Here is a 144,179-nt window from a genome sequence, read left to right as displayed (position 1 = left end):
CTGATGGAGACCAGGTGAAGATGGGAACAAGAAACCTTTAAACCTGTCACTCAGCAACAGAGGTTTCACTCAGCAGTGAGCCATTAAGGCCTCATTCCCTGACAGCTGGGTGAATAGTTCCTGAAGTTGCTGGTAGTGAAATTGGTTGCAAAGAGGCATACTGTGCTGCATTGAAAACCTCCTTGCAATTGCTTTGGTTTCTTGTAGATTGCCGTAATTTGTCTGCAAACACAAAAGCAATAGTGAAAAATCCAACAAAAATATTCAAAGTAAATTTTGCACCTTTTGAAATGTGCAGGATGAAGTATTTGTAGCAATGTCCGTGTGTGGTCAACCGTGACAATCTGCTAGCAACCATAGCAATCCCAAGTAAGTGTTTGGTGTAGCATATGCAAGCAATTTCACAACGAAACACCCAGCAACCCTTGACAACCAATCAGCAATCAGTCATTCTTTTAACCTCACAACCAGCCTGTAGGACTGTCTCTGGTATCTGGGACCAAAAGCAAAACTAAACAGATTGGGGTTAGCTAACTCAGCTGCAGGCGACTGGTCAAAATACATCACAACATATTTTTTGTGAGATTTTTGTTGCTTTGCTGCTAATTTAATGTTTGCCTCTTCTAAAGAGTCATTTAAGGAATACTGTATCCACCGAATCTTGACTTTAGCCATTCAGCTGTGCTAGCCTCTTCCCCTACCGCTACGTTCATGTGCCGCTCGTGCGTCACGCAACAAAAACCCCTGAGCAGATAAGTCTGTGCTTTCCGTACAATGTTACATAATAGATAGGCAAAGAATCAACGCAGCACAAAAGAAAAGATTATTTTGGTGTGTGTGTGTGTGTGTGTGTGTGTGTGTGTGTGTGTGTGTGTGTGTGTGTGTGTGTGTGTGTGTGTGTGTGTGTGTGTGTGTGTGTGTGTGTGTGTGTGTGTGTGTGTGTGTGCAGAGAGGGAATATATGTGTGTGTGTTAGGACGAAGGCAGGGACAGAGAAAACTAATTAGCGCAGCACTTTAAGGATCACGGGCCACAGACTGCTGCGAGTGGGGACTGCCACAGACAATCCCAGTCAATTTTCCCACTCAGCGAAGAGAGCTGAGGCATGCTCTGACATTGTGTTTTATCTCAGCGGGCCTCTTCACTCATGTCAGGAGCTGGAGAGACAGGGAGGAAAGAAAAGCGAGAGAACGAGAGGGAGAGAGATGGAGGCAATGGTTGGTCAGAGAGTTGAGGGGGGAAAAAGTTGAGCAAATTAAAGAAAGAAGGATCAGTTAATGAAGACAAAAGAGTAACAGCGCAAGAGGGAGACAGTTTCGAAGTAAAATCCAAAACACACAGACAAAAAAAAAGTAGAAAAGGGAGACGGAGACAAAGAGAGCAAAGGCAAAGCTTCAGGGTTTAAACAGTTGCACTTCTTAAGGACTGTTCTCAGCTTTTAAGATAAATCAGCGGTATTTGAAAAGGCAGCGCTTTAAAAATATTGGTGTTGCACTGACAAAACATTGCTACATCTAATCAGTGACATTTTCTGAAATGTCAGCGGACTGTAGCTCGTTCACAGGGAGAGGGGAAAAAAAGATGTGCAACCTGGAAGCAATTCGATTGTCGTGGACACGTCCAGACAATTGAAGGGAAAGAGTGCCCTTTGTGAAAATCATTCAGCTGCCAAAACACAACAACGGGCAGTTTGACTCACAACGGGGCTCCAGTGCACTTTTGATGAATACCGTCCTAAAGCGCTCCCGTGCTGCCTGGGGAAAACACATTAATACAGTAGCTGTGTAAAAGCGCCTGGCGTAAACACGGAGCGAGCGCCCATATGGCTCCTGCATATGCAGTTGAATCTAATGCGAATAAATCATTGTACGAGACAGGCTTTGCACTTTAGCTGCTATTTTTATGGCCTCCCTGCCATTAGCATAGACACACAATACCCATCCACCCTCTTTTTGCACGATACAATACGCATCAGGCCAAAGCGGTGGTCTGCTGGAAAGCATCACGGATGTCACCACAGTGGATTAGATGGAGCCAAAAACGCTGAGGAGGCATGTGAAGGAGTTTCTTACTATTCTCACTAAATTAACTTAAAGAAAATTGGCATAACTCTAAGTGCATCGTCATTATTTTCTGTGCAATCACTCACTGTCCCCAGATCATGAATGCTGCTTATACGGGCTGATCGAATGACTTTTCATCCCTTCACGCCCCTCAGGGTGATTCTGGATGAGGTTGGGGATGTTTTGCTCTGGAGGAGCAGTGGACCAGCATTATTATTAGTTTTAGGATGATTAATAATAAGAGGAAGGTGATCTTAAGGTTTCTTCCACTGTCATCATCCAGTAAACACTTCTGTGTGTTCAATACTTCTGTTTAGGGCTACAGATGTGCACAGCTAATGACAAATGTGTTTAAAGCTGATTAGCGACTGTGAGCATGTTCCCATGCTACGCTAAGATGCTAATCAAGGGCACTGGAAAGAGTGGTGCCCTGTCCCGAGCTATTTTTAGACCACAGATCACTGCATCCCCCACAATCATTCACTCGAAGTAATTAGGTTAATAAAAGCACTAACAGGGAGAATATTTAGACTTTAAGCTCGCCTGTAATTTCCTAAATTAATGTTGGTGTTATATTTATGTCCTCTGTTCTTCTTCTTCTTCTTCTGTACCATCCTCTAAAGAGAGACGCCAGCTTATGTCAGACTTCTCTCTTCTTCTTCTTCTTTTGACTACCCCTTTATGGTCTGCTACAGTGGCTCATCTACCTTCATCTCCACCATCCTTCTCTGTCACACCAACTCTCCTTCCCCTCATGTCCTCCTTCACTACACTGACAAACCTCCTCTGAGATCTTCCTCTCCTCCTCCTCCTTGGCAGCTCCATCTTCAACATCCTTTGTCCAATATGTCCTCTTTCTCTCATCTTCACATGTCCAAACCATCCCAGCCTTGTCTCTCTAACTTATTCTCCAAACCGCTCTGCCTGAGCCATCCCTCTGATGTACTCATGTCTTTTTGGTCACTGTCAATGAAAATCTGAGCATCTCCAGCTCTGCCTGCTGTCTTTCTGTCAGAGCCACTGTTTCCAAACCATACATCACTGCAGGTCTCACCAAATTGCAACACAGCACTTTTATTTACATTTGATCACATCATAGCATCATCAGCGGGTTTGATAGTGCAGCACTGTACTGTACAGCTTCACAACCTGAGCTGCTAGTTTTATACAGGTGTGAAACATTTCTGTAGTCTGGGTAAATGGACATTGATGTTAAATGATCACCTTTTAAAATGGACTCTCTGGGTAAGAATCTCTATTTCATTGACTGCTGTATCCATGCCGTTTGCTCATTCTCATATTTGCAGACACTAATGCCTGCACACAGTGTGTGCAATGATCGTTCAGTCCTCCTGCCATTCTCCATATGGGGGGCAGCACAATGAATGAAAATACAAAAAATTCTTGGAGACTTAAGCAAAAACAAGAGTGCTATTTCCATTCATACCACCCTACTCTCTCCTCCAAACTCACACACACGTTCTGAATCTGCTGGAATTCATTAGCCAGCCGCTGCTTTATAGCGCACTGTTGTCAGCGCATAATTAGCAGTTGAGGGTTGTTTATGATGGCTTTGCAAGTGGAGCGGGAAAATGTGTGGCGGAGAGCATGGTCCGAGGTTAAGACAGGCCAAGAAGGGAAGGAAAAGAAGCAGGGAAGACCCAAAGCAACCAGTGCAGATTAGCATTCGCAGATGGTGAAGAGAACATAATTAGATGATAAAACTGTCTTCAGATGGAAGAAAGAAATCCTGCAAGGAGTGGGGAAATGCTCACAACATGGGCATAAAAAGCTTGTCTTCTTGAAATCCCAGAGAGATTACTTTATAATCATGGACAAACACTCAGCTTATTTCATGATGTCAACATGATGAACTAGAGAGTACATATTTAGCACAAATATATATACATATAATTTTTTTTATATAATCAAACAAATGTTATTTTTTCAAGGCTTATGTTGAGATCAAGATAATTATTTTGTGCTCACAGGGAAACAAAACTTGTGGCTACAATCCTCACTGGTCTTCCATAAGACGCTAATGTTAGCACAGTGTTGCAAAATTGCAGCCCAAACACAGCCAAGGTTCCCAACCACATATGAAAAATATATGGCACCAAAAAGTTTAGATTATGACTTGTGTTTTATGTTCTATCACCAGAAATCAGACGGATGCTTTTACAGTGTGGCCAGAATCAACTAGTAACGTTCATTTCCTCATCCTACCATTAGCATAGCAATAGCACGATGTTCGACTCTGCTACCTAGCTGACGAGTTGGACGTTGGACAACTGGATGTAGCCATTATGTCACCCACCAATCTGTGAACTTTAGATTTAAAGGCTTTAGTTTCTGCTCATCAGTGTTTTGTTTGTTTGTTTTATTTTTCATTTATTGGAGTTAGAAGAGATAATATTTTTACAAGAGGCTGCTAAGTTATCAGCTAACGCTAGCTAACATCATCTGCAAGATGCCTCTACAGACATGGCCGTGACTTCAAGATGGGAAAAATGAAATGGAGGAAGAAGTACCTAAAACCGGAATTCTTTTCCATGACCAGCAAGGAACAAAATCCTCCAATTTGAAAAGTAGTCACATTTAACATTCCTTGGCCCCCTTTTTCTATGTACTTCCTGATTAGCTAATGGCTTCAATCACTAGTTGCAAGCTTCACTGATTACAACATGGCGTCCACTTTAGTGGTTCTGGTTTTTATATGGTGTTTTTTTTTTCTATTCTTTTCTACTCTACCTAAGCATACATGTCACAAAATGCTTTCCATCTAACATTCACACTCCGATAAACAAACTCAGGGTTCAGTATCTTACCCAAGGGTACTATGGCATACAGACCAGAGAAGTCACGGATCAAAAACCTGCCAGATAGCAGACGACCCCGCTCTACCTCCTGCAACCCCAACAACCCCATTTTATAAATTCTGATCCTCATAAGAGGCAAACATTAGAATAAAACTGGGCAGGATTTAGATAACGACCTTCTACAGTACCAACGTGCAGCAGTCTGCGCTTACAACCAACATATGTAGAAGAGCATCTCTGAATGTACATTGAACCTTGAAGCAGAACCTACAACAGCAACAAACCACACTGAGTGCCAATGCTTTCCATAATTCCTTTGTAAATGTACAATGTCAGTAAAGGGCTGTTCTATTCTGTTCTGTTTCTGTCAGCTAACAACAGGAAACTGAGGCTACAGTTTTGCACAAGCTCAACGACACTGGAGAATAAAAGATTGGAGAAACGTGACCTGGTGGTCTGATTTCTCCTGTGATATTCTTCCATGAAAGTATGGATCTATCCTGCCTTCAATGGCCGGGAGTGGCCACGTCACAAACTTTTTGTACCTGAAAGGCCAATGAGTGTTTATGTCTCGGGGTGAACAAGTTTTTATTTGCATGTGTTGCTGTGTTTTATTAGTTTCATCTTTTAATAATGTACAGTGTTTTATTCTTATGGTTTTACTGCATGTTTTATTGTATAGCAATTGAAAATGTGACATCATTTCTGGGGTAAAACCGCAAAGGATTGTATGTACAAGTGGCAAGTGGTACTAGCGCGCACGGGCTATTACAGGACAACAGTTGCACAGAGATAAACAGAGACACAAAGAATGGCAAGAAGCTGTTGTATTATTAACTGCCACAGCCGATCGCATGACAGCCATGGGAAGCCGATGGGTAAAGAGATCGGTTTTTATCGGATTCCTTCATGGAAGAAAAATTGTTCAAGTCATGTTTCCGAACTCACGAAGAGGCGACGGATGGCCTGGATTGCAGCTATTCGAATACCAAATATAACGTTCCAGAACACTCCAGCTGTTAGTCTGCTCCAAGCATTTCCACAAAGGTAAGTCTTTTGTTGTAGTTAAAACGTAATTTATCAAATAAATCTTATATTGATTTGAACTGAATTCGTTGCGCTATGCTGCTTTGTTCACTGTGGCTTTGCGGGCTAATGTTTGTTGTGTTTTGTAGGAAAACCAGCCTACAAAATGCTGGAATGCGATCCACACTGGGCACCCTCTATCAACCTGGGTCATACCGAGTTCAAAGCTGCTACCACAGCGAGATTTGATCAGTTAAGAGAGAGAGCGATATCAAAACAGCCACGAAAAGTCCTGCGTATATGTGCTCAAGTGTTGTATTGAAGCAATCAAGTGATGAATAACTGTTTTCCAGTATGTTGTTTTGCAATGTTTTCTTTTTTGTTTTTTTTTTGGGGGGGTGTTGTCAGTGTTGATTTGTTTTTCACCAAAGCATCTACTAAAACATAATGAAATACAATTTTGCCTCTTTCTTGTAAGATTCTATAATAAAATGAAACAATGCCAGTTATGAATAAAAACAATAAATTGAATGAATTATGAAACACTTATTTTATTTCTATTGGATCTGAAAATGTTGTGTAATACTACAACCTGAAACGACAAATAGATTGTGTTGGAGATAAAGAAACAATTTTAACGACAGCTGTAAAATGAAATAGTCCAAATCAGAAAATAGATACACCAACGTAAACTGGATCTGGGCTTGTTGCAGGGATCTGAAGTTACTAAACATTTTGTGAGTGTATGCACTAACACTTAGGACCATATAATAATAAATATGTCCATGATGAAAGTTGGGCAGCGCGCTAACGTCCTTACTCCACCCTATATGCTCGTGTGGGTCTGACCCTTTCACTCCTTTGATTTTTTTTCCTCGTACCTTTTTTTTTTTTTGCCTTTTCGTCATGTCTGTCTTTGTACGGACCTGCCGTGTTTTCCGTCGATTTGTACATATACATACATTTTGCAAATAAAATGTAGGGATTAAAACCGCAGAATTAATGATTACCGGTCCTGGAAATGCTAGTGCTTGATGCAGTGTTTTGATTTTGCTGCCACTCGTACCCACAATGCAATGCGCGAAAGTCACGTGGTCTGTCGATCTCTATATATTAACTTATCCCGGAGAGACTCCACCCCCTCCTGATCACTAATTGCACACACGTGGGAGGTCACAGAGGCCAATAAGGGGGCCTGGCAGGACAGAGACCGCAGCGGCGGCGACAGAGAGGTGGGAGGACATTCTCGAGCGGAGCTCAACTGGCAGCAGCAACAGGCTTGGAGGCCCTGGCAAGTGGGCTGCAGAGAGGCAACGGGGATTAAGGAATATTCTGCAGCGTGCTGGAGATTCACAGCTGGGAGACGGGAAGAGAAGTATCGAGCGAGATACCTGACGCACACTTGGGCCTAGGATAGCGGCAGGCAGAGTTCTGACCTCTGCCTTGCGGGCGGCAGCCGGCGAGTCTTTACATGTACACTTTTATTTTAGGTCGGATGATCAATGTTAAATGTTTTTGGGGCTTATCATTGCCCGGCTTACATCATATGAAGTGCCACGTCCCCTCAGCTGCAGCGTGTTCTCAGCTTGATGCCATTAAGAGCGAATTACAGACCAAAAAAAAAAAGAGCCGTGAATTACACACTACACGATTTACTGTGAACCGCTCCTTAATATGTAGGTAATTTGATTCCAGCACAGAAACTGCACTGGCTTTCGCCTACAATGAATGCTGTTACACAGAGCTAATTTACACAAAATAAATCATTAAACGGCTAATGCCGAGAAAATGGGGACCAAGGGTAGAAAATGAAGATTAATTTTCATGAGACCGCTCTCGCATTTCTGTTTGTGTACAAATTAAATGGGGAACAACACAATAATTAGAGAGCTTTGCAGAGAAAGGTGTATTTTTCTTTTTTGCTTTGACAGAGCATGGCCGGGTGTTCACGTTAAACTGGGCTCCAGCTGCGCGCCACGCAGATGTGAGAGCGCTATTGAACCAAATCATAAATTACCAAATGTCACCTTGAATGGAAAAACTGTTATTAAGCTTTACACCCGCTTGAAACACTTTCAATAAACAGAGACTGCACGAGGCAATTTATTGACCATGTGGCGCGTCTAGACTTGCCTGCTATGTCCGCTGTTACTATAGGCTGCTATAGTCGGTGGATTGATATTCGTCCACGACTGGCGCCCTGCGTGTTTGAGCTCACTTTTTTTTGTGACACGAAGCCAGCAGCCATCATTATCCGCCTCGATTCCTCTGACCCATGCGTACATCACAGCAAACAAACGCACACACAATCAGAGACACACGCAGAAAATCAAAGGTGTGTTCATCTCCGAAGGAGGCTGAATCAGTGTCTGATCTGATCTCGGGTCAGCCAGCCTCCCATCAGCAAAGCATTGCTCATAGTATGTGTTTTTCATGTGTGTGTGTCTGTGTGAGATCAATACCCAGATACAGACAGCTCAGCCCCACCCTGCCTCAGGTCTGGGCTCCGGGGAGCACACGCATACAGGGAAAAGAAAGAAGCAAAAGGTCTGACAGAGCTGGAGCTTTTAACCACCGAGTCTATCTTCGCTTCTGGCGCAAAACAGAAATAAAGCGAGGACAGAGAGGTGGGGAGGCAGAGGACAGTACGGCTCAGGAGAAACTGGTTAAATCATGCGATTCGTGTGCACAGCGGGGTGGGTGTGGGCAGTGAGCGGGAGATTAGAAATGACAGATAAGGAATGTGACAAGGACGAAGAGACGGAGGGAAAGCGGGCATAAATACAAGAGAAATGCAGACTGTGGCATAAATAAGGACCTACTGTAGCAGAAAAAGAAAAAAAGTAAATTGATGGCCTTTGAGTTTTGTTTTAACTGTCTTTTCTCCCGCTTTAGCGTAAATGGCAACGTGCCGCAAAAAGGCCAGCTGTGAGTTGCCAAATGGATGTGAGAGCATGTGGAGGTGAGCTGTAGGAGTCTTCCTATATTCAAAGCGTTTTTTGTATTCTCTGATTCTGCGTTTCTATGAGGCTCTTTTATGAGTGACTGAAGGAGTGGAGTTATGTGAGATCAAGAGACAAGAGGAATAAGGAGAGAGGAGGTTCCTTCAGGCGTCCGCTGTGCTCCACTTGCCTCGGAAAGGTGTAAATTGAAATGAAAATGGGATCTGACTTTGATTAAAAACTTTTATATCCCCACATCTTCCACCTTTGCCTGCTCAGCCTCGTCGTTTCCCACAGAAAACTTTTATGAAGCCTCGTATTTCTTTTTGTATTTAGACTTTTTAGTGAAAAGAGGGTTTTTTTGTTAATCGATGCAGATTAACACCATTATGACTTTACTCCCAGGAACTGTACAGCTGGAGCCGGTTGCTGATTAGCTCAGTATGACCAATTTTTGCCTGGTTCCTTCTTCACGAGGAGCCGTCAGAGCGGGCAGCTGCACAGGTTTGGTCTCTCGTAAAGATCTTTAACTTGTTTAGCGACTGTGTAAACTACTAAAGGTCTTTACACATCAGAGGTGTAAAATTCGTGTGATTATTTTGTGAATTAAAAATATTTTTGGACTCAGCCTTCTTCTTAAGTAGCTTCAGGATGAAGCTTCCTTTTTTCAGATTAGAATAAACACATCTGACCAATCAGATCACTGCATTTGGCAACAATTGTGCTTTTAACTCAAGACGTGCACCTCTGTTGCATACACAATGGCATGAAGGTAGTGGAGACCCAGCTAGATGGTGATCAGTTGGCTCTCTGGAATGATTTCTCAGCCTCTTCAGATACAGTCCCAACTCTACCAGCAAGAGTTCACCTGAAATCTGTACGAAAGCAGCCGTTTTACAGCTTCAACTCCTGGATCAAACCATTAAATTCTCCCTGTTGCTACCTTCTCCTGAGAAATGGATGAATCCTTTTTCTTCCTTTTCTTCTTTGAAACATCAGGACCAGCTCATCATCACTTGAAGTCGACTCCGTTTTATCGAAGTGCATTTTTGAGGATGAATCATTTGCAAAATCGTAATGCTTTCGATGTGTATATACGTTACATGACAAGTTCACAATCCTTTTCAATATTTTTGCAATGGGCTCCGTGTGTAAAAGCCTTGAGATTGGAAAATGGGACACAGCTAGGCTCCACTGGTAACTAAGGCCCCAGTCACATGGGCTTAGAGACTAGTTACCAACTCCCTGAAGACCACCTATTGTTCTCTGGCTGGTTGGAGAGTGGTTGCTGGAGTAAGCCAGCATTTAAAATTATGAAGCTAATCACACAGAGGTGCATGGCCTGCACAAAAAAACTTCGATATTACCTCGTTATTATTCCACATGCTCGTGAGTTTCTTGTTATCTGTGCCTGTAGTTCCCAGTTTAGATTCAGATGACGAGTTTGATAGGTCCCTTACTGTTCCCTGAGTCTTGTCTTAGTGTTTGTCCTTTTGTTCCCTATCACTTGTGTCTTGTTTAATTTTGGGGATTTTTTTTTCTCTGACATGTGTTGGGTTTTACATCATTTGTCTTGTTTACCAGATTAGCTGTCTTCCCACCTGTTAGTCCTCCCCTCATTACCCGATGTGTCTCCTTTTGTCTTTTGTCATGTTATCCCTCTTGTTTCTAGGTTTTCCCCTAAGAGTCCTAGTATTTGGACTTCCTTGCACCTTCCATCCTCCTATTAATTTGGACTTGGGTATCTCCATTTGGGCCCACATCCTGCCTGCCACTAACTTACCATCTTCATCAAATATTAAACTCTGGGGTGTTTGGCATAAAAAAAAATGAAAATCCGCTGCACTTACACCTGTAACCGTCCAGGACATTGTTTTGACCCAATGGAAATTCATGTAAAACAAAAACCCGGGCAGGTCGGGTTGCTTGGTGACGCAATTATTTACAAAAATTTGATGTGAAGGTTGCAATAACATAAAGCAGAGCCAACTCTTGTAACTCTTTTAAATGGCACCATCTAAAATTCATTTTTAACTTTTTCAACTTTTTAAATTTTTAACTTATTTTACGGTATTTAAATGACAAATTACAGACGTATAGTGTTTGTTTTTTAGCAACGTCGAATATATCATTTCACTTTATGATGTTTAAAGAAATAAAGTCATTTGTAACGCTAATAAACCTCAAAACCTTAATCTAAAATACTAATTTGGTCAAATTTTACTTATAAGGAAAAAATTGATAAAAGATAAAAACTTAGGATAATAATAATAATAATAATAATGATGATGTATACTTTATTGATCCCCGAAATGAAGCTTATACATAAGTTCAGTAAGCAACATATGTAATCACACATCTATCTACTCCCGGGTGTTTGGTGGCTAGTCTATATCTTCAACTTTCCAACACTATCAAGCTCATTGCTGACATCACTGGTGTGGTCCAATCATCTGTCTGCCCGCAATCTTCCGACCAATCAGCCTCGATTCCAGGTTCTTCAGCTCTGACTGCTTACCTGTCATTCTCCCATGCAGACTCCTCTTCCCATCTCCGCCTCGCTCATGTTACTCATAGTTCCAGCTAAGCCTTCATCTGCATCACCACCACCCTCTAGACTCCAGGGGGTTCTGTCTAATACCTGTCACCGATGGGAATCCGTGATGGGCCCTCAGAGTCCAACAAATAACTTTATTGATTCTGTTTATTAGTATGTTCAGTTCATCCTAACAATCTCATCTTATTAAAATGACTTCATTGCTACAGGACAGGTCAGTTTTAGTGTTAATGCTGTAAAGTTTGAGATTTTAACATGAAATTGACCACAGGGATCGACTCCCTCCTGAGCCTGCCTCAAGTGGCAGCTAGAGGAACTGCAGTTTTCACAACTTCTGTATTGGCTCCATTTTTTAGCTCCAGATGCTGCTCCTTGTATAGGGGAAGTAAACAAGCTAGCAAAGCTAATGAAAAGCACCATCTGTCCACCATTCGGCAGGTTACAATCAAAATTTCTTGTCAGGAAAAGTGAAAGTATAACCATTACGTTCACCATTTTTATGCTAATCGACATAACATTTCCCCGTGTAACCGCAGCACACAACCTTGACAAGCCATTCTTCTGTGAGAAATAAAATCTGAGGTTTAAATGATTATCGATCGGATTCTCCTATATTCTCTCCCATCTAGAATATTCACAGGCCCCAAAGACATGAAAAGACAGCTCAGAAATTTCATCCATCAACAAACACCTTTGATTCTGCCCATGCACAACAGAGCCCTGCCTCATCAAAACACAAACCACAGACGGATGAAGAGAAATGGATTAGAAAGTCAAAGCTGCTCAGAATTTATTGATTGCCTTCCTTTTTTTCACCCGTCTGCCCCTTTTCTTTTCCCTCCTCTCCCGCTTTTCCCTCCACTGAATTTTTGCAAAACCGCTGTAATCACTGGCAATTTGCAGGGAGCCTCACAGCTGGACACTTGCCCGCTGCTGACAGAGTGCGAGCATGTCGGAGCGCAGAGATATGTGTGTGTGTGTGAGTCTATGCGTGAAGGAGTTGTGTGTTTATTGTGCCTTCATGCCATTGTGTCCAGAAAGGTTCATTTTGGGAGAACAGGGATCCATCTCTGTATTGGAATTAGTGTATAGGTGAGGGTCCAGAGGGGACAGGAGGAGATTTTTATAAACTGTTGATTACCTAGGGGAGTCCCTCGACTTAAATTGAGCTGGAACCAGATACACGCACGCACATGCAGTTTTGGCACATCCACCTTTCATTGTGGTGTAGCAGTGTGCCTCTATCTCACACTGTCAATCTTTAATCCTTGCAGTATGCAGTATCCATTATGCTCTATGCCCATGTAGTGATATTGTGTGATTGGACTAAATGTTGTGTACCATTAAAAATAAAACAAACAGAAACACTCTTGTGCTTTAATGGCACTATTAGGAATCTCTGCCATATTAATCATGCCTAAGCCTGTTAGGATCCGTGTCACTTTCTTAGGATTAGTTAGCATTCTGGGAAATATGATGATGAGAAGCTTAATATCTCTCTTTATTCGTAGCTACAGCCAGGAGATGCTTAACTTAGCATTAGCATTAAGAGGTAAAACATCTAGTATCACTCTGTAAAGGTTGAAAACCAACCAGAGAGCGTTGTTTGTTTAAAGTGTCTAAAAACAAGGTGAGTTAAAAGAAGGTGGTGGATGGAGGGTTGTGCAGTAGAGTTTGGGTGGGGTGGGAGCAACATCAGCATGATTGCGGGGTTGTTATGAGCTGCCATTTTGTTAGGTACACCCTGCTATTACTGGGTTGGACCCCTTTTTTTGCCTTCAGAGCTGCTTTAAGTCTTAATGGCACAGATTCAACAAGGTGCTGGAAACATTCCTCAGAGATGTTGGTCCATGTTGACATGACAGGATTACACAGTAAATGCTTTAAATCACACAGTGGTGTAAATTTGCTGTTCCACCACATCCCAAAGGCGCTCTATCGGTCTGAGACAGGTGACTGTGGAGGCTAGTGAACTTATCAGAATCAGAATCAGAATCAGAATCGTGTTTATTGGCCAAGTATATGTGCAGACACATACAGGGAATTTGGTTCCGGTAGATGGTGGCTCTCAAGCACAGCAATGTAAATCTCACACACACAAGTGTCTATATATACACATTACACATACATACACAAAGCTATGTAAACCAACTATAAATAACGAATCTAAACTTATATACATAAAATACAGAAATGAATGAGGTGGAATGAATACTACAGAATGTACATAAGGTGCAGCTGCAGTCTGGCAGTGGGAGCAGTGTGACAGGTCAACTGTTAAGAAGGGAGATGGCGAGGGGAAAGAAACTGTTCCTGTGTCGGGTGGTCCTGGTCTGCAGGCTTCTGTACCGTCTGCCAGAGGGCAGCAGATCAAAAAGTCTGTGTGCAGGGTGTGAGGGGTCTGTGATGATTTTCCCTGCCCGTTTCCTGGTTCTTGAGAGGTACAGATCCTGGATGGAGGGCAGGGGCGTGCCGATGATCCTTTCTGCTGCCCGTACAGTCCGCTGCAGTCTGCTCCTGTCCTGTTTAGTGGCTGCTCCATACCAGACTGTGATGGAGGAGCACAGGACAGACTCAATGACCGCAGTGTAGAACTGGATCAGCAGCTCCTGTGGAAGACTGTACTTCCCCAGTTGTCTCAGGAAGTACATCCTCTGCTGGGTCTTTTTGAGGATGGAGTTGATGTTGGTCTCCCACTTCAGGTCCTGGGAGATGGTTGTACCCAGGAACTTGAAGGTCTTCACAGTTGACACAGGGCTGTCTGATATGGTGAGGGGGAGCAGAGTTGAGGGATGTCTCCTGAAGTCCACTGTCATCTCTACAGTCTTAAGAGTGTTCAGCTCCAGATTGTGCTGACTGCACCAGAGTACCAGCCGCTCAACTTCCTGCCGGTATGCAGACTCATCACCATCTTGAATGAGGCCAATGACAGTGGTGTCATCTGCAAACTTTAGGAGTTTGACAGCCGAGTTCTTGGAGGTGCAGTCGTTAGTGTAGAGGGAGAACAGTAGTGGTGAGAGGACACATCCTTGAGGGGCACCAATACTGAGGGACCGGGTTTCAGAGGTGATCTCCCCCAGCCTCACTTGTTGCTTTCTGTCTGTCAGGAAGCTGGTGATCCACTGACAGGTAGCTGGTGACACGCTGAGCTGGGAGAGTTTGGAGGAGAGATGTTCAGGCACAATGGTGTTAAAAGCCGAACTAAAGTCCACAAACAGGACCCTGGCATAAGTTCCCGGGCGGTCAAGGTGTTGCAGGATGTAATGCAGCCCCATGTTCACTGCATCATCCACCGACCTGTTTGGTGGATTATTGTCATGTTCAAGAAACCAAGCCATCACAAGGTGGGTACACTGCGGTTAGAAAGGGAAGGACATGGTCAGCAACAACACTCATTTAGACTGTGGTGTTTAAATGATGCTCAGTTTGTACTAAGAAGCCAAAAGTGTGCCAAGAAAATGTCCCGCACACCATTACACCACCAGCCTGAACTGTTTATACAAGGCAGTTTGATCTGTGCTTTATCCTACATTTATATGGTGAAAGATCACACTAACAGTTTCCTCAAGGGGCTTTAACATAACCCTACAATAATTCAGAGAAAACCCCCAAACTGAGCAAGCTCTTTGGCGACAGCGGGAAGGAAAAATCCTCTTTTAACAGGAAGAAATCTCCAGCAACACCAGCACAGGGACGGGCAGCCATGTGGCACAAAGGGTTGGAGGTGAGGGGAGATCAAGCTTTCATTTTGTCTACATCAAATTCTGACCCTACCACCTGAACGCTGGAGCAGAGATCGAGACTCATTAGACTAGATACTAGATGTAATTATGAGCTGTATCCTCAGTTTCCTGTTCTTAACTGACAGGAATGTCATCCAGTGTGGTCTTCTGCTGCTGCATCTGTTTAAAGGCTTTTGATATTGTGCATTCAGAGATTAGCATGAGATGGATGAATGGATCCAAGGGGTGCCAGGAAAATACCTTTGTAGTAAAGAGCGATTGTAAACTTGAAGCAGTCTGGCTGTTTCCTCAACAAGGCATTTCCTCCCAGACTGGATATTTCCTCTTTTTCAGTTCATACTCAAATGGACTGCACTCAAATATTCAGCTTGATTTTCATCAGCTTGCTGCCATGTGATTGGCTAATTAGATATTTACATTACTGACCAGTTCAACAGATGTACCTAGTATATTTGTATTTATACTTGTTTTGCACATATACTGTATTTTATCCATGTTTGCTTGTCATAAATAAATGTAACATACTGGGGTGTTTGGGGGTGTTTTCTTATTATTTGTGACTAAAGATCTAAATTTACTAATTAAAAAAAAAGGTCGACTCTGTCCTGTGTAGAGCTGAAATCAAACAAAGAAAAATTACTGTGATAAAAAAAAAAAACAAATAAATAAATCCAGCACTGATAAAGAAGAAAACAATCTAAAACGGGCACACTTTAGAGAAACTGTGAGTGCTGGTGGTTGATTTTCCTGCCCTGCAAAGGCCACAGCTGTCAGCCTCAAGACTTTCAAAATGACTCCGTCCAACGGCAGCGGGAAACATTAGAGGTGAAAGCCCTAACGCAGCTCGGGCTAAATTTTAGATGAGACTGAGAATATCGCTGTCTGGTGTGAAAAGTCTCGCAGTTTCCTTCTTCCCCGTTTGGCTGGACGAAGCGAGAACGAAATCAACGTTACGACTCTGTAACATGCAGCGTGTAACGTGATGTAATTATGTGATGGTCATTGAGATCCTGTGCATTATTAGGCTTTTTATTGTCACGCGTGTCGTTCGGCACCATGTCGGACATGATTGCCTCCCAGTAATTTTCAGCTTGGTTTGTACGGTGTAATAGCCATCGCGGTACAGGTTTGCTTCCATTAGAGCAGATGGGGAAATCATATTATCAGTGTCACCTGATTCTTCACAGATATTATAAAATTAGTAATGAAGAAGATATCAGGTTGTAAGAAGAACTAAACTGACTCGCACACTTTTGCTGACTACTTCTGGAGCTGCAGCTCCAATGCGATCTCACTCCGGGGCGTCAAAAACTGCCGTTCTGTCACAATGTGCTGCAGAGGCACTTGCAGGCTCTTGGCATCGTTGCCTCCTGTGTTGATCTATCTTTTCTACTTGTTATCCATCTTTCCTCTCTCTGTGAGTGTGGCTTTTGTGTTTCACTGGGTGCATGGCAGTTTTACTGGTCCACAAGTTTTCACCATCCACTCTCTGCAATAAAACGGTCTGTGCATTCATCACTCGTCTACACTGAGATGTACAGTAGTATTGTACCATATACCCCAAAAGACCTCTTTGCTCTCAGACTGCTGGCTTACTTGTGATTCTTCGAGTTTCTAAAAGTAGAATGGGAGGCAGAGCCTTCACCTCCCGGTTTGTTTTCAGGAAACAGACACCCTGTCTGCTTTCAAGATTAGGCTTTAAACTTTTCCACTTACCTCCTTTCGCTTTCCTTATTGTGATATACCACTATTGCATTTAATCTTTATTAATGACTAATCTCTGCCTTTGTCTTTCACAGTGTGTATTTTGTCCTGGTTCTGCTGCAGGCTTCTTCCTGTTAAAAGGGAGTTTTTCCTTCCCACTGTTGCCAAGCGCTTCCTCACAGGGGGTCATCTGATTGTTGTTTTCCTTTTTTTGTTTGTTTAATATTGTGTCCGTGTTAAGGTATAGAAAAAAGCACTTGAATGCTCACTAATATTGTAGGATCTTTACCTTACAATATAAAGTACTTTGAGGCAGCTATTGTTGTAAATGAACAGTATCGCCGGGCTAACTATGAGAAGTTGAGATCTACTGGAGCACTTGTGGTTTTGATTCTTTGACATTTAACCTGCCTGAGCTGTCCTTGTCCTCCTGTGTCTTACAAGCTTGTGTAAAGCACGAGAGGCTTTGACACTCTGGTCAACACACCACATAAATCATTATTTCAGCACAAACGTCTTTTCTTTTAGCCACAGAGTCTTTGAAATGCAACAATTCACAGTTTTGCTTTTCAGGGAAAAAGACACCGACAGCGCACACCGACCAGTGTCTTTCTCCGACTCTCATGCACAATAGGTGCAATCCATTCCAAGTAAACATCAATACCAATCAATATCAGGACAGCCTGGTGCTATTTGTAGTAGGCTTGGCGATCATTAGAAGACAGTGCTGTGGTGCAGCGGGTTAACACTGCACAGTCCCCTGACAGTGGCAAAAATGTGCTTAATAATCCTCAAGATCAATAAAAAAGGGGGAAAGAAAACATTCTTTATGTTATGTGCATGTCTTTTCATTTCTCTTGTTTCGTTATGTTTCCGTTTTTTGCCCCCAAAATAAAAAACGGGGTACTACCAAAAGACAGGAATCCAATAACTGAAATAAACAAAGGTACGCACACAGTTTTAACACCTCTCTTTTATTTTTATTTTACACACAATCCCAAGACGCTACACGGTCACCCTGAACCTGCCGTTTCCACACCATCTGATGGTTTTACCCCAGAGATGACAAGGGCATATTTATTGTCAGGGCACTCTTCTCTGAAAGGCCACGGGGGAAAAGATTTAATTGGTTCGGGTGTGCCGGTCAGGAAGACAAATTGCAGAAAAATACCTCTGGGAAATAAAGGGCATGCATCCAGATATTATCCATGAGACACACAGTGGTCATATGTGACTGTGTGCGTACTCGTGTGCACTTCTCATGCAAAGTCTGTTGTCATTGATTCTCCCAGAGCCCTTGAATATAACTCCACCACAGGACTGGATGACTTTTGGATGGCTGATTGCAGAGCTGGTGACAATTTAAAGCAAAACTGCATCTACTTCTTTTTTCACAATTAGTTTTATAAAACTGGATCTAACCTGTTAGCTGACTTCAATCTAGTGTTGGTGTTACAAAAACATAAAAAGCAGTGGGTTTCATTTTGACTTGTTTGGGGATTAGGAATCAGTCCAGTGGGGAAACAACAATTAAAGGTCAGAATTTATGAACCTGAAAGGCCATAATTGCAGCACTGCTGGACTCAGGATTACTGTTCAGGGGGACCGTGAATCTTGTCACATATAAATAATGGTGTGCTGTGTTTTTATTAGCCATACTTACAGCATCACTCTAGGGACAGCATTCACAGACCTCCACTGCGACCCGGACTGAAATAGAAGATATTCATAATCTCCAGACGATAACTCCACATGAGTCAACGCCGGAAGAGTGAAAATGTCTCAACAGTGGATTAGATTGCTTAAAAAAAAATGAAAGGCATAATCTCCAGAGCTCCAGTGACATTTAGTTGCAAACATTGTGACAGTACAACCTGACTGAAAACTAAAAATATTTTCACTTTTAATATTTCTGTAGCCCATAGCAACCATGACCATAATCCTATGGTCGTCACACTGATGAACACTTAGATCATTCGCATACTGTCTCTACTAAAACATCAACTATGCCTGCTGTGAACCAGAGAACCCTGAATACTCTTACATGTAGTATGTGCAGAATACAGGAGTACAGGGAGTGCAGAATTATTGGGCAAATGAGTATTTTGTCCACATCATCCTCTTCATGCATGTTGTCTTACTCCAAGTTGTACAGGCTCGAAAGCCTACTACCAATTAAATTCAAATTCAAATTCAAATTTTATTTGTCACACACACACAACCATACACAGTATGACATGGGGGTGAAATGCTTGTAGCTGTACAATGCCCGACCATTAAATGACAGAAGAAAAGTTCTACAATATTTACAATTTACTACAAAAATTTACAAATTAACTTAGGAATTTACAGTAAAGAATGTGAGCAGAAGAGATTATAAAGATAAGGATTATAAATTATAGGAATTATAGGATTATAGGAAATGTGTGGTGGTGCGTGTGGTGACGTGTGTGAGAGTCCAGTCTTATAGTGACGTGTTTGGGAGAGTCCAGTCCTACACCTGGTTCAGGCCCCGAATAGCCTGGGGGAAGAAGCTCCTCTTCATTCTCTTTGTTTTGGCCTTAAGGGAGCGGAAGCACTTCCCAGACCTCAACAGTGAGAAGAGTCCATTGTTGGGATGGGAGAGGTCCATCATAATCTTCCTAGCTTTGGACTTGCACCGCTTGGTGTAGATGGACAGCAGGTCAGGGAGCTCTGATTGAATGATGCGTTCTGCTGAGCGCACCACCCTTTGCAGATCTCGTCTATCCTGCTTGGTGCTGTTCCCAAACCAGGTGCAGATGTTTGACGTCAGGACGCTCTCGATGGTGCAGGAGTAGAAGTTCTTGAGCACCTTCAGTGGCAGATGGAAGTCTCTAAGTCTTCTGAGGAAGAAGAGACGCTGACGGGCTTTCTTAACCAGGGTGTTGATGTGACAGGACCATGACAGGTCCTGAGTGATGTGGACACCCAGGTATCGGAAACTGTCCACTCTCTCCACTGGCGTGCCACTGATGATGAGGGGTTTGTAATTCCTCGCCTGCTTTGTAGTGAAGTCCACGATCAGCTCCTTAGTCTTGCTGACGTTTAGGAGGAGGTTATTCTCCTGGCACCAGGTCTCCAGGTTCCTAATCTCCTCCAGGTAGGCCGTCTCGATGTTGTCGGAGATCAGGCCCACAACAGCAGTGTCGTCAGCAAACTTGACAATGGAGGTGGTGTCGGATGTGGCTACACAGTCATAAGTGTACAGTGAGTACAGCAGGGGGCTTAAAACACAGCCCTGAGGCACTCCAGTGCTGAGTGAGATGGAGGGGGAGACTTGTTTTCCCACCCTCACTGATTGGGGTCTGTCTGTGAGGAAGTTGAGGATCCACTGACACAGTGATGAGCTGAATCCTAGATCCGTCAACTTGGTGAAAAGCTTAGAGGGAATTATTGTGTTGAATGCTGAACTGTAGTCCACGAACAGCATCCTAACATAATTCCCTCTGCCAGTGTCCAGGTGACTCAGGGATGTGTGGAGCAGGTGAGATATGGCATCGTCTGTGGAACGATTAGTCCGGTAAGCAAACTGAAGTGAGTCGATGGTGGCAGGAAGTGAAGAAGTGATGTGATCTCTCATCAGTCTTTCAAAACACTTCATCACAATTGAAGTCAGTGCTACTGGACGGTAGTCATTGTGGCAAGCGGGCTGTTGTTTCTTTGGAACAGGGACAATAATGGACCGTTTGAAGCACGTGGGAACCACAGCTTGGGCCAGGGAGAGGTTGAAGAGCTCCGTGAACACCGGTGCTAGTTGATCAGCGCAGGCTCTAAGGACCCGGCCAGGGATTGCATCTGGTCCTGCTGCCTTCCTGGTGTTCACCCTCCTGAAGGTGTTCCTCACGGCATGCTCTGTGATGACGAATGCATTTTCTTCACTCCGAGCGCGCGCAGCATAAAACGTGTTCAGCTCATCAGCCAGTGAAGCATCGGCATTCATCATTGAAGAAGCTGGTCGTTTATAGTCCGTTATAGTCCGCAGTCCTTTCCACAGGCTCACTGTCGTAGCTGTGACTCTAGTTTTTCCCCGTAGCTCCGCTTTGCCTTTCGGACCGCGCTGCGCACGTTGTAGGACGCAGCCTTATATAGGTCCATATTACCGGAGACAAGCCCTTCATTGTAGGCAGCGGTGCGTGATCTCAGAGCGTCGCGGATGTTTTTATCCACCCACGGCTTCTGGTTGGGAAACGTTCGGATGATAGTTCTTTCTGCTGTGTCGTCCGCTAGTTTCCCGATAAATCCCACAACCGCTTCCGTAATCATGTTGATGTCATCAGAGCTGCGCCGAAACATGTCCCAGTCTGCGTCATCCAGTGCGTCCTGCAGCGCGGCCACCGATTGGTCCGTCCAGCGAGCGACCTCCCTCCTGATTGGTGGTTGCTGCTTTAGCCTTTGTTTGTAAGCAGGTATGAGGAAGATGGCGGAATGGTCCGATTTTCCAAATGCCGGCAGGGGTTGAGCCTTGTAACAGTTCTTGAACGGGGTGTAGCAGTGGTCTAATGTCCTCGTGCCCCGGGTGGGGCAGTTGATGTGCTGGTGAAGGTTGTGAAATGTCCGTTTGAGATTCACTCTGTTAAAATCTCCCATAACAATGAGTGCGGCATCTCGGTGAAGTGTTTGTTGATGTGTGAGAGCCTCATGTAGCTCACATAAGGCAGTGTCCGAGTCCGCGTGAGGCGGAATGTAAACAGTGCAGGCAATGACCGCAGTGAATTCCCGAGGGAGATAGAAAGGGCGACACTTAACGATCAAAAGCTCCAGATTGGGCGAGCAAGAGCGTGTGAGTGGGGAGATGTTTGTGCTGTCGCACCATCTGTTGTTCACCATCAAACACACTCCACCACCTCTTTTCTTCCCCGACTCCATTGTCCTGTCCATGCGGTAAACCGAAAAGAACCCCGTCGGCTGCACGGCGTGGTCTGGTATCGCTGGGTTCAGCCAAGTCTCGGTGAAGCAGAGGAGGTTGCAGTCCCGAATGTCTCTCTGGAACTTGATTCTGGCTCTGAGGTCATCAAGCTTGTTCTCGATGGATTGAACATTGGCTAGCAGGATACTGGGCATGGGTGCGCGGTGTGCGCGAGCCCGTAGCCTGTTCCTGATGCCGGCTCTTTTACCTCGAGGCCGTCTCTTAGGGTCGCGTCCTTTGTTCTCTCTCAGGATCTCCTTTGGCCAGGTTGGGTCCGGAGTTAAACATGGTGAAATTAAGCATATTAGGTGATGTGCATCTCTGTAATGAGAAGGGGTGTGGTCTAATGACATCAACACCCTATATCAGGTGTGCATAATTATTAGGCAACGTCCTTTCCTTTGGCAAAATGGGTCAAAAGAAGGACTTGACAGGCTCAGAAAAGTCAAAAATACTGAGATATCTTGCAGAGGGATGCAGCAGTCTCAAAATTGCAAAGCTTCTGAAGCGTGATCATCGAACAATCAAGCGTTTCATTCAAAATAGTCAACAGGGTCGCAAGAAGCGTGTGGAAAAACCAAGGCGCAAAATAACTGCCCATGAACTGAGAAAAGTCAAGCGTGCAGCTGCCAAGATGCCACTTGCCACCAGTTTGGCCATATTTCAGAGCTGCAACATCACTGGAGTGCCCAAAAGCACAAGGTGTGCAATACTCAGAGACATGGCCAAAGTAAGAAAGGCTGAAAGACGACCACCACTGAACAAGACACACAAGCTGAATCGTCAAGACTGGGCCAAGAAATATCTCAAGACTGGTTTTTCTAAGGTTTTATGGACTGATGAAATGAGAGTGAGTCTTGATGGGCCAGATGGATGGGCCCGTGGCTGGATTGGTAAAGGCAGAGAGCTCCAGTCCGACTCAGACGCCAGCAAGGTGGAGGTGGAGTACTGGTTTGTGCTGGTATCATCAAACATGAGCTTGTGGGGCCTTTTCGGGTTGAGGATGGAGTCAAGCTCAACTCCCAGTCCTACTGCCAGTTTCTGGAAGACACCTTCTTCAAGCAGTGGTACAGGAAGAAGTCTGCATCCTTCAAGAAAAACATGATTTTCATGCAGGACAATGCTCCATCACACGCGTCCAAGTACTCCACAGCGTGGCTGGCAAGAAAGGGTATAAAAGAAGAAAAACTAATGACATGGCCACCTTGTTCACCTGATCTGAACCCCATTGAGAACCTGTGGTCCATCATCAAATGTGAGATTTACAAGGAGGGAAAACAGTACACCTCTCTGAACAGTGTCTGGGAGGCTGTGGTTGCTGCTGCACGCAATGTTGATGGTGAACAGATCAAGACACTGACAGAATCCATGGATGGCAGGCTTTTGAGTGTCCTTGCAAAGAAAGGTGGCTATATTGGTCGCTGATTTGTTTTTGTTTTGTTTTTGAATGTCAGAAATGTATATTTGTGAATGTGGAGATGTTATATTGGTGTCACTGGTAAAAATCAATAATTGAAATGGGTATATATTTGTTTTTTGTTAAGTTGCCTAATAATTATGCACAGTAATAGTCACCTGCACACACAGATATCCCCCTAAAATAGCTAAAACTAAAAACAAACTAAAAACTACTTCCAAAAACATTCAGCTTTGATATTAATGAGTTTTTTGGGTTCATTGAGAACATGGTTGTTGTTCAATAATAAAATTATTCCTCAAAAATACAACTTGCCTAATAATTCTGCACTCCCTGTATTTACCCCAGTCAACATCATGACCACCTGCCTGATATTGTGTTGGTCCCCCTTTTGCAGCCCTGACCCATCAAGGCATGGACTCCACGGGATCCCTGAAGGTGTGTGGTCTGTGGTATCTGTCACCAAGCTGTTAGCAACAGTTCCATCAAGCCTGTGAGGTGGGGCAAGTCAACACCTCATACTCATTGTTGCGCTCTTCCACCATTCCTGTTTTGTGGCAGGGACCATTATTCTGCTGAAAGAGGCCACTGTCATCAGGAAGAACTGTTTCCATGAAAGGATGTACATGGTCTGCAACGGTGCTTAGTAGGGGTGCAACGATACTCGTATTGATATTGAACCGTTCGATACAGTGCTTTCGGTTCGGTACACATATGTATCGAACAATACAAAATTTGTAATTTATTTTATCAACTTTTCTTCTGACGATGCTGTCTGTGTTGAGCGCTCAGTGAATCTGCGTTCAACTACTCCGCCTAGGCTGCACTGTCGAGTGCAGATCCACTGAGTGCATCACAAGCTAGCAAGACAGAAGTTAAGCTCGTTGCAACATGGCAACTGCCTCAACGCTACCTGAAATTGAACCTCCCCCACTCTCATTCAGATCTGGCGTTTGGAACTATCTTGGTTTTCATGTGAAGTATGACCCTGAAGGTAAGCATGTCATGGACAAAAGTAAAACAGTATGTTGGATGTGCCACGCAATGCTCAATTTGTGGGAACTAGTGCATTAGCGCAGTCAGCTTGTTAACGTGTTGATGCCGTCCAGCCCCACGCACGGGGCGATTCGCGGTAACTTGTTAACGGAAATTTGCCGTGTTGTGGCGTTGTCATTTTAACGAGATTAACGCTGACAGCACTAGTGTGAACACAATGAATATGACTGCACATTTACGCCGACATCATCCTAGTGCAAAGACAAGTGGAAGCAGACAAAAACAACAAGCACGCATGCTACAAACTTTACCCGAGTCATTTAGACAGCTGTTAGCACAGGATTCTCCTTATGGGGACCTGATATGTTTAATATGCTGCTGAGAATCTAGCCCAGAAGAAGCGTATAGTATAGCTTTTATTTTGGAAAGAGCCATTTCTCTGTAATAAACTCTCTTTTCCAAAGATGAGTGATTCCTCCATCAGATTTATTTTTTTTATTTTTTTGTTTCAGCAACATTAAATTTAAAAACTGTACTTTTGAGTTAAAATATACATTTATAATTTTAATAAATGATAAATTAAAAAGGCATGAACATTTTTTGTATCGAAAAAATATCGAACCGTGACACCAAAGTATCGAACCGAACCGTGAATTTTGTGTATCGTTGCACCCCTAGTGCTTAGGTGGGGTCAAAGTAACGTTCATATGTATGACGGGACCCAAGGTTTCCCAGCAATTTCCCACTGTCTGTTTGCCTCCCTACTATAATGCATCGTGGTGCCAGGTGTTCCTCAGGTAAGTGATGCAGCTACAGGCAGCAATCCATGAGGAAAACGTGACTCATCAGACCAGGACACATCCTTCCATTGCTCCATGGTCCATTTCTGATACTCATGTGTCCATTGTTGACACTTTCAGCCATGTGGGTTCACTGCTCCACCACAGTTCCTTCCTTCCTTCCTTGGACCATTTTTGATAGATACTGACCACTGCAAACCAGGAACACCCCAAAAGAGCCGCAGTTTTGGACGTGAACTGACCCAGTCGTCTAGCCATCACAAATTGGTCCTCTTCAAACTGGCTCAAACCCTTATGCATCCCCCTTTTTCCTGCTTCTAAAACAAAATATTCACATGCTCCAGCAATGATAATCAGTGTTATTCACTTTACCTGTCAGCGGTCATAATATCATGACCGATCAGTGTAGTAACCGCTTATCAATCTCTCATTTATTCCATAATTTATGGGAACATCTTTTCACTCTGCACCACTGCACACAGGTAAATGTTACATGTTTTCATCGTCTATTCTGTTTACATTGAGAGCAAAGAGAAATGCTCATGCACACACCTGGCCAATAAAACTGATTATAATTCCATTACAAGAATATTCAATGAAATTATAACAAAGATGTCACATTAAGATTAATACTGATTGGTTCCTAAATGCATTTATTTTATATTTATATTCATTAATGTATAAGATTTGTATTAATTAATTTCCCTGTTCTAAACAAATGAGTACTATCTTGTACAGTTTGCACAAACACTGTCATGTGCACTAGTGTTTGCTCACTCCACAGACCTACTTTCCAGGTCCTGAGCTACATGTACTGCCTTTTATCAGATACCGGAAACCCCACTGCACACACACACACACACACACACACACACACACACACACACACACACACACACACACACACACACACACACACACACACACACACTTAGAAGGCTATTTTTAGGAGCTTACAGATCTTCATTTAGCAGCAGCCATGAGCTCATGTGAGTCTCAAGGAAGAGGCTGTTTTTATTTTTGTCCTATTTTTTCCCACAAAGTGGATTTCTAACCACGAAGCAAATGTATCAGTCTGACAGCACGACACAGATTGCTTTCTAATTTTAGTTTATTAGCTACAGTTTCTATTTATAATCCAATTTCATTCAATTTTATTTATGTAGCACCAAATTTATAAGTGCAAATACATCTTTAAAATGTTAGATTTTATTCCAGGCTTTTTATTATCGCTCAGACATCATGACGTAATCATGGTCTGTAACCACCGCAATTTTCTGTTTGTCCCATCAATCAGAAGAGGCAGACTGCTGTTAGCAGAGCCTGCACTTTCACTCCACTGTGTGTGTGTGTATTAGTGTCAGAGTGACAGGGTTTTCAACATGGCACAACATTTAACAGGAAAAGGGGGGAGGGCTCGTGACAGGCTGCAGCGGTCATGGTTTATTTGACAGGCGGTCTCCCCCACAACACTGTCAAACGACTGAATGCGGAGAATGACGTCCATAGAAACTTCTAAAACAACAACTCAGCGTCTCTGCCATTTCTGGAGGTTTCTGTGCAGCTGAGCCTGTGATCGGTGAAGAGGCATACCTCCTCATTCGTGCAGGAGATGCTATCTTTCATCCGGGATGTGTTAGGTTTGTGTTCTTCTGTAGCACGTGTGTCACATGGAGCATTGTTGAAAAATAGCATTTCTGTTTGGGCTGATGTGCACCTGCTAATACTCTGTGTCCCTGACGGTAAATGCAGCCAAAATGAAGCCGATGCTGTTTAAGCTCAACATGTTGTACAGTGGCATGAGTTGACATCTACAGGGATCAAACATGGATCTTCTGGACTCTAAAGATAAATATCTCACTCGATGTCTCACAAGACAAGAGCAAAGTAGAAAAAAGGAAAAATAAAGGTGCAATATGTGAGATTGCTCTTCAAAACAAAAAAGTCAACACAAGAGGGTAGCATTTCTGTCCATCTTTGTAGCTGAAAGAGAAAACACATGAAAGAAAATGGCAACGTGGTTGACAAAGACAAGCAAACTGAGGTGAAACAGACAAAAAACATTTTTTAATTAGAGTTAAATTAGGGGGTTAATCAATTTCAGCAACTGCACTAGAGGGGCAACCTCCCAAACAGGTGGAGACCACTCACATTTTTTCCATCCTCATCTTTTTTTAACTGTGTTTTCACTAGTTTTGCAACTGAGTTGTCTCAGTGTCACTATCTCGATCAAGCTGTCTGTCTTTTTACTGTTTTTACAACTAGAAAACACTTAATGTAAAAGGAATTGGATTAAAAAAAAGACACACGGGTGGTCCTGGGCTTTATATAGCATCATTCTGTGTATGTATGCATGCCCTGATTCAAGGAAGAACCACCAGATTGGTCTACATTACATATGAGCTGCTGTCCCAAGTGTTAATAAAGGTTAACACAGATTGTTTGAATCTGTTTGCACACATACTGTACTGTTAGCATCAGAATTAGCATGCCTGATTAGCACTGATGGAAAACTGACAGCACATGAGTTACAGTAAATGAACCCCATGGGCCTGCCAACAGTGTATTCAGAGTTAAAAAGACATTTAGGGCTGACGAGCAGTAAACAGGATGGCCGAGATTATGCACAGACACACAAACACAGCCCCTCCTGGGAGAGCTGCTCAGCTACAGCACAGGTACCCACACAGCAACTCTCTCTGAGGGATTTGAAAGGGCTTCCAGTGACTGTCAAAACTTCATCCAACTCACTGTCTCTCCATCTGAGGCACAGAGAGTGTGACAGTAGCTGCTCATACCACTGTCTGCACCACCGAGCTGTCAATTACTGGAATAGCGTGAAGCCATCACTTAGCGCTTGTGTGTAAATGTAAATGTAGATCTGCTGTGCAAAAGCAAAACTAGAGTCCTCTCATCAAAGCACTGCTCTGTGGCTGACCTACTGATATTGAAATCAAACCGATCAGTTAATGCCAAACCTGTGATAGCAGTGAATATTATGACTTGACACTTGGCACACAGAGCAGAGTTACCAGGGTTACCAGTAGGACCTTAAGAGAGCTGTGAATAAACAGACAGTGGGCCAAACTTTCCCCATAATAAGGTGAGATACTGATAAAATCACACAGAAAATGATGACTTCAAGTTATTGCTGCTTAAGATAGCTCAACAAGCTGAATCACGGGGCGTATAATTTGACAAACTGCTTCTGCATTTTTGGCTGATGTTTTGTTAAATAAATAATGACACAGTGTTGTAGCTCATCTGATTTTAAAATTTTAAGTTAAATTTTCACGTCTTCTTATATAAAATCTGCATCGACAGAGTGAATACTTTCTTTTTACCGTGACTGTATTTTGAAAAAATAACTGAAATGTGTGACAGCATCTGAGTTGACCTCATGAAAATCTTTTAAGGTTCACCGTTAATCTAATAACACACACTGTGATGCGTGATAAATAGCTGTGTGTGCGTGTGCGTGTGTGTGTGTGTGTGTGTGTGTGTGTGTGTGTGTGTGTGTGTGTGTGTGTGTGTGTGTGTGTGTTAAACTGCATTACCAAATGTATAGTGAGATGCAGCTGCACCGCTCGTAGCCAAGAAGAAAGTGGCCAGCTGAAGATGTGTTAGGAAACTTGCTATCAAATTTGAATATTTAACGAGCGTCAGTTAAAACACTGATTAATTTGAGGGCGCTCCAGAAGTTGCTAGAGCATGAAAGACAAAATTAGGAAGGAGGGACCATGGAGACAGAAAGACGTGTGCGTGTGTGTTCATGTGCACACACATGTGCTGGTGAAAGGATTCAAACGCAGACAAAAGCCATCCTGAAATATGATGATGTTGAATTATGAAATCAGGAATAATTGCCGTCTCTATCAGTTGCTCCTCCTTAGCCGCTCTGTTTTCACACAGCATATGTAGTTTTTAATGATGAACGTGGATTTGAGGTTGTTTAAAAAAAACAAAAAACAGTGAGGAACAGTCTTAAGAACAAGAAGCCTGAGCAGATGCTGGGTAATTAATTAACTCATTCACTGCCAGGGTTTTTGAGCATTTTTACTCATTTTTGAAGAGCCACAGAAAACTGTGTGTTATGATCATATAAACGCTGAACCTACCAAAATGAAGAACAGACTCTCTTCTTCCATCCAAAAAAAGAAGCTTGTTTCTACCATTTTCCATTCTTTAGTAATCAGCTGTAGAAGAGAGGTGGGTTCCACCAAAAATGCCTGTTTTGACCAAAAAAAGGGAGAAAACGAGCTTTTTGTGAAAAATACATTTCAAGCAGTCTGATGTTCACTGACAAGCTGCCCGAGGTTGTATTCTAGCCCCTCCCATTGAAAAACGTAATTGACGTCTATAGACGTCAATTGAAAAACTTACGTTGAGTGAATGAGTTAAAGAAGTTAGCCATGTTAGTTCAAAGAGTGGTTGAAAACTCCATCTGTATCTGACTTGTTAGTGTCTGCTCGTCTGCTCACAAAACGTGTTCCAGTGTATTATATTAATCTGACAAACGTGCATGCAAGGTGATGCACAGGTGTCCAAAGTTTTGACGCTTTGGTTTAAATTACTTGTGTTCAAATTTGGGACCTGCACTATGAAGTAACTTTAACACTATCTTGTCTGGATTCAGTTACCCTAACATTAGTAGTCAGGTTAAATGGCATCAGAGTGAGCTAAATGGACACACACGAAGCCGGCGTGGTCTGGCAGCTAGTCTCTCTGGCTGTTGGTGGAGCTCGGCATGGTCTGGCAGCTAGCCTTGCTGGCTAGTGTTGATACCCGGCGTGACCTGGCAGCTAGCCTCGTTAGCTGGTGGTAGAGCCTGGCGTGGCCTGGCACCTAGCCTCTCTGGCTGGTCAATCACATGATAGAGTGAGGCTAGCTGAGCTCACCCGAAACCTTGGCTGATTGTGACCCACACCAATTTTCACACCTTGGCTCGCGTGATTAGGTAGAGGATCAATAGGGGGTCCATGACCCTCTTGAGGGGACACTCCCATAGGGCTTAAAATCTGGGACTTGCCAACAATTGCTCTTAGAACTGAAGAAGCTTCTCGGATTACAGGTAAAACGTCTTCAAGGGAACTTTCCAAGCTCCTTTGACTGGATAAATGTCCCAACAGCAGCGCGGTTTCTTTAATACTAGTAAAGAGGTTTAAAAACATGTAAGAGTAGATGAAAATAACCCCTGCTGTGGATAAATCTGCACTGTGTGTGTGAGTATATGTATATACAGAATGTGCATGCTGAAGTGTTTTGGTCAGTAAGAGTGGAAAACACCTATTTGAAGCCACACAAGCAAGAAGGGAAACATGCCAGCTGGACAAATGAACAAACTTCTCATCTATCATTAAGACACGCGGGAATCTGATGAATTATAATTGTTATATTAAATTAGAACAGCTAAAGTTTTGTTCCTTCAGCTGCATCCTCAAACAGGATGGTTTAAAGGTGAGAGAGGAAGTAGTAGAGAATAAATATAAAAACACAATTCAAGCCTAGACTTAGTCAACCTGCCATGTTTGTCTCACACATCAGGTCTCATCTACTGGAGTTAGGAACTGAATATCTGACTGTAAACCTGAAATAACTGTTGTTACACACTTCTCACCCAGCAGTAACAACAATATTGATCTTTGCTTTAGGTTGGGTTTCAAAAGCTTATGCAGTCTAAAGCTACGAAGGACTTTTTCATTCAGCTTAGACAGCGATCTAAAATCCACTCATTCCTGCCTCATTCTCACTTAGAAAAGGTCACTTGTGCTTTCATTCTTTCCATACTTGACTATTGTAGCCTGTACACCGTACAGTCATCAGTCATCGTAACACACACAGGCTACAATTAACTCAAAATGCCACCACGAGGCTTTTAACATCAGTCCTTGCAGCCTTTCGCTGGCTTCCTGTTAGTTTTAGAATCAATTTGAAGATTTTATTGCTGGATTTTAAAAGGCCCACATGGCCAGGCCAACATGCATCTGTGAGCTGCTGACTCCAGTGGGGGAAATAATTATTTGATCCCCTGCTGAATTTGTAAGTTTGGTCACTTACAAAGTGAACAGTCTCTAATTTTTATGGTAGTGCGATTTTATTTGAGAGAGACAAATTATTAACCAAAAATCTAGAAAAACTTCACATAAAAGTTCTAAACTGTTTTGAACATCATTAAGTGAAGTAAATATTTGATTCTCTACAACCCAGAGAGAACTCTGGCTGCCACAGGCTGGGCCATTACAATCAGTCAGTTACAAATACTCCTGATCTCAGATTGTTACGTGTAAAAAGCACACCTGTTCCTCCCATTCAAACCTCTCCACCACCACAAAAACATCCGACCACTGTGCTGACCAACAGGGGTTTCTTCATTCAGTGCTAACTCATGTTTTGCTTTGGTTTCCAATACTTATTTCACTCAGTGACATGCAAATAAATGTCTAACTTTTATACGTTTTATGTGTTTTTTTGTATATACTGTATGTTCAGTATGTCTCTGCCATAAACCTGCGAGGGACTGCGGGTGAAAATGACATGATGGATTTAAACGCTCATGTAGATTAATATATACAGTCAGAGAGGGACAGACAGCAGAGCAGAGGACAGACGGGGAAAAGGGTGAAGGACCAAAAAGATGCAAAAGTAGCTCAATTAAATAAAAACACTTCATTCCAACACCATGATTGACTAATGTTGAAAACCTTTTTAATTACAAAGAAAAGCTTGATGCAGCAGCACTCTGACCCCCACGGTTAGAGGTGTTTTCATTCTCAGTATGAAGCAGCAAGGATACCATGTAGTTTGACCTTCTGGTTCCTCATATCTGTATCCGTGGCTTTCAAATGCAAAAAAAAAGAAAAAAAAAACCAAATGCTTTTATCCAGCCGCTCTCCTCCAAGGTTATGACTGAATACAATGTTCCTCATTATTTCCACCCTGCACTCACCAGCAGCCTAAAGCTTCCATGTAAAAGCGACGGCCTTTGCATTGCTCAAGGGCTACAACTTGTTGGTTATTCATTTCCTCCCATGCAACTTTCCTACATTTCTACATTTCCTACATTCCAGTCACAAAGCGCATCTGACCTTTAAAATTCTACTACAGCCATCTTTTTTTGTTTAAATGCAACTCCTGACCTCCCTCCCCTCACACCTCCTGCCAATCATACGGCGCATTACTACAGACAGATGTGCTTTGGGCCAATGGGATGGCAAGTGGCATGTGCAGATGTTACCTGCGCTTAGGAGATGGTTTGAGTGGCAGGTCCAGATGTTCCAAAACACCTTAAAAGGTGATCGGGTGTAGATGCGTGCATGCTGTTGCACGCAGAAATGTGTAAAAGCACACACGGGGTGCCGGGGAGTTTATTTTTATGTCACTTGTGATGTCAATGAAATAAACAGACGAGAGCATTGGTTTAAAATCGATCGCAAACATTTCAGGGATCCGACGCACACGGAGCAGCACATGAAACTCTCTGGTCATAAATATTTTGTACTTGTAAATCAGGATTTGTGTGCGTAAAAAAGATTTGTGTGTGGACTTAGCCAAAAAAAACCCCTGCAAGTTACAAGTACGAATTTTGACCCTATTTTTCTTCCTTTCATCTGATTGGTCAATGTCATGTCAATCACAAATGTAACAATCCAATCAGAGAACAGATGGGTTTGGCTGTCGGAGGGGCGCTTTTTTTGAACTGCAGGTCCTTGAAGGGTAATACAGTTTGAAGCTGGAGGATCTCTATATAAATATCCGATAGCAGCTAGGTCCCCTAACATTCAGCAGCTGTTGAAAGGGTAAAGTTGTGGTATATCAGTGGTTAGAAATGCCATTATTATTTTAGGATTAGTTTAATACAAAGTCAGGGCTGACCCGGGACCATTGCTGTGAGTCACAGTGCGCAGCATAAAAGTCCTTTCACATGGGACGCAGGATGTGCTGCTAATGCTAACTGCTAACTAAAAGCAAAGGATCCAGAATTTGTTGCGCTGGCTGCTGGGCTCTGTGGGTTTTTGCAGCAGCTCTACCTGTACTAGATGCACCTGCTCCTTGTCTTTTCTATCTCTGACTTTATGTGAACTACAAGAGTTTCTGGTTTTTTTGCTAGTTCTTCAAATGTTCAATAAAAACATCTATGCTAATTCATAACGAAGAAAGCTTTGTAATGAAGACTGTCATTTCCAAAACACTGCCCGCCCCCACCCCGCGGTCCGCAGCGCTGTTGAAAAGGCTGTGGAAGTCCCTGTATTAAACACGTAGACCTGTGACACAAAAATCACCAAACTCGGACGACCACAGACTGTTTTCCTTCGTGGTGATGAAGGAAAACGCTGGGTTGGCATGTAAAAGGGCATTTTTTTCCCTTCAAAGACCTGCAGTTCAAAAAAAGCGCCCCTCCGACAACCAAACCCATCTGTTCTCTGATTGGATTGTTACATTTGTGATTGACGGGACATTGACCAATCAGATAAAAGGAAGAAAAATAGGGTCAAAATTCGTACTTGTAACTTGCAGGGTTTTTTTGGCTAAGTCCACACACAAATCTTTTTTACACACACACAAATCCTGATTTACAAGTACAAAATATTTATGACCACATTTTGAGCCCATACACATGCACACGACGGCTTCTCTTAGGAGAGCTACCTGAGGCACCATTTCTTTCTCCGTGGAAGACACGTCGGCATGGCAACCTGCTGAAGCGGCAGCTAGTGGCCTTCTTATCAATTCAATCCAAATGACTCTCTGGCAGAACAACGACGACTCCTCAAACTGCTGCACGACGCTGGCAGACGCAAGCTCGGCGCTCCGCCTCAGACCTTGAGATTTACACAAATGCACTTTGTGCAAACACACGCACCTACACGCACACAGAGCAAATAAAAATTCAAAATTAATGTTGAGTATCCACAAATTCTCTGTAAACATCTTTATAGTGTATGCCTTCTCTGCTTATACAAATGCATAAACACACTCTATCATGTTGACAGCTTTATAAGTAGATTTCACTTTCATCTCACTCTCTTCTGGACACGCACACACACACTTTCAGGCACACACACATATACGCAGCCACATCCCCGTGGAATCCATCTTCATTTGCTACGTTTGAGAGCAGCCCTGAGATCCAGCGTGCTTCTCCTCCATACGTCAGCCTTGTGTCTCCAGACGCTCCTCCATGGTCTTCTCTGCTGTCTAATCAGAGCAGCGGTGTATCACCCAAACCAAAGGCAAGGGCATACTCCTCTCTCTCAATTATCTCCCTACAGATTAAACTACAAAGTCCTGATTTATAACAAAACATTGAGTAAAAAATATTACCTTATCTGAGTTACTGGCTAAAACAACACGAGTTAGCAGCGTGACTGAGCAGAGGTCAATCTGGGAATGTGAATGTGTAAAATCCAGGATTTCCATGACGTCCAAAAGCAAAAATATGACCGTCCACGCATTTATTATTTGAGATAATAATCAATTTTATTATATTTTAAACTAGAATTTATTTAAACAAGTTTGTTAGGTTGCGAAATAAACTTAAAATAAAATAAAAAAGATGCATGACTGTTAATCTAGGACAAGGGGCCCAGTCAACACAATTATCAAATTATCACAGCATATTTGCACTACATTTAATTGAAAGTAAATTAAGTATGTTAAAATGTTTCAAGTCCCTTTGCATTTGAGCAGTGCTGCAGCAAAGTCGACATGTCGATGACTTTTCTGAAGGAAAAGCTCAAAAGATGAAGGATGAGTAGTTTAGTTTGTTTTTCTGTAAAAAAAAAAAAAAAAAAACCCTGATTATTTGGCTACGTTCACACTGCAGGTCTTAAAGCTAAATTCCGATTTTTTGATCAAATCCAATTTTTTTGTCTGCTTGTTCACACTACAAATAAAATGCGACAGCAAACGTGCTCTAGTGTGAACGCTCAAAGCGGCCCGCATGCGCAAAAGAAGACGTCACACACAACGCGCTCTGTTTAGACCCAGAGCAAACAATATTCTTTGACTGATGGCCTTAATATAAAGACTTCGGACTTCACGTTTCCCAATTTTTGCTTTAAGTTATTTTGTTATTTACATAATAATGCAGATAACCTAATAATTATCCTTATTGCTGTTTTAGAGAGGAGCAGTGCTTCAAAGGATAGCTGCAGATTTCTGTCAGAATCTGCAGATTATACAGTACAAATAAAATGTTCACGTTTCTCCAACGTTGTCTTCCCAACAGTTTCACTGACATCTACACTGGATGGCCAGGAAGCGTTCGCGATGTCTTCTCCGGCGCTGATAATTGGCGTCTGTCTTGTGTCAGTGACGTAAAAGATGGATTTAATGCGACATGACCGTTCAAACAGCAGTCGCCTTCTAAAACATCAGATATGAATCGGATTCAGTACCACATACGAAAGTGACCCAGATCGGATTCGAAAATATCGGATTTGTGCCGTTCACACTGTCATACCATGATCGGATATGGACGCATAGGGTCAAAAAAATCGGATTTGATGCGCTTTCGCCTGCAGTGTGAATGTAGCCATAGATGTTGAAAATATGCACTCATACTGCAATTTATATGTGCATGTGGTATATACAAATGCACAAATGTTTATGAGTGTACTTGTTGTACGGTGACCCATCCAGTCGGTCTGTGGTGACCTGTGCTTAATGGGCGTCTCTCTACAGCTGTGTTTATGTTACTTGAGCAAAGCCGAATCATTTTTGGGGCTTTTGGTAGTCTAAATGAAAAAGATCGTGCTCGTAGCAAAAGCTTAGATAAATGTTTCTATTTCCCAACCTCTGGCTGCAGGTGTTGTCCAGGGTGCTGACATCAAAAACTGGAAGGATGATGTTGATAATGCTGATCATTGCTATATGCTGAGGTTATATGCTGCACTGCACTAAGAGAGAGCGAGACAGACAGAAAGAATGTGAGATGAGTACAACGTGGCAGTCAGGGCCCAAAAATGTCTGTCCCAGAGTTGCATTTGCTATGTCGTGGCCAGCTGCAGCTGATTGCGGCACGGTGCGATACATAAAACATAACCTATCATTTTTAATGCACTCATTCAGATACTGTGAATGAGAATCAACAGGGGGGACATCAACAGTGGGAAAAAAATCTACGTAGCTTTCACGTCTGAAAAATAATGACGTGACAGTAACTTCGTAAAGCTGCATTCTTTTTAATGGCCATCAGGGGGCGATACCTGGTGGGTGCAAAGTGCCAGTGGAACTATTGGAAAACAACCCTCAGACCTGAACTCAGTAAGCACTTTTGTCAGACGTGCATTTCAGGCCACCTTGAATAAAACATGAAGTCCATTTTACAGCAGGATTTGCCAGGATCTCCTTATCGGCTCGCAACTTGTGACTGACCCGTCGTTTGCTAACGACAGCGGAGAAAATCCGATGAACAGAACAAGCCAGGATCAGCAGGGGAATGCCACAAATCAGTGGCTTACATTACATGTAGTTAAAATCATTATTTTTACTGTCTATTAAAGGAACAGCTAGAGACACAGAGAAAGGCAGGCCGGCACCAGAGCCGTGGGAATAACTAACAATCATGGAGTAGTGCACACAGAAAAATGACACCATCAGCATTAAGATTTGTTCCCCATCGGACTCAGCTTCACAGCCGCTGGGTACAAAAATCTCTCAGGAAACCAAAAGTAAATAAAAGTAAAGGACAAGTGCACCCTGATGGGCATTAGCTCCTGGACAGCATTCAGTTGATAATATAGATGCAGTAAGTCAGCCAATAACAAAACCTGATCACCTGTTAGCAGAAAATGACCGAGGTGGTTTAAAGCAATAAGGGTTTGCTACAGGTTGAAGAATTTTCTTCAAGCAGCCGGCGCTCTCAGATGAATATGCTTCCACGTGGTTGTCGCTGGTCTTTGGAAGCAAATTACAATTAATTCTGGTCTTTGGCACAGCTCAGTCTGTGACTGGGAGCATGTTTGCCTGCGTCTGTCTGAGCGCACACAGCCAGGTGTGCTAAGCGTGATTAATACTTTGGCAGACGACCGAGCAGAAAAGCAAAATTAGATTAGAAAGACAATTAAATTTGTGAGAGATGTACCTGTGTTTTTCTTTTGGGCAACTGCTACCAGAGATAGGAATAAACATGCAAGCATATATATGTGTATATATGAAACAGAGGCATCTTTATGTGTAACTCAGAACTGAGGAGGGTCTGAGGGCCTGTGCAGCTGTGATGTTTGCCGAGCTAAGCTAAAGCTAAGCCGGGATACAGGGTAGTCTGTCAGTGTGCCAAACTGGCGCTCTCCTGCGGGAGCTCATTAGCTTAGCATTCTGCCTCAGTGGTCCCGACATGAATGAAGGAAGCGCAAAGGCAGAAACAGGCATTCGTGGCGCTGCCTCCCACACCAATCTGCCCCGCCTCCCACCCTACTTCCCTATCTTCTTCCTTTTTTGCAGTGATGCCTTTATTTCATCTCGCACTCAATCTATTTCACTCCAAAAATGCCTCCCGATGAGCCAAACGGCCCTTTCAAACATCTCTCCGACTGAAGCCGCTTCACTAGGCTTGCTCGCTGTTTTCCTTCCACTTTAATGGCAGCTCAAACAGAAAAATAAAGCATTTTTCTCAGGTTTAACAATTTTCTCCTTTTTGTCGGAGCTTTGGTGCACCATCTGTTTCTCCCTAACAATTAGCCCACTCTGTCTGACAGCCAGAAAGATGTTTACATCTACGCCGTGCAGCAGTGGAGCTGCACTATTTCGAGGCCCAAGCTACAAAAGACAGGTGAGTCCTGTTAATAGACTTGCAGAGGCAAAGTCTCACTTGAAAAAAGACGTCTCATCTGAGTAGTGCTCTTTGACAGCAATGAATGAGTGGATCCTGATATAGGGACTTTAATTAGAGGCTTTTTAACTGATATGTCAGCTGTGTTAGCAGATTATTAAAGAGGGAATTCCTAAGCTGGAACCTCTGTGAAAACTTTGCTCCCAGATCTAGAGCCAGTCAGGCCACTTCTTGCAGGATGTGCTGCCTTTGCTACACAACTTCTTTAAAGAGTGTGTCAGGTTTTAAAATATTCCATGTTAAAGTGCACTTAAATATTTTAGAAGATGCAAAGTCTTCCTTACCTGTCATTCAGATGACACCACTGGAAAACAAAGAAGCCCCAGAGCCACAAAAGTGAAACTGCGTGTGAAAATATCGGCCCATGAGCTCCGTGAAAGCATACGTCCATTATTCAGCAGTTCTTGAAGAGCGGAATATCAAAGCCCTCACGCCTCCACTGTAGGGAATTTTTAGAGTTTCAGGAAGGAAACTTGTCACTGCACTGCACCCATCAGGAAAAAAAAGAAGGAGCTTTTGATCATTTACAATCACAGGATGGCATGCATTATTCTGCACCGCTCACACATCATCTGCAACACGACAGGCAGTTGGATTATTAATCAAGAGATCTGCCATTTGTGAGTCACTTTAACGTTCACTGAGGGGAAATGGCTGAGCGATTTGTTCGAAATCACCCAGATCCCAACGCAAACTGCATCTACACGCAACAACAACAAGAAAACTGAATAAAAATGACTCAAACTTTGTTACACTGCAAGAAGGTTCAGACTAAATTTGCACTTTAAGCTCTTCTATTGCTAAGGTTTCAAGTTTAACCAGGGAGAAGGTTGTAATCATTACAGAATGGTACAGAACCAGCCAGGATCAGCTGGGGAGGGCAGGGGATCAGATCCCAATCCTCTCCGACATTTTTCACATGCATTTCTTTCAGTCCCACTCAAGCTGCTGTACATACACACACACACACACTGAGAAGAAGAAAAAAATGTTTCAAAGATTTATGTTGGTAAAAAGAACAGAAGAAGAAAACAGGAAAGAAAATATGGCGAAGACTTCCTGTCATTTTTGAGCAGAGCTGAGTTACAGTGGAGGGTCGCGCACCCTAGAGGCAAGACTATCTTTGAAGAGCAGCGACATCAAAGCCCATTTACTTACTCGTATTCATTTTTTAATCAGCGTATCCCTGCCGGTCATCGGAATTCTCTGCTTACTGTTTTTCCCCTCACTGGATAAAGTGAGTGATTACCAGACACACGGAAGGCTTTGTCTACCTGAATGCACACACCTGAGTTTGAAGCTCCACGTGCTCGCAGAGAAATCTGCTGCATATGTCATACGTACAGAGCCTCACCTTAGTAGAAAAGTATTTTTATGCATGAAAAAAGTAAAAGGATGTTTGAAACATGCAAGCACATACCATGAAACTTGTCTGAAATTTCATCTGGGATTGTAAGGTTACTTTGACTTCAAAAAAAGAACAAAATCCACGATGGGTAATGGGCCAAACTATTGTACACAAGTAATCAACAGTATACCTTACAGTATTCACTTGATTATCAGCGGGCGTGAGCACCTGTGTTAAAGCAGTTCTGTTAGTTTGCAGGTCTGGAGCATTCAAGTGTGTAGTGAACATCCCAGCAAATTTACCCCAAGGTCTGACACTGCAGTGCACAGAGAAAATCATGAGGTACATCTCAGACTCTACAGAACTCAGTTAGCATGTTACGTGTTAAAGTGCTGAACAAACTATGTGTTGTTTGCTGGGTGGACATGCTGCAAATTCCCATAGGGGACAATGATATTACCATTGACCATCAACAATAAAATCCAGCTTGGTTTAGCAGCCAGAGGAGTCGCGCCCTGGTGGGCATTGCAAAGAATGCAGGTAATAAAAGCTGGCCTGTTCTCATTTTTATTTCATGAAGTGTTTTAAAACCAGGATACTGTTGTGTTTTTACCCAAACCAAACCTTACTTAACCAGTGCTCTTTTTTGTCATCCACAGCTGATTAAAAGGGAGTTTTTACACCCCGCCCCCAACTGCCAAGACGTTGCTTATTAAAGTAGATCATCTGATTGCTGATGTTTTCCCCCTAATATCGTGGTGTCTTTATCTTACAATGCAAACCACCTCGAGAATATTTTGATATAGATGCAAAATATGGCTGTACTGAATTGAATTAAATGTGACAAATTTAAATTAGATTTGTCTTATTACTATTTTATTACATTATCAGAGAAAGATTAGAAGTAAATGGCAGCAATTCAAATGTTTTGTTTAATTTGCAGGGAAGTGGTGTGAAGCTCGTTGATTGTCTGCAGCTGGAATCGATGCACATTGTTATTTCCGTTACCGCGACCTCTGACACTCAATTGAATCCCTGCAGGTTTTGTCGGGCTCTTCCACCCAGCGGACAGCAAAGCTGCGACATGAATAGGGATAAAATCATATGAGACAGAGAGCACCATCGCACATGTGAGCTCATTTATTGAACCAGGGTGGGGGACGACCATGAGATGAATTCATATGAGCCGATCGCCTCTTGCAGCCCTCTCATGATCTCGTTCACACAGCAGCATCTCTGTCAACCATAATGAACTCTTCTGCTTAAACACTCAGGTGTAATAATAGAAATTTTAAATGTATGTGCATGTAACAGGTTTCACAGAGGCTGTCTTTAACACCATTATTATTTAAACTCAAAGAAAACCACGCTGCAGCTGTAAACACTGCTTTGACTTGAAAGACGAAACGGTTTCGCTGCTAGATGAGAAACGATGAGGGATTTCAAACAATAGACTCAAATTTGTCTTTATTTTTCTTGTTTTTCGGTGGAACGTTCACCTGTGCGCACACACAGTTTCAAAGCGCATACACAGAATAGGTTCAAGCGGGGGAGGGTTATCCTCTCTCTGTCGGCACCAAGACACGCATACGGTGGAGACTCATCGTAGCAGAAATACACCCACAGATGTCACAATTTAAACAACTTACTCTGACTTCTAAGAAAACAGTAGCATTTTATTTCTACCAATTTAACGCACTGATGTAAGAGAGAAACTGTACATCTTTAACCTTAATTGCACCACAGTGCACTACGCATGATGTCAGTCTGAATGAATCAGCCACCAGGCACCACTGAAAGATGCTCCAGGTTTTCCCACATGATCAGCTGCACTGGTAAATATCAATAATATCAAGGAAACAAACACTGTTGACTTTGTTAAGTAGAAAAGAGAGTTATGAGACATTTTAGCATCTTTCATCTAATTGCTTTGGCTTTACGCACGCATCGGTTTCATTTCCAGATACACGACACCTCTCTTCACATAGAAAAAATAAACATGTTTAAATTGGAAATATATGACCTATGAACTATCAGGTGGATATCAGCATTTCAGCAGCTAGATATCCATGAGGATATACTGCTGGAGCATTAATGTTAAATTTGTAGGTTTTATTGGGTATACAGAAATGCCACCATATTCAATAATCAGCCACATTATTAGGTTCAACTGTTCATTAACACAAATACCAAATCAGCCAATCACATGGCAGCAACTCAATGCATTTAGGCAATTAGATATGGTCGAGACAAGCTGCTGAAGCAAAGGCCAGAGGACAACGGTCAAACTGCTTTGAGCTGAAAGGCAACGATAACTTGAATCACCACTTGTTGCAGCCTGAACATACAGCAGGTCTAACCTTGGAGCAGCAGAAGACCACACTAGATACGTCTACTGAGGCTACAATTCAAACAGGCTGACCAAAATCGGACACTAGAAGATTGCAAAGATGTTGTCTGGTCTGATGAGTCTCGAGTGCCGTGTGATATGAGGATGGTAACGTCAGAATTTGGTGTAAACTTGAAAGCAAGGATCCATCCTGCCTTGTATCAGCTGATTCCTGAAGAATAACTAGGAAACCTCAAATCATCTCACACTGGTTTCTTGAACACAACCAGTCAATCCAGTAAAGCACCTTTCGGATGTGGTGGAACAGGAGACTTGCATCATGGATGCGCACCTGACAAATCTGCAACAGTCCCAACACTTTTCTTTCTGAAGTAGTTCTTCAGGAAGCAGCTGACACAACTAATTACCACCGGATGGAGGTTCATATTTCCTGTCGTGACATCATATTAATCCCATGTGACAAGGAAGCAGAGGTCGCAGGCTACCCATCATCCTTAGATTAATGTGACAATAGGTTACGTCCATGCTGCTGTCACGCCTTCACCAAGCATGCCGAACAAAGCGCGGAAGAGTCGCTGTTATTACTCCAGCTATTGTTTCCTCTTCTCAAGTTTGACAGGCTGTTTACTCTTTTTGTTTTCTATCAGCAGGACGACGGGAGCGTCAGGGAATCTGCTTCCATAAGCTTATTTCTTTGAAATCATGAGGCATGTGGCACAATGTGTTCGCTCGCCGATCACAACAAAAGCTGTAAGGATCTCTCTGTATTATGGATCGCTGTTTGATCTGTCACTTTTTATCTGTCACTGTCTCCCTGTTAATTTCACCCACATGTGCTTCTTCTTATTGGTCTAATTTATTTATTGTTGGGGGAACATCCTTTCATGTTTCTCGATGCTGCCGCCATTTTTGCACACAATGCATACCTCCTGCTTGACTGCATCTCCTAAAGCAAATGCATGCAAGTCTGATCCCTTATTGGATCTGACATGTTAAAGCAGCTGTGTTTCTGCTCCTGCTTTGCACATAAATAATGCAAACATGCAACATGCAAGTATTGTTTCTGTTGTGCATGACGGGAAACCTGAGAATCATCTGTTTAGTGGATTGATCTCCCATTTGCAGTTTCAAGGGTTTTTTTTATGGTCTTTTATTTGCCCCCCACCCGCTGTTAGTTAAAGAAAGCGGCTTAATGACAGACAGAGCAGAGGGCTGTGTTCTTTCCGCATTAGCCGATATGTAGCCATTACAGCCGTCCCTGCGCTTGGCAGCCTGACAGTTTAAATTGTGGAGAGAGAAACAGCAACTTCATTTAACATTACTCAAGCTAGATTGCCCAGTGGTTCCCTCACACACTTTGTTTTTGCCACCTCCTCACAGGTTTCACTCCAAACTCCTCTATTCAGTAATTTCAGGAAGCAAAGAAAATAAAAAAACATCTCCATGAGGTCTGATCTAAAGAGGAAACCATCGCACGACCCATACTCACTCAACCAGCACAGGTTCTGGGGCCAGTCTGCTCTACTGTTGTTGATTCTGCGTCAATAAAACCTCCATTCAAAGCGAGCAAATCACTGCAATGCACAAAAATGTTGTATCTTAGAAAAATACAAGATTGTGAATGCCAATGACTTGTTTTGGCATCTCCGCAGCAGGACCGAGTGCAGCTTCCAGTGCCAGAGCCGTCTCAGCATGTGCTGAACACAAGATTGATTGCATAATTTGCTGCATCTATTTGAAGCTATAGACTTGCTGGCAAATCATTTGTTTTCCAGTAAAGTGCACAAGGACACACAGGAAACAGTTAATTAGTTAAAAATTCCAGGCAAATATGAAATTTCTTTGTGATTCAGGCGACGAGTGCAGATGTAGTATCACGCACATAGAAATATGAGACTAAAAAGTTGCAAAACTTGGAGCAGAGCAGCGTCAATATCATGCACATAATTGGGTCTGAATGACTGCAGCAGGCAGTGATCACTGGTCTTTTCACAGGAGATACTCTGACATAAACAGAGGCTCTGTTCCAACTAATCCCAGTTTAGAGGCATGTCAGTACACTTCACAAGAAGTTCGGACCTCCTGACAACGGCGCATCTTGATCATTTAGACCTCTGCTCTTCCTCCTGTGAAAAGAAGCCTAATCAGCTCACAAAGGTGAGGTGTATCTTTCACTAACCTTAGATGATATAGTGTAAAGCCACAAGCAAATATAAACTAGGATTTTCCAATGAATTACAATTTGAAATAATAACATTACGCATCCGATCTTTTTATGAACAAGAATATGTTTATTAGTGGATTTAAGTTTGCACATTTAAGTGCACCCATTAAGAGACCAGAATAAAATGTTCTCCAACCAATAAATCTCACTCTGTATATGCGTATTTATGCACTTGCAGTCATATCCAGTGCTGTGCAATTGTAATACTGGTGAGCTCATGAACAGCAGACTGAGTAAAGAGGAATATTTTAAAGCAATCAAATCATAGCCAAGCTTTCGCTGCAAAACAGGAGGAAGCTAATTTCCATGTTGATCTGTCTTCATCTAATTCTAAAGTGTTAATTTCCATCTAAAGGCTCCGCAGCTAAACATGGCTGCTGAACCTTTCCTCTGTGTGGGTATTCCTGCTTATGCACGTCTGTGCACGGATATACACACATTTGTGAATCTATGTGTCCATATCTGCAAGCACTGTATTCCTGTGAGCATGAGCATTATGCAACGGAAGCAAGCATATGCATCTATGTGTCGTGTACGGTGTGTTTGTGTGTTTAAGACTCCATTTCAGTCATTACACCTTCAGTCACACCCACTTAAAAGAAATTAAAAAAAACAAAAATAGGTCCAAATGATACCAAAGGTCAAAGCAGGAGCACAAACACCTGCTAATTGGTGAGCGATGAAAGGTGGCTCAGTTGATATGGCTATAAATACGGATGAATAACTGTAGTTTGGCATTGAGGTTTTGCAAACATAGCCAAATTGCAGCTCACCCTCCCAGTGACCAAATATAACTACAGTGCCTTGGCTGATGCTTATTGTGGTGGAGGATTCACACTCCAAGGGAAGTTATCAGGAGGAGTAGGAGGAGATATGTACATGTTGTGCAAAAGTCTGTTTGAATTTGGCTACAAGTCTTCAAGATTCACTAGTTTGGCTCCAAAAAAATCTGGCTGCTAATCTTTGCAGAATAAACTGAGATAACTGAGTTGCCGGGGTTTTAGCATCTTCAGTAATAGAGTACTTGGTGGGGATCCCACCCTCTGTGGATTACTTGTCCCACCTCTGCTATAGTGTTTTTATCCCCACCAGAGATACATCTTTTCTCCCTCTAAGCTTTTTAGCCCTGAATTTCGAAATATCTAATCTATAGTATGAACAGCAATAAAATCAGAAAGTGACTTCCACCTTTAGCATTTGACATGCTCTTGACAGCAGAGATAACACTGTGACGGGGCATTAAACTTTTTAAACCCCTATGCACCACCGATAATTAGCGAGCATTAGCATGCTAAACTAGCAAAAGCAAAACATATCTATAAACTATCCAAGTATTAGCACATTAGCCACATAATTGCAACCTTGTTACCACACTGACCCTAAGGTCAAAGCACCTTTCTGTCATACTTTTAAATCTGCTAGCTTTAAAACTTCTCATATATACACAGACTGTTTATATACTTATATTTTTTCTGAGATTTCTAAAAAATGAAGTCGAGCAATTACTCAAGATAATGCATCTATTAGTGATACATTTGTCATTTAAAATAATAAAGTGCTTATAGTATATATAATTTGTTAAACAGCTTAAATGCTCACCATGTCGTTAGCTAATGCTAGCACCAGAAAGGCTATAGGGCAGAAAGCATCTTTTCTCTAATGTTATTTGTAGTTTTCAGTTACACCTTGCTTAGGTTTAGGGGGAAAAAACTACATGGTTTGAGTTAAAATATATTGTATAAGAAATGTTAACTACATCTAAGAAAGCCAGTCTGATGCAAAGCCCTGGAGCAAACTCCCTGCTTTATCTTTATGTGCTATCTTTCTGGATTATTGCAGACGTCTTTTATTCAGTACCATGATAGAGATCAGTGTTTTTCTTGGTATTTGAACTAGTTGCAACTGAAAAAGGTCAACTTTTTAAAACTCCCAGCGATTTACTGATCCCATATATTGATGAGGGTTGGGGGGCTGGGGGTTGCCTGTCACCGCAGTGTTTTTCAGGTTAAATAGTAGAACAGTGAGGGACGTTGCTGTCGAGCTGTGATTGGGATCCCGTCTTGGCTAAAAGCGGGATTATGACTGAGCCGCTCTAAGCCAGCACTGTTGCATTTTCATTCAGCTACATCCTGCGAATCTGCCTCATTTTTATCACGTGAAAAGACCCATTGCATGTCTGAATATAAAGGCTGGTGGACAGATCCTCCCACAGAAAAAAAATCTAATGCTCAGAGAGGCCAAATCATTTAATGCATCACAATCAAAGCTGGAATAGAAGCTCTTGTTTATCGATTGTGGAGATTTTTTCACTCATGAATAAACCCAGTGATTCGGAAGGTGCCAAAGTTAATCTGCTTTGCATAAATAAATTGTTAAGCCGCATCTGTTCCTTCGACAAGCTTGAAATCGAAGTGAGGAAGTCAGAAAATTACCCCATTATTTATACACTACAGAAACACCTGAACATGTAAATAAAATGACAGAAATTAGCTTTCTTTCTATGCAAATTCTGCAAGGGGTGGCAGAAGGGAGGCTTTCATGAAAGCGTTAGTTTAAAGTGAACTGCGATCACACAGGCAATATCTCTGCTCATACAAATTCATTCAACACTTTATGGAAATGAACACTAAGCAACGAAATGAGGTGGGGTCACAGTGCATGGTAACATGAGAATGCTTTCCCAGAAGCAGACTGGGGGATTCAAGGACTTGTCAAGGGAAAATCACAGGAACAGTTTTCACAGCATTTCATGTCAATTTAGTCTTCTGCCTTTTTGATTATGTGAAGAGACATATTCATTGTAGCGAGTTCCCCTATTGGCTACTGTATATTCTGTTTATCTGAAAGGAAAAGCATGCCACTCAGCACACTGACATAATTCAGCAACTATGGATAAATTGCCACAAGATTTCGTACAGACACTTGAGGATAATCCTTTGATCCTTTTTGTTGTTGAACAAGTGTTGGTAAATTATAATGGCATTAAGCCCGGTTCGGTACCATTTCCAGTACAAGTATAACAGAAAGCTGCAGAATATAAACAGTGTCGACCTATGTGGACAAAATGCCACAGATTAGCTCAGGTGGTAGGTTGCAGCAACTCCTTGTTTTCACTTTGAAGTTGGCCGCTGGTAACTTGTGGACATTCCAAGCTCCGGTTACCTAGGTAACACTCTAAAGTATGGACAGCAAGGTCATATGTTAGTCAATGCTAACCTGTGCTCTGATTCGTAGTCACTTTAAACACTCGCCTGGAAGTTGAGAAAAGCATATTTGGGTCCTGCCAATTTCACATGGCCAGTGGTCGTAGTCGCGTCAAGTCACCAAGCATCACTTACCTTCTGTGGCTGTGGTCCAGCATGTGAAGCCAGCATAACTTTCTAGTGTTTTGAGACCTTGGTGTTTTATTTATTTTTCCTTTTTAAAAAGAAATGGAGATGAATTGGTCATTTGTACATTTATTCTATTTTTTTCCTTTAAGATTTTATTTGCAGTGTTCACAGGGAGTATTGGATTTTGAGAGGCAATTTGCTCTTCTTAATCTATACATGAATATACGAAGTTACAATTTCCTCTTGTTCACTTACACCCTTGATCTCTGAGTCAGCTACCTAAAAAAGAAAATAAACCCAGAGTGAGGATTTCAATTAAGGAGTTAATGTAGTGGTGCCAGTGGGTAGCATACAGAAATAGACATTCCCAACTGCCTCCCTGACTCCCACTCCCCTTGCTTCTTTCCAGCTGTTTTTAAAGAAACAACCATCCATCACCAGCCATTTTAAAAGCTGGTGTGCGTGTGGACCTGCGCCAAGTGAACAGCTAGTGTCTGTCTTGTTCACCTGCGTGTGTCTCCCAGGTGACACATCGCATCTCGTCACAACGGTGACTCACATTCGCTCAGAGTGGTCCAAGGTTTGAGGAGCGGGAACACGAGGAGAAGCACATGGCTACAAACCCAGCGACTTACTGTTACTGTGTCTGCGCATGAATGCACTAACATGCTCAAACACACCCAAAGGTGTTTGCTCACTCTCAGGGGCACCAAACCAGGGAGCGATACTAAATGATTTAAGGAGACAGAGCTGGACAGCAGCCCTGGAACATACCGCACATTATGCTGTTGTTTTTCACTCTTAGAGCTGCTTCCAAGTGGCGCTTAACTTCTGTGCATGTGCAGAAACCCTTTTTTTGGCCTGCCACATCACATTTCGCCCAACCAGCTGTGTGAAGTCTTTTGGAAAGACTGTGGTGCTCATGATTAACTGACTGATAAGAGGAAGCGGAACAACCAAGTAAAGAAAGGTCACACCGCTGTTGGGAACAAGGCTCCGGTCTCCGGTGCTCCACTTGTGCTTTTCCGGAGTCTGTTTTGTTCTGGTGTGAGCTGGATGCCCTGCAGGCTGCCTTAAATGGGTCGGCACGAGCCGTCAGAGCCTGAATCATCCTCGAGACCTGCAGCTGTAAGTAAGTCACATAGAAGCTGATTATTTAATGTATGAGGATAATGTATTTAATTTGGTGTTTGCATTCATTGTAACTTGCTCTGCCTAGGCTTAGGAATCAGCCAAGCATAAGGTAAAGGAGCTGTTTTGTTTTTTAATCTCATTGTGAATTTGTCTGTATAACTGGCTGCTAAAAGATTTAATCTTTTCTTTGTTTCCATTACGTATGATATGGATCCATGTAGACATCTTAAAGGTTAGTAATATGCTTAAACTCCTATATAAAAATGTAGCCATGGATATTATACATCCGCAGACCTTTTTTCTTCTTGTGTGGGTCCATAATTCAAAAGCATTTGTGCAGCTCAGAGCAACAGACATACTGTTCATCATATAGGTTCAGAGAAATGCTTCAACACCGAGACTGAGAAGGGAGAGAAAAATATATGGTTCAGCGTCTCCCCCCCCACCCCCCAATCCACCCACCTCACAAGAACAGCACAGTAATCAATTCCGTTTAGTACAAATCCAATGCACTTAAACTTCCAGCACGAATAACCAGAGGCTGCAGAGCAGAGGTACATTTATCGATAAAGCAATTAATTCAAACCACTCCTCCTCTTTCTCCTTCTCCTCTGGCTGCTGCCTGCCCCATGTTTGGGAAAAGGGGGCTTTCAGGTACCTGTTACTCCAAAAAAAAAAAAAAAAAAGTAATATAGCATTTAATTAAAAGGTTCATTTAAGGCCATAAAGTTGGGCTAAGTTATAAGATATGGTGGAAAAAAAGTCAAAATACAATGACGAGATGTTACAATAGAATTAATTTAAATAGGCACTTAAACTTTACTTGACGTCTACTGGGTTAAAATAAATAAATAAAAGACTACCACTAAGGGCTTCTGGGTAAATGTAACGTCGCTGCTCGTTACTTTATTTGCGTCGTGACTGTTTTAAAGAGTTGTAACGTCATTTACGGCAGCACACTGCTGACTTCGCGGTCCACTGCAATCTTAATAGAGACTGAGGGAGCACCAGTCCGTCCACTGGAGTGGAGGGAGACAGTGGAAAAAGAGCATCCAGCAGAGCTTCTCTCGTCTGTCACCGCCGTCAAGTCAGACGTTAAAAGCTGGGGCACTACCGGAATTGAAGTTGTCACTTTCAACATAAAAGCGCAACTTCACTGAACGAAGGTTAGGTGAGTACTGAGCTGAAGGCTGTGCATATTTCTTTGCTTAACAAACATACGATATGGGAAATAATTATATCCCTAGGTTTAACGAAGTCTAAACTTCTTGGTAGACCCTTGAAAAGCGACATGATCAAAAGCTGTAGCTTTATTTTGAAAATATCCACCGGTAGCCGCGCTCTTATTTTGTCCGGCTTCGCGCTCCCTGTGCCTCTCAGAGCTCGGTCGGCTCGCAGAGACAGCAGGATGCCAAAGGGAGCACTCCGGCACACGGCGTCCGTTTTACCGTCTCCCCACGTCGTCTCTCAGTCACGGCAACTCTGATGGGCGTTTTTATCTTGCCTTTACCGCCCTCGACGCTTGGATATTTTCGGAAGCCACGAAATGAAGCGAATGAATGTGAGCAACAAGAAGTATCCTGTTGTTGTGCCTGTCTCCAGCATCACTAGTAGTCAAGTACTCTCTGTGGATGCGGTGCCCCTAAGTGGTTGTAGTTGTCTGATTCTTAAGAGGATTTGATGTAGTGATCAGTAGTGGACTACCCAACTTTTTCCCCCTCCCGCCTTTTTGTTGTCTATTTTTTTCTTTTTGAGGTTTTCCGTCTTTGAAACAAAGATTTCAGGATAGACCAACTCCGGAAAACCGGCGACTTCACATCTGCTCCCGGCGGAATAACCATTGTTAGCGGTTATTCGCCTTTCACAAGCATCGTCTCTGGGGTGGGAACACGACTGATGCTTGCCTTGTTCGTCCATACGAGTTTTGTATCGTCTCGTTCTTGTTTGTCTGTTTGTCCCACAGTGGCATGAAAATTCATGAATGCGTCCAAGGACATGTATACAAATTACGCATGCACCATGACGGTAGTAGTCTGTGCGTAATATCCTATTATTATACCCCTACTACACGAATGCAATAACAAACATATTCAGTCTCATACCTGTGTTTGGAGAAGATTTGACAGATCCATCCTAACTTGATTGGTGTGTGTGAAGCATGGACGTTATGACTATGACAAGGTAGACTACTAGATCATGTTTTATAAATAGATTTTAGAGTATTTTAAGTAAGCTTAACCACCTTAAGACTAATTAGGGTTCATGCCATACCAGTGCCTGTAAAGGTGGTCAAACTTAGTAGCAAATTATAATAATAAAATAATAGCAAACAGCTATTAGACACAGCTCCATGCCTTTGCCATAATTAACGCTCCCTGCATGCGTGCGTGTGTGTGGATGGATCAGGTGAATCTGCGCGCAAACATGCATGTGTTTTCCATGTGCCTGCCTGTGGGTCCCTGGCCGTGCTAACATGCCCTCCTCCCTCCCTCCTTTCTGTGCGTGTGTACAGCCACGCTGGAAGTCGCCTCCTATGTGGCCGTCGGGAGTGGGGAGCAGGCAGCCCTGCCCGCGGGAGTCTGCGCTGCGCAGGGCGGCCATCAGCGGCAACATCAACGCCCTGCCGCCGCACCACGTCCCCACCGGCCGCAGCGTCCGGGTCTTCATCTGTGCCAACCCCGACGGTAAGAGTGTCAGCGTGACACCCCCCCCCTCTCTGCCTTCCTACCCACCACTCCTTCCTCCTCCTCCTCTACCTCTCCCTCTTTTGAAGCCCGTGCACCCTCACAGTGACACAATGCTCTCGAGTATTTCCCCATATTCTTCATGTCTGGAGCCGTACTCTGGCTTAAAAAGAATTTCTGGGTGAAATCAGCCACGCTCATTTCAAGACAGCGTCTCAAAAGTGCAGCAAGAGGCTCGTGCAGCTCCGCCGCTTTGAAGCTCGGGGTCCTGTGATCCACTATTGATTCAGGTCTCCTTTGGAAAGACGGGTCAGGACTCTCAGATTGAGCCACAAGCTGCGACATTTAAAGACCGGCTTACTTTAGCGGCTGGCGACGTCTCAGATGAGGTTACATTAGACCATGTGACAACTTTGACTCAAGTGAAATTGTGTATGTCACTGATGCAATATAGAGCAGACTGCTTTCAACCTAGCAGAGTGCAAGACAGTCGGGTCGTGAGGGAGACACCCAGTTGCAGCTCTGTATTTGAATATGCCCTTTGGGTAAGGGGGTAAAAATAGGCTCTGCAAAACTGGAGTAAACAAGGCAAGGGAAGTAGAGTAGGCTACGAGAGAAAGGGATGGAGGGAGAGTGGAGGAGGAGGAGAGAAGCAGGGCACGCCAAGGATTTAAAAAGAGAGTTTGCCTTTGTCGATACGTCACTGTCATTTGCCTTCCCTCACTGAGCAAAATTGCTCTGGACCCCAGAAAAACCTGAATGAGCTGACCCTGGATTATTGCACTGTAATGGCCTCTCACCGCTGAAAAGTCTGGCATTGTTTAGCCACCTGTAGCTGAGTCAGATGTTTAAACCGTACCGCCTCAGCACGAATTTAACGCTCCAGTCTACACGTGGATTGAAAATAAGGACGAGGGGGACGTTCCGAGGAGTTCTTTTCACACCGATCGCACTAATGGAAAGACCCGCATCTCAGCCCGAGGCACGAAGACAGCTAATTATGAGCTGCTGTTTTGAGATGCCTGGTATCCAGCTTCTACTAATGAAGCCGTAGAGGTGCAGAGGCACAGCCGATTCTCCCTCAGCCTCACCTCGGTCAAATAAAACAGCAGTTCTGTGCGTTTCTTTTGGTTTCTTTGGTCAGAGGTCAGGCAATTAGCCACATTATCACTTACATAACACGCTCGCACTGTTCTCAGGTACTTTCCCATACTTTTAAACTTTCTTGTTTATGTCTGCAGGCGCTGCATGCAAGGAAAGCATAAAAGAAAGGCTGTTATTAGTGGATGTCACCCAGGTCAGCCCACAGCCTGACTGCAGAGCTTCTTTCTGCATGTTCACTAGAGGGGGCTATCCATGCATTTATTTACTGCACTTCACACAACTGTACGTGCATTCAGACAGCTGTTGTGCATTATTGCACATCGACATCACACTTTTACGTCATTTTTCCACAACTCATCATGTAGTGAAAAAGCAAGTCGGGATTGAGGCTGGAAACTCAGACAAAGGTCAAGTTTGCAGCCCTTTGTCTGAGCTGCATTCAGATATGGGAAGATGAGCTCTGCTTCCACATGCAGGAGTTGATGGTCAGGTGGACTCACTCAATCTTTCCCTTGGTAACAGTTGGCGAAATATATGCTGCATATAACCCAATAGATTTACTATTTGTAACGTCAGACACTAGAAAGGGGAACAGCGCTGTTGGAAGTGATCACCTCGCTGTCGTAAAAGTGTAACTGCTTGGTTTTATTGCGCCTGATGATCCGGGGATCTCTGCTTTGACTTATATATATACACAGACACACACGCTTGCAACGTGTGTTACGGTGTAGGCTCTGCTGAATACAATGACCCTGATGCACCTTAATCAGAAAGCCACAGATGACCGCAGAGCACGGTCTCCGGTGCGTTCGCCCTCGCGGACCTCTGCTGTGTTTGTTTACATCGCCTAAAAAGGGGCACGACACTCAATTTGAGCAGTAATTTAAAAAAAGAGCACAAGATCACTGCAGAAAGTTTACTCGCCAGTGCGGCGATACAGACTCTATAGAGGCATTCGCGTCCTTGCCACAGTGTACAGCAAAGAAATCCCTCCTCCTGTGGATTTTAATGAATCTTGGCTCAGGTGGATCTGTGTGTGTGGGTACAGCCGATCAATTAAAACCCCCACTATCTGTTCTTGCCAGTAGTCAGACGGCGGCAACAAACCAAAGAGAAATCTTTGGCCCGTCTTACCGGCCCATCTTTGTGTGTCTCGATTCATATGAACGTATCAATACAACTCCATTACCTTGCTCTAGTCACCCCAGGGGCTCTGTTACTGGGTACGCACTATAGTGAGGTATTTGTATGCAAGCTATCACATCACCTAAGCTGTTTAAAGTTGATAAAAGGCACCGGGCCTTTAGGGATACGATGCATGAAATCACCTAAACCTCCAACGCACCGCCATCAAGGCTACAGCATGTCACCACAGAGACCACTAATTATATTACATTTCACCTTGCAATTATTCCCAGTGTTCCAGCTGGCTCTATTTAACTTTCTTTTCAGCTTGTTTTGTGGCTTCTGAGCGCAGATTTCCTTTAAAAAAATTCATCCCTAATTCTCTCCTAATTTTTTGGGATTGTGTCTGGTGAAAGAAAACAAAAGAGAGAGAGTGGGAGGGAGGGATCGGCAGGCAGGAGCTGCAGGGAGATGGCAGGCGGAGAGCGTGGCTTTTGTTCAGTGAACTGCTCCTCCTGGGCCCGGCAAGTGCCGGAGTTTCGGGACGAGCCCAACCCCATTATGCGGCGAGTTTATGACACGTGCCGCCGAGGCGGTTTTTACCCTCTTGTGGCGTCTGCTTTCCTCCTGAGGGTAGAAAGGAAGCTCACACCGACTAGTTTGGCAGCAGCTTTCAGTGACCTCTTCTCTGAATTTTCCAGAGTGCTGCGGAGCAGTTCGGCAACCTCCCTCCGGGAACGTTGTTCTGACAAATTCTGCAGCTGCCCTGTCATACCCGTCTAACTCCCTGGGTGTTGGAGCCATTTCATGGAACGCACTGTAAAATATTTTGTCAGGAGTGACAGCGATGAAAGGAAGCAACGTGCTCCCATAATTCCTGGAAAACAGATGCGACTTGTAATCGGTTTATATTAAATAAGCCAATCGTTGTCTTTGTGTGTGAATGCGCACATAAACTGCACTTCAGAGACAGAGACGGGGCGCTTTTCAATCTCATATTGAAACTAGCACGCCCCAGTAAATGTTTTTTTGTGCGTCTTGAGAGACATTTTAAATTTGCTAATGGTTTCTGAGTCAGATTGACTTCCAGTTATTTAAAGTTACTGATGGACTAAGTAGAGAAAGGCAACTTTCCAAACTGATCAAAGTAAAAGGAGGAAAGGAAAAAAGACACTTTAAAAGACGGGAACATCTTTTACAGTAATTTGTATTTGTGAATACAGTTAAAAACCGTAAATGTTGGTGCTTTGTTACACTTTTTTTTTTTTTTTTGATTGAAGTCCGACTCGACTCGCAAAATCAGGATGGATCACGTCCCACTACCTCATCAACCTCACAGTCAACCTTAAATACTGCTGCGACTTGAATGAGGTGGCTGATCAGACTTTGGACAGTTCCATGCTGCCGTGTGTAAAGACTCAGTTCTGTAACATTTGAATTCAAGGCATCAAATACATTGTGAAAAAAAATTCTACATTTTTCAATTTCGAATTTTACGATTTTGCAAAAAATTCCTCCTGAAAAAACATGCAGGGGCCAAAAACAGAGTCGACATCAAGTGATGATGAGCAGGTCCTGATGTTTCTAAGCAAGCAAAGGAAAAAACTGAGATTCTGGGTTCATCCAGTAATCAGGAGAAGGCAGCAGCAGGGAGAATTTCATGGTTCGATCCAGGAGTTGAAGCTGTATCACGGCCGCTTTTGTACATATTTCGGGATGTCAGCGGAGCATGGCGCAGGTTTCCATGACCTCCCTTTGGTGTAAAGTGTAGGTAACACAGTACCTTTTGTCTATATAGTGTGCTTGGTTTCCAGGTTTATGTGGCTGACAGCAGTGTTAAAGTTCAGCAACATGACAGACGATCCTGAAATGATTAATCACCTGCAGCCAGCGTTCATCCTCAGGATAGCTGTCACAGTAGCATCCATGCATGCAAAGGGGGCTGGAGTCACATACATAAACTACAAAGCAGAAATGGAAACGTGGAGAAAAGCCTGCAGCTCTAACACTTATTTAGCATCTACTTTACCTTAAGTTCATTTACAGTAATAAATCGTTTATGGGTTATTTTAATTGGTGAGTCTAAATGTACAGCAGGTGTGAATATGAGCGTCTGTCTCTCTGTTAGTCCTGTAACAGATTGGCGACCTGTCCAGGGTGTAACCCCCTCCCACGGCCCAACCACCATGACTCTGAACTGGATCGTTTCCGTAGTTACGTTGTCCTATCATCCCGTGTTAGACTGCCAATAACTGACACACTGGGGCAGGTCCGGGGAGGGTTTAATTGGCACTGCGCACCCTCCATAAAGCAGACTCTCCACACAGCAGGAGCAAGAGGAGGCGCACACCTGGGAGTTTAATTTGTTCCATGATGATGAGCCTCATTCACAGACACGGTTGAACAATTTAGCGTGCCAAAATTAGTAATGATCAATGGCGGGATATCATATAGACATAATATTTGCCTTTTTGCTCCTTTATGCTTGTTTTTTTCTGTAAGCCTGTAGTTCTGCTGACCTGTTCGGTCACCAGGAGTGGAGCCTGCAGCTTAAGATGACTCAACACAGAGATGCTTGACCCCTCTCTCCTCAGACACAGCCGAGTCTTTCACCAACAAATACAAACACCTGGTAGAAAAACAGTTGATGAGAGGAGATAAACCAGTGTCTCTGCACGCACACGGTTACATTAAGTTCTAACTGAAAGTCAAATGAAGAGATGGAGACACTCTTTCTCTGATTTCTCTGGTTTTATTTGGAGTTTTATGCAGAGATACTGACACGAGGTAGATTGCTTTTAATATGACTCTTATAATTATTTTAATATAGCTTTAATGGAACTGATAGAAAAACATCACCTTGATTGGGAAGCTGCTGGCGATCCTGTGACCATCGTCAGTCCATGAGGTCATGGTCCAGCTGCACATACAAAGCTTACACTCTGCATAGAATAGCAAACCTAGCTGTTGGTCTTCCTCTATAGTTCCTTCAAGCACTCAGTAAATATACTGCAGTTGTCTTCACAAAGGTCATACTGCATGCAAGTCGCCTAAAACGGATACTTTCAGGATTCAAATGAATGCTAAGATTAGAAAATGTTGGTATAAAGTAGATGTAAACACTGTAAGCCAGAATAAATGAGTCTGAATAAACAGTACTTTAAAAATCCAAAGCAAATGTAATACGAGCCCAATAGGCGTCTGATTGCACATTATATAAAAGGAGCGTCGACATCCTCCACATCTGCTGATGTTACGAAACAAGAAAAAACATCCAGGAAGTCATCTCCACCTACTAACATGTGGAGCGCCACGATAACTCAGGAAACCTTACCCCGTCCGCCATGGATAAAATGCATAATAATGCAACCTGGCTCTATTTTTAGAGGGTCACAGAGGGTTTCCACTTGAAATTACTGTGACTAAAATGTTTGGAGCATTTGTTGTGCTTCATTTTTGTTGTCTAAAATTTTTTGGTAATTTTTCAGATGAGACTGAAACAGGTGCACTAACATTAGAAATTTGTGACTCATTGGTATAAAAGGTGTTTATTTGCGCTGTAATTCACACGCGAATGGAACTCTGGGCCGGCTGATCTGAGCCCAGTGTTGGTAATTTCGACAGCTTTTCAGTCTTTGGGGCTGAATTTCTGGGTATTTTTCAGCCCTGGGGCTTAAGGGGTTAACCAGAGAGCTGAGTGAGTCTCAGTGAGGAGGCAAGATATTAGTCTGAAACTTCCATGAATTACAAGGTAGCATGCCGTGTCCATGGTTACTGCCATCTTCTACAGGGAGGAGAGCCTATGAGATGTTGAAATTCTCCGCTCGTTGCGGCTCGCCGCAACATAGCTGTAAAAGGTTGTGCATTTAAGGCACGAATGCGAACATGTCAAGCCCTAACTGCCCCACACGAGTGGCTTTTGAGTGAACAGCTGCAAGCACAGATGTTACAAAATGAACATTTTCATGTTTGGTAGACCGGTTGTGCGTGCGGTTACTGTTGTGGATGTTAAATCAAATGCAAATTAAGTTGCTGGCAGAGAGACCGTGGGGAGTCCTCTAGTCACGGTTACATGCAATACCGAGGTACCATCCATTACTGTACTTTGCTGTTTTCCCTGGATGCGCGTCATCAAGCGCGAGTGGAGGGGCCGCGGTAACCTCTGGCGGGTTTTCCTACATCCCGATTCGGTCTCCTTGTGCTCAGGAAATGCAGGAACATCTGGCCTTTATGGATGGCCGATTTACACAGCCACAATTTGCCTTCAGTATCTTCCAGGTCACTCGGTATTGATTTGCTCACTGGCTATGCGTTTACTTTTCCACAGAAATGCTTTCATGTTTTAGCCCAGTGCATCACCATCCAGTCGAAGTCTAAGTGTAAACCCTAAACCGCAGTTTGTTGTGTCTCTCGTCTGTGTTCGTTTCATTACGTCCAAATAGACAATCCACAGTATCATCCTAGAAAACATCTGTTCTTCAGTTTTTATCTGACTCCAACTTTTGGTCATTATTCACAACATACAGTCGAACTAAACTGTCCAACTAAAAACGTCATAAATTGACTTTTCAGAAACTCATGATGTCATCAGAGAACAGATACTGATCAGCCCAATCAGTGACCTTAATGCGGTATGATGATATTCTACGCAGACTTTATTTTGTTAAAGAAGAATTAAAGTGAAGATATGTGCAGATGTGCATGATTGTTATGAATCCCCATCTTGTTCATGTATGCATATGACCGAGAGGGCGTTTTTGAATTGCTTTGTGAAAATGTAAACCCCATAAAATTCTAAGGTTTTACATATTAGAAGATAATAATAAAAACACGTGATCCTTAACAGATCCATCCATCTTCTTCCGCTTAACCCCTCAGGGTCACGGGGGTGCTGGGTACGCCCTGGTTAGGTCACCGTTCTGTTTCGTGCCATGTCATTATTTATTTACATTATAAGATTCGGTTACTTGTAAAACCCCCTAAATGGCCTGTATTTGTACAGCGCTTTACTTAGTCCCTATGGACCCCAAAGCGCTTTACACTACATCCAGTCATCCACCCATTCACTCACACATTCACACACTGGTGATGGCAAGCTACATTGTAGCCACAGCTGTCCTGGGGCGCACTGACAGAGGCGAGGCTGCCGGACACTGGCGCCAACGGGCCCTCTGACCGCCACCAGTAGGCAACGGGTGAAGTGTCTTACCCAAGGACACAACGACCGAGACTGTTGGAGCTGGGGCTCAAACCGGCAACCTTCCGATTACAAGACGAACTGCCAACTCTTGAGCCACGATCGCCCGTTGTTCCACAAGTCTTGTGCTTTAGCGGCAATAGTTTGAATTAAGAGTTCTGTATGACTTTAATCAGCCTCTTTCACCATTACAGGGGAATTCTAGCTCACTCTTCTTTACTGTGTTCTTCAGACCATTGAAGTTTGTGGTTAAGCATTTCAGTCGTCTTGAGGACTTTGATTGGAGCATAGCAGCAGCTTGCAACTGTGCTTTGGGTCATTGTCCTGCTGTATGACCCAGTTTTGGACAAACTTTACCTGCTGCAAAGATGGCAGAAGACTCTGGAGTACTTTGGTAATCAGACAAATTCATGGTCGACTCAAAGCCCATGGAGGTAAAACAAGCGCAAATCATGACCCCTCCACCACCGTGCTTCACAGTTGGTACGAGGTCTTTGTGCTGATATGCTGTACCTTGTTTTCACCAAACATAGCCCTGTGCATTAGGGTTAAACATTTCCACTGTGGTCTCATCTGTCTACAGGACATTGTTCCACAAGTCTTGAGCTTTGTTGAGATGCAACTTTGCAAAGCTAAGCCATGCTGCCATGCTCTCTTTAGAGAGAAGAGGCTTTCACCTGGCAGCATCTCCAAACAAAGGATACTTAATATCACTACTTTTTAAAAACTACTCTAGTGTAGTTTAAAAATATATACAAATGGAGCTGGAAATGAGCGTATTAGGTCAGCCTGCAGAACCAAAGATGACAAAAAAGGACCGTAATTGTCTGGACTGTGTCTGTCAGACTTTCTTTCTCTGCTCCAGTACAGTGGAGGTGAATGGAAGCACTGATGCATTGTAGATCCTCCAGAGCAGCAGTGAGTCTGAGTTTCTCCTGAATATATTAAATTCCACTGACCTCTGTGGTATCCGGCAGAAATCTGAGCGACAGATTAAACCTGGCCCTTAAACCCTTAAATCACATCAGAAACGCACACACAGACACACACAGTGAGGATGACCGCTCTGTCCCGCCACTCTACTGTTTGCTGAGACACCCGTCTTGTGGACAACGCTCTCTCTCTTTTAATCAAAGATCCCCAAAGCAGTTGTGTATACCGAGTGCCTCTGGAGTGAAGCTTGATGAGAGCAGAGTGATTGCTTTGTCAGAGCCTTGTTGATGAGACTCAGAGAGGGCAGCTGTAGAGTGATCGCCATCTGGGGGAATGAGTGACCAGCAGAAGCAATGTCAAGCATAACCAACTATAGAGGGAAATGTGGAGATTTTAATACCGAGCGTTGCAGCTTTCCAAAGTGTGGCTTTTGTATCATTTTTCAATCAAGCCAGTTGGGCGTTTGACGGTTGTTTGGACAAAACAAGCAATCTGACACCATCATTTTGGACTTCTGATGGATATTCCTGTTATTTTCTTTTTTTTTTTTAAATGCTTAAAATAAGTCAGGATGAAACAAATGATAAAAAAAGAGCAGGGAAAGCGTCGGGGACATTTGGCTGCTTTTCTCTGTTCAACTGACTGCCCATTCGTTACCCAAAAGGACAAGGGAGAGGGAGGAGGAGAGGGGAGAAAGGGAAGCTAGAAAGGAAAATAAAGCAAGTTGACAGGACATATGTGAAAGGAAAGATAGATTGGTCGGTGCTATTGAAATGAGCAGATTGGAAAATTGTAGGGAGGGACACACACAAGCACACACGGAGCGAGAACGCGGGCGAGTGAAGGATCTAGTCTTTGTCCCTTTGCACGTGGGAGCGCAGACACACACATACATCAGGCTGCCATAACTCATCATCATCCCACAAAAAAAATAAATAAAAAGAAAGAAAGAGAGGAGGAGGGGGAGAGGAAGGCATCTCACTGTTATCAGCACAAAAACAAACAACAACACAGTTTAGTCTGTCAGGTCGAGCGAGATGCAGATTTGGATTGGACTTCTGCGTCGTCCCGAGCACACGACAGGCCAAAATCCTCAAATTCTGCTGTTTTCCCTCTGCTGTGACCCCCCCAATCCGTGTCAGTGTAAACTATTACACGTTTATTGTTGTCAAACGTATCGCTGATGGAATGAGATGAGCGCTCCTTTGATGCAGCAACTGCCATTTATTTAATTTGCATACGATTACAGCCGTTCGGTTTTTCGAGCTGACATTTTGCTGGGTTAGCTGTGGGCAGATACATGTACGGTCACGGCCCGAAGCCTTACTAAAGATAGATGAGAGATAGATACGTCAGACTAAATTTGTGGGCTCCTCTACTCGTGCTGCATATGACACAGTTAGCAGCTGAAGGGCTGTTTACCCGCCATGTGTGCGCGCGTGCCCGCATGTGCGCGCGTGTTCGAGCCGGCTACTCGGTCACACAGGGCCTCTCTGTTGGGCATATTCTGTTTTTAACTATCCGTCCACACCCTTCAGATAAAGAGAGGGAGAAAGAGGCCGGGACTGTCCAAATGAATTACAGTAACCATTTGGTAGATAGTGAAAAAGAGGGGAGAGGAGGAAAGAAAGTGGGACACAAAAACAAGCCGTTGGGCACTCGCTCTGTGACACTGACTGTCCAATATGATCACTGCCTGTGTAATTCTGGATAATCCCACATTCTTCAAGAGTGTGAACACTGCCGGCTCTTCTAGCTAATCATGTTTTTATAGGTGTAAAAACAAAAGAAAGGTGAGGTACACATTTGAGAGTTACATACACATTGACACACTGGCTGAATTTGAGCTGACAGGTGAAACTATCAGTCCCAGTGTGAGGTTTATACCACAGCTGCCTGAAATTAACAGTACTGGAAATAACTGAAATCATCTTTTGTTTCTGTAATGATTAATCCAGCAGTATGCACAAGCTCTGTAAATTAAATGATGTCTTTAATGCTAAAGAACAATTCTTCTTATCAATTTAAAGACGTTTGGTTTTTTTCTTAGTTTATGAGAGATTATGACAGCTGGTCTAATAAATTTGTTAATCCCTGCATATGGGTGTTGCATAGACTGTATATAAAAGATGGACATAAGCTCAGGAGGGAATCTGGCTGATTTTAAGGATACGATGAACCCGTGTACATTAGCTGCTTGTTGTTGACTAGGTGACCACGCCCCCGAGAAAACTTACTGTTTCCTCTAAATGTGAACATAGCATGAACATCATGTTTGAGTAAAGACTTCAAAATATGAAGGAAAATGTTTACTCAGCTCAAACATCAAATGAAAACTCTTTTTTGTCAGACTTATATTGACTGACTTGTTTGTGTAAGCAGAGCAGTCGCCCCCTGCTGGCCGTAGGAAAAAGCGGCGATTTAGCAGAGCGTTCTCATTCCCGACGCGTAACATGCCGACAATTTGTTACGTCCCGAGGCGTCCCATGGGAAGGCGAAAGGTAACCGCGTCCCTATGATACGCGTGCCGTGTATTCCAGCCCTAACCCTAACCATGACCTGAAAGGTGTTAGGTAGTGTTTTCCAAAGCAATTAAAGTAAAATACATGTACACGTGCAGATTGAGTCCAAACGGTTCTCATGTTTCCTCCTTTTTCCCAACGTTTGGATGGCTGAAAGCGTAACATCCCGAAAATTTGTCACATAGCGCAATATGTTACGTGTCGGGTTTAAGGATCTTAAATGGATTAGCTTCAATTTTCAGACTCAGATGCTAAATTGCTAAAGCGACACCTAATATGTAGATTTTTGAGTACTTTGAAAGCTGCTGAATCCTTACGTCTGTGAAAGCATTTTGTCAGCTGTGTAAAGGACAGTCGCAAAACTTGTGACCTTGGTGACCCTTGGTTGGCATCAAACAGAAGCAGATAACGTGATTGCAAAATTGTTCCTTGTTAGGGATTCTGAACTTCTGGATGAATAAAAGAGGGAATTTAAAAACATACATGACCCTCAGCTCGCAGGACGACTTGTTGAATAAGAAAAGTAACAGCCAGATTCAATTAACGTTAAATACGTATCCCTATTCTAAACTGTGGCAGCGTGGAGGCAGATTTGCAGAAATATGAATTGTTATTAAGCAGATTATAGTAATTATTAATGGCTAATTTTTTTGGATGCATTTGAGAAATAAGTGATGGTTTTCTGGAAAAATCCCCAACAATAAATTATTATTTTCACTGGCGTTTCACAGGCGTGGAGCTCATTAGATTGCGAGTAAAAACGGTTTAATGTGCACCTCTTAATATTTTATCCATTTTTCTATTTTTAGACACAGAGGCGGAGAGGAACGCGCTGAAGGAGCACGTCTATCCCAAACTACGAGACTTCTGCAGGGAGAATTATGGAATTGAATTCCAGGTAAATGGCTGCTTTCTCCTTTCTCTTTCTTTCTAACGTTGATTTATTCTTTTTACATTTCACCTTCTAACAGCTGCAGATTCTTGTGACTTCCAGAGCATTAGTGCTTTCATATTTACATCATAGCTTACACAGCTATAAGGTGCCCGGAGGGAACCCCGGAGCTGCTAGCAGAGGCGCCCGTCCCTTTAAGCGGACAGAAGGCCAGCAGAGATAAGGTTTCCATCGGTGAAGGCTGGCACAAATCTAGCTATGGATAAGGCAGCATGATGCAAGGGCTTTCCCTTTGTTGTTGTCAGAGGACGGCTGCATTCTCCCTGCGGTGTCCACTGATCGAGATCATTTGCATTGCAAATTAGCATCAGTGTTCACAGAAAGATCCCTATCAGAGTTTTGTTTGCTTAACAAATCCAGGTGGGCTGCCTCAGATTGTTCCTGGAAGGATTTATGGAGATTTGTTTCCGATGAGGGGGCTTATGACCCATGAATTGTTTTAGAGAACGGTAATCAACGGGGTTTCGGTAGCTAATTCTCATTTCACGCCAGGAATGTTTGGATCAAAACAGCTCCAAGCACAAACCATCTGAAAATCTTGGTACATATGTGTTCAGGTTATCTCCCCCTGTATGCATAAGAGTTGCTCAGACACTTGGGTATCGTTCATATTTCAGTGACTGTGGTACTTCCAGATCCTCTTTTAATGTTCTCATTGTCAGTGGGGTTATGGAAGCAAACTACCATGTGGCTCCATAATGAATTATCATTTGTTTTAAATTTTATCATTTCTAATCATAAAACTTAAAATGACCACCCCAGAGAAATGGATATTAAATGTGGCCTACGATTAAAAACCCATAGTACATTAAGAATTCAGTGGCTCCATGGTGTAACGGTTAAAACATTCGCCTTGCATGGGAAAGAGAAGGCACAATCCCAGCCTCAGGGGTTTGCAAGCTGGTGTACTCCTGGTGCCGGTCCCGAGCCTGGATAAATGGGATGGATGCGTCAGGGAGGGCATCTGGTGTGAAATCTGTGCCAAATCAAATATGTGGATCCATCCACTGTGGCGAACCCTTGGGAAATAAGGGAGCAGCAGAATGGACCACAGTACATAAAGAATTCAGGGGCCCTGAACAAGTTTGCACATGAATTTTAACTAAAAGAAAGTAATATGGTGTAAAGAGGAACGCATACATGATTGAAGTAGCTGAAATAGCAAGCTTAAAGCGGGATTAATGTTCAAAATTGTTAGCTAGTAGCATGTAAGCTGTTGATAAGGTTTGTTTGTATTTTTGTCTTACAGTATAGATAAAGTGAAAACTTTAGCTAAATATTCTGACAGGTAAAACAACTAGCTAACAGTATGAATACAACATTGGGAACTATTTATTAAAATGGCCAGTAATTAAAAATGTTAGCTACAAGTATTGATAAAAAACATTTAATTGTTAGCAAAACATGCTAGTTGCATATTAGCTTGTTAGCTAAAACTGTTGGATGCATGTCAACTAAAAAAAAAACCCCGATTTTTATTATTTTTATGGTTTATTGTCTTTTTAAGTTGTTTATTTACAATGGACTTATTATATACACATTAATACAATTTGAGATATAAAGGTTGTAGTGATGTACAGCAAGTTGAAATGCTCTAAAAATGGCACTACAGCATTTACTTGATTTACACTACATTTGTTTAACTTGATTTGATTTATTTGCAAAGACGGCATTTGACCATGTCACAGTTTGTAGTGAACCATAGACACGGCTCACAGCTGCGATACGTGACTGCTAATTTAGAAGCAAGCCTCTTCCAAACATGGAATGAAGACTCCTTGCCTTTAGGAAATTTGTATGTTTTAAACATCAGCTGTTATTTAGCTCACAGTCTTCTGTGATTATTGAATTCATCGGAGCACTTTTTCTCCCAAATTCTGTATTATATGTGCTCAACCGCAGACAAATTCATTACACTGTTGTAGCAAAGTACACAGCACAGTATTGGGAGAAAAACCTACATTGAATATACAGTATAATTAACCCTACGGCGAGCTGAGTAACCTTACATGAATTACACAAGTTTCCAGTATTACAAGCATCTCTGAGATGACTGGACGTGACGGAGAATTACAAGATAAAAGAAGCAAAGTGTTGCAGAGACGTTTTGGCTCCGGTACCCGTGGCCACGTGTCTGTCTGGTGATTCAGCTCGCTGTGATGCAGCATGAGCCGAAGTGATTAAGCAGAAGGCCTGGGAGTTAATACTATGACTCACTTACGCTGCTCATCCTCCTCCTCAACCAAACCCCCCACACCTCAACTTCACCCACACCATGTGAGAACACCTTGGATAAAACTGGAGCCTGATCATGATTTTTCCTAGTTGATACGATGTTGTGGCGAGGACGTCTTTCACGTGTGAAACCATACATGATTTCCACACACAGGATTTTGTAGGACGAAGACATTTTTTCCATTTCTCTTTTCTTTTGCTTTGATTTGTAATTTATGCATAATCCCGCCTCCCCTTTCACACGCGCCTCGTTTCTCCGCTGGCACACACTGACACACATGTACTATGCCAGGTTGGCGAAACCCAATTCTCCCAGGTCCCTCAGCAGTTGACTCAGTTTCTATCCAGAACCTGATGGAGGATGGATTTGAGGAGATGCGGGGGCGGATAGGGCACGAAAATCCAGCCCAGGGGCCGAGGGCCGCGTCCTCATTCAGTCAACGCTCAACAGCAGCGGGGGGATGAGGTGCCATGATCCCTTTTTAACCATTTTTATTCCCAATGTTTCCTGCTCTCTCTCTCTCTTTCATCTCCCATGTGTATGTGTGTGTGATCACTTTTTTTACATAAATTGCCAGGGTTGTGGTCCATTTATGCTCAACACATTTGTTGCTTTTGCACCAATGTGACATCATCACGCAGCCGCGTCCATTTATAGTCACTGTTACGACATTTTGGTCCGTTTTCAAATCTTTCCCATCACCGTTGCAGATCTTCCACCAGGAGTTCGGTGCCATATGGGCATCGTATAAATGCCTGTACAGGTGGACTCGTTCACAGTCTTGCCTCAAGCTTGTCTATTTTAAAAAATAGCTACAGTAGCAAACAAGCAAGGTTACAAAAATTGAGAGATGCATGACCTGCCGGAGTGACAACAGAGCACGACTTGTGCATGCACGCAAAGAACAAAGAAGTAGCAAAAACTGCAGTTCCTTTAATGGCCACTTGAGGCTGGCTCCGTCCACACGTAAACGGCGTTTTGGGTCACGGAGATTTTTAAAGACTCCTTGCAGGGTGGAGATTTTCGAAAACTTTTTGCGTTTAGGTATGGACGAGGAAAACGGAGAATTACTCACGCCGTTTTTTTTATGTCATGCTACACGCGATGTTATTGTTTACAGGGGTTAAATTTCTGCAATGGCGGTTAATCAGCAGTTTTTACACACTTACGCGTCACTGTCCCTCCATTTAGAAAGACAGAGGCGTCAGAGTGAACTTCGGACGTGGCTTCAACATTCAACACAGAAGCTCTCACAACCCAAATCCCGACGTCGGTTTCTAACAAAATTGACTTTTTTTGAAAATTCAATTTATGTATGCTGTGTGCATTTTGTTCATTCCAAACTAAAATACTGTCTTCAGTTAATAACATTTGAAATCATGAAGGCACTTGAAAAGTAACACAAAATTATCTGTCTTTCCAGAAAAACAAACACTTTCCAGAACTACTTAAGGTTTTGTGAGGGTACAAAACCCTGTTTACTCTTTCCATCCCAGGCTTCTAGACTTCTGATTGGCCAACATTTCATTTTTAGCCTTTACATGTGGACGGAGATATTTTTTCAAAAGTGCACATTTTTAAATTTAAAAAAAAAAAGCTAAAACGGAAAATCTCTGTTTATACAAAAACACCTGTGTTCGTGTGGACCTAGCCTTAGCTTTGCATTCATGCAGTTTATAAATGCAGCTTTTTAACCAAACTAGCTGATAAATTACTTTTCCACCCTTTCATCCATATGAGGACACTTTTCACTCCCAAACCAATGGATGACATCACAGTGCTACACCCATCCTTTATACTGTCCACCAGCAAAATAGATGGATAATAAATATATTGGTAACTTGCATCTTAATAGAGTTCTAATGTCCCTTGTTTTATATTTTTGTGAGTTTTTGTGAAGCTGCTCATGCTTATATGTTGTCTGCTGCTAACAAATATACTTCTATATACTTAGTACTCTAACATATTAAGAGAGTTGATTTTAAAAGACGGGTCATTTGCAGCACTTGACAATAATAAGCTTTTCTGGTGATCAAACCAGCATTGATGGCTTTTCAGCTTATTAGACACGCCTAAATCAAAATTAATGCTGAGCAGTCCAAGCCTGCCTCCATAAGGTTACGGTGTTCTGCTTTAGTTCGGATTGGTTCAGTGGGGATCTGATGTTAGAGGCTCACAAAATCTCCACAAAGGCCTTTTAAGAAAAAGGAAAAACACCACAGTGTTATTGTCGGGGGTCATAAGCGAGAGTCCTCCTCGCCGTTATCGACCGGTTCCTCCTACCACATTGATTAGCCTATAGATTTGGTCCTTAGTCCAGTTTTTATTGTCAATTTCTCATCTCGTGCTGCTCTAAAATACCCAGCCCGCTTACTTCCAACCCATCTTGCATTTGTTAGTCTCATAAATCATGTAACAATACAATCGCTTCCTCCCACAGACTGAAGTCAAACTGAATCTCGAGGCCAGTGGAAGCGGTTCTGTTAATAATGTGGTTGCCAAACTTACTGGCCGTCTCTCACACACACACACACACACACACACACACACACACACACACACACACACACACACACACACACACACACACTCACCCAGTGCAATTCCAATAAAAGTTTTCTGGCCACAGCTGCGCAAATCTGCTCAGCGGCTGTCACTCTGACGGCTTTTACATCTCCCAACACAAGCGGCACGACGAGAGACGAGATGAGGGGTGAGACGACGTTCCGCGATGATTAAAAAGCCTATTCATGCATTCTATTATGCTAAAACGAGGGGTGGGGCTGTCAATTTGGCTTCTTCGGAAAAGATGTAGTGCTCTCGAAATATGTCACACGCTTAAAAGTTTTTTTTTAATCCGTTTCCGTGCACGAGTTTGCGGGAAAACGCAGGTAAAATTGGACAGAAGCGATTTCCCGGGAGACATTTAATCACGTTCCTTCCGTGTCTTCCCACCGAAACTCTGGTAATAAAAAGCATTTCAAAAAGCCTATAAGTATAGCAGGACTTCTGGTTTATTTATCACTCTCCGTCTGTTTACCTGGATGCCAATATTTCCAGATTTTGTGCCTTCACACGTGGGCAGCAGGCCGCCATCTCCGTTCACATCTCTTTCATCTCTAACGGAAACATGTCAGCATACCAACAAACAGCCCCCACAGGACCGATACGACAACCAACAAAGATAATCAGAATCAAATATAAAACACAGCTCCAGTCACATAGAGAACTATTCACTCCACAAACACAGGACCCCTACCTCCGCCACGACGGTTGTATGTTCGCTGCTGTCAGATGCTTCAGAGGAGAGCGTTTGTGGGAAATTTGATGGACAGAAAAATAAGTGAGGGTGGGCTGTAATCACAAAAGCACAGACCTTATTCTAATATTTGCGTGATGATGATTAAGACGTTGCATATTTACACGAATCACTAAATATAAGCTGCTCACATTTGCTTTCCAAATGCCATCCAGCAACACCTACGCTTAATCTCCTGCACTCTTAACCGTCGGGAGGTTTGAGCTCACCTCAACCTTCTTATAGCCGGTGGCCAGCCTAACTAAGAGGCGCAAAAAATAAATAAATTAAAAGAGCGATGTTAGCCAGATGATGTTCTTTGGGCAATGTTTCCTCGATTAGAGAAATGAATAGACTCAGAGCAACTGGTTCCCACAAGCGCAAGCGGTGTGTTTACACTTGCCGAGTCTGTGCTGTCAGGTTTATGAGTGGTTAAAATGCAAAACAGCTTGTATGCCCCGGGATATACAGTCTCTGAAACACTTTAATTCATCTCAAACTGCTTATGTTTTGCATAACTGTTTCTTTGCCGTCTGCAGACATTTCCACATTGATTGGGCCATGGGACGTCTAAAAAAGAAGCATATTCTTTGTCCTCACTCATAGCATACTAGTTCCCAAGCCAGGTATCCTGACTCCACAATCAAAAGGATAAAGACTGAGGAATCCCAAAGGCGAGATTAGCTGCAGGAATAATAATTTAATTTCAGATATTTTGCTTTGTGGTTCAAGTTTGAACCTCCCAGAAGAGGCAACTGCACACTTTCAGACAAGTTTTAGAAACTGAGGCACATCGGTGCATTCGGCTGGCCCACAATTGCTGCACCTCTGCAAGCAGCTTTGCAACCCAGCTCCTGGCTTTCATCCTGTTCCTCCTGCGTTTCATCCTGTCACATCCGTTGCTTCTCCTCTCCCCCCGCCTTCAGGCACGGAGGTATTTAGCTTACAAGAAGCAGACTTATTCTCATTCACAGCAGCGCGCGCAGGCCAGCTGGCATAAATGGATCCTTTGTTTACGACTCCACAGTACACCCACGTTGGTCAACAGGCCTTCTTTTGGGTTTTGCTTATTGGTTTGAGGAGCTTCCCAAGCTGCGCCCGCTCTCATTTAGCTCTCAAGCACTTCCATCTGTTGTGGACGCCATTAAGCAAACAAACCTCATCTCGCATTAGGAACGCTGGTCCCAGCGCAGAGTTCGACAGCCTCTTAATAAGAAGAAATGTGATTTTGTTTGAGGAAACTGGCATCCTCGGAGTGCACCGTGCAGAACCCTCTGCCATAAAATATACATCTTCCCCAGCCATTTTTGCTAAAAGCCCACTCCCTCTTCTGCTGCTGATCTTATTACCTCACACTTTTGACAGCTCTCGGTGGCTGAGCTGCAACATCTGAAACACTGTGCCCAAATTACCCCGGTGTGTCAGTGCTTGACAGGTTTTCCTCAAAGTCATCTTCTCTCTGCCTTCATTATTGACAGCTTTAGCCTTTAGAGTCGAGAGTTTAACCTCTTATCATTGCTAAAATAAGAAAGTAACCACGGCATTAAGAGAGCTAACATAAAAGTCAAAATCTCTGCTTAACCCCATCGCCCCTTAGGTGGCCACTTTGTGTTTAAATCACTGCAAGAAATGTATATTTGGGTATGCATTGGGTGCTAAACCTGAGCTTTCCAAAATGGGCCGGTATTCATCAAACATTCTTAGAGATTTACTACATATTCTTAATAAAACTGCCTGCAGCACAGAGCTTAACATATATTCATGTTAGAACTGTATCTATTTTTACCCTTGTTTTTTTTTTAGCCTGAGAGTGCTTCTGTTGGTGGGGTTTTTTGATTACAGGCCCTTTTTTTCCTGCTTTTCCTGCATAATCCCAAAGTCTAATAGTCCGACATTCAATACATTAAAAAACAGGGGAAAAAAAGGCTTCTCCTGCTCTTGACCCGCCACGGGCAAACGCCTTCCAAGGGCATTAGAAAGCTGCTTAGCAGAAGCTGCTCCATCTCTTACGTAAGCAACGGCACCCCCACCACTCTAGTTTAGGGAAAGCGTAGGGAGAGGGAAAGCTATCAGAGAGAGGAACGGCAAAGACAAAGTTGGCATAAAAGAAAAAGCGAGAAGGAGGGCGAAAAGACACAAGAAAACTGTGAAACGGTTCCAGCCAAATCCAGTCCCACTGGAAGCTTTCTTCATCTAACCCAATAAGCCTTCGTAACTATTCCCCCAGCCAACTGCTTTCCCTCTTAACTTCATTTACGTGTCCTTGCCTGTTTTGGATCGACATTCCCCCTGACTGTTTTTGTTGTTTCTCCCCATCCCTCTGTACTCCGGTGAAGCGCGGCAGGTGACGGGGCAAATTTAATCAGTATATCCTCCCCCACGCACATGCACGCAGTGAACAGATATGACTAATGTCGTCATTTAGCTTTTAATTACAGTGCATCCTCCCCAATCACCTGCTGAAGCCCAGTAGGAACCTATCGTAATCAGGGGCGCTCATCTCACTTCATTCCTCTTCCCTCCGGTCTTTGTCAACACGCGGACGATTGCCGTCCCCCGCACACGGCCATGGGAAGTAGATTAGTGGCGCTGATACGCAGTGACTGATGATGCCAAATGATGAGTTTTACACTACAGGCCAACTCGACGGATGCTAATCATGTGTTCCCACTAACGAGTGGGATAGGGGTTTTTTTTCCAGTTTTTTTTCTTTTTTCAACTTATAGTCTTCTGGTAGTTGAGGAAAAGGTAAAGGGTCTTTCTCTAACGAAAGCCACAGTTATTTATGTTTATGCAAGCGGTGCCAAATTAATTTGTCTTTTTGTCATAAACTGTTTTTAAAAGATGGACTTGGACATTCGTGGTTAGCGTTTTTTAAGGAATTGTATTGTGATGAAGAGGGTTGGGTCTCAATCGCAGTCTGGTGGTCTCTGATATAATGCAGGTTTAAGGTACTTCCTTGTTGGCTTCAGATTTCCAACCCAGAATCTACATCCTTGTTTTATACCGGTGGTCCCAAAACCCCGGAGTCGTTTGGTACCGGGCTGCGAGAGTTGAAGCTCGGGTGTGAAATTTATGGTTTTCAGGGTTTTTATCGTTAACTCGGTTTCCCTGGGATGTTACTCTTGCAGCTCTTACAAATTAAACAAACACTGCACAATCATAGGGGGAAACTAGCTAACTTTTAAACCCCCTTTATTATGTCTGTTAATTTAAATAAGACCATCACTTACAAAATAGAGCATTGGAGTTTATAGACTTCTTTGCAAACGTTTCTCTTTTTAACCAGAAGATGTGCCCCCTGCTGGCCATTACATAGAAAGCATATTCAAGGCTACTAGCTTCAACATGGGAAGCAGTTTCCGTCTTTCATGTACAGTCTGTTTATTTACCATCTAGCTAAAACAAAAAAAGAAGATATTCTCTGGTTATAGCATCTTAAACTTGAGTGGTTAGAGCAACTGGCTTGTTTTCCAATGATAATATTTGCCTGCCTGAGGCTGTGGAAGAAATAAATATGCTGTTGACAGCTGTCGCCTTTCACAGTAATACAGCTGCTCACAGGTGCACAACAATCAAGCAGATGAGCTGAGGCGTAGTTCCAGCCCTCCTGCTGCTCTTACCAATAATGGGAGAAGCGAATATCTCCCAGACTGTCCCACACTCTCAATTTCTTTGCTGTCCAGTTATATAGGCCTGCCAGTCACTGCTGTTCTCTGCCAAGCTGCGGATGTGTCAGTCATTGTGCCAGGCTAAACTCATTTGAACTAGCAAGTGTGGTGAGCAGCAGAGCATGAAGGAAGACAGCAGCGATGCTGTATCACTTTGGCTTCATCTCAACCCTCTGAAAAACCTCCTTTTTGCCTCTTACGCTCAGCAAGCATGCAGTCAGTCTGGAAAAACAGCTAGTTACGAGCAGCAGAAGAGGGATGAATCATGGGATGATGCTCATACAATAAGGCTGCTGAAACGTGAGCTCCAAGTAGTAAAAGGCCATCATGTGTAGCCATCCATCCATCCATTATTCTTGAGCCTTCACAAGTCAGGCCCAATCCAGCGGGCTGATTTCAGGAAGATGGTAGTTGGTGAGCCCTGAACCAGCAGCATCGTGGTGGAGACACACACTCACATCTTTACAGGCGTTCCCTCAGCCTTCCCTCATCTACTGAGAAATCCTCCCTGCGGCGTGTTTATAGTTGGATTTGTCTCAACTGCCAAAACTTGTGACAAATGTGTTGAGGGAGGATGAGTGTGTGTGTGACTGGTGTAGTGGGTTTCATTGACAGCAAGCAGGTGTGTGTATGTGTGTGTTTAAAGAAAGTACTGGCTTTGCTTCAACCGATTTGCAGACTTTAAGCCCGCTGATCCCCTTTTGAGACGTTTTGCTTTGTTTAATTATACGTGGTCCCTTTTGTGAAATGACAAAACTTGGCATCAGTTTTCCTTAATTTTCCGTGAATACATTACTACTTTGGTTAAATGATTTCCTCTGTTTTATACGGCTAAGCTTATTATGCTTCAGTGTGTCCACAGAAACTGGCCATTCTGTAAGTTTTTAAATTATTGCCAAACAGAGTTTTCTGGGATCTGCAAATATTCTCCAGCTACAGCACGAAATCCATAGTTTTATTTTTTTAAAAGAAAAGGAGAACGCTTCAGTGAATTATTTATTCTTTTCTTATGGAGACTGATTATGAGATTAGTTTAAGTAAGCTATAGGATGTTAGATAATGATGACTGAGCTTAATGCCAGCCCGCCTCAGCTGATGGCTCGTTTACCACTGCAAGCTGCTTTGCAACCCACTCTGTTTGATGTGGCATCATAAGTGTTGCTGTTGTGTCCTGCTCTCTTCTGAAAGGTTTTCTATAAAAACTACACCCTTACTGCTTCCATAGGAATTAAGAAATACACTTAACTGATCATCAGTAATTGTGAGCACCTTTATTAAAGCATACATTTTGGCAGTCGGATGGTCTTCACACCTGTAGTTGGTTTACATTGGTCGAACTCGTGATGTTGATGCGTTTGTAAAGTTGTAGCTTTGGTTTAGTTTCTTTTGTTTGTGGGTGACAGAATAAATACAGGGAGAATTTACATTAATTTTATGGTTAGTTGCTGGCCCGTACTGACGATTTGTATACTCTGCACATCTATAGTACTCTGGTGCATCCCAGAAAGTGAAGCATACCTGTGTACGGTAGGTGTTTAGCTTAAATTTTCAGCATACACCTGGTAGTTGGCTCAAATCAAATTCACACCATAAACAGACTGCTCTAGAGCTCGGTACCGGGCCACTACCACCCCCTCTACAGAGTCTTTGTGTGATTGTTTTGGTCCACACCCAGGTGTAATTACTGTGTTCACAAAGGGAAATCAAACCTGACTTTGATTCAAACTGACTAAACTCTGCAGGTGTGAAAACACCCCAAGAAGAACTTGGCAGCACATTTTAGGTTTGCACATTTGCATCTAAACAAGCAACAAGACGTCTGAAACGACGTCCTTTAGAACGGACGAGACTAAAGTGAGGACGTTTGGCCGTAATGCACGGCGCCATATTTGTCGAAAGCCAGGAACAGCATTACAGAATAAACATGGTATACCAACTGTCAGCACAGTGGTGGAGGAGTGGGCTTGTTCTGCAGCCACAGGAACTCGGTACTATGCAGTCATTGAATTGACCATATACTCCTCTGTACACCAGTGTTTTCTAGAGTCAAATGTGAGGTCATCTGTCCCACAGCTAGAGCTGAAACTGGGTCATGCAACAGGACAACGAGCCCAAGCACAACAGCAAATCTGCAACAGAATGGCTGAAAAAGAAAAGAATCAAACTGCTGTCAAAGTCCAGACCTCAGCGTGACTGAAATGCAACTTCAATGAACTGAGGCAGCAGCGCTGTAAAGTGGGCTAAAAATCCTCCACAACCATGTGACACACTGATAAAATCATTGCTGCTGAAGGTGGTTCTACAAGCTATTGAGTCATGAGCCATGCTACAGTAACTGTAGCTCCAAAAGTAGCACCGAATTTAAATGAGTGCAGATGGGAATAATAATATATTTTGCCTAAACTGGTAATGAATTATAAAGTATTAAGCTGCTGCAAGGCACAATTTCCAGAACAATAATGATTCTGCATGTCTCTAATTTGTCTTTGTTCTTATTAAAACTGAGAATTGCTTGTTTGCGTGTTCAGGTGGTGGACCTGTACTGGGGGGTCGATCCAGAGGAGTGGGACAGTCCAGAGCTGCAGCGACTCAGAATGAAACTCCTGGAGGAATGTCTGAAGACCTCGGCTGGACCGTGCTTTGTCGTGAGTATCGTGCACTGCGTAGGTTATCCTTTTTAATGATCTGTTGACTTTGTGTTTACACGATAAGTACAAAAAATTCTGTAAAGAAAGCGTTTCCTTCTGCGACTGTTATTCGTTTCGTTACTTGCCTCTGATGTGGGATTAAAACTGGGCTGTTTTTGGGCTCACGTTCCTTTGAGTGAAATCGCATTTTACTTTTAGACCTGTCTTTGTGCTGAAACAAAGACTTTGACGAACCTTCGAAATCCTTTTGTGCAGCTTTTGTGTGGAGTGTGTGTGCAATCAATGTGTTTATTCTGTTTGACAGCGGACAATACGACAATACATGGGCCGCCTTTTTTCTGTTTTTCAGCGTGTACAGTTGTTAAAGGGGCCATCCTCCTTTCAGAGAATAGCATTCGAACAGTAACAAAAATAAAACTACCTCACCAAAGTAACAAAAATGCTCTGTCGCCTGTCAGCATGAATGATATGACAGTATTTCCTACAAATGGCGATTGTATTAGCGCTGGAAGCTCAATGCAAACTTAAAGATGCGCTTAAAGATGTGAAGACCTCTGGAAGGAGAGAGAATGGTGTGATACATCTTTACGCTTGACAGTTCAGTGATCTTTTTTTAGATAATTTTAGGGCACATAAAAAGGAAAAAAAAACCAGGCCCAAGGAGGAAAGGATAGAGACAGGACTGCACCGAGGAAAACGACAGGAAGAGAAATTGATGGTGAATTATTCAAATGGAACAGATCCATTTCTAGAGGTTGAAATTGAGGTGAGAGATCACAGGGAGACATAATGCATTATGGGTGTAGCAGGAGCGCTGGTCTCTAGAGGGAATAATCCCCATCCTCGGAATGACTTTTGTATTTCCTTCTTCTCCTATCGTCCACGCACTGCTGCCTACTGCTATTCTAATTCAGCTGTTGTCATCGCCGTCTGTCACAAACACATTTCACTACATCTCAGATTCATCGTACCTCGTATCCAGTGGAGTGAGGCTACTTATTTCGAGCACTTCCTCCAGCTGATTAAAACAAGACACCTAATGCCGCATGGGGAAATTTCATTCGCTGGACGGATACAGTATATTTAATAGTTCTTAATATGGCATCGAGACTCCTAACTCATCAGTTTTCTTGAACGTAAACCGACCTCAGCCCAGCTGAGTAAGTGAGAAACCAGAGTCAAGCTTTTGTTTGGAGCTGTAAAATGAAGCCTTTGCAGTTAAGGGTTGCAGTTCCTCAAAAGTCCACTAAGTGCACATCAGCCTTGAAGCATGAGTGCTATAACCATTGTAAGCGTTTTGAGTGGATATGCAACAGTTTGCAAGCTCAAAGATTTCTATGGAAGTGCACTTCTTGCGACATCTTTTCTCCCGGCACTCTGTCGCAGCATTTCCCAATGTTTCTGTGATATAGCGTCAGCCCAAGCAGGCTAAACTGGCCTAAAATGATCACATGCGATTTAAAAGGAAGTGGCACAACCTCCTCTTTGTGCCGCTGCCCGGTGTTTGTCGTAGTGTTGAACACGCCGCACTGATTTCATTCATTCCTGTCGCCTCTCCGCTCTCTGTCCCTGCTGCAATTTCACCAATTTAACCCCAACTGACCTCCGAGCAACACCACACTGCACACTCAGGGAAAGTAGACACAGGTACACACACACACACACACACACACACACACACACCCCTTTGTTCTGTCTCCAATCCACCTTTCTTCTTCTATCCTACTTTCCAGCGTACAAACAAACACCCTCACAGGACGTTGCAAACAGAGCACAGTGACCTGAGGGAGACTGAGAATCACCTCGGGTGTTTTCTAACTTTGGGTGATCGAGACTGTTCCACACACCCGTACACAAGCATGCACACATCCTCCCCCATCTGGCTGCTTAAATCTTTAATAGAATATTCTAGTCCTGCGCTCCCCGTGGTGAATGTATTTATGCCGAGGAGTCCGCAACACCTCCACAGGATTAAGTCCCATTCAGACTTGTCAAAGCCAGCTGCTGCGCTCCCTGCAGCGCAGCTCCCTGTCGTCGCCACGCAGGCCGTTCGGGCGGGATGGCGGCCCCGTTTCCAGGACTGGGGAGCTCAAAGTGGCGGCGGCGGGCCCTTTGATCTGGGACTTGGATCCTCATTTATGACAGTTCTGGGTTGTCTGAGCTGTCTCTGGAGTCCCGTTTATTTTTACAGGGCGGTAGACCTAGATATATATGTGAGGATGGGGAGCATGTCAACAGAATTTAAGGTCTTGTTGTTTCAACAACAAGGTAGGTCGTAGGTTTTAAGGATGTGAGGCTGTGTGAGGATTCAGTTTTCTCATTTTGCATCCTTTACGTTTATTTATCTTATTTGTTTTTGTATTTTACATCCTTGCAAACTCAGCTGCAGTCTCTCGTGGTTTCCAGACACAGTTATCTTCAGACCTTCTCAGGGGCTGTCCAAGTGTCACCCCAGCTAACACACATACACAAACACGTGGCAGTAAGAGGAGACTTCAAAGACAGACAGGTCTGCCGGGTATGCAGCCCACAATGACTGTCACAGAGCCCAGTGCATCGACCAGAGAGGAGGGATGGCCAGAAGAAAGGAAAGAGATGAAGGAATAAACTATGAAAAGCTACTTTTTTTCCTGTATGCAGACACTACAGAGGGAACAGAGGGAAAGGATTGACGTGTAGTGTAGGTGTGTTTCTTGCTGCTACAGAGGATCTGTGAAACAACAGGAAACCTTTTACACTTTGTTTGGTACGTACATGGCTCTCTACATATGCTTCCATGCTGTGCTGTACTCAGATTCTAACTCACAGCTTTAACACCTTGTCTAACATATCTCGCTTCTAATAACTGAAACAAAAACGTTCATTTTCTCTCTTGCCACAAGGGGTCGCCACAGCGGGTAGCGCTGCATGGTTTGTTTGGCAGCTTTAAAGCCATTCCTGACTGATCTGTGCCCAGTGAATGCAGTAACCACGACACCATTGCATGCACTAACTAAACTACTGCAATATTGTGCTACTGAGATGGCCACATGTTCACATTCAAATCACAGCAACGGTTGCCTCAAGGTGCTTTATACTATAAGGTAAAGATCCACGTTTGTTCTCTTACTTCTCTCTTCTCTAAAGTTACCTGCAAGCTCGTGTGCATTCGATAATCAGACAATCCTCTCACCTTCTTGGCAAAGTTGAAGTGATTACAGATGAGACCCTTGATTGACATGTAACACCTTGGTAAACACAGTAAAGGCGATCAGAGCTGGGAACCATCAGCAATAAAGGGATGAGTGAATTGTTTCCTGTGCAGATGCCTCGAGCCGTTCCTCTCTCGAGCTACATAAGTTTAACACGTTTCTGTTGCTAGCATCCAATAAGAGCATGATATAAGTTATAGATCATGGTTGGGCAATATGTGAAGTTTTCAGCAGATCAAGCCACAACCTTACAGAGTTCTGCAGTCAAGTTTCAGCTTAGTTCAATTTTAGTGCTGTAGTGAAACACAAGAATAATTGGCTCAAGGTATTTTACATTGTAAGGTGAAGACCCTATAGTAATACAGAAATGGTTGGACGTGCGGGTTACAAGTTAATTGTTAACCAAATAGAACAACCCCAACCAACCTCCCTGAGCCTGGCTCTGCTGGAGGTTTCTTCCTGTTAAAAGGATCCCACTATCGCCAAAGTACGGAGCCCCGCAAGGGACATTGGAGAGAAAAAAAATAAAGATGAACTTCTGTGAGATCTCGCTAAAGTTTTGCGAGTTCCTGAGCTACTTTTGCGAGATCTCGCAAAATAGGCTGCTCCTTCGCAGGTCGCATTTGAAGGTCGATTACGTCACAGCCGGGCGACAAAGGCTGTTCCAATTCGAATGCCACTCCAAATGCGTCCGTCATTAACCCCGAATTTGATGGATGGGTTGGGTGTATCCTTTGTTCTCCAACCTATCCCATAATTCATAGCGTGGCCCAGCCAATTCCAGTTTCCAACAATGGCGGCAGCTACTTAGAGTAAGAAAGAGTAATCTTAAAACTATCTTGCAAAAGTTCATGTTCATTTTTTTTTCTCCCATGTCCCTTGTGGGGCTCAAAGAAGGTCGTCTCATTGTTGAGGTTTTCTCTGTATTATTGTAGGGTCTTTATTTTATATTATAAAGTACCTTGAGGCAACTGTTTGAATTGAATAGAAGTCTCAGTGACAGTAAATCAGCAAAATAAAATTGGAAAATAAAAAATCTGTTAATAAAAAAAAATCTTGTCCTACTATAAGAAAAGTAAAGAACTGGAGAACACTCACACAAAACAAAACACATCAAAATTCAGCAAACTAACAATGATGTTGCTTATATAAAATAATTTGCAAAGCAAATAAAGAAAACAAAGAGAAACTACTACGGCAGTGTGAGCTTTCCTTCTGCAGGAATTCTTCTCTTTCATAACAGTAGTTTGATTTCCATTTAAGAAGCAAAATGAAGGTGGGCTGAGAGCTTCGGTCTGGCATCACAGCTTTCAATGATGAGGTGCAGGTGTCCCAGCTGCAGCACACACATGCAGGCTGTTTTTAATTAGGATGACATGCCTCCTCATTTCCTGCCTTTCTATCATCTTAACCCCTCCCACCATCAGCTTTAAGTAACGTCAGCAAAGCTGCATCACCTGTCACACACAAGCATCACCTGTTTATAACACAGACTGATAGATGTCAGTGACTTTGTTTCTCAGCTGCTTCTTCAGATCGTGGCGTGATGTTGCTTTTTGGGATCTTTCAGCCTGCTTCACGTCATCACACAGGCTTTGTTGAGGTGATTCAGCAGGTTTGCTGTAATCAGGCCTGTGTGTGTCAAAAAAATGCAGCTAATCACAGTTAATTCATGATTTAACAAGGGCGGGCAGTTACTTCCACACATGGCCAGGTACGCTTGGATCTCTTTTTCTTTTAAAAAATGAAGACATGATTTTAAAAACTGCATTTTGTATTTACAATGTGTTTGATGATCTGAAACATGTCAGTGTGACAAATACGTTTTTCACAGCGCTGCAAGTGTTAGCGAGACAAACACCAGAGGCACGGCGAGAATGTGCGACCATCTAGATTTGGAGTCGCCTCACTTCATAAGACAGGCTCGACTGTTATATAACCAGCTTTGTTATTGGATGTGTCAGTCTTTCTTTATGAGTAACAGCCACATGCAGCGAGCGTCACTCAAAATGCACAACTCAACACAAGACAGGTGCCAGTGCGGGGCTGTGAAACAGACACACACACACCTGGCTACGAGGGGCTTTTCTCTAACCTGTCGATGCAATAAAGCTGGTCTCCATGGCGATGGTAGGGGTTGGCATGGTGATGGTGTCACTGACCCGGAGATTAAGCATGACAATGAGCCATGACTTTTTTTTTTTCCTTTTCCTTTTCCTTTTTCTTTTCTTGTCCTTCGCTCTCCAGTGGTCTCAGATTTCCCCCCGTTACAAAAAAACTAAACTAAACTAAAACTTGACGATCGCCTCAAGGAAACGTATCAGCAAACTGTTCCGGCTCTGCTTCCCCAGCTTTACTGGATGTAAGAGGATAGTTGAGGATACTGTAGCTCGTGTTTGTTTCCCACTGCTTCTCCTCCATTCAGTTAACATGATGTAAGCGCTAATACGATATCCCAGACCTCTTTTCTTCAATGATACTGGAAATTATGTCTTCATGCTTGTGGAAAGATTGCTCCGATTCAAGCGTAGCTTCTTGGACAGTGTGAAGTGTTTATGCAAATCCATCCGACGCGCTTATTCTAAGCAAGTTTTGGCCACAGAGTGTTTGTACTGAGGGTCAGGATGCATACTGGTATTAAACCTACCCAGCTCTTGACTGCACTGATAAGCTGCTCCTCACAGCTTCAGAAAATCAAATGCTTTTCAAGTGGTGGGAACATTTCTTGACCTTTTATTTCTTTATCTTAACCTTCAACTCAAAATCCAGATCATCTACTGTTATTTTAGTCCATCTGGATATATTTTCTTACTCTCCTGAACGCATTTGTTCCCACTCAGCTGCAAATCTTAAAAAAAAATCATGCCACAGAAAGGCTCATGAATTTCAAATGGGTGCTGCAGTTTTTTTTATACAATACATTACTCATGCAGGAGTAATTAGGATATATTTTAGGGGCTTCTTAAAGCAGCAGGAAAACATGTGGGACTGAAATATTGTTCCAGTGTTCATTTAAAGAAGACCTCCCATGTGCAAAGCTCAGCCTTCAGACAGCTTTAGATGCTGAGTTTGAGGCAGTTTTCTTCACTCGTTGCCTGTTTGATGTCAAAGGAAGTAAATACCCTAAATACACAGAGACACACAGGTTGCAAAGAAGCTCCGCCCTCCTGTTGCTCATACTATCCGGTCGTTAAGTGATGACGTGACGAATCCTACTTCCGGGCCTAAAGTAGTCTGCATTTAATATGGCTTTTGTGTTGTTAACATGTTTAATGTTATGTATTTTCTTCTATTTAATCTCAAAAAGCTCCTAAAACAGTCAGTGATCACTGTTGACCTCCCTCGGCTTTTATTACCGCTAATCATTTATTTAAGCTCAGTTTTTAAAACCTTAGGATGTAATTACAGCCCAGCCCATGCAGCAGTATATGAATGACTAACCTCATATTATGGATGGATTATCTCAGTTGTTCTCCTGGCTGAAGTTTGGTCCTTTTACAGCATCCTGCCATGCAATTACATTTGTTCCTGACCACCGACAACACTCACGTTAACTTTTATCGAGTGGAAAAAAGTTAGCTTGTTTATATTATGCTAACATAGCTGTGTCGCTAGCGGTCACGTAGCACATCATTATATACCAGCTAGCCAAACTTCAGTAACCCTACAAACGTCACTGCTGTTTAGTTTTCTGTCTTCATTTATGTTGGAAGTGATAACAGAGCTGTACGTTTTAATTTGTTTCCAAAACCCCGCAGTCAGGACATGCTATATTGTATTTAGATAGAAGCTAGCGAGCTAACTTCCTGCTAACTTCTAACTCAGTTAAATGTCATAAATTCCATTTTCATGGATGCCTGGATGTTAAACTCAATTGTTACACCTGGTAGAGCAGAACGCTGATCATTTTATTAAAGATGAAAGACTTTAGACAGTTTTTCAACTCTCAGTAATGCCATAGTGATCATATGGACCTGCAGCGGAGTTTAGGCCCAGACACGGCTAGTGACGTCAGACTTAACGACCGGATAGGCTGTCACCAGGCCATTAATGAAGTCATATTTTTGAAGCCTCATTAGATGAGATTAGTTTTTTCTTCTTGGCATATCAAAATTGTAACAAGTGAGGGGGTGCATCTGAATTTGAACCCACCCACTCATTCGCTAATGACTTGTTAATCAAATCATTAGCCAATGAGCAAATCCTGGACAACCCTCCTTTCTGACACTCAGAATGACCCAAATTCACAAAATGGATCATAAACTCTGCAGGAAGTGTTCACAGAGTCAGCAGGCCGTTTCCCCAGACCAGTGAAACCCAAAGTGTGGGCCCGGGCCCCTGGTGGGCTGCAAAGGTACTGCAGGGGTGTGAATTAAGTGAATTTAAAAAAAGGCAGGTTCAAGGCACTTATGCATTTGGATTCACTTACCATATTTCATATTATATACTAGCGTATCATACATGTACTTTGAAATCTGCATTTAAAAGTTTCGCTTTTAGCAGTATTGCTTTTTTTAAAGCCACAAGTTACCGTACATGGATGAGAGAGTTGAGTGCCCTAATCAGCTGGTGCTGTTTAGCTGGGTTATCAAACTGGATTTATAAACTGCATATGTGCAATGCACAGAGATACATATCAGATTAGTGCTAAGCAACTAATAAAAATCCAAGAATTTCACTCCCCCATATAAAGCACAAACATGTTGGGTGGATGCAACATCATAACATTCGTTAGATAATACGTTAATTGTGCTCCAAATATAACAAACAGCATAATCACATTGAAGAAGTCCAATCCAAGTCGTGGATGAGTCTCAGCTGCCTGTGTTAGAAGACCTATCAGTCACTCAGTAATGGATCGATGGGCTATAAAAAAAATTTTTCACCCCACTCCAGGAAGCCAAAACTAATTTTAGGCCCCAAACATGCTTTTTCATGCTGTAACACAGGAGTCCTTTTGGAGCCAGTCTCAAGTAGATCCTAGAAAATATGCTGTTTTTGCACTTCTGCATTGGCGTCATGTATAAGCTCTAAAGGCTGGTTTATTCTATCTATTTAGGACAGCCAGTCAGAAGAAGTAAATGGACAGTAGATGAATCAGAGGAGAACGTGACTGCACCAAGAAACAGTATGACATGGATAAAGAATACACAAATCAGTTCAGATTTGAACAGTTTTTTAACCATTCTGTTCTAGTGAAGTCAAAATGATGGTGAAAAACTAATTTCTTGCAAAATTACCATGACGATTGGCACATACTACATGCTGATAGGCTCCAGTTTGCACATAGTGAGATGTAACACAGCTCTCAGTGTCAGAAAAAAACGTTTTTTTCTCTCATCATCTGCTTCTGTTCAGAGCCATATTTCCCTCTGCTGTGCAAAAGCTTATGCAGCAAATACCCGAACAGTTGACTGTGTGTTTCATTGATTAATTGACCGTGTGAGTGATTGATTTGCTAATTCATACTGTAGCTGTGCACAAAATCTTTGCTGCCTCTCTCAGCTGGCTCATCAGATAAAGTGCACTTAGTCAGAGTATATAGCCCCTTACCATCACCCCCCCCCCCCCCCTTCAAGGATAAAAAAAACAGAGTAGAGAAAGCGGGAGGGAGGCAGAGTTGGCACTGCCATTTGGCCACTGTGTGCTTTGCTATTGCCACTTTGGCTTCATGTGTTTTCTGCACAACCTAAAGTGTATTAAGAAGTAACTTCTCTCAAAAGACTAGCATATGGAGTGACACACTCACACACACAAGAAGGAAGTTGTCAGCTTCCAGGCAGTAATCCACCATTGCGTATCTGCTCTCCGGCTAAGACACGGGTGTTAAAGCCACCCGGACAATATTTGCAATTTATTTGTTTCTTCATTTACAGTTTGACTTCAGTAAGCTAAGTAGGTGACAGAAGTGACAGACGGGTGGATTGGTGTGAGTGTCTGTGTCTGTGTAGGCATCTGAACACCTGATTTTGTAATTTTGATAGGAAGCATCAGATGGTTTTATCTTAATCCCCATCTCTACACACACACACACACACACACGTGCATGCACACAGCTACTCCATTCGCCCTACATCACTGGGATGCAAGCTGACAGAGACTTTGTCAGCAACTTGGAGAGTGACTGTTCTCTCCTCTCTCTACCTCTCTCTCTCACACACACATGCACGCACACACACACTCAGTATTACTATAGCTCAGCCCAGTGCCTCCATCCTCTCCGACACATCACTGCAGTGCCGTGAGTCACAGAAGGTCATCTGAGGTAGGCAGATGAGTTGACCTGCAGGGCATTTCAGTGTTCACAGGTTCCTGGAAGATCTAAGCTGCACCTAAACATTGATTCTGAAATAGGTTGATCTTACATAACGTAAAAAAATGGCTGGATCAAAATGGTCACTGCCCACCTGAGTGTCCCCAATGTGGATAACTGCTGAACTCTGTGGCTTTCTCTATGTGCCTGAGCAGCGTGTATGTTGCTGTAGCAAGAGGTGAGTTCAATATAGAGTTTGGAGGAGTGGAAGAACATCTGTGTTTCTTTTGGCTCTGAAGAAAGCCATCAGCTAGCTTAACTACAAAGACCAATGGCCATTCATTCTAAGATCAATTATTATTATTATTATTATTATTATTATTATAGTTCATTAGAGCACATCCACTGTATTCTACTCTGTTGTACTTGCTGCTACAATAGAGCCAGGCTACTTTAAACTCAATCTGATATACAAGAATAGGCAGTGCTATCCAGTTTTTAAAATATGTTTGAAAATACAAATGCTGAAATACAAATTTAACCTCCAGATTTAATTAGATTGTCCAGTTATTAAAGCAAATAGACTCACTGCACGAGAAAAACAAATTCTCACAGATTCTCACAGCTTATGTCAGTCAGACACATAGAGTTACATTTATAAAATCTTCAAGGGACCCCAACAAGATCACTTTAAAAAGGAAAACGTGATCATCAGTTGGTTTGAGTGTTGTTTTAGTTCTGTACAAGCCCACTGGACACTTTCTCCTGAGAAAAAGGAAAAACTTTAGGCACCTTATTAGGTACACCTGTTCAACTGCTCATTGGAATAAATACCTAATGAACCAATCGCATAACATCTCAGTGCATTTCGACATGTAGACATGGTCAAGACGACCTGCTGCAGTTCAAACTGAGCATCAGAATGTGGCATGGTTGTTAGTCTGAGTATTTCATAAACTCCTGATCTGCTGAAATTGTCCCTCACGACCATCTCTATGGTTTAAAGAAAAAGGTCTGAAAGTGACCAGAATGCTTCATACTGACAGGAAAGAAAGAGTAACCTAAATGCAGAAGCGCGTCTCTGGACAAACATTGAACCTTAAAGCAGAAGACCGCTCCGAGTGCGACTGCTGTCAGCTAAAAAACAGGACGCTAAGGCCTCAGCTTTGGTGGGCTCACAGGACATTGTTTGATCTGATGAGTCTTGATTTGTGTTGCGACATTCAAATTTTAGGATCAGAATTTGGTGTAAACAACAGGTGTTGTGGTGTAATGGTGTGTGTGTTGGGGGGATTTATTGGCACCCTTTGGGCCCCTTAGTATCAGCAGAGCATCATTTAAACACCTAAATACCGTTGCTAACCATGTCCATCCTTTCCGATCGCTGCTTCGATCAGGATAAGAAACACATGTCAACATGAACCTGGAATCTGGGACGTTTGGAACACCTCGTTGAACCATAAAGAATCAAAACAGCTCTGAAGGCGCAAACTTGGGTCCAACCCAGTGTTCCTAACGAAGAGGTCAAAGGGCAGTGAAAATCTTTCCAAAAGGCACCAACACCAGAGCACAGATCCAGTTTGGTGGCTGAAGGTTTGCACACTTACTTCCTGCACATGTATCTTCATGCTGTCCCAGTAGCTCAGTCTCAGATGTTGCTGCTTGTACAGAACACAAAACCTGTGTTATCACATTGATCTCAGTGAGGTTTCAGGTTGTTTGTTGGTTTAAGTAACAAAAGGAAATGCGATATTTTTGTCTTTGTTTTTGGAGTGCAAATGTTAAAAAAGACAAGAAACCACATGGTTTTCTTCATTCTCTCTTATTTGGAGCACTCTGAGCCAAACAGTTCATTCGTTACTTGAAACATTTTGGGCTTGGATCCAGCTCATGACACAACTGAAGATAGCGAGCAGCCTGCCCTACTTTTCTGTGAAACTCTTTATTTTGGCAGGAAGAGCAGGCGGGGAGTCGCGCACAGGGGGAATCCCAGCCTTCTCCTGACATTTCTTGCTTGTATTGTGTCTGTCTTTTAAATTTGCCTGGCACTTATTTTGCTCTCACATTGGCATTCTTGTTTTAATGGGCTTCTTGCTTTATTGGAAATAAAGTCACAGTAGCGCTAAGCCTGTTGTTTCATAAAAGCCCTTAGCTTTACTTTTTGTTGCCAGAGCACCATCTTTAATATGCTGTTGCACTCAAACACGGCACACCTCCTCCTCCGAAGCAACTGACACAACCATCTTGTACGTTCAAACGAACGCTCGCTACATGGACACAAAACTGGTTGAATGTAAATGAATCTCACTCAGGCGACGGTAGGCCGTCCTACGGACACATGCCGTCATCTGATCGTTCTCTGTATCTTCTCCCACTGCGACTGCCAAGAGAACAAGAAGTCCAGCGTGGAACGGCTTTGAATCGTCATTGAAGAGGGGGGCGTACTGTCGCCGTGGCTTTCCCGCTCATCGGAGCTCGCCGTCATTTGGCTTGTAGCTCGCACGGTTTGTGTCATGACACGTGGAGTAAAGATCAGCTGGTTTTACAAAGGAGGTCTTCTAGTATCTTATTTATTTTTGCTCTCATTGTCCTCAGATGAGGCTGATAGAGAGCAGCGAGAAAGGCGCCAGAAAATGGCCCAGATGATTTCTAGTGGTATTGAATGTGCTGTCACTCCAAAGCTGACGGGAAGCTCGACGGCTCACTGGAACTCTTGGCAGATATGCCACGCGGAGTTCGAGATAATAGCGGGATGAAGAGGCTGTGATTTGATTCGATGCTGCCTAATTATTCGTCCACTCTTTGCAGTGTTCTTGCATCTGACTTAGAAGATTGTGGATGAGATTGTGGGTATTGGCTTGGCATATGATGGTGATGATAATAACCTTTACTTATAGCACACAAATTCAATTTCACAATCCTAACTTCCACTTCCCTTTAATTAGTGCATTCAGTTCCTTTCCTTCAAAACAGCCCCGTCTGCTCTATATGAAAAGCAAATCTGCTTATTTTCCCTAATACTGCTTATTACTGGGAATTAGAAAATTTGGACCATGTCTGTGCATTTTACAGCCACTTGTCATTCAAATGTTTTTGTGCACCAGCAGAACAAATCTGTTTTTTGAGATTGTCGCTTATGTTTAAGGGTGCACTCTGCTTTATTTGAATATATATATATCTATTAGGGGTGCAACGATATTCGTATCGATATTGAACCGTTCATACAGTGCTTTCGGTTCGGTACGCATATGTATTGAACAATACAACATTTGTAATTTATTTTATCAACTTTCCTTCTGACGATGCTGTCTGTGTTGAGCGCTCAGTGAATCTGCGTTCGACTACTCCGCCTAGGCTGCACTGTCAAGCGCAGATCCACTGAGCGCTCAACACAGACAGCATCGTCAGAAGGAAGAGCGCAGGGCAAGCTAGCAAGACAGAAGTTAAGCTCTCCTTTTAACATGGACCTCCCCCACTCTCATTCAGATCTGGCGTTTGGAATTATTTTGGTTTTCATGTGACATATGACCCTGAAGGTAAGCGAGTCATGGACTAAAGTAAAACAGTATGTTGGATGTGCCATGCAATGCTTAATTACATTGGTGTGAACTAGTGTGTTAGCGCAGTTAGCTCGTTAACGTGTTGGCCGTCTAGCCCCATGCACGGGGCGATCGGCGGTAGCTCGTTAACGGAGATTTGCCGTGTTGTGGCGTTAAGGTCATTTCAACGAGATTAACCTGAAAGCACTAGTGGGAACACAACGAATATGACTGCACATTTACACATTTATCATCCTAGTGCCAAGACAAAAACAACAAGCATGCTACTAACTTTAGCCGAGTCATTTAGACAGCTGTTAGCACATGATTCTCCTTATGCTGCTGAGAATATAGCCCAGAAGAAGCGGATAGTATAGCTTTTATTTTGGAAAGAGACATTTCTCTGTAATAAACTCTCTTTTCCAAAGATGAGTGATTCCTCAATCAGATACAGGGCTCGCAAAATCGCTAGCCCAACGTCCCGGAGCTAGCGATCTTTTCAGTTGGGCTACCAAAATCTATCTCTTCCCTGCCCGTCGGGCTATTGTAGGAAAAATATATGTCAATGCTTTTGCATTCTTTCAGAAATGTAGCTGGGTAATTATGTCATTGGCATCGGTGAGCCACTGTCAATATGTGACATATTGAAGTCGCGTTTGAATTTGCGCTTGTTTTTTTGCTTTCACTTTGCAATCGTGCGAACTGTGTATAGAGAGCGACAGCACTGATCTGTGAGTGATGATAATTTGTGCACCAATTCCTCTGACATCATCTTATTAATTGTTAGCTTACTATGCAAACATGACAAGTGAAATCTCCCGCAGCTTAAACATGTGAGAGGTTGATCGCGCAGAGAATCGCTGAGCTTATGTGAGTCGTGTGTAAAAGTAGCAGGATTTATATTTCAGCTCTGCTGAGCCAAATAAGACAGGTCAGGGTGAAGAAGTGACAGCCAAAGAAAAGCTTACCACAAAACGGAGAAGTTATGACAAATGAGACTATAAGGCAAAGAGAAAGTGCAGCTTTATGGTTTCATGGACAAAAGAATTTCTGTGGCTGCAATATGATGAGCTAAATAACCAGGGCTGCACATAAGTGGTCCGCAGGTGCGCATTCGCTGTCAAAATAAAAAACGCGCACAAGGGTTAGGGTTAAATTTAAAAACTGTACTTTTGAGTTAAAATATATATTTATAATTTTAATAAATGACAAATTAAAAAGGCATGAACATTTTTTTTGTATCGAAAAAATATCGAACCGTGACACCAAAGTATCGAACCGAACCGAACCGTGAATTTTGTGTATCGTTGCACCCCTAATATATATATATATATATATATATATATATATATATATATATATATATATATATATATATATATATATATATATATATATATATATATGCTTGACTTTGATCACCCTCATGGTTACAGGTGGGCTGGAGCCTATTCCAGCTGCATGGAGACAGCAGGAGATGGGGTACAGCCTGTGACAGGACTAGAAGATAGAGACAAAGAGACAGACAACCATTCCGATATACGGGGAATTTAGAATAACTTGTTCTCATTAACTGCATCTCTTTGGATTCTGAAAGGAAACCTGAATACTTAAGGTGGTAAAACCACACAAACGCAGTCCAGCCAGATGGTGGATTTAAACCCAGACCATTCCCTGCTGTAAGGCAACAGCGCTAACCTCTGAAAATGTTCCCTTTTTAAGTCATTTTAATTGTTACTGTATTGAAAGCACATGTCAGAAGCAAGATTCAGGAAAAATCAGAACAGGTATTATAATAAAAACATCTACCTCAACATGCCTTATACACTGAGTTTCGAGCAACAAGGGCCGAGTTGGCAGCTGCTTTTTTGCATGAAGCTGAAGCCTAAATCAGATGCCTCTGCAAACTCCTGAAAAATAGTCCTGTGTAATATGGCAGCTTCATGCCTTATTTCCCTCTTCAAATGACATACATTCAGGTGTATATATTTCCATAATATATAAGAATGTTTGCATGTTAGCCACCGGGTTGGTTTCAGTTTGAAAGCAGGATGCAGACAGGTCTGTGTTTGTGCCTGCAGGAGAGTCGGAGCACTTTCGTTTTCATGCTTGCGTGCAGAAACCTGCCTGTGGACACGTACAATACTGGCTACCAGGCACCAAAATAATTTGAAGTGTATTTTTCTCATGTCATCGTGTTAGCATAGGTTTAGGAAATATTAAAAATACTGCAACGGTATTCATTGTGTACTGCCCACCCACTGCAATACAGATCAATCCCACTGGTTGCCTGTCTGCACCTCTGCATACAGCATGAAGAGAAAATAATGCATACCTGCCGGCCACTTCATTAGTAACATGTTGCTAGTGCTTGGTTGGCATAACAAGTAAAAAAAAGTCTTTTTGTTTGAGTAAAAAGACAAAAATTTGATTGAGTTGTCACGAAAAAAAGTTTCTGAGCTCTGTGGGTAAAAGCGTATACTGCTTATCCACCTCATGGTGTAATCATCAGTCAACCTGACAGGTTAGCATATAGCATCAATATAGCAGCTGAAAACATCAAGTTGCTGCCATGTAATTAGCTCATATGCGCATTAACAAGCATCTGAACACACACACACACAAGGCTTCTGATTGTTGAGTAGCCAACTCAAAGTCACTGCCTTGACCGATGCTCAGGAGGTAAAGCAACTCATCTACTCATCAGAAGGTTGACGATTTGCTCTAGTCTGTATACTAAAGTACCCATAGGCAAGAAACCGAAGCCCAAATCGCTCCTTGTGCAAAAAAAAATGCTTGTTAATAAGGCATGATGTATTAATCGCTTTGGGTGCTCATGTATAGTAAGAAGGCACTAAATAAGAAGCAGTCCATTTACCTTTTTAACCTCGTTTGGATCCATTCATAAATTCAAAAAAGTTTTATTAAAATAGTGCCAAATTGCAACAGCAGAGGTCTCAAAACATAAGTTAAAGATCCTACAATAACACAGAGAAAGCCCAAAAATCAGGCAGCCACCTGTGAGCAAACGCTTGGCAACAGTGGGAAGGAAAACCTCCCCTTTAACCAGAAGAAACCTCTGACTGAACCAGGCCCATCTGCTGCGACTGGTTGGGGGTGAGGCGAGGAAGACCGGACAAGAGACAGACTTGTTAGGGCAGCGGTCTCCAACCTTTTTGCGCCACGGACCGGTTTATGCCCGACAATATTTTCATGGACCGGCCTTTAAGGTGTCTCAGATAAATACAACAAAATAAAACCAGTACCGGTACCGAAAAAAAGAAAATTTATTCATAACACACGTGAGAAGACCCAGGAAAACCGAGTAAACGATAAAAACGATAACAAAATAACGCTGAAAAACGATAAAAAAACCTGAAAACTATACATTTCACACCTGAACCTCAACTCTCGCGGCCCGGTACCAAACGACTCACGGACCTGAGTTAGGGAACATAAGTGTATAGAAGTCAGCAGAACAGGTGAAACAGTATTAGGACATTTTCATGGTTCTTTACCTGCTTTTTTTAATGTCTTGAGTGTTTCTGGCTCATGTATGAAGGGTTAAACAAACAGTAACTAATAAAATAAATAACTGGTGGAAAGCTTGTGTCTCCTTCTGTAAACTAAAGGTTTCTCTTTCACAGCGCTGTATGTTGTGATATTTGTGTGATAGTGATTAACTTTTGGTGAGCATTATTTCTGAACCCTCACCGAATAAATATTTCTGTGTGGGGAAAAGAGGCGCATCATTTCCTTACTGTAACTGTCGCGTAAAGCAATTTCCATCCTCCATAAAGCTGTCATCGCTCAGCACGGTGCGCACGGGAGTGGGGATTGCGGCGGCAGTTACATCCCTGCCGTCACAAAGTGGCTGCTTGATGTGCCCACCGCACCGCGTGTGCGCCCGTGGCTCTGAAATTGCTTTAAATAAGTCGCACTGTGCGCATCATTGACTTCGCCATTCACCCCGCGCCACTGATCCAAAAAATAGAGCCCCCGAAACTGTCGCGACGAGACGCATTTCCCGCCTCTCCTTCTCACCTCGCCCTCTTCCTTTCTCTCCTTCTCCTTTTTCTTTCCATCAGGGTCTGGTGGGAGAAAAGTACGGCAGCATCCGAGTGCCGGGGGAGGTGGAATCGGCGGAGTTTGAGATGATCTTGGATGCAGCGGTGGAGGCGGGGCTGGACACACACATCCTGGAAGAGTGGTACTGCAGGGATGAAAACTCGGTGCCACCCGCATACTACCTCAAACCCAAAGCCCAAATGCTCAAGAACTACCAGAACTCTGTGAGTCCAGAGCTTCAATCGCACTCAGTCACACTAACAGGAGGCTCCCGCTGTTCGTGTCCTTGATTTTTGTGTGGAATGAATTAAATTCAGCGTGCAGGAAAAAGAAGAGCAGCTGTTCTTTGAGGTCGATGAGTGAACTTTGTCTTTTTAAATGTTTCACATCCTTGCAAATCAGCCTGAAAAGCCACTTAAAGAATCTGTTAGCAACATTTATTTTAAATAAAACGTCCAAGGTCTGCCTTTAACTTTCAAGAAGTAGTACGCCTCAGTTTTCTTAAGTACACCATCTTGATGTTCTCTTGAGCTTCGCTGAAGTAAAAAAAAAAGTGCTGTGAAAGACTTTGATGATAAAAATAATCACAGAGAAAATTCAAGATTTAAGCATTAAAGAGAACCAGTCGTTTTGCGTTTCCTTACTCGATGTCATACATAAACACACCGGCCATTTTTTTTAGGTACACTTCGTCGCACATTTTTTAACACAGATATTTGTAGGGTCAAAAACTTCAACCTGAGCATCAGAATGAGGAAGAAAGATCATTTTAGGTACTTTGAACATGGCGATGGAAAAATCTGAAAGTCTGAGCAACGTTTAAACAGCACAGCCTACAGCCAGGTATTGTTTCTGACCATGTCTGTCTGTGAAGGTTCTCAGTCATCCAGGTCATCGTAGTCAAAGGAGCTTGCAAAGAAAAGCGTCTGGACTTCTTTAAGTTGCTTGAAGACGTTTCACCTCTCATCCGAGAAGCTTCTTCAGTTCTAAGGTCAAATGGTGGAGAGTCCCAGATATAAACCTTTGAGTTCCCTCCCCAGACGCCTTAACGCCCACTCACATCCTGAGCCATCTGATCTCAGGAATTCGCATGATAAGGTGGGGCCAGGTTTCACAATGAGCTCACCCGAAACCCTGGCTGATTGGGACCCACACCCAGTTTCACACCTTGGCCCAGGCGATTAGAGGATCATCAGGGGGTCCTTTTGTCCCTCTGTAGGGGGATACTCCCACTAGGTTTAAATCGGGGACTCCCCACCATTTGACCTTAGAACTGAAGAAGCTTCTCGGATGAGAGGTGAAACGTCTTCAAGCAACTTAAAGAAGTCCAGACGCTTTTCTTTGCAAGCTCCTTTGACTTCTGACCATGTCCAACCCTTTATGACCAAAGTGAACCCATCTTCTGATAACACCATGTCACAAAGCTCAGAATGTCTCACACTGGTTGTTTGAGCATGACAATGAGTTCACTGTACTCAGATGATCTCCACAGTGATCAGATCTCAGTCCAGTAGAGCATCTTTGGGATGTTGTGGAATGGGAGCTGCGTGATCCTGTCATGTCAGTATGGACAGAAATCTCTGAGGAATGTTTCCAGGACCTCGTTGAATCTGTGCCATGAAGAATTAAAGCAGTTCTGAAGGCAAAACAGGGTCTAATCATGTACTAGTGAGGCATATATAATAAGTCCAAGTAATCTCTTCAGAACATCCATGCTTCTTTGTAGACAGTTTTTGAGTGACTCTCAGTTAGAGGAATAGCTCTAATATGTTCATCTTTATGAGCAAAGAAGCCCCACCCCCTTTTCTTCAAACCTTCTGTTTGCATGTGGCAACCAATCAGAATAAAATGAACCTAAAGGGAGAGGAGCTAAAGTCAGCTTTATGATGAGCTTGTTTCATATGAAACACTTGAATGTTTCCTGTGTCGCCGCACACGTCTTCTTGCACAGAAGCGAGTGACAGCACTCGCTCCGTACATGGTAAGAGTCCATGCTGTGCAGTCAGACTGTCCTCTCTCTGCCCCCTCTTCTGCTTAGATGGAGTCAAGCAGCGTAGTCAAGACCAAGAACGACAAGGCCTGGAGGAACGTGTCAGAGGAGATCAAGAGGATCTTCCGAACGGCGGTGCTGCAGCTGCAAGAGAAAGGGACCATGAAGAGCGCTCAGGCCAAGAAATTCCTTTGCTCTGGTAAATTTCACGTCTGCTTTTTCTTTTCATGTCATACTTTTCTCGATACCTTCTTTTCAAATAGGAACACGTCTTTGTCTGCTGGACTGCTGCTCACTTTTATGTTTCTGGCTTTTCATTTGGTTTTTGAAAATTATTGGAATTTTAGATTTTAAAAAATTGATTTGTTTCTTCTGTGATACCTCGCTGGATGTTTTCAAGTTTTAAAAAGTCGGCTTGGGGTTGTTACAATGATGTTACAATAAAAGCCAGCTAATTTCTCCTTACAATTGTTCAATAATGAAAAAAGTTTGTTGGTCGCAGCCTCGATTGCTACAGTAAATAAAACACACGGTGAGTTTATTCCTAATAAATAAATTAAAAAGTTGTTTTATGCGCACAACATAAAATACCCAATTAAAGAACACTTATATGCCAAGGTTGCAACTGGCTGGAATAAAAACAACATTAACCTTTGTGGGGAACAGAAAATCACACGGCAAAGGCCGTATATTTAATAAGTGAGCCTGTCACCTTGTAACTAAATTGATAACAAGAGATGAGATGCAATCAGGATCTATCAGAGTCACCTCAGCGGACGACAGTGATTGATCGATCACATATTCGCCTCTCTTCCGAGTTATTTATCCAAGCAGCGTGTCGCAGTGTCAGACAACCCTTCTTTTTTTAATCAGAAAGAAGCTGATGGTTGCCTTTCACAACTTTTTATTATTATTTATTATTATTATTATTGTTGCGAGTCTGTTTTCTGTGTTGTCTGTGCCCCATAGCAGCAGGGGTGTGTCTAAATGGAGATGTATGTGGTGGCACTTGCCCTGGTTGTAAGTAGATGGCAACAGATTTTTGCATTTCATTCATCACAAGCAGATTTCACACAGTTGATAACGCGACTGCGTTCAATCACAAACCGACTGAATACTAGAGACTGGCTTCTGATTGTTTCTTATTTATTGCCACTTTGATGCATCAAAGTTGCTTCGAAGACAGCAACTGACTGCAATTGGTGCAGACCTGGTCCCCGTCTCAGAAGCAGTTATTTCAAAGGCAAGGATTGCGAGTTAAGTGCACAAAGTTGCAGCTGCAGTCTCCAACCATGGTGTTTTTCTAGTGTGACTGCAGAACAATGTGTCATTGCAAGTATACAATGAGAGTAATAGAATATGAATCTAAATGAACTCTCAGGGCAGCCATATTTCCGATGCATGTTTAAAATGAATAAAATAAGAAATTAAAATCATTACAACTTGCTGAAGTTGCATCTAATTTTCTGACTCTCTCTGCATTAAAAGTCACCTCTATAAAAGGCGGTCCATCTGCTTTTCTTTTCTGATGCTGTCACAGTGCAAGCAACACACTACTAATGACACTTTAATGACAGTCTTATCAACCAGGCACAGTTTAGTCGTTTAAATTGTGGAAATCGGGAATAATACGAGCTAATTAAGGAGTGTCGCTTAGAGTTTTATCATTTTAGATAACAAGGACGCTTCTAGTTTTTATGCACATTAATTGAAGAGTCTGTGGAGGAAGTTGTGCCGTCTCCCAGAACTCCCAGCATTCCTTTCACTCTTTGTCTCTTCCCCTCCGTCATTAGCAGACTGCCCTGTGAGCTCAGCTGAAAGCAGAGTTTCAGTCAGTGGGCTCTTTGTGGGCGAGCCTGTGATACAGTTCAGTAAAGCTGCATTGTAAGACTTTTACAAACCTTCTTGTGAATAAGATTCAAGAGAAATATAATGGGAGGCTAAAAGCTCCTTAAACCTGTTCCGTTCTGCTCGTGTCATGTCATGAATTTTTACCTTTGCAGGTTGCTCGTGGGTTTTGTGTGCTACTCGAATATGATCAATTAAAAAATGTCTTTTTTCTTCTTTCAGCCTTGGAGGATGAATTAGACTTTGCCCTTGGGAAACAAACGCCTGCCTTTCTCAGGAAATGTGTCTGCTACATTCGCAAGATCTCCAACTTTGACCGCTTCGCCAAACTCCCTGAGATGGCTCGCTACATGGACATCGTGGTCAGCAGCGATCGGGTCATGCGCAACCAGGAGGCCTACGAACGCCTCCTGAAGGTGCGGGATGAGTTCATCCCCACGGTCGTGGCCGCCTCCAATCTCCGCGTCTATTCTTCTGTCACCCACTGCGACATGAAGTTAGGCTACTCCCAAGAAGTGGAAAGCCACTATGTAGAAGGTCTGTGCAAGCAGTTCTACGAGGACATGGTGGACATCATCCAGGCCACGGTCCAGCAGAACTTTGACACGGAGTCTGACCCGCTGTACGACGAGATCCTGCAGCACCTGTCCCTGTGTAAGTCCTACGCGGCCCTCTACGAGTACAAGACCGAGTCTCTGGATTACGTGCAGGAGTATCTGATGCCATCTAAGGGGAGCAGGACAAGCCCTCTAGTGGTGTACGGGGGACCCTGCACCGGAAAAACGCTGCTGCTGTCCGAGGTGGCAAAACAGGTGAGGCATGCAGGCGGTAACTTCGTCTTTTTGTGCCACCCACGTCTCAGTTTTCCTCTCATTTTGGCTCTCGCTGTGCGTTCGCGCTCGTCTGTCTGATCCAAGCATGTGTCCATCTTTGTACAACAGAGCATGAGGGAGCGTGCGACTGTTCATCTCTTCTCATCAAACGCTTGCTTGACCATCTGTGTGTCTGCCAAGAGGCAGTCCATCACCATGCACATGCTTCTAATTTCCCACGAAGCCATGCAACTGCGTGTGTACACGTTTGCCTACATCTGTGTGGAACTTCTGGAAAGTTTGCTTATTGAAACAGTTGCAATGGGTACATTTATTGTTCAGTGGAAGCCAATGTGTGTGTGTGGACTTCTCTTTGTGCACACGCACCTCACTCTCTGTTCACTCTCCGGCTTTTGTGTGCCATCTGGCCGCCCGGCTACATTAAGATCACACTGTAGCCAAGATCACACAGCAGACACCCACACATCCACCCCTCCTGTCCAACCTTTGTAATAAATCTCACATTTATTTTAAGCACCATTCAAGTATTTGCCCAAAAGCGGAGCTATAGAGGTGGTATAAAAATGTTACAAGGTGCAACAAAATGATGATGAAAGCCTAAAGTTCAGCGGTAAAGATTTCCGGGAGACGACAGGAAAAGTTTTAAACTTCAAAGTAAAAGGATGAGTGGGAGGGTGTAAGAAGACGCTGCAGTTTAAACAGCAACATTAAAACGATCTATGGTATGGACTGCTTATCTGTTTTCTACGATCTGGTGACTGTGGACGCCGTCCGAGTACAGTGAACTCGTTGTCGTGTTCAGGACACCAGTTTGAGATGATTGTGTTGCCATCAGAAGATGGTTCACTGTGGTCATACACAATCACACCACAGCAAGCCTGAACTGCTTTCACGTTGTTTACACCAAATTCTGACCCAACATCTGAAAGCTGCGGCAGAAATCGAGACTCATGAGATCAGGCAACATTTTTACAATCTTCTATTTTGTTTTGGTGAATCTTTTTTCAAACGTTATCCTCAGTTTCCTGTTCTTAGCTGATAGGAGAGGCACTCAGTGTGGTTTTCTGCTGCCACAGCTCATCTGCTTCAGGGATTCGCAGGTGTTTTTCTGCATATCTTAGCTGCAACAAGTGGTTATTTGACTTATTGTTGCCTTCCTATCAGCTTAAAGCAGTCTGATCTTTCCCTGATGATCTTTGATGTCAACAAGGCGTTTTCGCACAGAGATCTTTCTCTCTAAACTCTAGAGACGGTTAGTGGAAAAATCCCAGCAGATCGGCAGTTTATGGAATACTCACACCAGCATCTCTGGTACCAACAACAATGCTCAGTTTGAACTTCAGCATTAACCCGTGTATTAGTCTCCAGTCACTTTCAGCAAATTAGTAAGAAAATAAATGTATTTGAACTGTTAATAATAATAATAAGGTGTAGAAGCTTGCAGCCACTCGAGGCCGGTGTGCACGACTCACACTGGGCCTGTTGGGTTTGTTTCATTTGAATCCAAGCTTAGGCAAAGCTGGGTCTGCTGGAAAATATAGATCTGTGTTCCTCCACACTGTGGTGTGTTTGTGGAGAGAAGAGCATTTTTATTACGAAACAATTTAACGGAAATGTAAACGCTACAAATGATTATTTAATAACCGTCAGCTATTTCCTCTAAATAGCATATTTTATTACCCTGCTTCTCTGTGAAGCATCTGTGATGGAGAAGACCCGGACAGCCAGCACACAATCTTCATTTCCATCTGAAGATGAGGTGCACTGCATATCTATTTAACTATGTCTTTGATGTGTAATGTAGTATTTAGCCAGTCCCAGTCAAAATGTCCTACACTGGTGTTAGAGTTTGGACTGTTTTATTCTAGTAATACTGATTTTCTTTGCACACTTTAAGGAAGTAGCTGAAAAGAATGAAAGGACAAAGACTGGATTTTTTATTTGGAGCTTAAATACCTCAGTTCTCAGAGTAGCTTTAGGCCTCGGTCGTGTTTTATGATGATAACAAATGTGCGAGGAAATAAAACAGATTTTCATATCATCACCCAAACCACACAGAAATGCAGAATTAAGATAAATATATCGGATGATAAATTAAACTAGCCGTTAAGGAGACTTTAATAGCGTAATACACAGCAATAGGTAATGGGTTCCTAAGAGTGGAATGGCTGCTTTGGCACAGTTAGAGATTACTGGCTATGCAGAAATTAGTCTTTAGAGGCTGCTGAGTTTGCGGCTCGTGATAATCGTCGGCATTTAGTGTACTTAAGGATCGGGTTAATTAAAGTTATGCACATTTATAATCAAGTCACTTTCAAAACAAATGTGCGTTTTATAGTTCTGTGGTGTTTCTGTTGCGGTTATGTTGCATTTTATGTATGTGCTATATTAGTTGGTTGTAATTAAGATGGATGTAGCTACGCTCAGTGGTTTCAGAAGTCCTGTTTTGAAGCCTCGAGATCAACATTTTCCCCGCTGTCTGATTGGTATTTTAAAAGCCAGGCGTGGATATGACAGTGTAACAGCGTGCTCATTGGCTAATCACTTATCAATCACCTTGTTAGTCAATGAGCATATCCTGGATAATCAAAGATTGGATTAGCCGCTTTCCCATAGACTTCTTTACAGTCTTTCTTCTTCAGCTCTCGCCCCCTGGTGACCATTAAGAAGAATGCAGGCTTAAGGCACCTCGTCATCAGTGTCACGTTTCAAACCTGTAACAGCCGATTTAGACTCATTCCAGTTGGACATGGAACTGGAAACCCCTTTTAACCCTACGCCGTAACCTTCCACGTAACCTGACATGCACTTCCCGGGACATGTAACTACACGCAGGGTCAGTGCACGCCAGGACGACTGAGCAGTGTCGAAGGTTATGGGTTAAAAGAGGTTTCTGGTTACATTAAGTTATGACATAGATTCATTTTCTCTCCTGGATACTCCCTCTTTTTCTTTTTTTTGATAGTTTCAGAAATGCTCCCTTCAGGAATTTGCTGACACGTTTTCATTTGGGACAGGGTTGTTATTCTCTTACTGAAACGTAACATGTGAAACAAACACCAACGAAGACTATAACAATGACGTCGCCCTTTATATAGGTTTGCAGTTGGAAAAATCTACACAGCCAAAACAATAAGAAACGGACTCTTTTTTTTATAAGTTCACAGAACGGATTATTTTGCTATCACGAAAAACGCCTGTTAGCCTTGAGAAACACATTGTCATTGTCTCACCTGGTGCCCAGGTGCTCTATGTGCGTGTGTGTGTGCTGCTGCTCTCTTTTGTTCATCCTGCATCTGTGTGAACATAGCTCCTCACAGCTGCTAACACACTGCTGTGTTGCCTGGCTCACTGACGTTTGTAAATGTGCAGTTCCTAGTGTTAGAAATCCTTTATTTTGTGTGCCATACTGTTTGCTCTGCTGAACAACTTCTGTGTTACTGTTAACTGTCGTCTTTCATTGATGTAAGTCAGTCATGTGATTACAGCTGTGAGTGAGAAGCGTGCACAGTTAATACCATTTGCAGCAGAATGTCACCTCCCCTTGATCCTGGTTCTGCTGGAAGTTTCTTCCTGTTAAAAGGGAGTTTTTTCTTCTCCCTGTCAACAAGTGCTTGCTCGTAGGGAGTTATGTGATTATTTATAATTTCTCTGTATTATTGTAGGCTCTTTACATTACCATATAAACACCCAGCACCAGCCTGGTGTTCCAGGTTTGCAGAAGCAAAGCTTTTAAACATTTTCTACAGTGTTATGAGTTTGCTGTTTTATTGCATTTCAAGTCCTTCAAATTCATTTTTTTTTTTTTTTACTTCTATGTTGGTAATAAAAGCCTGGACACCTTGAACGCAGCGTTGCTAAAATAAACCGATTGTGCACAAAGACAGCCTGTTGTGAGGATGTCTATCATTATAATGTGCTGAAGTACAGTTAGCGTCATGCAGTAACTTTAAAAAATATTTATCTTTGAGCACAGGAAACTGAGACTTTGTATTTGACAGTATACTATTCAAACAGAAGGTCTTAGAAACAAAAGCCGTGCTCTAATGTAAACCTGCCTGAGAATAAAGGCTGTTATCTTCTGCCTGCTGAGTTAAATAAAGGTGCCAGACACTGTTTGAGGAAAAATGTTAAATGATTTTTCTACACATATGTTTGGTCTTTGATATTTACAGTTTTATAAATTCAGCGTCTGCTCACATTCCTTACCCGCAGAATGAGGAATGGAGATGCAAACACATGTAAAACATAACATTTTAAATACGCAGTAGACCGAATCTGTCTGTGTGTGTCTGTCTTTTTCTCTCCCTCTCTCTCAAACTCACTGAAAGTCAAATGTGGAGTGTCTTCGTGTTGCCCTGAATATGTCAGTTAACATTTTTAATGTCAAATGAAATCTCTTCTGGGCCATTTAATGAATTCATGACTGAAATTATAAGATCACTATAGCTTCAAAACTAGAGTAGTTCTCATTTACAGAATATTTTAACAGAGTGTTACACATTACACATGTCCAGTAACTAGAAAATGATTAAAAATGGTTTCCATGTTGGATTTATCCATAGTAATAATCTCTCAATGCTGTTTTTCAGGCCTACACGTGGCTGCAGAACGAGATGGGCCCTGAAAGCGACCCAGTGGTCATTGTTCGTTATATCGGCTCCAGCCAGCTCTCCACAGACCTACGAACCCTCCTCCAGAGCATCTGTGAACAGATTGCATTAAACTACCGCTGCCTGATTCACTTTTTGCCTAACAAGATTCAGGAGATGAAGGAACTCCTGATCAACCTCTTAGGGGAACCGTCATTCCACAGGCCCTTGGTCATTGTCCTAGATGCCCTGGAGCAGCTCTCTGAAGCTGATGAAGCTCGCAAGCTGTGGTGGCTCCCCATACACCTCCCTCGGACGGTCCGCATTGTGGTGTCAACATTGCCCAATAAACACGGCATCCTGCAGAAGCTTCGCCACCTCATCCATGATGAGGGGTATTACGTTGAATTAATCCAGAGAGACCGCAAAGTCTGCAGTCAGACATTAAAGCAGCAACTGCTGGGGGTGAAGAGAAAGGTCACCTCAGGCCAGCAGATCTATGTCAATGAGGCACTTGCCAAGTGTACTTTGCCAATGTTTGTTAACCTCATCTACAGGGAAGTAGTTCACTGGAGGTCACATAAAGATGTGGACGATAAGTCGCTCTGTTCGACGGTGCACGAAAGCATAGAGCAGTTGTTCTACTCTGTGGAAAACAAGTTAGGCCAACGATTTGTCTTCAGAGCACTAGGGTATATCACCATGGCCAAGGCTGGGCTAACTGAAGTTGAGCTGGAAGATATCCTGTCCCTTGATAACATAGTTCTTGGTGATGTCATTGTGGCAACTTACCTCAAAAACCCATTGAGAATCGCCTATGACTTGATTGCGAAGCTCAGAGAGGAGCTTGAGGGGTATCTGGTGGAACGTCAGGTACGGAACGTCACTTTGATGGTCTGGGCCAACAGGCACCTGCACCTTATTGCCCAGAAGCTGTACCTTAGCAATGAGGAGGACGTGCATCAGATGCATAGCCTCTTAGCTGAGTATTTTCTAGGGGCATGGTCAGGGGGCAGAAAGAAGATCTTTACCTATGATAACAACCATTTCACTTCCTTGAACATTTCTCATCACAAAAACCCTCACCATCAGCAGTCCCATGAAAAGACATCTTCTGATAAGTACTCCTATGACAGACAGACTCCTGAACAACCTTGGGTGTTCCAGTGCAACCTTTTGGAGCCTGACATTTTCTTTGTCAACCACAGAAAAATGACAGAGCTGGTGTACCACCTTACCAGGAGTGGGCGTACAGATGACCTCATGTTTGGTGTCATAATGAACTTCAGCTGGCTCTACACAATGATCAAGATTGGCCAGTTTGAAAAGGCTCTAACAGACATTGACCTAGCTTACAGTTACACCCAAGAGAAAGAGCTGAAGTTTTTAGCCACAACTCTCCGTAGCATCAAAGTAAAAGTGCTGAAGAATCCGGCGTCGCTGTCTGCAGAGCTGCAGCAAAGACTTCTGCCAGTTGTCACCTCCCTGCCTAAACTCAGACACCTCCTTCTGGAGTGTGACAAAGATGGCCCAAAGTACTGCTCTATTGTGCCTCTCCACTCCTCTATGGATGTTACTTACAGTCCAGAGAGGCTTCCTCTTTGCTCCAGCTACATGCAGATTGTGGAGATCCTGCCCACTCTAGCCCCAAACATAGTCCTCGTAGCACTGGAAGATGGATCTGTCAGCACCTGGGATGTAGAGAGCAGGCAACTTCTACGGCAGATCGACACAGCCAGATCTGTTGTGCTGGGAATCAGGTTAACCTCTGATGAGAAGTATCTGGTTGTGGCCACAACTAAAAACACACTGCTCATCTATGATAATCACAAGTCCTGCCTTTTATCTGAGGTTGAAATCAAGGGCTCCAAGCATGCTGGCATCACTGGTGGCGTTGCTTTCATTAACGGTTTTACTTTATCTACCCATCATGCTTTGGCATGGCTTGAGGCTAGTAAAGATGTGAACGTCATTGACCTCCTCTATGGTTGGCCTTTGTACCAGTTCCACTGCTGGTATGAGGTGACTTGTGTCCAGTGCTCGCCAGATGGAATGTATGCCTTCTGTGGCCAGTACCTCAACACGGTCTCCATCTTTCATCTTGGAAATGGTGACAAGTTGGCCACTGTGACGTCTGAGTTTTCTGGAGGGTTTGTCAAGTCCATTCTTGTACTCGACACTCTCAGCCAAATGGTGATGATTGACAATGAAGGCAGTTTGTCCGTGTGGAACACCAAAGAGGTCACTAACCCGAAGCTGATGGAGGATTATGATTGTAGAGGGGATGAGACCGAAGTAGTGGGCATTGAGTTAGCAGAAGACCAACGTTCCATTCTCATTTGCAAGGCTCGAAGTATAGAGGTGCTGGACACAAAAGTATGGAAGATGGTAGAAAAGTTTAAAGCCAAACGTAGTGAACGCTTTGTTGCCGCTGTACTCTCCAAGAATGGCCAAAGCATTGTGGCCTCCATGGAAAATACCTCCTCTATCTTTGTCTGGAGGAGAGACAGTGGACAGTGCATGGCTAGCCTGATTGAGATCTCAGGGGCTATCGTGAAACTCATCAAATCAATCCACCACAACTTGCTCCTTTCGGTTGCCAGCAGTGGAGTTCTGTCTGTTTGGGACATTGATATCATTACCGCCATGTCCAACATTGACAAAACAGGGAAGAAGATCCAGACCTTGCAGCTGTCTGGCAGAGAGGACTATGTGTTTACCATGGACGGCTCAGAAGCTGTCCACAAGTGGAACTTTAGCACTGGCTTCATTGAGACAGTCTTTAAGCACGAGGGCATAGTAGAGAACTGTGTCCTAACCTCCTCAGGGGATCTCATGGTGACTTCGGATGACAAGTCCAGTCAGTATGTCTGGCAAACCAACACAGGAGAAAACATCTTCCGCATCAATGGACAGAGAATATCACAATTGTTAATTACGCACAATGACCAGTTTGTGGTGTCCCTTTGTGAGCAGAATGCCTCCAGAGTGTGGAGGCTTGCTACGGGGCACAAAGTCTGCAACATCTTAGTTACCCTCCAGAATGCACTGATCACCACAGCGAACACTTTCCTTGTGGGAACGTCAAAAAACAAGCTTCTCGCTGTCAGCCTGTGGTCAGGCAGCGTATCAAAGAAGTTTGTCTGCGATGATGGCATTACCATTGTCAACTTCAAACTCATTCCCGACTGCCCTGACTGTGTAGTCTTCATCACGTCCACCGAGACAGTCTTCATCTGGAGCGTTGCAGATGAGTCCGTTTGCAGGAGAGTCCAGTTGCCAGCCAATTTCCTCAAAAATCTAGAGGACTTCCAAATCTCACCCAACGGAAAATTAGGGATTGTCTCCAAAGGTGACGAGAATATTAATGTCTTGGACCTTCACAGTGGGAAGCTCAGGCTTGTTCATGCCGCCGGTATAATTTGGCGTCAGAAGTTATCAAGAGATGGGCGTTACCTTGTATACATATGTTTCCGGAACTGTGACGAAGACGACGACGCGGGCGTTGTGTCCAACCTGATCGTGATGCGCCTTGCCGATGGCAAGAGCATTGGCACATGCTCGCTTTACAAGACCCCCACCTTCCTGTCTCTCTCCCAGCGAGCACTAAACATCATCATCGGCTTTGAGGACGGCAGCATTGGCACGTACACAGTAGTGGATCGTGTGGATGCTGCCCTCAAGATAAAGATAGCCACCTCCAACAGCCGCCAGATTGTCAACAATGCCTCCCAGAAGGTCCGTCCCAAATGCAGCAATCATTCCTTTAAGACTGTTGCCGACTGCATTTGGAGAGAGTCAACAGAGGTCTTTTCCAGGGACAGCCCCATCAACGTGTCCGACTCTGGAGAAGGTGAGTCGACAACACCTACGAAAAAGACTGAACTGCTGCAGTGACAGGTGGAGAACAGAGGAGTGGGAGGAGCTAAGGTGGGAGGGCGGAGACAGGCGACAAAGCTTAGAATCTCTGGGGTCGCAGTTGATTCTTGTTTACAGCCACGTGATTCAGCTGCAGATGTCAGCCCTATGGGTAGTTAATGGGCCGACCGGTTTTTATCGCTGCACTCAAGTTATGTATGAATTACTTCCAACTTACGACACACTTTGTTTTACGCATTAAGACTGTTAGAAAATACTGTTTTTTCAAAAGAAAACACATGTAAATCGTGTGAAGTATTAGTTTGCCATTATGTGTCCTTTTGCATTTGAAGAACAAAGTTATGATTCAGAAGTCTCGTTCAAACATTTACAAAGCCATTCCAGTGATCTCAGCCACTATCATCCTACCATATCTTTATTTATATTGTGCACATTAAGCCATACTGTTGTTCGTAAAAGAGTATATTCATGTTTGTATTAATATCAGGCTGTACTGTACAAAATGGAAGAACTATGAACATATGTACATGTCTCTTTTTGGCTGCTGCAATTTGTCCTTAAAAAAACTAAACAAAAAAGTTATGTTGTGCTTAATGCAATCAAAGTGAGTGCCTGGAATTTAAAATGTTCTTTATGTGCAGATTACAAGATTTATGAAAATGCAGGGAATTTGTACACACAGTCTACGCACCGTTGCATAATACTTGCATTGACGCCAGATGTGAGCGATCAGTGTACTGGTCAACAACGCGGGAGATGGAAGGCATTGCTCTCTGTAACGATAGTTGTAGAAATTTCTTGGAACAGTTTACGTAAATTGGATGTGAATTTGCCTGCAGTTCCATCAGTTTGTCTGCTGTTCGTTTTTTTAAGGGAAACACCACTATTGAGCATAAAAGTAGCATAGCACCATGCACATTCACGCCTTAACCAGTGTATTTGCTTTAGGCTTAGTGGCGTTTGTTCAAGTGTTTCAGTATTAAAGAAAAGAGTGATTAGCCCAATGTTTCTCTGAAACAGCTCGGCCGTGTGAATATATTTAGAAGTGTAGGCTGTAGGTGGAAGCACTTTATAAGTGGTTTTTGTGAGAAATTATTAGATTTATTCATATGAGACGTATAAATTGTTGAAAGTGATCTAGGTTTGTCTTAAGATTTATCTACAGAAAGACACAAGCTATTCGGACACTTGCAGGCTACAGCGGGCTCACTTGAAATGCTAGTCTCTTCATATGTGCCTGGTATCATTACAAATGTCGATGCTGTCGTTTTAGCAGCTGACGTCATAGTGGAACAGCTTTGGTAATCAGTGGTATTAAATATGGGTCGGTACTTGACATTGTTTGTCACCCTGTGTAAAAACTTTGGACAAGACACTGAAGATTCTGAATGTGGAGGGAAAATGTATCATGTGGTGGATATTTCAGCACAGATGTAAAGCAGAAGTTACATTTTAAATGTACATTTTTAAGTTGGACTTCCTGCTTTTATTTCAAATTGCGTGCCACGTTGACACCGTTACATTTTTCTTACACATTCACCAACTTTAGTTTTCATGCTGTGTTTTTTTTCACAACTTTTCAGAAGGTGATTTCTAAATTGTTTCTGAGCTCTATTAAAGTCATTCTAGAAGAAAATCTCACCACTCAGCAGCCATCTTGCTAACACCTCCGGGCCCTTAAAACAAGTGCTAACAAGACCAACTCCTTATCTAAGTCAGTGGGGTGAGACCCATTACTTTAATCCTGTCGAGGCCACTTCAGCCAAAATGGGATTTGTATCCTGTCTGCAGTAACTTTTATGTGGTCCAAGGTGCCTCGGACCTTCCAACCTGTCCATATGTTGAAAGCTGGGAGGGGAGCAGCAACACCTTAACAAAGCAGACTGAGCACCAGTGGCATTAGACAGAGTTGGCCAATAGTGGGTTGCAAAGAATCTTGCAGATGCAATTGCACACCCTAACTGAAGGCTACTTTCAGCCACTCCTTTATTCAAACGGGGTCCCAGCGTGTAGTTCCACATATTTGATTTGGCAGATTTTTATACTGGCAACCGCTGAGGCATTTCTGTCTCCTCCCAGGATCAAACTAGGGGTCTTTCGCTTGTTAAAAAAAGGGTAAAGTACCACACTATGGAGCCACTTATTGAATTTTGCACATAGGATGGACAGAAGAGAATCAGCTGATCCATCAAATTATGCCCATTTTCAGTGATCACCTGCAACAGCAGTTACAAAGTTTAGTGACTTTGCTTTTACTAAGTTTGCACAACTTTATGGCTCAGTCTTGAGTGCCAATTTGAGCAACAGCTCTGGATCATCCTAAGAGAGCACACGCAAGTATTGGACAGCAGCTCTTAATTTTCAGCAGTCTGTCTTTACAAACATTTATGAAAGATTGAGTCTTGAAGAGCTCACTGAATTTGAGCGTGGTGCTGTAGTAGGATTCCACTGTTTCAAAAAATCTGTAAAACTTCCTAGATATTCCACCATCAGTTGTAAGTGTGGGTGGGAATGAGGAGTTTGGGAACCCCAGCAGCACAGGCACGAAGTGGCAGACTACCTAACAATAAAAAGCACGGTTGTTGATTGAGCTCCAAACCTCCTCTGGCATTAACGTCGGCACAAAAACTGTGTGCTGGGAGCTTCGTCGCATGGGTTTGCATGGCTGAGCAGCTCCCGCAGCTGTAGCGTGTTGCTGGCTCAGTACTTTCGTCCACGTAGCGTATTTCCAGCTTCTGCTGCAGCTCTTTGGAGAGGTGGGAAGCACGGCCATCTTTAAACATTCGTGTCTCTCTCTGATCTTTTTGACCCTTGCCCGATAAATAGGACCCTGATAACATTATGACATGTTGAGATCAGCTGACAGTCTGAAGGAATATTGGAACATCTTTGAGCTCGTACCTTGCAGGTGCCATGGGTGGCTTTTCTTTTTTCTCTTTTCAAAGCATGACTGTAATTGAATTTGTCTCAAGCAGTGTTGAGCTGTGGCGAGTCCAAACTTTACCGAGGCATGACAGAAACAAAAAACACACACTTTCACTTTGACATATACTTTTTAAAGGGCTATTCCATCTTATTCTATGTTTACCAGTTTTGAAGAGTTAAGATAAAGGCCCTTGGATAATTTCAAACTAAGTAGCAGCACCGAGCTTTAAAACACTTTATTTCCCTCCGACTCAAGACTTTAAAAACAGATATTCTTTCAAGTAATTTGCCAAAGTCCCGATTATAGTTTGTGATTTACTTTTGTCGACAGTTGTTTCTGAGGCTTGTACTGTAATTATATTGTTACCAAATCGTTTCAGTGTTCGACTGTGATTATGTTTATGATAGAGAAAAACTTGCTATCTTTGCTAAAGAAGTTTAAAAAAAAAAAAAGAGTCCTCTTATAAAATATATCGGAATGCCAGTTTAAGAGTATATTTGAATGTGTCCATATGGAAGCCAGTAAAAATTATTGTATGTTAAGTAACTTGAATGACTTTTAATAACTTACATGTTTGCAACTCATAGTTGACATACTGGTAATGAATGTTTCTATGTATTCTTATCGTCAGGACTGACTTACCTGTTTAGAGATTTATATTTTCATAAATGTTGTACTTACATTTTGTTACAGAGTTGTTTAACTGGAAATTCAAAGAGAAAAAGAAACTTATGTCTGAAGCAATATGAACCTAGTGTGTATGCATTGTTTGTATGAAAATTTTAATGTAATAAAATGGTTCACTTTTTGCCTCCACGCTGCCACCGCCTCTGGCCTTTTCTTTCGTTTTTGCTTTCTGCAACTAGAGGTTGCTGGACCACATTGTCATCGAGTGTCTTCTTTTAGAAATGAAAGCGTTCTTCTTGTGTGTCGAGAGATTCTCTGCTCAGCTCAAGTGCCGGTAGGTGTAAATGAAGTTGCAGAGCATGCTGTGAAACAGAAAATTCGTGAAGGTTTGTTTTTTTCCCCCCGGAGAGCCAGAAAACATTGACAGAGCTGACAGCCTTAAACACACACACACACTGAACCGAGCTGTAAAATCATTTGATTGGTCAGTAATTGCTCTTCTGCACAAGATGCCCAATGCCAGACAAGCGTGGCGAATATCTCTCCAACGCCGGCTGACGTTGTCATTGTAATTAGGCGATGCGTGTGCGGTGCACCTGTACGCTGCCCTGCACTTGCACACGCTCGCCGAGACACACAAACCTGCACCGTAAACACATCCAGGATCAACCCGTGATTAGCCAATAAAATCCTGTTGCTTTGGGCTACCATTTTAATTTCCCAGTGGTCTAACTCTAAGCAGATCCGTGTGTGTGACCGTGTGTGTGTGTGTGTCCTGTCTCCACAGCAACATCAGGTCCACAGCAGTCACAGGCTTGGCCACGCCTCCTATTGTAATGACGGTGAGCTCATGTCTGTTGGCTGTTGGGGCTGCTTCCAGTCATTAGGACAACAAGGGCTTGACTATCGCTAGCACATTCCACCTGCAGAGCCACACAGGCCTGTAATTACACCACTTTGTTTGTTCAATGGGAGGTCTCTGCAGGTCACATGGTGCACCGATGTGTGCGCGTGCATGCATGTTTGTCCTACAATAGGTACAGTTTGTCATTACCTTTTATTTACCCAGCCCTATAAATAGCCACTTCACTGTCAGCAGCATTGAGCCGTCCTTTTTGTCATCCTTGTATTTTTTCAAGTGTGACCTGTATTTCCTGTGATGGGAAAGCCTGTGACTCACCCATATCTTCCTCTCTCCCCCTCCCTACAAGTACACTGTGGCACACCAGATAAACCAGCCACAACTAAACACTTTAACCCCACGGGCACCTGAAATTTAAACAAACTCTTCTTAAAAAGAAAAGAGAAAAAAAAACCCTGAATCATATGGTTGTAAGACGCTTTGTATTTGCCTAACTAAAAGCTTTTCGCCAAATACGGGGTGTTTGCACAGGGAGATCACATCAATCTTGTGCCAGTTGCGGGCAAATATTGTATCTGCGAGGAGAGTTACGATGAATCCCATAAATGGAGCGCGACCGCTCATCTCTCATTATCTCGTATTCTCTCCTCTCATCAGCCCGTTGCAGAAGCGCCAAACCTCAGTTACAACTACCAACAAGCCCTGACCTAGTTCCTCTGAAGCACGCCGGGAGCAGAGACGTGTGAGGAAGGCGCTCCTGTCCGAGTCTGCACCTCTGTTTCCATTCCAGGTGAACAGCTGGAAATGGGAGATGTTCGAGGAGCTGTTTGCTCGTGACAGGTTAAAGAGATTACAGTGTCTGCCGTGCGCTGCAGCATTTAGGGGAGAGTTGATGTGATCACAGAAGAGAAAGTCAGACATTATATGGGGTGGACAGCGACCTTCATTTACTAATTGTTCTTATTTTTCTTCTGTTTTCTTGCTTTATATCGATCGGATCAGTGACAAAATTTAGGAGGCAAACACTGGTCTAGCCGTGACTCAGTTCATGTCAAAGTCCATGTACGTTTCTGCAGACTGACACGTCACACCCGACAATGAGGATATTCAACAGTGTGACATGGGATCAAAGCTTTCTGAAACTGCAGAAGTGACTAAGCTTTAATAAGTGTTGTTGTTTTGGCAGGAGAAAAGGTCAAGACCACAAAGTCGGGGTTTCTGAAACCATGAATGTTTGCCTTTAGAAAGCCCAAAGCTGAATCCTTGACCTTGGAAACAGCAGGGGAGAAAAACATCGGACCACATTTAGTAGCTTTTTACACAGATACTAAAGGTGGTGGAACAGTTTCAAAAGCGTGGCATGAGCTATTTTCTTAGCTGCTATAGAGTTGAAACAAAACGCAATGAAATATAAGTATTTTTTTTGGTTAAAACAAAATCTTGCTGTAAGAATATAGGCATTTAAATGTTACGTAAAGTATTTGAAAGTTGAGAGAAATACATGTCTTAGGTGCACCTTGGTAGTAGTCGGTTAGAACCTTTTTCCTTCTGGACTACCTTCATTCTTTGTGGCATAGATTCAACAAGATGCTGGAAACGTTCAGGGATTTTGGTCCACGTTGACATGATAGCATCATCTGTAATGCCAGTCTTCCCGTCTGCAAACAGCGAGCCCAGCACAAACATGCTCTGTTGGATCTGGTGACTGTGGAGGTTACTTAAGTACAGAGAACTCTTTGTCCTGTTTAAGAAACCAGTTTGACTTTTTTGACTTAGCAGCAGCCATCACAACATGGCTACACCCTTACACCACGAGCAGCCTGAAACATTGATACAAGTCAGAATGGATTCATGCTTTCATGTTGCCAAATCTTTACTCTACCCGGATGTTGCAGCAGAAATTGAGACTCAACAGACCAGGCGACATTTTTCTAAACTTCTGTTGTCCAATTTTGCTGAATCTGTGCAAACTGTAGCTTCAAGTTTTCTCTCCCTAGCTAACAGAAGCAGCATGTGGTCTTCTGCTTTTTGTAACCAATCAGCTTCAGAGTTCAACATATTGTGCATTCACAGATGCTCTTCTGCATAGGAGTGGTTATTCGACCGTCTCATTCCTATCAGCTCAAAGCAGTCTGGCCGTTCTGCTCTGACCTCTGACATCAACAAGGTATTTTCTCCCAGAGAACCGCCCCTCATTCTCTATAAACAGAGATGGTTGGGTGGGAAAATGCCAGAAGATCACCAGTTTTTGGAACACTTGCACTAATAAAGCAACTTAAATCACCCATTGTGATGCTCGGTTTAAACTTCAGCACGTCATCTTGACCATGTGTAGATGCCTAAAAGCACTGACTTATTGCTACGTGTTTGCCTGATTAGACATTTGCATTAACAAGCAGTTGAACAAGGGTATCAATCAAAGTGTCCATTGAGTAGATCCTTCTCAAAGAGAATCTCCCAGAACCCTGTGACAAAAAAACAACACGGAATAAGCACAGCAATGATATTAATCGGCCTGCATCAATTTGTAAAGAAATAAAAAGGTGTAAACATGACAAGAAGTTCTTTACGGTTCAGCTTCATATTTAGCAGATACATCTGATCCATACAACATAATGAATGAACTCATGTCCCCAAATTCTTTAAACTTGTATTTTTTCAGCGACTTAAAGTGTCCGTCCATCCTTCGTCTGCATGAAACCTTCATTCTGCTCAAGAATGAAAGTTAAACATAGAAAACAAGAAGGAAGCAGTGGAGTGAAAACAGACTGAAAGTATTTATGCGGCACCACAGGCTGTATCTTTGAACATGTCTAGGAGGGGACTACTTTGCATCCAATGCGTAACATTGTTGTCATGTTTTGTCTCTTTACCGGAATGTTAGATGTCATCCTGTCAAAAGCTGCCAGAGTGGAAAAATGCCTCCACTGTAGTTTAAGTTTTTCTTTTCCAAAAGCACACACACACACACACACACACACACACACACACACACACACACACACACACACACACACACACACACTAGACTGATGCCACTTAAGCCTTGTTCCACAATTAAAGGAGAACACCCAAAAGACACTTTCTTCCTGTTATTACATTACTGTCTTTTGTAACACAGCTCCAATGAAGTTTAAAAAAAATTTTTTTTGATCCCTTCAAGGATGAACTTACTCTGTGCATCTGTATACACTCAAACTTTTTTTTTTAGTTGCATGTCATTATTAGGAAAGTAATTTGTCCCGTAAAAAGTTGCTCGTCCATCCTGCTAATAAATCAATATTTAATAAGAGTGTCGCTTAAGGATCCAGACCAACACACATATACATTCTTGTTGTTATTTTCCTGAGATTTCCTCTAAAAAAAGTTAAGATTTCATTCATTTGCACAATAATAAGTAATGTGAGAGTTACTTTTAAGCCAAACTCATCCAGGAAGTGCACTTCTTCCTTTTTCTTTCTTTTCTGGATGGATGCCAGGCTGCTTTAAGGGGAGAGGGAGTCTCAACTCTAATCACTTCCAAGTCAGATGATCAACTGTGGTCAGGTGGTGGCTTGTCAAGCTGGACGTGGGTTAGGTGGTCAAGACAGGAAGTCACATTAAACGTAAATGACGTTCATTCCACTCAGTTTTAATTCCTTCACCCACGGATTAGACCCACTTCATTAAAGCTTCATACAAACTTAAGCCACTGTGCCAGATATCAATATGCCTGTTAGAGGTGACTTTTATCTGGTACTAATCTGAATTACAGTGATGCTGTGCTTTTTAACAGAAGTGCATAGCCTTCATCACTACAATATGTTCATGATTGTGATCTCTTAAAGCAAATAATTCTTGTAATGATAAGAAAGAGAGGATTAAGAAGAAGGAAAATAGAAGAAAATGTATTTCCAATTTTGAAAATATGTTATTTGGCAACAGATTCGCAATCCACAAAACATTATACATGTATATAGTGTATATATCATTACTAAAATTTATTTATGTGTTCTAATTTTAAAAGTTTTGATCTTGATACACTGTTTCAGGGGTCAAATACTGCTTTTATGGGCATGTTTAAAAACTGACGTCAGAGTGTGTAAAAAATGCAAAGGCAGGCATGCAAATAGATATTTAAATCAAAAACAAGGGAGGGAAATTAATGCTAAAAAAAGACACTGAAAGAAATCACTATGCCAATTTATAGATATATTAAAAAAAATATAACAATACTTTTTTTTAATCGAAATGTTAGGAAATCTCATGTCATTTTCTTGTAATCCATCAATTATGACAAATATTCTAAAATTACCAATAAGAAAATAGGTTTTACAAGATTTAACACCTCAATAAAATAAAATACAATATACACCTCTCTAAGGTAAAAACTTCAAAATATAAGAAGCCGAATTAACTATAAAAATAAAGCTGATAAAAAGGTTTTTTTTTTTAAAAAAAAAGACGCTATAAGAAGCTGGACGTAAATTAATGAGGTGGGATACAATCACTCAACATTATATATGCAGATAGTTGCAGCTCTTTTATGTCTTTTTATTATAATAAGTTAAATAAAATTAAAATCAAGTTAGCAAAGAAGAAGGGTGCTTTGTAGCTTTTACTGTGAAGGGTGTAACAGGAAGTAGCTCCGCTTTGGTCCACTAGTTTCCCGGAGTAACTCCCCATCAGCGCGCTCCTGCCCGCACCGGAGACATGGGACTGAGGAGTCACCGAGGGGGAAACTCTTCAGCGACTCAACACAACAAACCAAACTAAGGAAAGCAGCTGTGGCTCACCATGTCGTCCGGACTCTTAATTTTCTTACCTGAGTTTTTAACTTTAACTCAGTGACTTTAAAAAAAAAAAAAGGACCGGAAGAGAAGCTAGATAAATGACATCCGTGCATTTTTGATTACCTGGGGCAAAGTGCCACACCTTCGCTCACCAAGACAGGTAGGTTGAAACAGTGTTAGTTTTATTGCTAATCTTCGTTTGCTGCTTACAGTGAGTTTGAAAAAGCTGAATTTGAAAAGTGTTGCTGAGATGTTATTAAAGTGCTGTTTGACGGTTGTTCACCGTCAACAGGTGGACCGGTGCTGTGATGTCAGCCATATGGCGCAAGTGTCCACAGCAGACAGAACACAGGCACAGATAAAATAAAATGTAAGTGTGTTACAGTCGTGCTGTGCCACAGCAAAACAAACTTTAATGTTTAAAACACACACATGGTTTTAGAGTATTTTGATTAGCATAGCTACAATTTGAGGCATTTTTTACAGTGACAGTGGAGGTGTGAGTGCACCTGCTGCACGTAGGACTCTTTAACCTACTGCGCTAAAACAACTAATGGAAATATAGGTATGTCATAATTTTTTTTATAAGCTATTTTCCCAATGTAGCCCTTACCATTTATGAAAAACCTTTATAATAATTATAATAATAAAAATAGTTATTATTCTTCTCTGTCTTTTCCTGGCATGTGGGTGTAAGAAGTTTAACTACAGTGTTTGTAATTCAAATTTAAAGCATGCTTCGGTGGATGTAAGACAGGCTAAAAATTTCCATAACACCCTGAGCCCTTTGGTCATGTTCAGGTGAACTGAATGAAAGTGTTGAAAACTGTTGTTGTTGATCTTTGTTGAGTTGGAGCAGACAGGTAGAGGAGCAGGAGGAGGTTGCAAGAGGAGTGGTGTCGATGTGGTGCCCACACACACACACACTCACTCATGTACATGGCCTTGGGCTGTGTTTGCACATCTAACACGCTGGCTCAGTGAACCCAGGGTCAATGGAGACTTTGTTTCTGGGTCTGTGACCTCGTGTACAGCTGTTATATGTCAGTGATGGCGTTTAGATTATTATAGAGAGTATAAAAGATGGATGGGGCCCGCTGTGACATCATCCAGTGGTTATGGAAGTTTCCTTGGAAAGCCTCCAGTTGTCGCCATCTTGTCGACAACTGGACGGGTCTGAATGTGAAACTCATCAGCACTGCACGCTCATTGGTTAATGGCGTGTGACTGACAAGTAGCTTTCCGATGAGCATTTTCTTACTTTAAAAGTGACTATAAATGATTCAATATGACCAAACCTCACAACTGAGACCATAAAACCATCATGAAAGTCACAAATAAAGGAAAGCAAGGGATTTTTCTTCCCCCTAGACAACCAAAAATGTTTCTCAGAACCATTTGGTGATTTGTTGTTGTTGACTCTTAAGTCACTTTCAAGATTCCTTCAACTTGCAGTTTTGTCCAAATTATTCCACAGATTTGTTGATAAAGAAAGCCATTGATTGCAGCAAGGTGCAAAATGTTCAGGTGTGTGAGCTCCACCCCTAAAAGCTCATTTAACTTTTCAAAGTATTTTCTTTGTTGAGTAAAATTATGTCCCTAAAAATTAGCGTGGAGACTAGTGGAGTAAGGCAGGATCGAGTCACCACGCCTTGGCTGGTGATTTACACTCAGTGGTTTGTATTAGCCCATTTGCTTGCCTTTAGTGGCTGACTCCACCCACTGGCAGCTTATTACACAAACCCAGACATTTAAAGTGCATGCAAATACCATTCGCCCCAGGTCTAGTTTGCTTTGTGCTGCAGGATCAGGACACAAACATGAGAACAACTCAGTGCTGGTGTTTACATTACAGTGTAGAAAATAGCTGGCACAGGTAATGTGTCTCTTTTACGTGGACGTGTTGAAGTGTACGAGCAGAGAAATCACTAAAAGGCCAATAAGATAACAGAACAAAGAGGTGCAGCACTAAAATGACCAGAATAAGAAGGGGAAAAGGCTTAAACCAACATGAGAAGCCTTCAGCGTACTGTACGAGGCAGTGAATGTAGGGCTGCTGAGTCATAGACGACCTGCATATCCGACATCCACCGATTGTGAAATCAGTACATTTTAAAAAAACATTGATTTAGGTTTCTTAGAATTGTGTTAGTCATGTTATAGTCAACAGTGGAATTTAGTCTGTGTAGGTTCAGTGAAAATTTTCACTTTCTTTGGGTGTTTTCACACCTTTGAAGTTCAGTCCGTTTAAATCGAATTCAGGTTCTTTCTTCCCCCTCTGTGTGGTTTATATGTGCAGGTGTGAACACGGGAGTTGCACTAAGCTGTGGACTGAGGCGTACAAGTATAATTTAAACACCTTTGCATTCTGGGACGTGGCAGGGTACCGCCTACTTGTTAAGTGATGAGGTGTCAACCGTGCTTCTGTGTCCAGGCTCCTACTGCGTTACTTGAGGCTTTTATCGTGTTTTATTTAATATAAACAAGACTCTAAAAATAATCTGTGGTTTTTCCTCTGCCTTTCTGTTTTTCAACTTTACCTGTTCATGCGCAGCACATCTTTAAGGTCATGGTTTTAAACCCCACCATGTAACTACAGCCCGGCTCGCGATGTGAATCAAGATTTTGAGTGGATATACGAAGCTTAGGATCTGGAATTTTTCATAGTGAGTCATCCAGACCACGCAGTAGCATATTGATGACTAACCTCATGTTGTGGATGGATCATCTCGACCGTTCTTTTGATTGAAGTTGGCTCAGTTTTTGGCGTCTTTTTCCTGCCATGTGATTTAATTTGTGGCTGGCTGTCAGGGACCTTCAAATTGACTTTTACTGAGGGGAACAAATTTAATGTTCATCCTCCATCTTCATTCTGCTAAATGCAGGGGTAAGGAACTACAGGCCTCGAGAGCCGGTGTCCTGCAGCTTTTAGATGTGTCCTTGATCCAACACAGCTGATTTAAATGGCTAAATTAGCTCCTCAACATCTCTTGAAGTTCTCCAGAAGCCTGGTTATGACCTAATCATTTGAGTCAGGTGTGGTGACCCAGGGTGAGATCTAAAACCTGCAGGACACCAGCTCTCGAGGACTAACATTCCCTACCCCTGTGCTAATGTGTTTATATTATCCTAACTAGCTCTGTAGCTAGCCACCAAGTACCACACAATTAAATGGCACCTAGCCCAACCTCAAAAACCCTCCAAAGTTGCTGCTGTTCAGTTTTCTGTCTTTTATTCAAGTCTAAAGTATTAGCAGATTTTAGAAATCTCTCACTGAGAACTTGGTATATCGTCTTTGCATAGAAGCTAGCATGCTAACTTCTGAGGTAATAAAAAAGTCCTGAGTACATAAATGTACATGCACGGTCACTATGGGTTTGCAACTGGCTGTAAAATTAATGAGAATTCTCTGCGTTATCCACCAGGCCACACTGCTTTCTTCCTGTTTTTGCTTTTGTTGTACTTCCGACCAATGAGCTAACTAACTGTCCGAAATCACGAGGTTTGTAGTGATGTGTTTTTGCTCACTTGGAGTTTTTTCTTTTCTGATTCGGACCACAGTAAATTAACTGTAGGTGTGAAAACGCCCTTAGAGAATCCATCAAAAGGGTCATCAGGATCATTGGCAGCACTTAAAGTTCACATGATGCTAGCCTCTGTATTTGCTAGCAAGATAGCAGGTAGATAGCATTTATTAATCTGCAGCCTGATGGAAAGATTGAGGTTGAGTGAAAGAACATTTTGGGAGTATCAGGACTATGTAAGACCAGTTTGTCATGCTCTGCCACCATACAGTCAGAATAAAAGCGTGCTGATCTATTATTACCTGCTAGCTGATGATCTGAAGCCTTTACTTTAATGATAGTGACCCTCTGATGAATAAACCATTGATGTAAATCTGGCCTTTGGGAGATAAGACTTTATTGTCAGAGTAGCTATACAGCAAAACTTTGTTCCATAGCAGGCAGTGCAGTGTTTGTGTACTTTGTGGTCTGTTTGTTTTTGGTTTATCATTAACATTTATTGTGTAAATCTGACTTTCCTTTGAACGCCCTGTCACTGGATGTGCATCTGGCCTTTATTTTCTTTATAGAAGAGGGTTATTTTTATTCAAATGTTTGACTTCTGTTCAAGGGCAACAATCATCAAGAAAACATGAACCAGTGTGCATTTTACATTCATTTCATCTGTTTTGCTTTGATTTATTAATTTCAAGATGATACTTCGGGCTGCTGCAAAGACCACGATTCATTATACTGAATAATTAATCAACAGTTTGGTCACTTTAAATATGTCCAAGTCCGTATCAGTGGTTAAAAGGGGTGCCTGCACGAGCTCACAAGTATATGAGATATCGTGCACGCGAAAAGCAAATGATGATAACACAAATGGAAGGATTGCGAGGAACGGAGAGGGCAAAAACACCGGCACAGGTCCAGAACGGAGCAGCAGCAGGAGCTCCACAAATCCCACATGTGCCAGTCCCTGCTTTTTAATCATTAACTTGTTTTGTTTGACCCACAGTGGGTCACCTTGGGCACCAGGAAATTCTCACTTTTCTACACAAAACAACTTAAAAATCAGTCAAAAGGAAAAAGAGCACTTCAAGTGTTCCTGTTGTGCACCATGGTGCAGTTGGTTTATGCAGATGTAAACACTGTAGTCGCACTCGGGTGTAGAGAGTGACAGCTGAGAGGAGGTTTTTGCAGTCTGGGTCCAGACGAACCCCAGAAGGGTTACTTTATGGGTGAATGTGACGGAAACCAACTACTAGGTGTACACATGTTTGGGCTTAACACCTTCCTGCAGCCAGGTATGCTTTGCATTCTGGGATGTAGCAGAGAATGTCTGCAGTACATCTTCCATATTGTTCAATAGTCCAGAACACAGCACCTTCTTCCAGTATAAGCTCTTCCTGCTCTGACCTCGTACACATCTGGCCAGTAAGCAGACAGAATGTTCTCACGTGGTTTGCAGTGACGCCTTTTAGTTCACTTGAAACTCATCAACTGATTTGGACTCAAGCAAATGGCCTATAGGTGTAAAAACCCTCTTGAAGTTGAGAGGTTTATTTCTGTTGTAAATTCATAGAAAGAGATCAGGAGACAGGGAGACGGTTAATGAAAACAGATTAAAAAAATTAATCTGCAGCAGTCTTGGTAGCAGGAAATGATTATTGTGATTTAACCAAGCAAATAAAAAGTGTGAAAACTTGAGTTTATGGTAAATTGAATCTCTGAGTTTTGTAGTGGTTTAGAGATAAAAGAATAACATCTGAAGACATCACCGTGGGGAAAATGAAAACACTTCATATTAGCTGCAGGCCTTGGTCCACTTTTTTATTAGCTGAACTTCTTTAAATTCAGTTCTGCCTGGCTGGCTGTGCGTTATTTAAAACTGAACTCTTCTCAGGCTCTTCGTGGGCTTGTTTACTTGCTAAAGCGCTGTGGAGGGCTCCTGGGTCAGGAGGATCCACGGGAGGAAAAACAGCAGCAGGTCTGTGCGCAGTGTGAGAGAGCGAGGCGAAGGGAGAGCTATTGATCAGTGTGGGCTGCTGGGTATTAGAGAGGAGACAGGACTTGTTTTCATCAGACTGCCGCCCAAGGCCATCACAAAAAGGATGTTTGTACACAGCACATCATATTACACATGCGCAAACACACACGCATGCACTCGCAGCTAAAATTAGAGGAGATATTTTCATATTTTGCAATGACACGCCGCTAACACGTTGTGTGATCGTGCACGCACTTGTTTACACAGCAGGCCGTACGTGGAGTTTAACGTGAAAAGAATGCCCGAGATTGTCCGCTAATGAGGAATGACTTCACGTAAATGGGTTGCCCTGACAACTCACCATGGATACACTCGCCTAATCACACCTGGCTCATTCAAATCAGCCACCTCAGCGTCAGCTAGCCGAGCTCACTTGTCAAACACACAAAATCCAGAGTGTCACTTTGAAGGAGAGACTCTGTCTGTCTCGTGCCACACATTGAAGAGTTCGTCCCGTCTTTGTGCGAGCTGCAGAAAATACTGATGAAATGCTCAAAAGTTCTGTGGGAAGCATTATCAGGTGTGCAAGGTTATCTCATCTTCGTTGTATAGCAAGTTATGAAAAGCAGGATAAAGCCATGGGACACTACACCGACTTTAAAATAGCGTATTGACATTTCAGCTTGATTTTAAAAGCCTCCGGGCAGATAAGAGGCCTAAATTGACCACCTTATCGAAGGCTACAGTTTCCTTTCAGCGGGGAAATGCAGAGGGTGACAACAGTCGCTGGTGATTATGAGGAAATCCAGTCAATAATTGCTTTGTTTTCAGTATTGCTTTGGGAGTATGTTTGTTTTAAGGCGTGCACGCATATGTGTGTGATAAAAGTCAGCAGCTTCGCAGCTCAGCAAAATGGAATCGGTTGTTGATCCGGTTTAGTTTAGTTTAGTTTAGTTTAACTCTAATGTGTGTGATACAGGTATCTGACAGGATGGTTACGTCTCCAAATCTACAAGGTGGTTCTTATTTCGGCTTTAGTGCCATTATGACTAGTTCATTATTTATCGTAGATACTGTTTTTTTTATTTAAAGATCATTTCTAAGCCGTCACAGCCTTTTGAGCACCGTGATCTCATCGTCATGTTGAAGAAACCAGTTTGAGATGATCTGAGTTTTGTGACATGAAGCGTTATCCTGCTGGAAGCAGCCATCAGAAGATGGGTACACTGTGGTCGTAAAAGCTGCTATGCTCAGTTGGCGATAAGGGGTCCAAAGTGTGCCAACGAACTATCCCCCACATCATTACACCAGCAGCAGCCTGAACTGCTGATACAGGACAGGTTTGATTCATGCTTTGAACGTCAATTGTAGTCTAAGTTTCCTATTCTTAGCTGACAGGAGTGGCACCAGGTGTGGTCTTCTGCTGCCCCTCCTTCAGAGATGCTCTTCTGCATGTCTTAATATGTAACGAGTGGTTATTTGTTATTGTTGCCTTCGGATCAGCTCAAACCTTTCTTCATCTTTTTGATGCTCAGGTTGAATTTCATGAGGTCGTCTCAACCATGTCTGCCTGTCTAAATGCACTGAGTTGCTGCCATGTGATTTGCTGATAAGATGATTATGTTAACGAGCAGGTGCACCCATATTGTGTATACATTTTAAATTCATCTATTTGAGTTAACGAATTATTCTGCTTTACAGCAAGGAAATGATCTCGTGTCACAGACTGAAGCTTGAAAGTTCAGGTGATAAAAGGGCCATTTTTATCTCACTGCCCCACACCTGCTCAAACTGCCAAAGCGAGGGTGACACTGCAGTCACAGTTGTCATGAGCAGTCCAGTCTTATGACAGCACCGCACTCCTCCTGTCTCGATCCCTCTGAGATCTCTTGCTTTTTGTGTTCGGGAAGAGCAGTTGCAGCAAATGGCTGCTGGTGTTTTGGTTTTGACACACTGTCCACACTGAATCAGCATGTCCACAGAGCTGCTTTATCTGTGCCTGTGTGTAGTGATTAAAACTGTCACACATTTCCTTTAGAGCTATACACAAATATATGAATACCCTGATATTCATTCAGTGTCCACAGGCAGTATCATTTTTGGTGGGTTTCAGGGCTTGTCTGTAAGTTGAGGGAACAGTGACCGATATATCATTGTTGTTTTCACGTAAACACGAGATCCAAAGTGTAATTAAACAAAGAACATCTTATTTGAATAATTACTGTCATATAGGTGAGAGAGAAAGATGCTACATTGACTTCTATCAACAGAGAGAGCTGTAATTTTATTGGCTTATCATTAACTTGGTAAGATGGAACATGATCATCCAGACAAGCCTGACGTAGTCGTCTGGACAGAGCTGTCTAAGCAGCTTGTGGTTTTGAAGGTTGTGAAGCGTATGAAAGGCAGAGCCTAAAATATCAAGACGACCTCCAGGTTTGTACAGACAAAAGGTGGCAACCGTGGCTGTTTCCGTACAGGTTTCCCAGTCTGCATCCACAGTGCGGTGCTCACTGCACTCGGAGTTTCATGGAATAAGCAAAATACAACTATGTGCATGATTGGGGAAGCAGCAGAAAGAGCCCTTGTTGGTTTGGTATAAATGGAAGGAGGAGTGCTGGAAGCCCGGGGGTGGTTGGCAGTGATTTGGCCACCACTGCTGAGTCACCAACTGGAGGGTGTCACAGTAAAGGGTCAAAACACCCAGGGAAAGTTGGGCACCATCTGATGACATCAGCTCAAGGCCGAAGGCCACAGACGCTCTTGAATGCAGCATCCTTGTATAGGTTAATCAAGAAATCTTGATAGAAATCAACTGTGCTTTCAAGGAGATATAAAACAAGCAGAAATTCTCAGCTCTGGCTTTTTCTACTTTGAACAGAAATTGTATTTGCTGCATTCAGTGAACTCAGTCTAACTGCTTACTCACGATCTGCCAGCGATAAGCTGACTGAGAAACTTGAACACTTCTGTAGTGAAGCAAAAAAGAGCACCCATGAGTTCCAGGTGACCTGTCGGTTAACTTTTCCATGATAAATGAGGATTTTACACGTAGACTTCTGGTGTAAATATGAGAAAAATGTTTACTTCCTCTGCTGAACAACCTCTGAACCAAGACGCGTATACTCAGGTTTAATTGGCTGATGTGAAACGAGCCGTTGCGATTTGTCTGATGAAAACCTAACAAATGTCGCCCTGTATTTGTTTAGAAGTGAAAAGATTTCTTTTCAAATGTCTTTGTTGATATTTGAAAGTAAAACCTAAGAATATCTGTCCCATGCCCCGGGCCCTTAGGCCAACTCACACCTGGGCGGCTGTCTTGTTTCATATCAGCATTTTATTTTAAAACGCCTGCCTCAATGAACAGGGTGTGAGCTGTAACTGTACAAGCCGTGTTTAAGGTCCTCGTGATCCAAGAAATAAAAACTCATCAGTCAAATCCAATAAAATTGCTTTTCTAGCCTTTATTAGGCAGGAAACCAAGGACAGGGCACAGGGGAATGACATGCAGCTGCCCTGCAGCTTTTCAGCACGTGGGTCACCTGCTCAACCAAGAGAGCTATCAGAGAACCTAAAAACAGATTTGGTAAAAGTTTGGTGAAAAATGTAAAAAGAACCAACATTTCTCTAGGGAAGAAACTGGAACTTTTTCTATCATTTTATTGTTCATCTATACTTAATTACTTTGTAGTATAATTGGCCATGAAGGAGGTCTAATCAATAGGAAAAGCTGCCATGTATGACATCCCTGAATTAAAGCATCACAGTTGACTTCTGAGTTTAGATGAATGTTTCCAACATTTTTGAAGTACAAATAGAGAGATAATGATATATACGCTAGATAATAAAATAATCGTTTCATTTTATTACACATGTGAAAGTAAAGGTGAAAAACACGCAGCCCTCGTCTACATTTTAACATACATGACGTGGATCGTAGTGATGGAAATGTGCACAATGACAACATCCACTGCAGACAGAGAAAATAAACAAACTGAAATAACAGTCAGAGAGATGAATGTCAGACCAGTTGGCCCACTTTTCCCATCACCACACCTTACCAGTGTCACCAGCATGAACACGATCGCCCTTCTCACTGAGCCTAAATGCACAGAAACACTCAACTAGCCCGGAGCAAGTGTCAAGATTATTATTATTATATTATATTATGACTTTATAATGTGACAAACAGGTTACATAAGGCAGACTTTTCAGAGATCTATCAGATGACTGGACTCACACAGCAACAGAAGCATGTTGTCTGTAAAAGACTCGGCCTCTTTGTTGGAGCGTTCATTAGAAACCTTCCTTAGAAATATTCATATCTGCACCTCAGGCAGTACCTTTGTGAATTTTTGTTCAAAGACTGTCAGCAGAGAAGCAAACAGGGTGTTTACTTTGCCTATTAGCAAACCCCTATTGTTATTCCAGCTCCCTGTTCTGGTATCCAACCCTTGTCTACCAGTATTTTTGGCTATAGTGTTGGTATGTGTAATATTTGGAGCAGCAACTAAACTCTCATTGAAACAGAAACGATTTGTGGATGGATTTCAGCCCTACGTTATAAACTGATGGTATCAGATATATGACACTCGGGGAAGGATATCTCAAAGAGGTTTTTGTGTTTTGAGGTAGGGTTTCAGCAACAGTGACACCTTTGTCTGTCTTTTAAAGTTTGTGTCTTATAGTATTAAACACATCTGATGATTTTAACGTGGAAATAGCATTCAATTAAAATTTTATTAAGCCTCTCGTATAGCATGGTGCAATTCAAATAAAAACTAAGACGTGAAAACAATGATTTGATCTGGTAGCTGTTTCTAAAAAATGTTCCTCATTTGTTAAAGAAAAAGGTTCTGGTGAAATGTAACTGAGTTGCTGTAAGCTTCCTGTATATCTTAGCAACATACCAATTCTACAGTATTCATTAAAACATTATAGGATATGTTGTGAATTTGGTTATACTTATTATGCCTCCATCACGTAGGCTTAGCGATCGACTGGCGGTGGATCGGCTACCAGCTGGCAAACTCTGGTCACTACAATGTGTTTTCCCCGTTATGCAAACTGGAAATGATGAACGCACTTGAAACAAACATGTTTCAAATGTTTTTTTTCGTGAAGGCAAACTGTCTCTGTTTTTGGCTTGTGTTGCACTTACAGGTTTCACTACTGCTCGATGAGCAGCTGGTGAAGGTTTGCAGACAAGTTGGTATCTTCCATGCAAACTGCAGGCAATCTGCTGTCAAAGCGATCACAAGGCGTTTTTCAGTGCAGCACTCTGAACGTCTGTGCAACCAGTTTCAGCTAAGGACTACCAGCAACTGCTCACCAACTGGATGGAAAGCAGTGTCAATGGCTGCCTAACGGTCGCCAGCCGGTCTCTAGGCCTGTGCGACTCGTGAGCAATGAGTTATCAGATAGGTTAAATCAACATCTGCTTGTAAACTTTGTAATATTAGTGTTTCTGCCCCTTGAAACTTTTGAGTTGTAATTATTTACTTCTTTTATAAATGCTGAAATGAAAACAGACATTTAGAGTTCATCTCTAACTCCTGACTTGACTGGTTTAAAATTGTATTAGCTGTTTTTCCCTGAATCAAGGTACCTGCTGTATTGCTGCCCTATATACAGAGAGTACAAGTCACCTTTTCAGTTGTTGTATCAACCACTCATCTCGTGTTATTATAAAAATAACTCCTCCACCCACAGACGATACCTTCCGTTTCCAAACAAAACTCTGAACAGGTCAAATCACCTTTAACCCGACTCTTTCTGTAGGAAGAATTATTTCAAGCCTCATCTTTCCAGATTAGATTTTTCCACCTCCAGCAACCCTTCACAAATGGCTCTGCCTGCCAGTTCTTCAGGTATCCCCTGGATTTCAATCCATTCCACATTTAGAGGACACTCTACAGCAATCTCACCTTTATTGCACCTGTTTCTCCAAGATGAAATGTTTCAATTTCCCCTGAAGAAAACCCAGAAAGCGAGAAAAATGGGAGCCCAGCCAAGCTGCCTGAGCTGAAATATCTCTCCCCTTCAGTAATTGTTCGACGATCTTCCCTATCATAAAAAACAGGAGCAATATATAATCTGTTGAGTGGCACAGAGAGCAGATAAAGGACTATTATTGCCAGCCAACAATGGCAAATATCTGAATGAATGATAGTCATTTGATGCACAGATTGAATCGTCAGTCTCATTATGAGTTTGGAAAGTCTCCAGGGGAACGTGATTGGTCATTTGGATGTTCTGAAATGAGTCTGTTACCAGAGGTGGGACCAAGTCATTGTTTTGCAAGTCTCAAGTAAGTCTCAAGTCTTTATCCTCAAGTCTCAAGTCAAGTCTCAAGTAATGTCAGGCAAGTCAGAGTCGAGTCTCAAGTCACTGGTGTAAAAGTCCGAGTCAAGTCACAAGTCTGAAACTTTGAATTTCAAGTCCTTTCGAGTCTTTAAAAAAAAAAAAACGAAAAAATAATGTTGCAGTTATGCTAAATGTAAATATTAGACCATGTAATTTTTAAATCTGTGTTTTTCTCAACACATGACAAAATAGTGAACTTAGAAAATATACACAAATTGTGAAATTGCACCTCTTTAAAATGCAGCTCAATTAAACCTAGCTCCAAGAATAATTTTCACCGACAGTTCTGAGATAAGCTGCATGTTATTCTTGGATGCGGTTGTAGGACCAGCTTTAAAATCGCATGACAAAAATATCATACACATTAAAAAAAAACTGCATCACCAACGTAGCCTGGACAACATTTGCTAGTTAGATGAAGTCAGCTATCTCATCGTAGCATATTTATATGCATATTTATAATCATACGGTTCTTGGAGTGAGTGCATACACTCATGAAGTTTAGTAACTTCAGGTCACTGCAACAAGCCCAGGTACAGTTTACCGACAGATGGGTGCAGGACCTTGAAATGCACCGTGTAGAACGAAAGACCATCGTACGTATCATAAGTTTACCAGTCTCACAAATTGTCGTCATAAATACACATTCGTTAACCGTTTATTAATAGGACCTTTGAGCTCAACGGTAATTAATTAGTAGTGGAAATAATTTCTGGTAGCATCACAGAAATGTAGCAGTGACAATAATACTGTATGCTGTAATCGTACTGGGCAATTAGTGATACAAAAAACCTGTTTTATCCTGTGAATAAAAGTATATGTTTTTGTCAATGTACCATAATAACAGAAGCGAAACGCAATATTGTGTCAGGACAATGCACTATTTATGCACAATAAACAAAGGAGCATAGCGCGACAATTTCTGTTCAGCGCCAGACTTGCTTGTACCCTATATCACTAATTATGTTATGAAAATGACGCATTAACTACTAAAAAACACTGACCTTCGTGTAAATGCTTGGAGCAGACTAACCTGTGAGCTGGAGTGTTCTGGGACGTTATATTTGATCTTTGAATGGCTGCAATCCAGACCATCCGTCGCGTCTTTGTTACTTTGGAAACATGGCTCGAACAATTTCTCTTCAACGACGTAATCCGATAACAACCGATCTCTTTACCCGTCGGCTTCCCGTGGCTGTCATGCGACCGGCTATTGCAGTTAATAATACAACAGCTTCTTGACATTTTTGTGTTTCTTTTTATCGCTGTGTGACTGATTTCAATTGAAAGCCTGCGTGCGCTAGTACCGCTTGCCACGAGTTCCCAGAATCCTTTGCGGTTCTACCCGTGAATGACGTCACATTTTCAATCTCCATATAATATGCATGTTAAATTTTATATTTGGGGTAAAATATCAAGTCTTTTCAAGTAAACCGGTTCAAGTCCAATTCAAGTCCCAAGTCATTGGTGTAAAAGTCCAAGTCAAGTCACAAGTCTTAGAACATTTTTTCAAGTCAAGTCTAAAGTCATAAAATTAATGACTCGAGTCTGACTCGAGTCCAAGTCATGTGACTCGAGTCCACACCTCTGTCTGTTACTAACTGTAAAGCCTGGTGGAGGGTTTAAAGGCTCGTTACAGATGGGCTTGTACCTCAGCTCCATCACTTGTACTTCTCATGCTGCGCGTGTGTTTTGGACATGTATAGAAAAGACGAACAGAGCCTCCCTATTACTTTTTGAACTCTTGCTTGGAAACTTCGGCTCTTGCATTTTGAGTATCGGGGGTTCATTTGAAGCCAACAGTCAAAGACACGTGCTTAGTAGTATTACCTAACATTCACTGTAAAAAGAAAAAAAAAAAGTATAAGGACTCTTAGTGCACACCAAGTCAGATTATTCTTCAAATAAATTAATGGAAATTGGTGCAAAACAACAAAAAAGCAAGATTTCGAGGTCCATCTCAGATACTTGTATGACTCAAAGCTACAACAACCAGTGGCTGCACATATTTTTGAGCCAAAGCATCCACCCCCCTAATCAGTTATGAGCCTTAATATTTAAATTTAAACAAATGAGTTGTATGAATATTAATAAAGGGTGTAATAAGCTATACAGAGGAAAACTAACTTTTCTACTAGGCTATAAACACGTTTTCTGCTGCATTTTAACCTGCGAGTCTGGGGATTGACTTGGTTTTGGAGCCAGCTGACCACAGTCACATTTTAACATTTTAGCCTAACATGCATGTCTTTGGACTACAAGACTAAGCCCAGAGGCACAAAGGCATAAAGAACATGCAAATTACACACAGGAAGGCCCCAGCCAATGCTGGTATTCAAACCAGGAACCTTCTTGCTATGGTGTCACAGTGCTAACCACAGTTTTATTTCATTTGAAGACAAAAATAAAATATTTGAAGAATTTTCTAGAAACTACAGTTGGAAAATAAATGTAGTAGATTGACACTTCAGGAATCTCTTCTGAAAATAACCACACAGATATATTTATATACACCATCACACACAGCCATTTGCCAGCTTATTCTAACATTAAATAGTCTAAAACAGCAACTGTTGAGCTCGATAGCGGCTAAATTTAACTCAGGTTAGTGATTGGCTCTTTAACCTTTTTTAAACACCAAAAAGACTCAGGTCATAATTATAGCTTCTCCTGAACTATATCGTAAAATCAGTCCTTTGTGTTGTTTATGGGAGGGAATCATTATCTAACATGAAACACTACTTTTCATTTCTAGCTCAACATTTTTCAAGACATGTTGCACGGCGTGTGAACAGGTGACTGTGGTAGCGGTTGCTTGTGTGGGCGTATCTTTGAGTTGCTGGGTCATCAGTCTGACCTCTGTTCCTGTCTTTAGTGACTTGGTGTTTGTTGCTGGTCGTTCCCACACCTCCCAGATGAATCCAGTGCCCCCGGCTGACCCTGAAGCCAAAGCGTGGCCTCAGTGATGCCGTAAAGTTTCTTAAACGTTGAGAAGAAGAGACGGGCGATCCTTTTTCGAGTGACAACTTTCACATACACAAAATCTTTGCATAAAAAAGAAAAACAGTCGAAACGACTCTCTGACTGCCCGTCACGTGCACCACGTTAAAAACAATCGATTTGCTTTACCAAAGGTTGATCTTATAACACATAATAGTGATGGGAACTCGCGGATGTGCACTGCACTTGTTCCCTTCTCCCTGCGTATCAGTGCCTATTTACTCTGCAAACACAGCATGGCAACTAGACACCGAGGAGCCTGAACATACAAGAGCCTGCCCTGTTAATCGTGTTTGTCTGGTCGTTTTCTGTAAGCCGGGGTTTTGGGAGTTGTCTTGGGCTTTAATGCTGATGTCTCTTAGTTATCGGAGCTGTGACGTAACCGTTGAGTTACTCATCGGCCCTTTGCCACTTTAAGAAGCATTTGTGTCATCTCTGGCCGGCAGGACTAGTTCCCCTCTGACTGCGAGCCGTTTGTGCTGACTAGCAGCAGAAGGAGTAGCCCGAGGCAGGTAACACTACAATCACATTGTCAGCACTGACACAACCTAGAACCAGTTTTTGCCTTGCAAATTTGCAACCCAACTCCATTCTGATGCAAAACAGCTTTTTCCGACCCAGGCAGCCAGCCATTAGTCATTCCGCCTGACGGTGTGTCCTCCCTGGATGTAAACCAAAACAGCAAAATATACAGGCACCTGGCCCTCAGGTGTAAGTTTCCTCTGGAGAGAATAAACAGAAATAGTCAGAATTTCTACTGTTTGTTTGAATCTTTATTTCAACATCTTTCCTCAGTAGTTTACATAACCTACTGTAAACCTTAATTTGAGGGCTTTTTTTAAATGATTCGGATGTTTTTGTTTTGTGTGGCTTCTCATAAAAACTCATCTCAAAACCAGAGTAATTGTGGGATATTTGATTCTAGGTTACCAACCAAACTATAGGAGTATTAAAAATATTTGGACTGAAAATAATACTCATAAAAATAGTGTGGCATGCATCACGCTCTCAGGTTTTCCTAACCATTTCCAATTCCCATGATTTGACACATGAGAGGGAAAGTCATGAGATCGACTGCAGGGCTAAATATTTTTGAGATCTTGTGCTGTCTTGTCTTTGTGGTGAATTTAATATTGCACTTAATGGAAATTATTATCTTTTGAGCAGCAGATCAAAAAAGCAGAATTAAGTTATGCAATTGTACAAAAATCTTAGCATGCAGCAAGTATCAGCAGTCTCCAAACAGAGCATTTGGCTCAGTGTTGTTTGACTGTCTGAGAAAAAGCAAAGAGTAAATATAAAAACTTAGCCTGTGTGTAAATGTGTTATATTGTACAGAAGTAAGTGTTCTTGTTTATCGCCATGTGTCAATAGAACAACAAAATCACTGCAAACTTGTTTACAGCTAATAGAAAAATATATACCACATGTATATAAAATATAAAACACTTTACATTTTAGTCACTGTGGGGTCACCACAGCAGGTCCCTCCTGACACAACCCGAGACATGTGATCTGGCATTTTCTTTTTCTTTTTTACGTACTAGGTGAATGTTTAAACCACACCTTCATCATTAGAGTAACCGTGAAGTAAAACAGTAATCAGAGACTCGGTAATGTCAAACAAGAATGCGAAACGGCGCAAAGCCATGGGACGGTAACACTTGTTGTTTGTTCAGTTAAAAAAAAAAATCTTTTGACTGAAATATGTTTGAAATCTTCATTTTACCACATGTGGCTTTTATTTTTTTTAATACAGGAAAAACACAGAGGAGTGAGTCAAATTGAAGTTAGTAATTACCTTAATTAGTCCACTGTCACAGCACTTTATAATCCATGTGCTCCCACATTGTTGTGTTTTTTTGTTGTTTTTAATCTGGAGTTAAAACGAGGTGCCAAGAATGTGCTAAAGTTATTCATAGACATAATGAATTTCTAACAATTCAGACAGATGCAATTATGCAGAAGGATTTAGGACCACTTATTGCACAGATACAGTATTTGGCAGAGGAGGCCCCGAGTTTGAGGATGCTCCCCAAAGAGTCCCAGCAGCCTGCAAGACTGCAGCACATTAAAACATCCTCGAGGGCATACAGAGCAGAAATCAGCAGACACAAGTCTCTGAGATGTGGAATATACATAATGCACAAGGAAAGAAATGCCACGGCACAACAAGAAAACAGGAGGAGGGAGAAGGCTGCACATCCAGCAGCCTGAGCGATCGGAGGGTTGAGAGCAGGAGCTTGTCAGATGATTATTGACCTGCCTGAATGTGACTTGTAATTGTAAAAGTCGGCTCCTAGTGACTTTGGCTCTCCATTAATGCGATAGTTCCTGAAACCCGCTGGGAAATTACCTCTTCTCTCACTCCCTTCCAGAAGATAAGGGACACTTCGGCAGGGCGGGTGCTCGCCAGAGCAACAGTGTGTGAAACAGAGTCCTCTATTTAAAGCGCAGTCTGTCAAACCGCTGGGCCTCTCTGCCGCTATGAATTGCACTCAGCGTTTTGCACCCCCTTGGCTTTCTCATAAGTAGCTGCGAATGTGTCAGAGGTCCCCATGAAAATGTAGATGAATTGCTGCTGAGGAGATGGCTTCAGCCATGTTAAAGTCAAGCCCACCTCAAATCGTGAGAGAAGAGGACAGAGGCCACTCTGAGACGAGAGCGTGCTACCGAGATTGATTCTGTGTGCATGCTGAGATTTTTGTTGTTTTTTTTTCCTGCGTGCTCAGTGCGTACACCCACCTCTGGCTCTGGATTCCTTATATGTCTTTGCACACAGCAGCAGACCTGTAGGAGGATAATTAGACGTCTTGGGAGAGCTAAGTCATGCTTTGTTGCTTTTCCACAAAAAATGCCGGCTTGCATGCTTAAAAAACGGGGTGGGGGAATGAAAAAAAGGAGTGACCCAGCCGTGATGGAGTGATAGCCTTGCTTGTCTGGCGGCTTGTACCATTATATAAATCAACACACCCTTGTTTGCTTTTCTTCAATCGATCCAACACGAGAAGCAAATTTGCCGGTCCCACAAGCATTTTTCAAAGCAATACTCCAAACAGAGTCCACCTGAGGTCTTGGCTCATTTCTTTCAGGACTATGAACAAAGATGTATCGAGTCCCACAGCACCTGAGACCTTTTACATCATACAAGCCTGGTCTTACTGCAGCTTAAAAATACTCAGGAGTAATGGGTACAGATTGCCCGAGCGGTGGCACGTTCATGTGTTCCATGCTGGTTTCTAATGGTGAACAAATCATAAAATGACCGCAGCACAACAATAAATTGATCCCAGTGTGATGCTTGTTGTAGGTTGAATGGTAAATGGCCTGTATTTATATAGCGCTTTTCTAGTCCCTAAGGACCCCAGAGCGCTTTACATATCCAGTCATCCACCCATTCACACACACATTCACACACTGGTGATGGCAAGCTACATTGTAGCCACAGCCACCCTGGGGCACACTGACAGAGGCGAGGCTGCCGGACACTGGCGCCACCGGGCCCTCTGACCACCACCAGTAGGCAACGGGTGAAGTGTCTTGCCCAAGGACACAACGACCGAGACTGTCCAAGCCGGGGCTCGAACCGGCAACCTTCCGATTACAAGGCGAACTCCCAACTCTTGAGCCACGATCGCCCCTATCCAGGTATCCAGGTTGGTCGTCTACTAGTGCTGAGTGATTAGTCAGATTTTATTTTCAGCTTTCTTTTAATGTATAAAAACAAGATAACTGAGGTAAAACTAAAACTACTGTGCTGCATTTCATTTCACAGCGATGCTCTGGTTTTGTCTTGGGTTATAAATCCAGCACCACCCATTTTTCTCCATCACTAAAAGCCCAAAAACCCACGCGCTCTTTAGATTTACCTGAGCAAAGATGCAAAATCTTTATAGAGAAAGTAAAAGTTACACGAAGGTATCTGTGAATCTATAATGAACAGCATAATGACGTCAGCATCTGAAACCACAACCAGTTGGCAACCGGCTAAGTCGAGTCTCCTGTTGTAAAGAGGCACGTTGCAGATGAGTTGTGCTCATCGGCACAGACCGACTCAGATTGATTGCAAAGTGTTGGCGGTGTCTCTGCGTTCATTATTAAGATTGCAGTTATTTTGCAAACCGTTGAACGATAGACTTTGAGGTCAGAAACAATTGCCAGTCTGGGCCTAACTCCTAGCCAGGTGACCTCATGCCACATCTTTTTATGGTTTCCCGTTCAGGGATGTTTCCTCTAAGAATAGCAGAATGTTTTGGCGTTGAATACATAATGAATAATGATATCCCTGGAGTTGATGAGTAATCATGTTATGTTATACTATGTTATCGCATAGTAATGCTGAGAACAGGAACCTTGAATTGCTGCCATCACAGCAGTAAAAGTGGATCAAGTGGTTGCTTCAATGAGGCCTACTTCCAACTTATTTAGCTGAATCCCACCAACTCATTTAAGTTTACCTCCATCCAAGTCCAATTATATGAACTGCATCTACTGTACATGTTAAATTATTTATCTTTTTTTTCTGTGTTTACAAAAATTACTGTTTTCCAAGCTGAACAGGAACATCCATCCATTCTCTTCCACTTATCCAATTCAGGGTCCCGGGATGGCGCTAGAGTCTATCCCAGCTATCATAGGGAGGCGGGGGAGACCCCGGACAGGTCTCCAGCCTGTCGCCTGCTATTTATAACACCAGACAGATCGTTTAAATGAAGTCCAGCAGTGTTTTTATGCTACTCCCTAACATCATGATATGGTGTACAATTTTCTCTTCAGCAATGACAAAGACATTATCCCCTATAATTAATTCCTTGTTGACAATGTGTCTCTGCGCCAGTGTCACCCTATAATTTCTGTCACCACATTACACTCGTGGAGCTTATTCTGATCGAAGGAGTCAGCTAGAACCAAAAATAAAGCGCAGCAAGGTCAGAGAGGTAAGGTTAGGAAGAGAAGTTGTTTTCTCAGGTGGCCACGCAGCCTTTCCTTTTTCTCGCCAAAGAGACAGAGTGTCCTCTACCTCCCTCGATCTCTGCCTCTCTCCTTCGCGTTCAGACAAGCCCGTTCAAGACTCGGTGATTAATTATTTATCCAGGCAATGAAATGCCAAAGCCTGAAGAAACATACCACCAGGAGAGAAAAGGTCACTCTCATCCTGCACATGGGTACAACACACTCACACAACAGTGATGAATGGCAATAACATCTCTATCGGCACTTCAGGCAGACAGAGTTTTCATGCCGATGTTCTAATAGCATCCAAAAGCAAGGGCAGAGCAAAAACACGGGGTGAAATCTTCAGGAGAGCCCTGAAAAAGCTCTGGTTCCTAAACCCATTGGTATGTCAGAGGTGGTAAACGGTCCGATCCACAGCAGTGTGTGTGTGTGTGTGTCCAGTATAGTAAACTGCAACCTTTCCTTGCGGTGAAAACGATATGTGCATGTTTTGACACCTGAGCGTTTGCGTGCTCAGTTTAGTTGAAGGGTGTCTGTGTGATTAAACTTTGATAACTTTGTTCATGTCTCTCTGCAGCTCCACGACACAGCTAGCCAAATGGGGTGCCAATGCTGCCGGATGATTAAAAGGTGAGAAGTGTTTCCTCTTGTTGTGTTTCTGTTCTTTTCTTTGTGCGCCACTTCTCCGTCTTACGCAGTCATCGTCCTTTTTGTATATTGTCACAACACTGATGCTCAGTAAAACCCCACAGTAATCAAGAACTCCCTCAAGAACTCTTGTTACGGAGAAAAGGAGGAGGGAGGAGGGAAGAGAAAGAGGAAGGGTTGCTCTACCAGGAAGGGTGTGTGTGTAAAGAATTACAAGAAAACCATATAAAGATGTCACACCACTTCCATATTTACCTGTTGGGTCACTTTGAGTTTGCTAAGGGTTTATAAGTAGTGTCATGCGCTACAAAACTAAAAGACTTTCATACAAGTAGGAATTTCTTTTTCTTCCCAAAAAGATGATTTGACTAAAGTAAAAAGAGGAGTTTTGATTTTGGAATAGGCCAAAATGTTATTTTAGACAGTTTGGTGTTGGCACAGGGTTTTCCAGTGGGTGCATTTTATCTTAAAGCTGATTGTTTCCGTTTATTAAAAGGGTTGATTCTTGGAAATGTTCAAGGTTTTCATCAGGGGTTATAAAGTCAGGTTTCACAACTGCAGTATCACTTAAAAAAAAATCACTATTTACAAGTTAATCACGCTGTGACTTTTAGCTGTATTTATAGCTATATAAAATGCTCACTCAGATAATTGTCTCCCACTTTTTTTCTCACTCTGTCTTGGTGTAACCACTAGCTGAACGGGGATTGCCTGATCTTTTCTTGCAGAACAGCTAAGAAAATAACCCCCACATATATGATATACCGTATTTTCCGCACTATAAGGCACACTTAAAATCCTTTAATTTTCTCAAAAATCGACAGTGCGCCTAATAATCCGGTGTGCCTTATGTATGAATTCTGGTTGTGTTTACTGACCTTTAACCAATTTTACTTGATACACGGCAATCAAAAATCTGTCAAAAACTGTTTTAGTAAGCTTGCTAAGCTACGAAGCTGCACCGCTTGATAAATTGTCAGAGCATTACGGCTACCGTAGTCAGGAGCCTCACTGAGTAATCTGGGTCCAAAACTCCATCCGCTTCAGGTCCCAAAGTCAAACGAACACTGTTAAAGAGTTAAAACGGTCTAAATTATTTCATCTGTAATAAAATGATCAGTGTTGCTGCTTTACCAGGTGTAACAATTAAGTTTAACATCCAGGCATCTATGAAAACAGAATTTATTCAATTCAACGGAGTTAGAAGTTAGCAGGAAGTTAGCTCGCTAGCTTCCACCTAAACATGATATAGCATGTTCTGACTGAGAGATTTCTGAAAAAATTAAAATGTACAGCTCTGCTATCATTTCCAACATAAATGAAGACAGAAAACTAAGCAGTGACGTTTGTAGGGTTACTGAAGTTGGCCTAGCTGGTATATAATGATGTCCTACGTGATCGCTAGCGACACAGCTATGTTAGCATAACATAAACACAGTGAAGCTGGAGGATGAACGCTAACTTCTTTCCACTCGACAAAAGTTAATGTGAGGTTTCCTGATGGTTGGAGACAAATGCAATTGCATGGCAAGATGCTGTAAATGGACCAAACTTCAGTCAGGAGAACAACTGAGATAATCCATCCACAATACGAGGTTAGTCATTAATATACTGCAACAACATGGGAATAGAGCAGCTGCGAGAGAATTCAACATTAATGAATCAATGGTACAGAAGTGGAGGAAGCAAGAAGAATGAGTTGAGTAAAGTTTGACTTATCTGACTGTTTTGTTTCACTTATTGCGCCTTATGGTCCAAAAATACAGTATTAATTTTTTACTCACTCTAATGGGTCTCCATATACCTCTAAACAGCTCCTCAATAACAACCTCTAACTGTTGATTTCCCAATGTCACTCGTCAGTGCCACTTCTAATGTCTTCTTGGCCACTTAATGATTTCTTGTCTGTTTCATGCCGATAGTGAGAGGCCTATTTATAATACGTTTGCTTTGCGAGCCCCATGTGGATACTTAGTACAAACTGTGAGTCGATATGCCGATAGCCTTCACCTCCATGTTACTGTATTTTTTTTAATTTTTTTTTTGCCGGGCTGCCTAGTCATTAAAGCCTACACGACATCGTTGTCAGGGCTCGACATCACTGTGCTTTGTGAGGCGATCGAGGAGACAGAATAGGGCAGAGAAATAAGGCCTTGATTGCAGATTAATGAATGTGCACACAGCTATTCACATACCAGAGTCATAATCCCACTACACAGCTGTTTTTTTTTTTTTGTTTTTTTTTTCTTTCCCATGTCAAAAGATACATATGTGAATGCTTGTGACAAGCACGCATTCCTCTGTAATTGTCTGGAGTGTCACATTTCTGGGATTAACAGGATTGGGGAGGGGGGCTGGCATGGCTGGGCCTTTAGATTACTGGATCAGCAGTAGGAGTGGTTCATCAAATCTAAGAGGAACAATCACAAACAAGTCTGACTTATTGTGGTGGATGGAGTCGGCATGAATGGAGAAATCTTTGATCGGGGTATCTTGGGCGTGCACGCTTTGCGAACCCTTCGCTGGAGTATTTCCTTTGAACTTCACAGTGCAAGGTGGAAGTTCTCATCCACTTAAGACATAGGTGTCAAACTCTGGCCCGCGGGCCAAATTTGGCCCGCAGCCTAATTACATTTGGCCCGCAAAGCCATAACAAATTACTATTAGAGCTGGCCTACTGGTATTATACAGCTAATATATATATTGTTTAGTATTAAGCTTTGCTTGTTCCATATTCAGTTTTTCAGCAAAACTTGTTTGAGTCCATAAGAAAAGATTCATTCTCATATCTGGAGGAATAAATATATTTCAATAAATATTAATGTTAGCCCGCGACTTTGTTCCAGTTTTGAATTTTGGCCCACTGTGTATTTGAGGTTGACACCCCTGACTTAAGAGGACAAAGTGCCTCACATTGAAAAGATTAGGATGTTCATCACAGCTCTAATGGTTTCACTGGCATAAAATCTATAGGCACCTCTGCAACATTGTATTTCAGAACAGATGCAATCAGCTTTAATTTCTGTAGCACATGAGGGAAAGTAGTATTGTGCTTGTGCACGTGTCTAATCACTGAACTGCCTGTGAATGATCGTCATCGGCTCTAAAGCGAGCGCTCTGAAGAATCAACTTGAGCAACATGTATGCAAAGAATATGTTGCCTCTTTTTTTTCTTTTTTTTTTTTTTGGCCGTCCACTCCAGCAAAAGACCAAAACCAGAAAGTTTGAGCAGTGTGTCATTTATTTAGTTTTGCTCTCTGGTGATAGGCGTCCTGTCGTCGTCCCCCGCAAGTCTTTTTATCCAGCTTTATGAATTATATTTTTTTTCTGTGGTAAAACGCCCTGTGCATCTCTCACTTTTCTGAAAGTACACCTCAAATTTCACCTTGGCAGCGGTGCTGCCCAGGAGCAAAAGAAATGGAAAACATTCATTTTCTCAGCTTTCCACTGAGAGGGGAGAAGGAAATGATGCAGGGTGAGAGAGAGGTGCTTAAGTCAGTGGGTGAGCGCACGTGTGTGACTGTAACCGCGTAGGCAGGTGGCTTTGTGTTTGTGTGTCTGCGTACTGGGAGGGAAGACAGAATGCTGCAATTTAATCGATCTGCACGTTTGAAAGTTATCTTCTTAATTCTAAGGACTTCTTGAGCTCATGTTGAATACTGAACAGTGAAGAGTGAAGCCAAAGGAGGGTTAGATTAAAAAAAAAAAAAACGGAGACAAGTGAACATGACAACTTAAGACGAAGCAGGCGGGAGGTGAGAAAAGCTTGAGGGAAGATGCTGAAATGAAGGAGAAGTCAAGTGCGAAGCTGTAGAAGATTAGTGAGCTGCAGCTACACAACGGTGACGCTGAAGGAGACGCGAGGAGGAGGAGGTTGTTTTGGAACAGGAGCTCCTGGAGAGGTGAAAGATGGAGGCTGGCAGGGTGGAGGAAAAAACACATGAAATGAAGAAAATATGGGCGTGAAAAACACAAGCTGCTCGCAGCAGGCGATGTCTGACAGACTGTTATGCCATCCCCACCGCAAACCCCCCACCCTCGCCAACACTTGTAATACCTGTCGAGGCGTGAGCGTGAGAGCAAGCCGTCTTTTACTTGTACTGCTTTTACTACTTTGCCTTGTGTCCTTGTAAGAACATCCTTCAAAGTGGAGGTATCAGGTTGTCGTTATGTCCGCGAGGGGATACTTACTGTGCCATAAATGAGCTTTAATTAGTCTCAGACCTTTGCTGACCTCTAGCATCTTTTGAGGAATTGGGACGACATCAACGAATCTCTGGCCACACGTGTCACTGCGATATACACAGGGAAAGTCATTTCACAGCAGGGATAGCAAAGTAGGTGAGAGCAAATGTTCAACAAAAACATCAAATGAGGCAGGGACACATGAGGGCGATGTAATGTGTCGGTGTTACTTTTCATGGCATTTTATTATTCTGATTGAAAACGACGTTTGTTAAATTGATTTGTCACAATGCCACTGTTTAACTCGGTATCACTCGCCCCAAAGAGCCAATTGAGCACCTTTTTCTAAAACACTTGACTTTATTTGTATGTACTTGGAATAAAATTCACAATAATACATTTCCTTGCATATAAGAAGTTAGCTAACAGTTAGCATCTTGTAAAATCTAGCATTAGCAAAAAAAACCCCATTTGATTATAGTTAAATTTAATTTACTTTATACTTAATTTAAAGCGACAGCGTTGATTTGTGAGGAATTTGTTTACTCTTCTCTCTGAAGTTGGCGTAATCGGGTCGTTAATTGATGACGTGACGAATCCTACTTCTGCGTTTAATATGGCTTTTGTGTTGTTAACATGTTTAATGTTTTGTATTTTCTTCTATTTAATCTCAAAAAGCTCCTAAAACAGTCAGTGATCACTGTTGACCTCCCTTGGATTACCGCTAATCATTTATTTAAGCTCAGTTTTTAAAACCTTAGGATGTAACTACAGCCCAGCCCATGCAGCAGTATATGAATGACTAACCTCGTATTGTGGATGGATTATCTCAGTTGTTCTCCTGGCTGAAGTTTGGTCTTTTTACAGCATCCTGCCATGCGATTACATTTGTTTCTGACCACCGAGAACACTCACGTTAACTTTTAACGAGTGGTAAAAAAGTTAGCTTGTTTATATTATGCTAACATAGCTGTGTCGCTAGCGGTCACGTAGCACATCATTATATACCAGCTAGCCAAACTTCAGTAACCCTACAAACGTCACTGCTGTTTAGTTTGCTGTCTTCATTTATGCTGGAAGTGATAACAGAGCTGTACGTTTTAATTTGTTTCCAAAACCCCGCAGTCAGGACATGCTATATTGTATTTAGATAGAAGCTAGCGAGCTAACTTCCTGCTAACTTCTAACTCCGTTAAATGTCATAAATTCCGTTTTCATGGATGCCTGGATGTTAAACTCAATTGTTACACCTGGTAGAGCAGAACGCTGATCATTTTATTAAAGATGAAAGACTTTAGACAGTTTTTCAACTCTCAGTAATGCCATAGTGATCGTTTGATATATGGACCTGCAGCGGAGTTTAGACCCAGACACGGCTAGTGACGTCAGACTGAACAACCGGATTGACTATTTAACTTAGGTTTTGCTTTTTAAGCTAAGCTAGGCTAATTGCCTTGTGACTTCACCTTCGTACTGAACAAACAGACCTTAAACTAGCATCCTCCGGCTGAGCTAACCGTTAGAAAGCCAACATTATTTCTCCTAAAACAATTTCTTTATTTTACTTTTCAGCCTGATGTGTTATTTGAATGGAAGCTAATTGTATAAGAAACACTTCTTTTATGCTAAGGTTAGCTTTTAAGCTTACAGTCAAACAGAAAGACTAAACATCTGTGTGTCTTCCACTGTTCGCCTCTCATAAACCAACATCTGGAAGTAAAAGGGAGTACTAAACATTTTAAACCCAAAAGAGGAGTGCAGTCAGGCCTGTGCACATTTCCTTCCTACAACGCTCTGCATAATATATCTGACATTTACATGAGCAGTGCAGAACTTACCGCCGCTGAGGCTCTAGGCAGCCTCTGTAAACATCGAGAGCATGCACGCCCCGGACATCACGTTGCATTTGAAAATGTGCAGCGGCCGCACAATAAAGTACCCTTGTCGTTGTCAGTGTACAGTATGTGGCCGTCGGCGCATCTGACCCGAGGAGCCCCGTCAGACTGACTGAAAGCCCTTTCGTCTGTCACCATGGTGATCCGCAGGCTAAAACCGAGGAGTCGCTCTTCTAGCAGTTTGAAATTCATCTTCAGTTTGTAGCAGTCAGAAGTCATCTGTGCTTAAATAAGAAGTTAAAATGACACTGAATGTGAGCTTGCATTTTAAATACTGTGGGGTGTGTTTTCACTACATCTAGTCGTTGAAGGTTTACAAAAGATGTCTCTCACATGTGTCTGTAGCCCACAGTGACCTCTTTAAAACACTTACTTTGTCACATTAGCAATTTAAAACCCAGCGGCAAAGTGTAGCTCACTAAAGTACACGCAAGTACTGTTCCTAAGTACAAAGTTATATTTAATACTTCTACAGCACTTCGTGTCAGAGCGAGATACTGTACTGTTTACACTGGTTCAAGTTTACCATCAGCCTTCATCTGTCAGGCTTCAAAATGGTTGATTGACTAGGCAGTACTTCCATCCTTTCACCTGTGCTCCTAACCTTAATAATTAAATAAAAAAATATTAGACATTATTATTGATTTTTAATGTGAAATTATTATTAGCATATTTATTAGCTTTGTGTTATTAATTCCCTGACATGTCCAAAACAGGCCATGTTGCTTCCCTCAACACTCCTGTTAAGCCAACTTTCTTCCAACTGACTGATTGGCTTTGAACAGGTAGGTGTGGTTGCTGCGCTCTCCACAGACGACAGCAGGTTCACACCAAGCACAGAAGTGAAAGAGTCTGGAGATGCCGTGGCGAACGTGATGCCGCCTGCAGCATAACCCAGCATGACTGGGTTGGGGGAAGCAGTTGAGCTGTATCGTGCTAATCTGAGCATACATCCTATTAAAGGGGACTTCACGCCTCCCTCGTGGAGTCTGTTTGGTCAGAAAGGCTCTGTCAGTGCTCCTCCTGCTCCTGTTTACACAAAGGAGCAGACACTGGTCCTGCTGATGGGTTTGATGCCCTTCTGCGGTCATGTCCAGCTCTCCGCGCCTGACTGTATAGCCTCCATAGCATTAAGACAAAGCGAACCTCCCTGCAGTCATACATATTGATGTGCTGATCGCTTTTGGGGGTTGTCTTGTTTCCTCTGAAAAGCGATTTACAGGTGAAGTGGTTTCTCCTTCCTAACAATAAAGACTGATACCCCTGAACTTTACCTGAGCATGTTCTTTACCCTCGTGATCAAGTTGTAGTTATATTTTTTTGAGCAGTCTATGACCATTGTAACTCTAGCAGTGACTTTTCTGGTCTTGCTCTCTCACAGCTACGTCTACGACCCCTCAGCTCCAGTGGACATGAGGAAGAGCGACTCCACAGGCAGCTCGCTCTACCAGCCCCATCGCCGCCCGGGCGGGGCCCCAAACAGAGACCTATATGGTGAGGCCAAGCAGAAGCATGGCTTTCATAACATGGCTTACAGCAAGTCCAATGAGAGCACACTAAAACTAGAAGTTGACAACAACCATGTCAACCAAAGACTGCACCGTCAGGGGAGTATACCACCGACAGAGGGAGGGCTCTACATCATCCAGCCACAAGGGGTGGGGCAGCAATGGATGACGCAGGAAAAAGGTCTGAGCCAGGTGCCCGTGTACCCCAGCGTAGAGAATTACGAGATCCAGAGGAGCCAAGCGACGAGTAACGGATGGACCAGCTCCGAGCACCGGCTCAGCAGCCCAGAGCTTTCAGCAGACGAGATAGACGAGGGTGTGGGAGGGACCCCGGAGTACCCGTGTGACACGGGGGATGAGGGCAGCGTCTTGTCAGTGGACATCCAAACCAGCAACACCAGCTTGTCCTCAGGGGGCACGAGGGACGAGCTCACGCTGACAAAGACTCCCGACGTCTCCACGATGGAGAGCGGGATCTCGGTGTCGAAGAGCGAGGACGAGGAGCAGGAGGTGCAGAGCATCACGGACTCGATGGTGGCAGAGGCTCTCGCTGCTCTGGAGGCCGCCACGGCAGGAGAGGACTATGAGTGAAGGGCGAATGCGCTCACCCACCACATAAAAAAACTCTGAGGACTCAAAAGAGCATCAAAACCACGATGAGACGTTGCCACGCTTCTGGAGAATAACGCTCACATCTAAGAACGCGGGAATGAATGGAAACTCTGTTTACAACAAAGATATATTTTTGAACCCTTGGATAATTTTTTTTAAGCTGTGGTTATACTGACAGAAGATAATGTGTGCCTTTTGAAGGAGGCTACATTTCCAAAGCTGCAAGTTTTGCATGAAGCCACAACCAAAGAGACGTCAGAGTGCACGCTGAGTTTGACCTGCAGTGCACCCAACACTCCACACAGTCCCAATAAGCCTGGATGTGCTCGTCCACACACACACACACACACACACACACACAGTTACCGATACACCACATGTTGCTTTTATCATGTTTGGATCTTAGTGTTTCTCCTGCAAACACAGTCCCTGCCATAGGCTGTACAGGAACCGAGCACGTGGATAAGGAGAGATCATCATGGTTTTGTTCCTTATATTTTGTTCTGCTGTTATTTATAAAATCGTACTGCTTTCTAAAATTGATCTACTGAATATTCCGTAAATGAAGGATGAGGAGCTGTCTTTTAATCGAGGCTTATTCACTCGCTGATCGTCGCTATTATGCACGTTATGACTGTGTGAAAACATTTCATAAACAAGACCATTTATTCTAGTCAATGTGAATGTAAGATCAGCTAAGGTCAAACTGCTGCTGAGTGAACCTCAGAAGGGTCATAGCTTCACCCTCTTAGCTTTTTACTTTTAATTTTTATTCCACTTTAAGGCTTCTCGTCCAGCCTGTGACGTTAGCTCAGCTCGGTGATGACCTAACTGAGGCTGGGCGGCAGTACAGAGTGCTTTTTTTAACGCCAGCCTCCCCCGTGGCTGCTCAGTGTTCACCATAGCTCCATAACCAAGTACACGCTTCTGTCTCTATTCACTGAATCTCATACAAATGTAAGCCAAATCCAGCTCTCGAAGGTCTTATAGCTATCTTTATCAGTACTTTGGTTTTGGAACCGCACTCAAGTAATGTTGATTAATCACAAATAATAAATAAGCTGTTCTGATCATTTGCGTTTTAATTTTATTTTCCCTATTTGCCCCCATTTCAGTCATGGTTTGGCTGCCAAATGATTTCTATTTGTTTGTATTGTAAATTAAAATAAAAGTACTTGAAAAATTGTGTCTAATTTGTGTATCTTGTGGATTTAACGCTACACTTGACAGCTAGCTGAAAGAGGACACAGTCATAAGATTTTATCTTTCTCTCACTGAGTTTTTGGACCTGGAGAGATCTGCGTGTTGATTGAACGTTTATAGAATTATAAACTAAACGAGTTCAGTACTCGAACTTCTTGTAATCGCTACGTTAACAACAATGTAAAATGGATATTCACAGTATTTAAAGTTTCACAACTTCCTGTTGCAGACATTAAATTTTAAAGAATACAAACGAATAACTGCTACTTTAATGTGCCTGAATTAAAGCCCCGCTTGCACTCAGCGTGCAGTAGATTCCTACATGTCAAAGTAAGCCTCTGCTTTCC

The 144,179-nt window shown here is 42.6% G+C and overlaps 2 protein-coding genes across 4 annotated transcripts; both read left to right on the top strand.

Moving 5' to 3' along the window:
• The first annotated feature begins 47,595 nt into the window (after nt 1-47,595).
• On the top strand, nt 47,596-108,518 carry nwd2 (NACHT and WD repeat domain containing 2). Its single transcript, XM_026162138.2, has 8 exons — nt 47,596-49,774; nt 50,726-50,897; nt 62,588-62,676; nt 74,464-74,580; nt 91,655-91,858; nt 93,673-93,823; nt 95,695-96,284; nt 100,898-108,518. The coding sequence occupies exons 1-8, from the start codon at nt 49,760-49,762 to the stop codon at nt 104,792-104,794; spliced, it is 5,235 nt and encodes a 1,744-aa protein (XP_026017923.1). The 5' UTR covers nt 47,596-49,759; the 3' UTR covers nt 104,795-108,518.
• A 5,327-nt stretch (nt 108,519-113,845) lies between these two features.
• LOC113018778 (uncharacterized) lies at nt 113,846-143,822 on the top strand. 3 transcript variants are annotated; one of them, XM_026162153.2, is made up of 5 exons: nt 113,846-114,123; nt 114,256-114,333; nt 114,450-114,528; nt 134,359-134,411; nt 141,891-143,822. In XM_026162153.2, exons 4-5 carry the CDS (start codon nt 134,380-134,382, stop codon nt 142,606-142,608), a joined length of 750 nt encoding a protein of 249 aa, XP_026017938.1. In that variant the 5' UTR covers nt 113,846-114,123; nt 114,256-114,333; nt 114,450-114,528; nt 134,359-134,379; the 3' UTR covers nt 142,609-143,822. The 3 variants fall into 3 exon arrangements, with proteins under 3 accessions (XP_026017938.1, XP_026017937.1, XP_026017936.1); XM_026162152.2 differs by lacking the exon at nt 114,450-114,528; XM_026162151.2 differs by lacking the exons at nt 114,256-114,333; nt 114,450-114,528 and having other exon boundaries at nt 113,847-114,123.
• The last annotated feature ends 357 nt before the right edge of the window (nt 143,823-144,179 follow it).

The sequence above is a fragment of the Astatotilapia calliptera genome, chromosome 3 (genome assembly GCF_964374335.1).
Source record: "Astatotilapia calliptera chromosome 3, fAstCal68.1, whole genome shotgun sequence".
NCBI lineage: Eukaryota > Metazoa > Chordata > Actinopteri > Cichliformes > Cichlidae > Astatotilapia > Astatotilapia calliptera.
This window is presented reverse-complemented; position numbering and strand designations above follow the sequence as displayed.

What these genes read in the sequence shown, in the direction of transcription:
- nwd2 (XM_026162138.2), top strand. An exon ending in ATTATGGAATTGAATTCCAG is followed by an intron (nt 62,677 to 74,463) that starts GTAAATGGCTGC and finishes TTGCGTGTTCAG; the next exon opens with GTGGTGGACCTGTACTGGGG. An exon ending in TCAAGAACTACCAGAACTCT is followed by an intron (nt 91,859 to 93,672) that starts GTGAGTCCAGAG and finishes TCTTCTGCTTAG; the next exon opens with ATGGAGTCAAGCAGCGTAGT.
- LOC113018778 (XM_026162152.2), top strand. Translation starts at nt 134,380, where the DNA reads ATGGGGTGCCAATGCTGCCGGATGATTAAAAG. An exon ending in TGCTGCCGGATGATTAAAAG is followed by an intron (nt 134,412 to 141,890) that starts GTGAGAAGTGTT and finishes GCTCTCTCACAG; the next exon opens with CTACGTCTACGACCCCTCAG.